This window comes from Dendrobates tinctorius, unplaced genomic scaffold, assembly GCF_039654945.1.
Source record: "Dendrobates tinctorius isolate UK_male_01 unplaced genomic scaffold, ASM3965494v1 ptg000067l, whole genome shotgun sequence".
Classification (NCBI taxonomy): Eukaryota; Metazoa; Chordata; class Amphibia; order Anura; family Dendrobatidae; genus Dendrobates; species Dendrobates tinctorius.
Genome location: NW_027361735.1, coordinates 8,671,390 through 8,815,568, shown reverse-complemented (window position 1 = coordinate 8,815,568; position 144,179 = coordinate 8,671,390). Strand labels below are relative to the sequence as shown.

The 144,179-nt window shown below is 45.8% G+C and overlaps 1 protein-coding gene across 1 annotated transcript; it reads right to left on the bottom strand.

Moving 5' to 3' along the window:
• Window positions 1-60,298: 60,298 nt before the first annotated feature.
• WDR55 (WD repeat domain 55) lies at window positions 60,299-116,538 on the bottom strand. The gene is made up of 9 exons (XM_073581023.1): window positions 116,386-116,538; window positions 96,326-96,376; window positions 95,847-96,004; window positions 88,763-88,863; window positions 86,517-86,604; window positions 70,511-70,690; window positions 68,886-68,985; window positions 64,640-64,809; window positions 60,299-61,043 (listed from the first exon to the last, which is right to left on the bottom strand). The coding sequence occupies exons 1-9, from the start codon at window positions 116,401-116,403 to the stop codon at window positions 60,698-60,700; spliced, it is 1,212 nt and encodes a 403-aa protein (XP_073437124.1). The 5' UTR covers window positions 116,404-116,538; the 3' UTR covers window positions 60,299-60,697.
• Between the last annotated feature and the right edge of the window lie 27,641 nt (window positions 116,539-144,179).

Here is a 144,179-nt window from a genome sequence, read left to right as displayed (position 1 = left end):
GGATGCAGGAAGGAATGGAGGACACCTTGGCATGTAGTTCCAAAGCTTTATTCACAGTCAGTAATGCCCGCTTCTGTGCCATGTCCTCCGGGTCAGGGACTCAGTCAACATCCAGGCAAGATGGAAAGCTCCCCTCCAACACTCCGCCAACTTATGTGCCTTTCCTGAACGTCTCTTCTATAGCGCCTTTAAGTGTGAAGATCTCCAGTACCGTGGTACTCTGGAGTTCCTCCTGACAGATGTTCCCAAGAACTCTCCTTGTACGGCAGACAGCTGTAGCCTGCTTCGGGGACTCCCTTCTCCTGAGTCCCGACTCTCTATCCAATTGCTGTTGTGCCCCAAGTCTTAGATGGGAGTAATGCATTTACAGCCAACTACTCCACCGGTGTCTGCTGCAGAACCATAAGTGTCCATACAACCTCGGGGACCGGGCCCCAGCCTTGTGCTGAGAAGCAATAGGCAGTGTTCCTCTTCCAACCCACGTCCTCTCTGTTCTCTCTACTCCTTCGTTCTGTACTTGTCTTTCTCTCTCTTATGGAAGCTTAGGTTTCAGTTCTACGTCTTTCTCCTTCTTTTCCTTTCCCGTGCCAGCTGGCTCAGATCACTGAGGCAGCTGCAGCACTCCTTCCTCCATCCCTTCTTCAAGGGATCCTCACTCCTCCCGAGTGGCTTCCTTCCTCACTGACCTCCTGTCAGACTGACCTGTCATCCTACACTTTCTCACTCTTTTATGTATCTTAACTCCACCCACCTCCCAGCACATCCAGTGTGCTAAGCAGGGAACCACCAAAGGTGCTCTGCTACTCTCTAAGCACTGAGCCGCAATGTGGTTGTGCAGAACTACCCTGTTGCGTGTGGGGTGCGAGTGTTGGAGTGTGGAAAGGAGTTCCCACCTTACCTGGGTGGTGGGGTACCACACCTTTGGAGAGAGAGGAAGGTGCAGTACCTCTGTGGCGACCGAGCCTCAGGGGCACCACACAAACATTTAGCAATTATTCAAAGTGATTTACTCCAGTTTTCTTTGGAAAACACTGTGATGAATCGCCCATATAGTTCATGAGTCCCCGCCTTTCACACAATGATAGATGGGCTCCTGTGTATGCATGCATAGCAGCCAGTCGTCAATTACCACCGAGTCAAGGTGGGTCGCCCTCCCAGGGCCGCGGGGTACTCGGTACCGGGCCGGTGTCAGCGGGATGTGTCACAGCAGCGGTGACCCGGTCCGTGGCCCTGGGTGCCCAAATCAATGGGGGAATGTAGTTAATGGAATAGTTTGTGACGCCACCTGTGGTGTTCGGCAAGTAGGATGTTAGGCTAACGCTGCATGCAGATCCTCTGGGGCTGGTGGTGTGTTGCAGCCTAGATGGTGTAGCTCCCCACAGGTGAAGCTGTAGCCACAGGGCAGCGTGGATGCAATGTAAGAGAAGAGGTGCAGGCGGTGTGGAGAATGGTACCCAGCTATAGCGGTGCTGAATGTGTTAGCGCACAAATGAAGGGAGGACACCGGGGCATGTAGTTCCAAAGCTTTACTCACAGTCCGTTGTACACAGACATAGGTGCCTGCCTCCGGGCCGTGTCCTCTGGGTCAGAGACTCAATCAACCTCCGGGCAAGTTAGGATTCTCCCCTCCAACACTCCACCAACATGTACCTTTCTGAACGACTCCTCTATAGCGCCTTAAAGTGTGAAGATCTCCTAGTACTGAGTTACACTGGAGTTCCTCCTGTCAGATGTTCCCAAGAACTCGACTTGTACGGCAGACAGCTGTAGCCTGCTTCGGGGACTCCCTTCTCCTGAGTCCCGGCTCTCTATCCAATTGCTGATGTGCCCCAAGTCTTAGATGGGAGTAGTGCATTTACAGCCAACTACTCCACCGATGTCTGCTGCAGAACCATAAGTGTTCATACAACCTCGGTGACCGGGCCCCGGCCTTGCGCTGAGAACCTATAGGCAGGGTTCCTCCTCTAACCCACGTCCTCTCTGTTCTCTCTACTCCTTCGTTCCGTACTTGTCTTTCTTTCTTATGGAAGCTTAGATTTCAGTTCTACGTCTTTCTCCTTCTTTTCCTTTCCTGTGCCAGCTGGCTCAGATCACTGAGGCTCTGCTACCCTTTGAGCAAAGAGCCGCAATGTGGTTATGCAGAACTACCCTGTTGTGTGGGGTGCGAGCATTGGAGTGTGGAAAGGAGTTCCCATCTTACCCGGATGGTGGGGCACTACACCTTAGGAGAAGGTGCAGTACCTCTGTGGCGACTGAGCCACAGGGGCGCCACAAAGGGAATACACTGCACTCTGATGGCTGCCATTAGCCAAAGGGCACAATATTTTTGTGTATTGGCAAATAGGGGAGAAAATCTGTTCCCATACGACATTATGCTAACCCTACATACAGTATGGGAACCTAATGACAGATCCGTGTTATTAATTGTTACACTAAGGTTGGTTTAACACTTACCGTGTTTTTTGCACTCCATTTTTATGGGCCATTTTTGTGGGCCATATTGCCGTGATTTTTGCCGTCTCCCGGAAAAACAGGCCGCAAAAAACCTTCTCTGATCGCCGTTTTTCCCTGTTATAACAAATAGCAGGGAAAAAACGGCGATCCGCAAAAACGGTGTACCGCAAAAACAAGCTAACGATGCTTTTGCGGTGCCATTGAAATGCACTGCGGCCATATTCATAAGCCGTGAAAAACATAGAGCAAGCTCAATATTTTTTCACGGCCGCAAATACGGCCCTCACGGCCATATGGAGCATGGCACTCCTATTAATTTTTGCGGGCCAATTTTGCGGCCCCATAGAAATCTATTTGGGGTCGTAAAAACGGCCTGCAAAAACATGGCAACTGTAAAAACAAGCCTAAAATCAAGCCCCTAATGAACTTTCTCTGTTGTGGTTGGTGAAATCCAGTATCTTTGTGATGCTTTTGTATTTTTTTCATGGAAAACTGTCCGGAAACTGTCAACAAGCTACTGTAGATTAATCTTTTAATCGTCCCACAGGTTTCTATCAATTTAGTGATTGCGTGACTCCTCCATATAGTTCAGTCTTCCTAATACAGTGATGGCGAACCTATGGCACGTGTGCCAGACAGGGCACGCAGAGCCCTATCAGCTGGCACGCGGCCTCACCGTTCCGGAGCTGCAGCTTCCTGCCTCTCACACACTGAGCGGCACGGCTGCGGAGCTGATTGATGATGTCATCCAGCCACGGCAGCGCCTTCTCCATGTGTGAGAGGAAGGAAGCAGCCGGCACGCGGAGAGGGGAGTCTAGCCGCTGTGGGGTGTGTTTGTATGTGGTGAGTGTGGCCGCTGTGGTGTGTGTGAGTCAATGATGCGGAGAGGGCCAATGAAGGGAGTGATGGGGAGAGGGCCAGTGATGGGAGTGATGGGGAGAGGGAAAATGATGGGGTGATGGGGAGGAGGAAAAGATGGAGGTGGTGGAATGGCCAATTTCTACATGAATGGGATCATGATGGGGCATATTTCAGCATGAAGGGGATCATGATGGGGCATATTTCTGCATGAAGAGGATAATGATGGGGCACATTTCTGCACGAAGGGAATCATGATGGGGCATATTTCTGCATGAAGGGGATCATGATGGGGCATATTTCTGCATGAAGGGGATCATGATGGGGCATATTTCTGCATGAAGGGGATCATGATGGGGCATATTTCTGCATGAAGGGGATCATGATGGGGCATATTTCTGCATGAAGGGGATCATGATGGGGCATATTCCTGCATGAAGGGGATCATGATGAGGTATATTTCTGCATGAAGGGGATCATGATGGGGCATACAGTTAGGTCCATATATATTTGGACAGAGACAACATTTTTCTAATTTTGGTTCTAGACATTACCACAATGAATTTTAAACAAAACAATTAAGATGCAGTTGAAGTTCAGACTTTCAGCTTTCATTTGAGGGAATCCACATTTAAATTGGATGAAGGGTTTAGGAGTTTCACCTCCTTAACATGTGCCACCCTGTTTTTAAAGGGACCAAAAGTAATTGGACAATTGACTCCAAGGCTATTTCATGGACAGGTGTGGGCAATCCCTTCATTATGTCATTCTCAATTAAGCAGATAAAAGGCCTGGAGTTGATTTGAGGTGTGGTGCTTGCATTTGGAAGGTTTTGCTGTGAAGGAAACATGCGGTCAAAGGAGCTCTCCATGCAGGTGAAACAAGCCATCCTTAAGCTGCAAAAACAGAAAAACCCATCTGAGAAATTGCTACAACATTAGGAGTGGCAAAATCTACAGTTTGGTACATCCTGAGAAAGAAAGAAAGCACTGGTGAACTCATCAATGCAAAAAGACCTGGGCGCCCACGGAAGACAATAGTGGTGGATGATCGCAGAATAATCTCCATGGTGAATTGTTTTGTTTAAAATTCATTGTGGTAATGTCTAGAACCAAAATTAGAAAAATGTTGTCTCTGTCCAAATATATATGGACCTAACTGTATTTCTGCATGAAGGGGATCATGATGGGGCATATTTCTGCATGAAGGGGATCATGATGGGGCATATTTCTGCATGAAGGGGATCATGATGGGGCATTTCTGCATGAAGGGGATCATGATGGGGCATTTCTGCATGAAGGGGATCATGATGAGGCATATTTCTGCATGAAAGGGCATCATGATGGGGCATATTTCTGCATGAAGGGGATCATGATGGGGCATATTTCTGCATGAAGGGGATCATGATGGGGCACATTACTAAAAGAAGGGGACAATGATGGGGCATATTACTACAAGAAGGGGATCATGATGGGGCATATTTCTACATGAAGGGGATCATGATGGGGCATATTTCTGCATGAAGGGGATCATGATGAGGCATATTTCTGCATGAAGGGGATCATGATGGGGCATTTCTGCATGAAGAGGATCATGATGGGGCATATTACTACAAGAAGGGGATCATGATGGGGCATATTACTAAAAGAAGGGGATCATGATGGGGCATATTTCTGCATGAAGGGGCATCATGATGGGGCATATTACTACAAGAAGGCGATCATGATGGGGCATATTTCTGCATGAAGGGGATCATGATAGGGCATATTACTAAAAGAAGGGGACAATGATGGGGCATATTACTACAAGAAGGGGATCATGATGGGGCATATTTCTACATGAAGGGGATCATGATGGGGCATATTACTAAAAGAAGGGGACAATGATGGGGCATATTACTACAAGAAGGGGATCATGATGGGGCATTTGGCACGTGTTGGCACTTCATCATAAATAATTGGGTTTTAGGTTGCAGTTTGGGCACTCGGTCTCAGAAAGGTTCGCCATCACCGGCCTAATAGTTCTTGTACATATTAAAAATTCAATTAGTTATCAGACTTACCCATCATGCGTTAATGACATAAATAAGCTAATATGATTATTACAATGAATATGGAAACAAGTGAAAAAATATATTTTGCAAAGATGCGTGATTGCACATTTTTTTCTGCTTATATAGCAAAAGAGTGAAGCTTAGGGCTCACTCACAATGGCATACAACATGGCCGAGAGCTATCTTATGGTTTCTCAGACAGCATTCTACCCGATGTTATACTATGGGGCAGTGCAGCTCTGCGATTATTTTCTCATATCGAATCAGATCGCACTATCCCATACAGGTCTATGGGGGTGTAAAACATCGGACTGTAATCAGATGTCATCCAAGTGCAGTCTGATGTATGCTCACAGAGACAATGGAGAAGATGGAGAAATTAAATTCTCCATCTTCTCCACATCTGCGAGAGAATCTGATCACACTCAGATGACACTCGGAGTGTAATTAGCATAATTGACCCGATTCTCTCCCCTGAGAGAGTATCCGCCAGTGTGAGCGAGCTCTAACAGGTATGACGGCTTCTCTCATTTCCATATCAGAATGTGAGCAGAACCACAACTACTGATACATGTAAGGTATCGCACACGTCACGTTACCGGCATTGCTTTCATCCCGATGCAGAAATGAGAGGATCCAGAAGAAACCTTGAATGTTACAGAGAATCAGGCTTGTCATTTTGAATTTATCTTTTATTTTTTCTGGACAACGTATCAAAAAAAATCACAGACACTAAATACCTGGTATATGAATCCAAATTGATTCTTATCATTCCCATTTAAGACGTCCATGCCATGGTTGTGACAGCCATGAAGCAGAATAGAGGTGTTGTATCCCGAAGGTACTGTGTTCAACATGGACTGAATGAGTTCAGAAAAGAACTTGTCCTTCAAAATAAAGAAATATTAAAAAAAAATTCAAATCTGTAGTCTGTTAATCTGGGATCTGGACACAAAACGATAGAGAATTTTTAATCAAAATCTTGGAACGGTCTCGTAAGATCATCCAACACCAGGACGGAACCATTTAAATGAATTGCTAAAAAATAAAAACCTGTATTCAGCCACAAATCCTTTCCCAACTAAAAAAAAATTTAATTAAAGCTGCACAATATTAAAAAGATTTAATTTTAAATAAAATGTTGCCTCCATTTGGGAACACAAGAATAATGGGTGTTACCTGATGCCACAAGGAGGCTGACACTTAGGCTACTTTCACACATCAGTTTTTTCCCGTCAGGCAGGATCCGGCTATTTTTTAGAAAAAACGGATCCGGCGTAAATGTTGGACAACTGTAGAAACGGATCCGTTTTTCTGCCGGATCCGTCTAGCAGGTTATATTTGTTTCCTGGGGGCTGGCCAATTGGATCTGAGCATGCGCAGACTTACAAAAAAACGGATCCGGTGTCTGGATCCGTCTTTTTCTGGATCCGGCGCATTCCGGCGCCCATAGACTTTCATTGTGGCAAAAAGCCGGAAGCGTCGGATCTGGCGCTTCCAGCTTTTTCGCCGGAGACAAAATACGTTACAGTAGCCGTTTTTCCCAGACGCCGGAATGAGACAAATAGCCGGATCCGGCAAAAAACAGACGAACCGCAATGCCATCCGGCGCGATCTGGCGCTAATACAAGTCAATGGGGAAAAACCGGATCCGGCATTGCATTTCGCCGGATCCGGTTTTACAAAAAAAAAGCCGGATCTCGCCTGACGGCGCAAAACGGATGTGTGAAAGAGGCCTAAGAATTACAAAGAATGACAGGGCTCTTCCCCTGCAGGCTACACCCACCGATAGACTGGACTAAACCAAGTACTGAGAAAGCTCAATCATTCCATCAAGGCCATAAAGCTAAGAGAAAGAGATTTTACGGTATTAAAACTCTCCTTATAGTGAAAAGGAGCCTTGAAAGAAAGATCTTGATTAGAGAATTGGAGGCCGGAGACCTCTGAATAGAATGGAGAAGATCGATCCTTGACCCCAAAACTGGCCACCAGCTGAACCCAGCTCTAGGTTATGCTTTAACGCAAGGTTTGTTCCCAAACTAATATTAAGGAACAAAACAATTGAAGTGACTAATTAATAGGTGTAAAACATAATGTTTATTTGATAATAGATAAAAACATTTACAATTTCAGGAATAGGATACTGGAATACAGAGGCTTGATTAAAATGAATATATACAGTAGCAGCAAGGTATACAATAAAGCTTTCCTATATCTTTAAGTTAGATTAAGGCACATAATCCCTGAAGGTGCTAGTACATCTATAAGTCAAGGTAAACATAGACATAAATTACTGAAATTGCAAATGCTGATTCATAATATTATGAATATGTGAGCTGGTCGCGGGATGCAGTAACGGACAAGAGGCAGACCAAGGGTTAACAAAGGGTTTAATTCACAGGAGAATACTCCTCACAGGGAGATATTTCAATGGGGAGAGAGTTCTTCCCTAATACAAAGAACACTTCTAGGGGGTTTTAACTAATAGGGGAAGAAAATGTAAACTATGCACTTATCACTTTGCGCTCCAGTCACATATGTGCCCAAGCTCGGACTGGCCCATAGGGTAACAGGGGAATCCCCCCAGTGGGCCCCAGTGCAAATCTGGGCCCTCAACCCCACTGTATGAGAAGTACTTGGCATAATTCAATTGATTCTGTATAGAAAAAGGCAACAGCTCATCATTCATTAATCAAAGTACCCAGATTCTTATTATATAGAGATATTGTCATGTCGGACACTGTTCACACCAGGGTGTCCGGCAGACAGCGGTAATACCCTGTTGGGTATTCTGTTCCAGTCGGGATAGGGTTAACCAGGTTGTCATGCTGGCTGAGGGCTGGGCCACGCCCTTGGTCTTTAAATAGTTCGTCCTGACTATGGGCGTCGCCGACTATAACTTTTGCCTAGTGCTAGCAATACCGGTCAGCAGTGGTGGTGTTGGAGCGTCTGATATCTGGTGCAGTATATCCCTCAGTGGTTCTTTCTCCAATCTGTTATATATAGATATATTTGGTTGCCCTTGCACATTATTGTATTCCCTTGTGTATTAACTGTGTGGTGTTTCTTTTACCCCTGTCCATACGTATTTGTGGGGTCTGGTGTCTGGTCCCCTCACTGGGTGGAGGGAGGTGGGTTCAGCTTAGGGCTGGACAGGAGACAGGGACAGGGTGGAGGCTCAGGCAGGCACACCTTCAGTGTAAACCCTGGGTAGAGGGACAGACAGGGTTCCCCTAGTCTGAGGGACATCACAGGGGTCCCGGGGTTTTTGCCTAAAGTAACCTAGGCATACCATGACATTATAGTCGGCCCAAATAATAAAGTGAGAGAAAAAAAAAAAAAAAAAGAGGTATAGATAGGGAATATAGGGGTTACTTACTATGGATCCTATACTTTCCCTAACCAAGCAGCTGGAGGCTCTATCCATACAGGTCACTGAACTCAGGGGGGCGGTCCAGCAACAAGGCCTGTCAGCTCCTGCAGTACCTGCTGAGGCTGCAGCCAGGGCAGCTGAGCCCAAGTTTCCCCTTCCTGAACGATTTGCTGGTGATCGTGGTAGGTTCACAGTGTTTCGTGAGTCATGCAAATTGTATTTCCGTATGCGTCCACATTCCTCAGGTAATGAGGCTCAACGCGTGGGCTTGGTGATTTCTTTGCTGAGTGGTGACCCACAGGCCTGGGCCTTTTCACTCCCTTCAGACTCACCGGCATTTGAATCTGTAGATTTTTTTTTCTCTGCTCTGGGTTTGATCTATGACGATCCGGATAGATTAAACTTAGCAGAGTCTAAGATACGCTCACTGCTACAGGGTGATCGACCAGCTGAGGATTACTGCACGGAATTCCGGCGCTGGGCGGTGGACACGCAGTGGAATGACCCTGCGCTTAGAAGTCAATTTCTGCATGGGGTTTCTGGAAGGGTTAAACAGACTCTCCTAATGTACGAGACTCCTGCCTCTCTGGAGGCTGCGATGGCACTTGCAGTACGCATAGACCGACGTCTCTGTCAGGGGGCGCTGGTTTCGTTGCCTCCGGGAGGTGGGGGAGTGGTCGGTGAGGTTGCCGCGGCTGAATCCGTGGAACCCATGCAGATCGCTGGTATAGCACAGTCACCGAGTAACAAGCCTAAACGTCCTTGGCACAGAAGGCAGGGGCTCTGTTTTTTTTGTGGCAAAGGAGGACATTTTATTAACGCTTGCCCCCTGGTACCTAAGAAGGGCGCACCGGCGGAAAACTGATAGGCTCAGAGGGTTTGGAGGAGTCTAGTCTGAGCCTTTGTGTATCCTCCGTCATGGTTTCCCAGTGTATGCTCCCTGCTAGGGTAGCACTTGGGGGGCAAATGCTCTCTATTACAGTGTTTGTTGATAGTGGCTCAGCTGCCAATCTCATTGATGAGAAGTTCGCGCATACAGCGGGATTTCCGGTGGAGAAATTGCCGAACCCCATCCGGGTGGTTACCATCAATGCTTCCCCGTTGTCTCAAGGGGAGATCACAGAGTGTGTGTTGGATATACAACTCCACATTGGAGTATTACACTCAGAGCGGGTAACTTGTAAGGTGCTTAGTAACTTACCGGCTCAGATGGTTCTGGGCTTTCCATGGTTGTCAATGCATAATCCTGTTATTGATTGGAAGACCCAGGACATATATCAGTGGAGCAGGGAGTGTCAGGAGAAGTGCCTGGCTACATGTATTTCCGCTTTGACTCCCAGTATCCCGGAGCCGTTGCTGGACTATGCGGATGTATTTTCTGAGAAGGGTTGTTCAGAACTACCACCGCATCGCCCCTATGACTGTGCTATTAGGTTGAAACCAGGGGCCAAGTTACCTAAAGCTAGAATGTTTAATATCTCAGGTCCCGAGAGGCTAGCTCTCAAGGAATACATTGCGGATAGCCTGAGCAAGGGTCATATTAGACCTTCCTCTTCTCCTCTGGCTGCTGGCTTCTTCTTTGTTAAAAAGAAGGATGGCGGTTTACGCCCGTGTCTGGATTTCAGAGAACTCAACCAGATTACGGTCCGTGATCCTTACCCTATGCCACTTATACCCGATTTATTCAACCAAGTGGTTGGTGCCAGGTGGTTCTCCAAACTGGACCTCAGGGGGCGTACAATCTTATAAGAGTCCGTCAGGGGGATGAGTGGAAGATGGCGTTCAGTACCCCTGAGGGTCACTTTGAGAGTTTGGTAATGCCATTTGGGTTGACTATGGCACCGGCGGTCTTTCAACACTTCATTAATGATGTCTTCTCTCAGCTGTTGGGGAGGTTCGTTATAATTTATCTTGACGACATCCTCATTTTCTCTCGCGACCATGATACACATATAGAGCATGTTAGACAGGTTCTGCAGTTGCTCAGAGAGAACAGGCTCTATGTCAAGCTTGAAAAATGTGTGTTTTTCGTACAGGAGCTACCGTTCTTGGGTTATATAATCTCCGCCTCAGGTTTTAAGATGGACACCGCAAAGGTGCAGGCGGTACTACATTGGGATCAGCCTGATAATCTTAAGGCGCTTCAGCGATTTCTTGGCTTCTCCAATTACTATAGGAAATTTATTAAGAACTTCTCTATGATTGCCAAACCACTGACTGACATGACTAAGAAGGGTACCGACTTTTCTGACTGGTCTGAGCCTGCGGTACAGGCGTTTGAATTCCTCAAGAATAGTTTTGCCTCAGCGCCCATTCTGGTGCAGCCCGATGTCTCCTTACCGTTTGTCGTGGAGGTGGATGCGTCAGAGGTTGGAGTGGGGGCTGTACTGTCTCAGGGCCCTTCTTGGGCCAAGTTGCATCCGTGTGCCTTCTTCTCCAAGAAGCTGTCGCCTGTGGAGCGTAATTATGATATTGGCAACAGGGAATTATTGGCCATCAAATTGGCATTTGAGCAGTGGCGACACTTCTTGGAGGGGGCTGTTCATCAGATTACTGTGATAACCAACCATAAGAATTTGCTTTATTTAGAATCTGCTAAGCGCCTGTCCTCCAGACAGGCTCGCTGGGCATTATTCTTCACCCGGTTCAACTTCATTGTTACCTATCGACCTGGGTCGAAGAATGTTAAGGCAGACGCTTTATCCAGGTGTTTTCCTGGTGGAGAGTTATGTGAAGAGCCGGTGCCTATTCTCCAAAAGGGTGTGGTGGTATCTGCCATCACGACAGAGATTGAGGCAGAGATTGCGGAGGCTCAGGAGGTGGTACCGCCGGGGTTGCCTGCTAATAAATCTTTTGTGCCGCTACATCTACGCTCTAGAGTGTTGGGCGAACATCACAACACGGTACTGGCAGGTCATCCAGGGGTTAAGAGCACTCTGGAACTGGTATCGCGTCGTTTTTGGTGGCCTAAAATCCGGCAGGATGTGGCCTCATATGTGGCTGCCTATACCACGTGCGCACGGGCCAAGACTCCTCGTTCCCGTCCCGCTGGTAGCTTGCAGCCTCTCAGGGTGCCCAGTAAGCCATGGACTGAGATTTCCATGGATTTTATTACTGACTTGCCCGCCTCGGCAGGGAACTCGGTCATTTTGGTAATTGTTGATAGGTTCTCCAAAATGTCATATTTCGTTGCTTTACCGTCTTTGCCCAATGCTAAGACTCTTGCTCAGATATTTATTCGCGAGGTGGTCAGACTTCATGGTGTCCCGTCTGACATTGTGTCTGATCGAGGTACGCAGTTTGTGGCAAAGTTTTGGAGAGCTTTTTGTTCTCGCCTTGGAATCAAATTATCTCATTCATCGGCTTTCCACCCTCAGTCGAATGGACAGACTGAGTGGATGAACCAAAACCTGGAGCAATACTTGCGCTGCTTTATTTCCGACAATCATGAAGAGTGGTCAGCGTTTCTTCCTCTGGCAGAATTCGCAATAAACAACCATTGCCAGGAATCGTCTGGGGAATCTCCTTTTTTTTGTGTGTATGGTCAACATCCTCAATTTTGCACCTTGCGTCAGGGGTGCTCAGTTGGCGTCCCTGAGGAGGACCAGTTGGGAGCTCAATTGTCGTCTGTTTGGAGGAGAGTCAAGCAGCGCTTGTTGAAGGTGGGTTCCAGGTACAAACGGGTGGTTGACTGCAGACGTGTGCCAGGTCCGGACCTGTGTGTGGGTGATTGGGTGTGGTTATCTACTAGGAACATTAAGCTCAAGATACCGTCACTTAAGTTGGGTCCCAGGTTCATTGGCCCATTTAGAATCTCCGCAGTGATCAACCCCGTGGCATTTCGTTTGGAGTTGCCGGCTGTGTATAAGATTCATAATGTATTTCACAAAGCATTGCTAAAGAAGGTTGTGGGTTTGGTGGATGGTTCCCCCGGGCCATCACCTCCCGTCTTGGTGGATGGCGCGTTGGAATTTGAGGTGTCCAAAGTGGTGGACTCTAGGGTTGTGCGTCGCACTCTACAGTACCTGGTCCACTGGCGTGGCTATGGTCCTGAGGAGAGGACATGGGTGCCGGCCTCTGACATTCATGCTGATCGACTGGTTACTATGTTCCATCGTCACCATCCGGACAAGCCAGGTCCTCGACATGGTGAGGTTCCGGAGGTCCCTCGTAGAAGGCGGGGTACTGTCATGTCGGACACTGTTCACACCAGGGTGTCCGGCAGACAGCGGTAATACACTGTTGGGTATTCTGTTCCAGTCGGGATAGGGTTAACCAGGTTGTCATGCTGGCTGAGGGCTGGGCCACGCCCTTGGTCTTTAAATAGTTCGTCCTGACTATGGGCGTCGCCGACTATAGCTTTAGCCTAGTGCTAGCAATACCGGTCAGCAGTGGTGGTGTTGGAGCGTCTGATATCTGGTGCAGTATATCCCTCAGTGGTTCTTTCTCCAATCTGTTATATATAGATATATTTGGTTGCCCTTGCACATTATTGTATTCCCTTGTGTATTAACTGTGTGGTGTTTCTTTTACCCCTGTCCATACGTATTTGTGGGGTCTGGTGTCTGGTCCCCTCACTGGGTGGAGGGAGGTGGGTTCAGCTTAGGGCTGGACAGGAGACAGGGACAGGGACAGGGTGGAGGCTCAAGCAGGCACACCTTCAGTGTAAACCCTGGGTAGAGGGACAGACAGGGTTCCCCTAGTCTGAGGGACATCGCAGGGGTCCCGGGGTTTTTGCCTAAAGTAACCTAGGCATACCATGACAGATATAGGTATATTTGTGAATGAGGGTTGTGTAATATTTGTATGCAAGTGGGCCCCAAAAGTCAGTGTTACTGGTGGGCCCTTGGCATCCCAGTCCGACACTAGATGTGCCCCTCACTTTGACTGGGGCCACTTGGAATGAGCCACAATGGGGATCTGTTACAGTCTTGTGGAAAATGGGGGAAGCTTTTCTGGCATTTAGAATGTCCTCTTGTGGTTCTGACGGTGTCTTCTTTTCAATCCTGTCGCTGGCGGTGATTGCCTGGGATTCCAGCATGGGCACTGGCCCCAATGGATGCACAGCAGAAGGAGGGGCAGATTCTTCCCTCAGTGGTGAGAATTCTTGTACTATCGGGGCCTGGGAGATGGTCCCGAAACAGTTCACGGTGGTCTGTTCGGTCTGCTGAGTTGTACCATTGAGCATCGGTATCCCTCGCACAGACCTTGCTTTGCCCAGTCAGTACCGTTGGCCGGGGCAGTTGTGTCATCGCCGTCAGCCGAGTTTGCAGTCTTGTCAAGGACCTTGATGTAGGCGATGTTAGCGTGGACAGCGGTACATGCGGGCTGTTAGCGGAACCCCTTCAGTCAGCTCATCAGCACGTCCTCTCGTCTCCAGCTCCCTTTAGCTCTGCCCCCTCGCCTCATAGCAGAAATTACCTCACACCACTCATGTGCGCTCAGCGTTCCCGCCTCAACAGTTTGAATTTCTGTGCACGCATTTTCTGTCTGCTTAGCCACACCCCCTTTTCTCGATCAACAGCGCGAGGAGGGTGAGTAGGATGGGGTTGTGTGAGCCATGCGGGACCGGGGGAGCCAAGCCATGTGGGACGGGGGAGCATACAACAGGGGGAGCCACACATAGCAGGACAAAATGGGGGAGCCACATACCAGGACAGGACGGGGGAGCCACACATAGCAGGACAGGATGGAGGAGCCACACATAGCAGTACAAAACGAGGGAACCATGCATAGCAGGACAGGACGGGGGAGCCACACATAGCAGGACCGTACGGGGGAGCCACGCATAGCAGGACAGGATGGAGGAGCCACACATAGCAGGACAAAACGAGGGAGCCATGCATAGCAGGACAGGACGAGGGAGCCACATACCAAGACAGGACGAGGGAGCCACATACCAGGACAGGACGGGGGAGCCACACATAGCAGGACAGGATGGAGGAGCCACACATAGCAGGACAAAACGAGGGAGCCATGCATAGCTGGACAGGACGGGGGAACCATGCATAGCTGGACAGTACGGGGGAGCCACGCATAGCAGGACAGGATGGGGGAGCCACGCATAGCAGGACAGGATGGGGGAGCCACACATAGCAGGACAAAACGAGGAAGCCATGCATAGCAGGACAGGACGGGGGAGCCACGCATAGCAGGACAAGACGGGGGAGCTACACATAGCAGGACAGTAAGGAGGAGCCACACATAGCAGGACAAAACGAGGGATCCATGCATAGCAGGACGGGACAGGGGAGCCACACATAGCAGGACAGGACGGGGGAGCCACGCATAGCAGGACAGGACGGGGGAGCTACGCATAGCAGGACAGGACGGGGGAGCCACGCATAGCAGGACAGGACGGGGGAGCTACGCATAGCAGGACAGGATGAGGGGAGTCACGCATAGCAGGACAGGGATAAGGGTACAATGCATACCCGGCTTATACTCGCGTCAATAAGATTACCCAGTTTTCTGAGGCAAAACTATGTGCCTCGGCTTATACTCGAGTATATATGGTATATATTTTGTGTGTGTGTATTCTGGAATATGATTCAGCACAAACATGCTCCCTCCCTTCTCCCCTCTTCATAGACTGTGAAGAAATATCATGTGAAGCATTTAGTGAGCTGTTCCCTGAGACAAGCCTGACATTGAAAGTTCAGAGTAAAGCTATCTAACAACATATTTTACAAACTTTATACTTATCATCTGTCCTATTGATTTATGCAAAGATTGTTTTATTTCTATCCTAAATTATACAGTACATGATTCTCTATTATTGCAAGAATTACAATATACCTTATTTTTTTACAGGACACAATTGTTTTGAAAGCAAATTTACATAAATACAAAATGTCTAAGAAGCATTTTATGAAGTCAGCCTTATTTGAGCATTTCACAGTGACTCAAGATAAAAAACATTTTGTGTGTCAGTATATACAGTAAGTGACCCAGATGAAAACAAATGCTGTGATACCAAAATCACTGCGTACTCAGGCAGTGATAAAAATGTCTCTTCAAGAGTTTCCAGTCTAAAAAGACATTTACAACGCTGCCATCCAGAAGTTTACAAAGCTATGATTGAAAAAGATCACAGCAGCCCCAAGAAACCAGAGCCCAGCACCTTTCACCAGGCAAAGGAGGAGGAAAGAGCGTCTCAAACATCAGTTACAAGATGTTTTGTAAGTGACAAAGTTACTGTAACAATGACAGCAGATGTGTTTAAAAGACAGCTCATCGAGCTTGTTGTGAAGAACAGTGTACCACTATCATTATTTGCACGGCCAGCTTTTTCAGCTCTTAAAGGGAATCTGTCACCCCTTTTTTGAGATATCATTCAATTGTGTGTCACATAAGGATTCTCTTAGTACTTTTGCTTCCCCCTGACCCCGCACCTTTCATGCATAAATACCTTTTTATATCGGTTCAGATGTATGTAAACTGCCGCTGTCCGGTCCGATGGGCGGGGCTTATTCACCTGCTCCCCCCCTCCCTGTCTTGCTCTACGCACTTCTTCTTGCGTACAGCAAGACAGGGAGGGGGAGCAGGTGAATAGGCCCCGCCCATCGGAATGGACCGTGGCAGTTTACATACATCTGAACCGATTTAAATAATGTATTTATGCATGAAAGGTGCGGGGTCAGGGGGAAGCAAAAGTACTAAGAGAATCCTTATGTGACACACAAATGAATGATATCATTATATGATATCTCAAAAAAGGGGTGACAGATTCCCTTTAATGGAGAAATGGCCCGCAAACTTGGTGTTTCTCTGGAAAGAGAAAGTATTAGAAAATTAGTGATTGAAGAAGCCCTTAACTAAGAGGAAGATCTTAAAAAGACTCTCAAGGTACGCTTTGTTTCTTAAAATGGATGCCTGCAGAAGTTGCAGAGTGAACTATTTTGCTATTGTGGTACCCCTGAGGGTCCAGTCGCCACAGAGGTACTGCACCTCATCCAGAGGTGTGGTATCCCACTCTCAGGTAAGGAGGGAGCACTACCCAGGACTCTAACACTCGCACCCAACACACACCAGTTCAGTCAGGGCATCTGGATGTACCCCTAGGGAGGATGGCCTCATCCCAGGCTGGCTAGGAAAGGGTGTTGGGGAGTCAGTGGGGAAGGTAGGAAAAAGGGGAGGAGCTTAGAAGGTGAGAGTGAGTGAGCAGTGACAGTTGCTGGGAGGAGTTAGTGCTGAGGTAAGAAGATTGTTCTAGAAAGAGTCAGTCAGAGGGGAGTGAGAGAAGGAGTGAGGGCTGACAGAGTCTGAGGAGAGTTAGTGAGTTGGTGAGGAGACAGAGAAGGAGTGCAGTAGGAAGAGCTGAAGAGAGAGTTGTGAGGGGAGCCTGAAGGAAGCTCCCAGGAGGACAGAAGGGGTCCTTGGGGCACGGGAAGTGCGGAGGCCACCTGTGGGGCCCATATCCACAAATGGAGGGACCAGGTCGCAGTGGGGGAGCTAGCCCCTAAGACTAGTGGAGGACTACAAGATTCAGTTAGCAAGTCGGAGGCTGAGGTAATTGTACGTACCTCAGCTGCAACCACATCCATTCACCGAAAAGGTAGCCATATAGGATCCCGGGTCCTGAGCAATGTCGCTCGATATGGTCCGCGGCTGCTGGCTTGGGGACACTGTTTGTGAAGGTGCTGGGCAGAAGAAACAGAAACCAGTACAGTGAGATGGCCAGGAGAGAAATACACAGAAGGGAGTCCTGGAAAGGTGCACCCCAATCTATCTGGGAGCTTGCTGGATCCCTCACCCAGAAGACATGGCACCAAGCGGGCACCTGTGTACACAAGAACTGTGAGTAAAACTCTGGAAACTGCACCCAGCTGTGTCCTCTGTCATTTCACATCTCACCTGCCCTGCACCGCACTCACCACAACAGCCACCATCTTTACTTATATTATCCTAACTGCCCTGGGACACAGCTCTACCCGTGGAGAGCTTAACCATCTTTGCTGGTAATCCCAGAGGATCTGCATTGCAGCGTCAGCTACCCTTGCTGAATACCACGGGTGGCGTCACGTCTAAATCCCCTATAAACTACCCCATCATGATCATCTTTTATTAATTTTACTGGACACCCAGGGCCACGGACCGGGTCACTGCTGCAGTGACATTCCCTTTAAGAACCGTCCGGCCCGGTATTGAGTAACCTAAGGCCCTGTGGGACGCTCCACTATCAACGTTCAATATGTTTGTGACAACAAAAAAATTGTTACTAAGGCGCTGGCAGTAAAAGATACTAAATCTCTTCACAGCAGTCAGGCTGCCAGTTTCTCCAAAACTTAGTGGAAAAAGTTCTGCAAGATTCTGAACAGGTTCTTGCTATTGTAACTGATAATGCTTCAAACATGATAAGTACAATCACACTGATGAATGAAAATAATGAACGTGAACAGCAGCGAGAAGAACATTTCACATTCAGTATGTTGGAGATGGAAGGCCACAGTCCTGTACCCATAATGGAGAAACAAACAGATATTACTACAGAAGAACAGCAAAATGATTCTTTACAATTAGATGATCTTGTTGAAGCTGCTTCACATCTCTTTCTTATTCATCACATGCGCTGTGTTCTGCACAAGCTGCAGCTGGCAATAAGAGATAATCTGCAAGAGGGACATGCTGGAACTCTGACTAGCAAAGTGAGGAAATTGACTATTGCTGTCAGAACCCCTAAAATTGATTCAATCTTGAAGAGACGTGCTGGAAAAGGGGAAATTGTAGTTCAAGCCACTCGGAGGAGCAGCACCTATTTAATGACTGAGCACTTGCTTCAGCTAAAACCCTTCCTTGTAGATATGGCCAACCCTCAGGTAACACTACATGAAGGTCAATGACACAGGTGACTGAACTGAAGGAATTGCTTCATCACCCATTAACAGTGACTTAAAAGTTACAAGCTGAGGATTTAATTCCTGGCATTTCTATAAAGGAGTGGAAGAACTTGATGTTTTGTCTGTCCCAAAGAGGAGGTTTAATCACAGATGGCATTGCTGCTTTAATGAAACGGAGAGACGGAGAGAGACACAGCTATATATATATAAAATTCTTCTGGCAGCTGTTTATGTGGACCAGAGTCATCGTATATTGCTAGATGATCAACAGTTTACTAAAGGAAAAGAAGCTCTGATTGAGGTAGCAGTTAGGATGAATGGGCTACAGGACTGCCAAGAGAAGGAGGACTCGGGTCCTGCAAGTGCTGCTGCTGCCGTTTCTTCATCAGATGAGGAGTTTGATTTCAACAAGTATTTGGATGATTTAGAGCAGGCAAAGCGTTGCTGCAGTGAAAAAGATTCCCCTCCCATAGAAAACAGATTGACCATATTTCAGCAAAATTTTTCACTTGCTCTCAAAGAAGTAGGAGTTCAATTGTTCAACAAAACTGACTGATGAGGGTTGCGCACATGTCAGGAGGAATTTTAGTCCACTCCTCTTTGCAAATCATCTCTAAATCATTGAGATTTTGAGGCTGTTGCTTTGCAGCTCGGAGCTTCAACTCCCTCCATAAGCTTTCTATGGGATTAAGGTCTGGAGACTGGCTAGGCCACTCCATGATCTTAATGTGCTTCTTTTTGAGCCACTCCTTTGTTCACTTGGCTGTATGTTTTGGGTCATTGTCTTGCTGGAAGAGGGAAGGAGGTTGTCATTCCGGATTTAACGGCACATGCCTCCATCCATTCTCCCATTTATGCCGTGAAGTAGTCCTTAGCAGAGAAACACCCCCAATGTATGTTTCCACCTGGTCGGTGTTCTTTGGGTCATAGGCGGCATTTCTCTTCCTTCAAACACAGCGAGTTAAGTTAATGTCAAAGAGCTGAATTTTTGTCTCATCTGACCACAGCACCTACTCCCAATCACTCACAGAATCATCCAGGTGTTCACTGCCAAACTTCAGATGGGCCTGCACATGTGCCTTCTTGAGCAGGGTGACCTTGCGGACACTGCAGGATTTTAAACCTTTACGGCGTAATGTGTTACCAATGGTTTTCCTGGTGACTGTGGTCCCAGCTGCCTAGAGAACATTAACAATTTCCCCCATGTAGTTTTAGGCTGATCTCTCACCTTCCTCATGATCAAGGATACCCTACGAGGTGAGATTTTGCATGGTGCCCCAGAACGATGTCCATTGACAGTCATTTTGTATTTCTTCCATTTCCTTAATATTGCACTAACAATTGTCTCCTTCTCAGTCAGCGTCTTTATTATGGTTTTGTAACCCATTCCAGCTTTGTGCAGGTCTATGATCTTGTCCCTGACATCCTTATAAAGCTCTTTGGTCTTGCCCATGTTGTAGAGTTTAGAGCCTGACTGATTAATTGAGTATGTGGACAAGAGTCTTTTATAAAGGTGACTATGTAAGACATCTGACTTTAATGCAGGCAATGAGTTGATTAGGAGCGTCTAACTGGTCTGTAGGAGCCAGAACTCTTAATGGTTGGAAGGGGATCAAATACTTGTTTCTCACTGCAAAGTGCAAATAAATTTATATAATTTATACAATGTTATTTTCTGGATTTTATTTTTGATATTCTATCTCTCAATGTTAAAATTAACCTACCTTTAAAATTATAGACTGTTTATGTCTCTGTCAGTGGGTAAACTTACAAAATCAGTAAGGGATCAAATACTTATTTCCCCCACTGTATGAGCAGTCACAAGATGACTCCTCAAACTGCTATGTATTTGGGGGTACCAAACTAAATTTTTATCCCAGCTGTTGGAAAACCTAGGCTTACCTCTGCATTGATGTTGTATAGCTTCTCCTTCTGCTTTCTCAGTACTTGATTTAATGCAGTATTTGTGTCACACACAGTGTAGGACAGACTAAGTGCAACACAAAGGGTTAAGGGAAGGAAAACCAAACACTAGGGAAGGAGAAAGTGAAGACTCCTAGACTGATCTAACGTCACCCTGTTTGTCCTACCATCCCTATGTAGGTTCTGCACCTATCGCCGAGCAGGATACCTAGTCCCCGTGTGACCTTGGAAATAAGCCCTGTATCGGGAAGGACAGGATAAATGCTTGTCAATCCCACTAATACTAAAGACAGTAAGGATAAATGAAAGCGGGAGACACTTAGCTTTAGTAGACTCAGAGAGAAACTCCAATGCCCTCCAAACTCTAAGAGGATACTAGCAGACTTCTACAGCTCCAAGCTTCAACAGAGAAATGCAAATAGGGATTATCACCAGCACCTCCCAACAGGAAGTAGGGAGTTATAAACACCCAGGTCCAGGTGTGGTCATTAGCACTGAAGGAGGTGTCCACTAGGCTGCAAAGCAAACAACTGAGACCTTCTGCAGACAGATGCAGTGCAACGTTCTGCAGTCTCTGAAACATCTGTTACAGTTTGTATGTAGGTGTAGTCTACAGAGGAGAAGATTACTTTTGTAAATCTTAGTGTCAGCCTACTGGTAGTATCAGTTAACACCCATGGTTCCTGTGTTCCCCAAAGAAGTGCCTAAGAAATTTCCATTTTATGAGTTCAGCTCTGGCTCCAAACTCATTAGGTCTTAGAGATCTATTTAATGATGTATAGTTGGTAAAATAAATAAACTATAAATCCACAAAATTGTAATATATTATCAATTAAAGGGTTGGTCCAATACCTAAAATGTTCTTTCTAAATTTTGATTTTTACACCCTAAGTACTTTTGTAATTGGCTTTATCATACAATACCCTACATTACTCCTTATTATGCTAATCCATAAATGTGATGGCTGGGTTTTTTCACTTCACTTCCTGTGATGTTTTGTTTTAGAGGAGTCTGAAAAGGGACTTCACAGGAGGCTGGGGCTTCACTCACTTCTCCGCAGTGTCTATTATCCTTCCTGGAACAGAACTTCATCCGGGCACAATTCTGCAGTTACTTAATACAGTTTTTGTCATTGCCTCTCTCTGAAGGTTTCCTGGATCTATGTCGCTGATAGACGCTGTGGGAGATGTGATTGATGATGTTCCTGTCGCCACAGCTTCTAACAGTGAAACAAAATGTTGCCAGGGGATGGTGATAGAAGCAGTGTAAGTGACACCAGCACTCCCTGATAGCGAATCATTTGAGGACGGTGATAGAAGCTGTGGGGCGGCGCTGGTGTCATTCACCTGCTTGAAGATTAATAGTTACTCAGACACTGCAGCGACGATAGAAACAGAGTGCTGGCGCTGCGCTCACCTCTCACACAGCTTCTATCAGCACCATAGATCCAGGACAAGGTGTAAAATGTAAAAAGGTAATTTTAGTTACTGGACCACCCTTTTAACTTTACTTTATCAATTATTTTACATACCTGTCCACTTTTAAAATTGATGACACTATCAAAAGTGAAGTGGTATTCCTGAAAACATGAAAAAAGGGGGAGTTAAAAGTTTCTAATGGAAAAATTGTTATTAAATAGTTAGTCTGATGTAAAAGACTGTGAGACACAAGGTAGGGCTGTTTTGTTCCCTATGTACCGAAACAAATTTTTAAATATGATACTAATGATTTTTTTGGGAAGGAAACAAGAATAAAGTATTTAAAGTTTAAAGTTATTTAAAACATGAAGATTCATATTTTAGGACAGCTAGTCAATAGAGGACATAGCCACAACGGTCACCAGACCTTACTCAAATGGACTTGTTACTTTGGGGGATTATCATAAATTATGTATTTTCAAGAAAACCATGTGTAGCTGATAACATTATTATAATTCAAGTATTTAACCTTTAATTACCAGTGAATTTTTCAATTTTGCTCTTTAAATTTTTCATCACTTTTTTCCAAGACCAATAACTTATTTATTTTCCTATCGACGTAGATGAATGAGGGCTTGATTTTTGCAGGACTAGTTGAAGTTTTTAATGGCGCCATTCAATTTATGATGTGATGGGCTAGAAAGTGAGAAGAAAATTCCAAGTGTAGTTAAAAGGTGAAAAAAATGCAATTACGCCTTTGTTTTTTAGATTTGTCTTTACGGCATTCATTGTGTGATAAAAAAGTGACCTGGAAATATGATTGGCCAGGTCAGTTCAATTGCAGCAATACATAAATGCATAGATTTTTTTTTAATCAATTTAAGTGATGAAAAAAAATCAGAATATTGAAAAAAACCTATTTTTTTGCTTTGTGTCACCGTTTTCTGAGATCCTTAGCATTTTTTTTTTCTGATGATGGGTCTGAGTGAGGGATTTTTCTTGCTCGGTGAGCTGATGTTTTATATGATGCTTTCATTGCTTGGTGTTACAGTTTCTAGTATGGTGAGGTGACTGAAAAAGGGGTGTTATTTCAACTTTTATATGTTTTATATTTTTAAAAACTTTTTTCTTTATTTTTTTTAGTCTCCTTAGTGGACTTCAACCTACGATGGTTTTATTGCTTATAGTATGAGTATATACTGCAATACCACAGTATTACATTATACAGTTAAAATCTCGATCTCCTATGGAGCTCAGCCTATAACCGAACTTCACGGGAGGACTAAAATGACAGCAAACCACCGCCTGTCATAATAACCCATCGGTTCCCTGCGATTGTGCCACAGCAGGCCATTGGGAGTCAGCCCTCCTGGGCATCAGCGTGCGTTCCATGTAAATGCCGCTGTCAGAGATTGATAGGGGCATATAAATGTTTAACAGCCATGGCTGTAACTCGGCGCCACCTGGCGATCTTGATATATGCGGGCTATTTAACAGATGCATGTGGAAGGAGTTCATCTTCTGAGCCCCCTTCATACTGAAGAACCCCTTCCCAGGATGCAAATTCAATGTCATTTTGAGGGAATGGGTTACACTATATGCCCCCTTCTGCACCCTCCATATTTATGCCAAGAACATAGGACCTAATTCAGAATTGCCTTGCACCTTTTTTTGTCCTGTTTTGTGCCTTTCTTTATCTCCTTTTGTTTGTGACATCTGTGATGCCCCTGAGGGTTCAGTCGCCACAGAGGTACTGCACCTCCTCCTAAGGTGTGGTACCCCACCATCCAGGTAAGGTGGAGACACCTGACCACACTCCAACACCTACACCCCACACCACAAAGTAGTGTAGCAAAGCACCTTCGGCGGCTCCCTGCTTGGAACACGAAACGTGCTGGTAGGTGGGTGGAGCAGAGTTCACATAAAAGAGCGGGAAGAGTTGAGTCAGTCGTTCAGTCATTCATTCAGTCAGTGAGTGAGGATGTAGAAGGACAGAGAGTGAGACAGAGAAGATCCCCGGGAGAGGGATGGAATAAGGAAGTGCTGCAGCAGGCCACAGTGATCTGGGTCTGCTGGCACAGGAAAGAGATAGAGAAAGGAAGCTTGATTCTCCTTTGGGAAGAAGGATTAGCACGGAACGTGAGGAGAATAAGAGAACAAGGACCAGAGTTAGAGGAGAACCCTTCCCAAGTTCTAAGCACAAGGCCGGGGTCCGGTCCCCGAGGTTGTATAGAAACTAATGGTCCTGCAGCAGACACCAGAGGAATAGAAGTAGTGACCACTTTATTCCCACACCAGACTTGGGGGCACAACAGCAACGTGTGTGAGCCGGGACTAGGTAGAAGGAGTCCCCGAAGCAGGCTACAGCTGTCTGCCGTACAAGTAGAGTTCATAGGAACATTTGACAGGAGGAACTCCAGTGTAACTCAGTACTAGGAGTACTTCATTCAAAGGCGCTATTAGAGGAGACGTTCAGAAAAGGCACATATGTTGGCGGAGTGTTGGAAAGGAGTTCTTCATCTTGCCTGGAAGTTGGCTGAGCTCTTGACCCGGAGGACACGGCACGGATGTGGGCACCTATACCTGCAACAGACTGTGAGTAAAGCTTTGGAACTACATGCCCTGGTGTCCTCCACTTATTCCTGCGCCAACCTGCCCAGCACTACTACATCCTTTGCGCCCGACACTACATCATCTAAGTGTCACTTCCCCTACTCTGCCCTGGGACTACAGCCCTGCCTGTGGAAGGCTATAACATCACTGCTGCACCACACCATCTGTCCCAGAGGATCTGTCTGCAGCGTCGGCTTACATTTTCATTGCCGAGTACCCCACAGCCCTGGGAGGGCGACCCAACTTGGCGTCACGAACAGGATGATGAAGCACGGTGCCACCGGGTTCTGTGTGCCTACAATTTATTGGTCTTAACAGTTTGTGGAAATGTGCAAAAGACCCAATTTGATAGACTGTAAAATGAATGCTAAAATTGGCCGCCAGCGCGGAGAAGAAGGGCATGATAACATGGGTGGTCCTAAGAAAAGACCGCAAACTGTCCTGGGCCTCCCCTGTCTGAACTTCTATGCAACAGCAACATGGCCCACCCCCCGAGGGGTTCGTATACTGGCATGGTATGGAGGAGTAGGAAGAAGAAGCCGCCCCCAGAAGGAAGAGCGGGAGCCGGTGGCGGGAAAAGAGGCCAGACAGGAAGAGAAAGGAGAGAACACCATGATGGAAGGAGCACGGAGGCCAGGAGAAAATGGCGGGGAGAAGCCATCTTCCCCCAGACAACACCCGCGGAGCATATGGCCGCTGCGACACCCTTTACAGCGCCCGCCACCTCCTCCAGGCCGGTGCTGTCACTGGATGCGGCCTGCCAGGAGAAGGTACATGAGGGTTCCGGAGGCTGTGGGACAGGAGCTGAGTCCCAGCCCGGATCTAGCGCGGCCGCGCAGGCTTTTACCGGCAGGCCCCCCGTCCTGTGCCGACACGGATGCAGCTAACGGCCATTCATCAACCCACTCCAGGGGTTGCGGCTGCCATCATTCGCCACCCGGTACCTAAGCAGGAGTCAGAGCATCACCGGGAAGCACCAGGTATGGTCGCCGCCCCTGCCATGATCCTGGTACTAGGAGCCGTGCTTGTGGACAGAAATGGTCCGGTGATTACCCGGACCATGAGTGGTGGCACTCCAATGGCATCCAGCCTGCAACAACCGGCCGTAGTACCGTCAACTGTGGTACCACTTGGGATCGCAGAGCAGCATCTATCGGTACCGGCTACAGCCCTTGCTGACTTGTTGGCAGCAGAAATACCATCTGCAACAGCTGATATGCAATCCATACCGGTAGCAATGACTATCGCTGCCATTCCACCTGAGCCAGTGGCAACCCATCCCTCACCTGGAGAGAGGGAATACCGGCAATTCATCAACCCACCAGGAGGAGGACACCCAGAGCATCTCCCCTGTAAGCAGCCCAAGCAACCAGCTTCCAGTACCCCAGGAGGGGCCCACCAACATTAAAGGAAATACCAAAAACTAACTCTGTTACCCAGGAGGGTATTTGCACCTTTGTACTTTAATGTTATTTTTGTTTATTCATCATGTGTTTCCAGTTTTGTTGCCTAGTTTTATTGTCAGCGTTTTCTTAACTGAACTGTGGAGATCATGGACACTGAATGATCCAGAACTTTAATGTATATAGTTGCACCTCTTTAGGTGCCCTCTCTTGGTTTTACATACTGTAGGTCTTTTATGGATAAGGACTACCTCACCTGGAGCATGGCTCCCACCTAAAGGACACTGCAAGAAATCCCGGCTGGGAGCGGTGTCCAGCACTTACAAGAATTATTGAAGTTTTGATGTGAAGTATTTTATAATGTGCCTTATGAAAGTATTAATAGAGAATAGCTTTTATATAGAATCTAGTTAATAGCAATGACTAATAGGAATGTTTTAATAAAGAAATTTGAATAAAGATGAAGATTTGAAAAATGCAGGTGACTAACCAGACATCAACGGTTGTCACTTAAGGTTAATAAAAGAAAGTAGAAAATGTGAAAGAAGAAGTGATGAATGATAATGTTTGAAATAGCACTTTGAACTAGGAACTGTAGTAAGATATAGATAGTTAGTTAAAATTGTTTGCAACGTTCAAGAAACAGTGCCTCTCATATTGAGAAGATTAGATAAGAACTGTTTATTAGCATTATAACATTTTTGTATGTTCCTGCATTTGTCAACTTCTGTTTTCTTGCAGCCCACGGACATGCTGTGTTTAACGGGGGGTATGTGGCGCCCCTGAGGGTTCAGTCGCAACAGAGGTACTGCACCTCCTCCTAAGGTGTGGTACCCCACCATCCAGGTAAGGTGGAGACACCTGACCACACTCCAACACCTACACCCCACACCACAAAGTAGTGTAGCAAAGCACCTTCGGCGGCTCCCTGCTTGGAGTATAGCATAGCACCCATTGGTGGCTCCCTGCTTGGAACACGAAATGTGCTGGAAGGTGGGTGGAGCTGAGTTCACATAAAAGAGCGGGAAGAGTTGAGTCAGTCATTCAGTCATTCATTCAGTCAGTGATTGAGGATGTAGAAGGACAGAGAGTGAGACAGAGAAGATCCCCGGGAGAGGGATGGAATAAGGAAGTGCTGCAGCAGGCCACAGTGATCTGGGTCTGCTGGCACAGGAAAGAGATAGAGAAAGGAAGCTTGATTCTCCATTGGGAAGAAGGATTAGCACTGAACATGAGGAGAATAAGAGAACAAGGACCAGGGTTAGAGGAGAACCCTTCCCAAGTTCTAAGCACAAGGCCGGGGTCCGGTCCCCGAGGTTGTATGGATACTAATGGTCCTGCAGCAGACACCGGAGGAATAGAAGTAGTGACCACTTTATTCCCACACCAGACTTGGGGGCACAACAGCAACGTGTGTGAGCCGGGACTAGGTAGAAGGAGTCCCCGAAGCAGGCTACAGCTGTCTGCCGTACAAGTAGAGTTCATAGGAACTTTTGACAGGAGTAACTCCAGTGTAACTCAGTACTAGGAGTACTTCATTCAAAGGCGCTATTAGAGGAGACGTTGAGAAAAGGCACATATGTTGGCGGAGTGTTGGAAAGGAGTACTTCATCTTGCCTGGAAGTTGGCTGAGCTCCTGACCCAGAGGACACGGCACGGATGCGGGCACCTGTACCTGCAACAGACTGTGAGTAAAGCTTTGGAACTACATGCCTGTTATGAACGAGTCACCGTAGGAGGCAGACACAAAAAATAGAAGCTACGTCCAGAAAACCGGAGAAGTTGGCAACTATCAGATTGCAGACCCCTGAACCTATCAACACAACTAGCAGTAGCCGTGGGGGGTTCCTACGGTGCCCTAGACCCCTCGATCACAGCCGGAGAACTACATAACCTAAAGACAGAAAAGGAAATCTAAACTGCCCCAGAGCAGACCCCAAAGTAAAAGGCAGCCCCCAACATATAATGATGGTGAAGCAAGATGAAAAAACACTCACACAGATAGAAAGATAGGCTGAGCAAACAATGGGGCCCAAGCTAACTAAAAATAGGACAGGATAGGAAAGCTGCTGTCTGCAATCTGCAAAAACCCTATAAAAGACAAAAGCCAACAGGCTGATATGGAAAAAGGCCCTGAAGCAGCTAGGCTTCAAAAACTATATCAGCACTCAGGTATTTTCTGAAGACAGAGCAAAAGGAATTCAGCTCACCCCAGCAGGGAATGACAGAAATCCAGCAAAACAAAGTCAAAGTACAAATGCAAAGAGCAGAGCAGAAAACTTAGCTTTAGAAGAGCAGGAATTCAGACTGGTATCCAAGGATCCCACAGAGAAATCACCCACAGGGCAGAAGGGCGTCGACAGCCTTATATCCAGTCAGTAACTCCACTCAGCCAATCATCATCATTAGGCCCAGATGCTTGATAATCAGGCTCACTACCTTTCTTTACCAGAAGAGGCCTCAGTGGTAAAGGGGAAAATGAACTCACAACAGTACCTTCCCCTTGAGGAGGGGTCACCGAACCCTCAACCACGCCACCAGGGCGATCAGGGTGAGCCCGATGAAAGGCACGCACCAATCTTTTGGCATGAATATCAGAGGCAGAGACCCAGGAATTATCCTCCTGACCATAACCCTTCCACTTAACCAAATACTGGAGTCTCCGTCTAGCCAGACGGGAATCCAGTACTTTCTCTACCTCATATTCCATGTTACCTTCAACCAATACAGGGTCTGGAGGTGCTACCCCCGGAACAACAGGTTCAACAAACCTCTTCAACAAAGACTTATGGAACACATTATGGATTTTAAATGTGACAGGAAGAGCCAAACGAAAAGAGACCGGATTAATAATCTCCAAAATCTTGTAAGGTCCAAAAAAGCCCTGAAGCAGCTAGGCTTCAAAAACTATATCAGCACTCAGGTATTTTCTGAAGACAGAGCAAAAGGAATTCAGCTCACCCCAGCAGGGAATGACAGAAATCCAGCAAAACAAAGTCAAAGTACAAATGCAAACGGCAGAGCAGAAAACTTAGCTTTAGAAGAGCAGGAATTCAGACTGGTATCCAAGGATCCCACAGAGAAATCACCCGCAGGGCAGAAGGGCGTCGACAGCCTTATATCCAGTCAGTAACTCTACTCAGCTAATCATCATCATTAGGCCCAGATGCTTGATAATCAGGCTCACTACCTTTCTTTACCAGAAGAGGGAGTTCATCGGGCCTCAGTGGTAAAGGGGAAAATGAACTCACAACACATGCCCTGGTGTCCTCCACTCCTACCGAGAACCTCACAGCCCTGGGAGGGCGACCCACATCCTTGAGTCTATTTTTTATGTGCTCAACTGTTTTTTGGGGATACTATTGAAGAGAAATAGCGCAATAGTGCATTATCCAGTGTAGGTATATCAATTTAAAAATAATCCACTCACCAGATGGAGCTTGTAATAAGCATGGAGGATTCACTGCTGCAGAAACCACAGATCCACGAGGGACCAACGTAGAAGATGCAGGATAGGAAAAAAGTGGTCAGACAGTGTTTTTTTCCTGAGGAAGGAGTTCTGTGAAACTTTGAAATGCATCAAATAAAGACCACTGTAATAATAATTATTCATAGTGATTTGCAGCGCGGCTTGTCTGACCACTTTTTTTCCTATCCTGCATCTTCAACTGTTTTTTGGTGGATTTCCACTTTGTGGGTAGATTATAGCCATTCCAGATGTTTTCACCTGATTCTTCAGGTGCGACTTTTTAAAAACTTGCAAAATTTTGCTCAACTTCATTTCAGTCTTTATGTATTTTTGAGTAGGCCAGTATTTTGTCTCAATTTTTGAGACTTTTGGAGCCAACAGTTCCGGTCAGGAATAAGGACTGTTCCTGACTTTGAGCCAAATTCATGTATCGCACAAGCCATTTTGATGATTCAAGCACAAAAAACGGCAACTATTACCACAAGGCAAAAAAGAAAAGTGACTTTAAAAAACCCACACATGATGAATCGGGACCATAGACGTTACCTTATTTTCACTGTCAGTTTTATCTCTGAAAATTAAGCTCTTGTGGTCATCAGTGACACATATAGTTTTTTCTTGTTCTGCAAATAAAACAGACACTTTTTTAGAATTTCAAGAATAAGTGAATCCCTGATAATCTCACATCCAATAATCAAGTACTTATTCTACACACAAATTCGACAAATCCAGAAGCTGGAGACTGAGCAGAGGAAGCAATTCGGAGAATAATAAGCTGATGCTGCAATCATTTATAGGTATATCTATTTATTTTACTATCTTATATGGCGCCATTATTTTCCACAACGTTTTACAGACATCATCACTGTCCTCATTTATCTATATTCTAGATATCAATATGTCTAACGAGTGTGGGAGGAAAACGGAGAACCTCATGGAAACCCTATATTTAAAGAGAATCGGTCACTATTGGAGAGCAGCATAATCTAGGAAAAGAAACCCCGATTACAATGATGTATCACTTAGCTGTAGAGTGCAGCAGAGCTGAGAAAGCTGCCCCCGCCCACACTAGGCTCTCTGTGTAAAGCACAGGATCGCAGCGGATTCTTTTTGTGAGGTAAAACATTTTACTGCCTGTTTTTAAGCAATATTTTACCTCAAGGAAAACATCAGTTGCAATCCCATACTGTCCTGTCTGTATACTCTTTTGCATCCTCCCCTGCCCGGGAGATGTGGTTTGTACAGATCATGTTCCTGCCCGATCAGACACAACCATTACACAGTACCCAGCAGGGGCGCATGTATAAGATTATCTCAGCACAGGAACATTTTTTTTTAAACATCCAGTTGTGGAACTTATTGTTATTCAAAGATCTATTTATTAATATGTTGATTAAAATTAGCTTTGTTCATTGGAAAACCTCTTTAATAATCTTGTTAAATATTCCTTTCCATGGTCGCCTTTATTATGGATCAGGGGGGCTTACTAATTATGGTCACAGAGGGTGCGACCCCAACCGGCCTCTGCTTGAGGGGGGCCTGCCGATATCAGCGCATATTTCAGCTGGATGATCGTCAGAGGCATGGTACAGAGAACCACAGGGTTCCTGCAATACACAGCACTGGCCAATCATAGTTCCGGCAGCTGATGTCAGTGTGCCAGTCACACACGGCACATAGCAGTGACATCATGTGTTGCCCATAGCAAGCATGCCAAAGTCAGCTGCCGGCCTCTGCGCTGGCTATAGAAGAGGACGCCGCGGGTCATGGGAGCAAGGGAAGGTGAGAACAATATCTACTTTTTAAATGTTAGAAAAAAGAAGAAGCAAAGAACAGCACCTTGTATAAAAAGCTGGGTGCAAAAGCCTCCTAGGTACACACCAGTCCTTGTTATATATAGAAAAAATGGAAGCAGCACACCATCATAGTGCAGAAAATTTTTTTCAAGCATTGAAAAAGGCTCACATACAGAGTCGAAACATCGCATGATGGGCCATTAAAACTACATTTTTTGGACTATGAAGGTGTGCTGCTACCATATTTTCTATGCTTTTTAAATGTCTTAGAGAACAGCGGCTGAATGGGGAGCATTATTACGGGATGTGCAAAGGATCTGGGACATTATACCAGGAAGGGGTCCAGGATGGAGAACATATATTGCTGTAAGAGACCAGGATGGGGATCTTACATCATGACGGGGGACTTTATTACTGGAAGGGGTCTAGTATGGGGGAAATATATTACTGAAAGGGGACTAGGATCGGGGATATTATAGCAGGACGAGTCCCAAAGTGGGAGATATTATTACTAGAAAGGGTCCCGGATGGGGGACATTATTACAGGCAGGGGCTTAGGATGGGGACATTATTAATGGAAGGGGCCAGGATTGGGGACATTATACCAGGAAAGGGGACATTATTACATTAGGGGGTGGGCAAAACATATATCTTCATAGGACTTCGAATACTACAAGGGATAATACATTTGACCAACATGTAGGTGGGGTCCAGGTCCAAATTTTGCATTGGGGCCCACCAGTCTCTAGTTACACAACTGTTGTGGAGTGTCATGCACCTGTTACTTCAAGATATACCTGGTGACATGAGGGTGATGGAGGGAATGTATTTTCCCCCTTTTTTTTGCTATAAGCTGAACCGTTTGTCCACCATGCTCGTATTACAAATCATGAAATCATGAAATTACACATTACCTTCTGTCTGCCAGAGTCCCACTATTGCCTTCACACATACTTCTTGTCCAAGCTGTAAGAAAAAGGATACTGTTTAGGCTACGGTCACACTATCAGTATTTATAAGCCAAAACCAAGAGTGGAACAATCAGAAAAAGTTTAATAGAAAAACGTGCACCACTTCTGTATTTCTGACCCACTCGCAGTTTTGGCTTACAAATACTGATGTGAAATACTGACTTAATACTGATAGTGTGACCGTAGCCTTAGAGACAGATAAACTATTCTGTGTTGGGCTAGGGACATACGAGCTTGCAGGGGATGCAATGCATTAAATGCTACTTACTCTGTTGCATAGAATTTTTTCTCTTCTTGTTTACTTGGTAAATGAAAGGTTAAGCAACTTTCCAAATTCTACCATTTTTCTGCTGCAGAAGCTTGCAAATTCCTTACAGTGGCTTGCGAAAATATTCACCCCCTTGTCATTTTTCGTGTTTTGCTACCTCACAACCTGAAATTTCCCTGTTTTTTGAAGATTTCAGGTTATGTAAAGAACATGACTACCACTCTGAACATTTCGTTTTATTTTTATTGTGTACTCCTCAAGGCAAAAATGCTCCAGCGCCTTCAAGTTAGATGGTTTCCTCTGGTGAACAGCAATTTTCAAGTCTGACCACAAATTCTCAATTGGATTAAGGTCTGGGCTTTGACTAGGCCACTCCAAAAAATGTACATGTTTCCCCTTAAACCATGCGAGTGTTGCTTTAGCAGTATACTTTAGGTCATTGTGTTGTTGGATGGTGAACCTCCATCCAAGTCTCAAATAACTGATTTAAACAGGTTTTGCTCAAGAATATCCCTGTATTTTGCAGCATCCATCTTCCCCTCAACTTGGACCACTTTCCCTGTCTGTGTTGCTGAAAATAATCCCCACAGCATGATTCTGCCACCAGGTTTCACTGTGGGGATGGTGTTCTTGGGGTGATGAGCTGTATTGTTTTAGCGCTAGACATAGCGTTGACTTTGGTGGTCAAAAAGTTCAATTTTTGGTCTCATCTGCCCACAGCCCCTTCCTCCATACATTTTGGAAGTCTCCCACAAATCTCTTGGCAAACTCAAAACCAGCCTTACAATTTTTGTGTGTAAGTAAATGCTTTTTTTCTGCCCACTCTTTCATAAAGAGACATTTACAGACACATAGATTTGCACTGACGATTTTGATCCAACCCCTTGGATCAAAATCAGACATGTCTCCAATTTTTTCCACAGACCACACGGTCCGAGGAAAAAAATCAGACATGTGCATAGCCCCTCAATATCATATGTACAAGTGTTATCTGTGAAAACCACGGATAGCACCCGGTTGTGTGCACGAGCCCTTAGAGATATCTGCAGGGAGAAAGAAGGGGCTGCACACAGATTTCTGTGGAGAGGAGTGAAAACATCTAGAGTATCAAAGAATGCAGAAAAATCAGACTATAGAAAAAGAGGAACTACACGTAGAGGAAACAAATGCAGGATAGAAGCTGTGCTTATCTACAAACTAATGACAGCAGCATTCTAGATATACACAGACCTCACATCAGCCTATATTACTGGGAAATAAATTCCCACAACAGAAAAATCTAAAAAAGGCTGCAAAATGCATAAGACAAAAACTTATTGCAATTTTATTGATTAAAGTTAACCACTAATATACTGTATGTAAAAAAAAATTTCCATGTCAAAGATGTCCATAATCTTTAACATAAGTCTTCGTCTGCCACGGCACATTTCGTCTTTTCGTAGTGAAAGGATTCCAAAAATGTAATGACTATGAGAATAGCTCAATTGGCCGTCAATGAGGGACAAGGTGATCCCACTATTACATCTTCCTGTCCTTACGGCTTATGGACAGAGTTTGTCTTTATGAGATTAATTGCAGACCTTACAAAATTGCATTCAATAAGTGGTTCTCCGAATGTCACTGACCCCAGCCAAGTATATTTTGGTTGTCAAAATGTTTCATAGTTTTAAGGTTGAAAGAAGACACAAGTCCATTATGTACAACCTTTAACTCTCAGTGGTTTAGACATTAGTTGTACACTTTTTTCCTTTACAAAAATAAAATGCTTGTTTGGCCAGGCTGACCGGCTCCATGGCACCATGACGGCATTGTATGATCTCTCCGTAAAGGACATAAAACACTATCACAACATGTACTTTTCTTCTATTCATGGCATTCAATATTGACTGGAGAAAGTGCCTACCTGTCCCATGTCCATCTTGCTGTGAGAAAACGCTGTGAAAGATCCGGTGTAGAATTACCCTACATTATTAAAAGGAGTTTCTAATTGCACTGATGGCAGCTATTCCCTTCAGGTACCTTTTGACTTGATCAGTAAAGCAGAACAACCGGAAAACACAGATCCACCTGCAAACCTGGAGATTGCACAGACTGGTCACTCTCCTACGAGCGGGGTACAGCTTTATGTCATACAGTGCTCCTTCAGATCTCAATATTAATTTCCACGAGACGACATTTGTAAATTGAAACCATTTTAACTTGAGCCCATATTCTGTAAAGTTCTAGTAACTAGTTTCCAAAACTCTAAAATGACTACCAAAAAACTGTTAAGGAACTGAAGAAACGCTGCAGCTCATTCTTTTTCAGGATTATTTGGGGTCCCAGAGTTTGGATCGGTTGGAATATCCTATTTTTTAAACTTGATTTATTGAAGATTATACAACATAACAAGGTTTTATCATAGAACAAAAGAAAAACATCATGTGCCATTGCTCACTAATACTGTCTGGCAAAGTTAGCTTTGCCTTAAAGGGGTTGTCCAGTCTTGTAGTTCAAGTCTTCAGTGACTCTATGTGACTGTGAACTTGTGAATCCTTATCGCATGCAGAGGGTGGCTGGCACACCTGGGCCAGTTACAGAAAATTGAGTGTTGTGTGTGCGTGTGTGACATTATTGCTGAATCTGCTACCTCCACCGTCCATTTTGATGTAATTGGTGCAGTACCACTCAATTTAACCCTTTCAATCAGGAAGCAACACCAGTTCTTACAAACAATGTCCTTTTTTTGCATGGCCATACTACTGAACAGGGGATAACAAGTTATGCATTCTCTTTTGCCATCTTCCATACAATACACCAGCTCCTTTCCCAGATTTACAGTTTGTATTTTGTTTCTGGCAACATGTACAGCAAAGAAATGGGGAGAAGTTGGAATTGCCTGCATTTTCCTAGGGGTAGTGTCATACGGGTCCAGGTGTGTCGCTATGACCCTGATACCCTGTCTCCTTGCTTATATCTGTCCCAGGGGATGCTCTTAGAGTGGTTGATCCTTGTACCATTGCCCACAACAGGGCAATACCTTGTCCCAAGGTCTTCCTTTTCAGCTGGACAGTACTGTACGTTTCCTGGACATGTAAGCTTTTCCTTGCAGGGGTCTCCACTTGCCTGTGATGTCCTGCTGACTCTAACTAGTTTCTTTCCATACTGAGCCTCAGTGCTGCCACCAGGAATTTCAGGGCCCCATACTGGTGACAATATCGGGCTCCCTTTGAGACCGCCCCGGCTCCACCCTATCTCCAGCTCCATATGTCCTCCCATCCTGGCTCCATATATGTCCTCCCATTTGGGCCCCAAATGTCTCAATCCTGCCCCTCATATGTCCTCCGACCATGCCACATGTGTATGTGGCGCCCCCAAGAGTACGGTCGCCACACTGGCATTGCCTTCCTCCAGGGGAGGGTAATGCCAGGCTTGGAAGCAATGATGGGACTCTCTCACAGTCAATCCATGCATACAACACAGTTTCACTCCTGACCAACAGGGGGAGCTCTGACCCAGGTTTGAGGGGAGGAGTGATCCCTGAGGGCCCGGAGGAAGTAGAGTTAGTTAGTCTGCGGAGGGTGAAGTGTGCAGACGGGAGAATACAAAGCTGGAGGTTGAGCTGCACCAGGCGAGCTCCCTCTGCTTGAGAGCGCACAGAACTGGAGTCGGGTCTCCACGGTGGTACGGGTACTAACGGCCCTGCCACAAATACCCAAGGAGTAGGAGGCTGTAGATGCGCTGCTCCCACCAAAGACTTGAGGCACAACAGCGAAACAGATAGAGAGCCGGGGATTCAGAGAGTGAGAGGAGTCCCAGAGAGAGAGGCTACAGCTGTCTGCCATTCAAGGAGAGTTCTAGGAGCATCTGACAGGAGGAACTTCAGAGTTACTAAGGACTGGAGTACTTCACACACACAGCGCCATTAAGGAGACTGCACAGCCCGTCTGTGAGAGAGAATTCCTGAGTTGCTTCCAGGCTAGCCTGCTCAATACCATCTGTAATCAGGACCCTGGACTGCAGTTACCAAGTAAAGGTACTGAAATTGCACCCCACTGTGTTGTGTCTGCTTCCTAACCTGTCAGCACTGCTACATCCCTGTGCCCATCACTTATACACTGCCCTGGGGTTACAGCTTCACCTGTGGGGAGCTACATCATCTAAGCTGCAACACACCATCAGCCCCAGAGGATCTGCATGCAGCGTTGGCTAACATCTCACTTGCCAAATACTACGGGTGGCGTCACGAACTTTACATTACAAACAAACACCACCGCCATTGATATTGGGGCCCAGGGCCACGGACCGGGTCACCGCTGCTGTGACACATCATCCCCCTGACACCGGCCCGGTACTGAGTACCCCACAGCCCTGGGTGACGCGAGGGCGACCCATGTCTCCATCCTGCCTCCATATGTTCTTCCATCCTGGCCCCATATGTCTCCATCCTGTGAGACGACTGGCTGGCGTCTGTGCAGAAGCTCGATAAAGACTCTGCACATAAAAGGGCGGATAAGATACATGTGGCGCCCCTGAAGGTTCAGTCACCACATAGGTACTGCACCTTCTCCTGAGGTGTAGTATCTCACTTCCCAGGTAAGAAGGTAACACCTGACCAGACTCCAACACCTACATCCAGCACAGAGACCTTAGAACAGCAGAGCACCCTTTATGGCAGCTGCTTTGGTTCATGAAGGGTGCTGGGTGATGGGTGGAACTTAGATTACACTAGAGGCGAAAGCTGACAGGAACTTGAGGCAGAATCCCCTGAGAGGGGGAGGAAGGCAGAAGTTTCCCGCTGGGGGGAGCGGAGAGAAGAACTCTCGACAGTGATAATCCCTGGCGGGGGATAGATAGAGGACGTGTTGCAGCAGCCTCCTTTGAGCTGGAGCTGCTAGCAAGGGAAGAGAAGGAAAGAAGGATAAGTTGTTCAGAAGGAAGATACAGTTAGGTCCATATATATTTGGACAGAGACAACATTTTTCTAATTTTGGTTCTAGACATTACCACAATGAATTTTAAACAAAACAATTCAGATGCAGTTGAAGTTCAGACTTTCAGCTTTCATTTGAGGGTATCCACATTAAAATTGGATGACGGGTTTAGGAGTTTCAGCTCCTTAACATGTGCCACCCTGTTTTTAAAGGGACCAAAAGTAATTGGACAATTGAGTCCAAGGCTATTTCATGGACAGGTGTGGGCAATCTCTTCGTTATGTCATTCTCAATTAAGCGGATAAAAGGCCTGGAGATGATTTGAGGTGTGGTGCTTGCATTTGGAAGGTTTTGCTGTGAAGGAAACAAGCTGTCAAAGGAGCTCTCCAAGCAGGTGAAACAAGCCATCCTTAAGCTGCAAAAACAGAAAAAACCCATCCAAGAAATTGCTACAACATTAGGAGTGGCAAAATCTACAGTTTGGTACATCCTGAGAAAGAAAGAAAGCACTGGTGAACTCATCAATGCAAAAAGACCTGGGCGCCCACGGAAGACAATAATGGTGGATGATCGCAGAATAATCTCCATGGTGAAGAGAAACCCCTTCAGAACAGCCAACCAAGTGAACAACACTCTCCAGGAGGTAGGCGTATCAATATCCAAATCTACCATAAAGAGAAGACTGCATGAAAGTAAATACAGAGGGTTCACACTGCATGGTGCAAGCCACTCATAAGCATCAAGAATCAAAAGGCTAGACTGGACTTTGCTAAAAACATCTAAAAAACCCAGCACAGTTCTGGAAGAACATTCTTTGGACAGATGAAACCAAGATCAACCTCTACCAGAATGATGGAAAGAGAAAAGTATGGTGAAGGCGTGGTACAGCTCATGATCCAAAGCATACCACATCATCTGTAAAACACGGCGGAGGCAGTGTGATGGCTTGGGCATGCATGGCTGCTAGTGGCACTGGGTCACTAGTGTTTATTGATGATCTGACACAGGACAGAATCAGCCGAATGAATTCTGAGGTATTCAGAGCCATACTGTGTGCTCAGATCCAGCCAAATGCAGCCAAACTGATTGGTCGTTGTTTCATACTACAGATGGACAATGACCCTAAACATAAAGCCAAAGCAACCCAGGAGTTTATTAAAGCAAAGAAGTGGAATATTCTTGAATGCCCAAGTCAGCCACCTGATCTCAACCCAACTGAGCATGCATTTCACCTGTTAAAGACTAAACTTCAGACAGAAAGGCCCACAAACAAGCAGCAACTGAAAACCACCGCAGTGAAGGCCTGGAAGAGCATCAAAAAGGAGGAAACACAGCGTCTGGTGATATCCATGAGTTCAAGACTTCAGGCAGTCATTGCCAACAAAGGGTTTTCAACCAAGTACTAGAAATGAACATTTTATTTACAATTATTTAATCTGTCCAATTAAGTTTGGTCCCTTTAAAAACAGGGTGGCACATGTTAAGGAGCTGAAACTCCTAAACCCTTCATCCAATTTTAATGTGGATACCCTCAAATGAAAGCTGAAAGTCTGAACTTCAACTGCATCTGAATTGTTTTGTTTAAAATTCATTGTGGTAATGTCTAGAACCAAAATTAGAAAAATGTTGTCTCTGTCCAAACATATATGGACCTAACTATAGATAGAGCACGGAACGTAAGGAGGAGAGAGACTGGGGACAAGGGCTAGAGTAGAGCCTTTCCCTAAGTTCATTACGCCAAGGCCGGGCGCCGGTATCCGAGGCTGTTTCTGATACTAATGATCCTGCAGCAGAAACCGATGAAATAGAAGTTGTGACCACTTTATTCCCACCAAAGACTCAAAGACACAGTGGCAACGTTGTGTGATCCGGGACACGAGAGGATGGAGTCCCCAAAGCAGGCTACTGTGGCGCCCCTTTGGCTCAGTCGCCACAGAGGTACTGCACCTTCTCCTAAGGTGTAGTGCCCCACCATCCGGGTAAGGTGGGAACTCCTTTCCACACTCCAACACTCGCACCCCACACAACAGGGTAGTTCTGCACAACCACATTGCGGCTCCTTGCTCAGAGGGTAGCAGAGCACCTTTGGTGGTTCCCTGCTTGGAACACTGCATGTGCTGGGAGGTGGGTGGAGTTAAGATACATAAAAGAGTGGGAAAGTGTAGGAGGACAGGTCAGTCTGACAGAAGGTCAGTCTGGTAGGAAGTCACTCAGACAGGAGTGAGGATCCCTGGAAAAAGGGAAGGAGGAAGGAGTGCTGCAGCTGCCTCAGTGATCTGAGCCAGCTGGCACGGGAAAGGAAAAGAAGGAGAAAGACGTAGAACTGAAATCTAAGCTTCCATAAGAAAGGAAGACAAGTACGGAACGAAGGAGTAGAGAGAACAGAAAGGACGTGGGTTAGAAGAGGAACCCTGCCTATAGGTTCTCAGCGCAAGGCCGGGGCCCGGTCCCCGAGGTTGTATGGACACTTATGGTTCTGCAGCAGACACCGGTGGAGTAGTTGACTGTAAATGCACTACTCCCATCTTAGACTTGGGGCACAACAGCAATTGGATAGAGAGCCGGGACTCAGGAGAAGGGAGTCCCCGAAGCAGACTACAGCTGTCTGCCATACAAGTAGAGTTCTTGGGAACATCTGACAGGAGGAACTCCAGTGTAACTCAGTACTAGGAGATCTTCACACTTTAAGGCACTATAGAGGAGTCGTTCAGAATGGTACATGTTGGCGGAGTGTTGGAGGGGAGAATCCTTACTTGCCCGGAGGTTGATTGAGTCTCTGACCCGGAGGACACGGCCCGGAGGCAGGCACCTGTGTATGTGTGTACAACGGACTATGAGTAAAGCTTTGGAACTACAAGCCCCGGTGTCCTCCATTCATTTGTGCGCTAACACATTCAGCACCGCTATAGCTGGGTACCATTCTCCACACCGCCTGCACCTCTCCTCTTCCATTACATCCACGCTGCCCTGGGGCCACAGCTTCACCTGTGGGGAGCTACACCATCTAGGCTGCAACACACCACCAGCCCCAGGGGATCTGAATGCAGCGTCGGCCTAACATCCTACTTGCCGAACACCACAGGTGGTGTCACAAACTATTCCATTAACTACATTTCACCATTTACATTCCCCCATTGATTTGGGCGCCCAGGGCCACGGACCAGGTCACTGCTGCTGTGACACATCCCACTGACACCGGCCCGGTACCGAGTACCCCGCGGCCCTGGGAGGGCGACCCACTACAGCCACCTGTCCTACGAGTGGAGTTTAAGTAACATCGAGAAGGAGCACTTGAGTGTAATTCAGAACTACAAGTACTTCAGATTAGCGCTAGAAAGGAGACATTCAGAAAAGGCACATTTGGAAGGGAGTGCTGGAAGGGTTAATCCATCTGCCTAGGAGTTGGCTGAGTCCCTGACCTGAAGGCTGCAGCATTGAAGCGGGCTCCTGTCTGTGCCAGAAACGTGAGTATAAGAATTGGAACTGCATTCAGCTGTGTCATTGCCTTTCTCCTGCGCCAACCCACTCAGCACTGCTACATCTCTGTGCTTAACACTACACCATCTACCTCAACACCTATTACTAGTGCCCTGGGACTACAGCTCTACCTGTGGAGAGCAATTACATCTTTGCTGCGCCCCACCATCTGTCCCAGAGGATCTGCACCGCAGCATCGGCTTAACACCTTCATTGCCGAGCACCACAGGTGGCGTCACGAACTACCTACCTATAAACTCTAACTCTATTCAATCCATTTTACATTGAACGCCCTGGGCCATGGACCGGGTCACCGCCACTGTGACACCTCCCTTTGCAAGACACCGGCCTGGTACCGAGTAACCCCACAGCCCTGGGGGTGATCCATACACATAACCATGCGAGTGGATGGCGCATGCGAAGAATGACAGTGCACATTACAGGTCAGTGTAATGCTGATAGGATGTGAGTGCCATTATAGTGAAGAGAGGAGGCAGGGATTTCTTCCAGGCACCACATGCCCTGGAGTCTGGAAGAAATCATTAACATAACATTAAATTCACTTTTCTCAAAATCTACACCGCAGCTATGATGCATACAGCTAAGACTGGTTTAATCATTCTATTACCTGTATGCCCATAGTAATAGCTTAAATTCGTCCAGTGGGTAACAGATTCCCTTTAACTTCCTGAGCCTCAAGCCGTGATGATGTCATGGAGAGACTTTTGTGTACTTGAACTGTACTGCAGGCTCTGACTTAAGGCAGATAATACTGATAGAGATACACTGCTGTGTACAATGTATGTTTTTGTATTCTATATTGAGAATAAGAGATTTTTTTAAACTATAAAATTACTGAAAAATAATAATGAAAAACACTATTAATAATGCAAAAAAATGACATTTTTAAAGTTTTTTTTTAAATAATAAACATCACAAATCAGCAAATAACACAGGCATATTTGGTGCCCCTGTAATCGTAACGACCCGCACAATAGATTAGACTGTTTATTGGGATCAGTAGAAGACGTAAAAATGGCATGATTGATATTTTTCTCTATTAAACTCATAAAAATTTAATAAAACTGTAATGCTCAGGCCGTGTTCACATGTAACGTAAATTCTGCGTTCTTTCTGCTGCTTTTTTTTCTGCAGGTGTCAGCACCACACAACGCAATAAGTCTTCTCTGACAGAGGTCTACAAAAAATATTTTTTGTAATCATCGCAGGCGACTTTGTACTTTTCTGAATCATCTTTTTGTCCTGATTTTAGAAATGTATATAGTTTTTCTGTAGCACGTATAGTTTCCATTGAGCAGCATGATTATTATAAGGTATAGGAAATCTACTGGCGACATTAAGAAAACAGTAATCTACATATCAGAAAAATAAGGTTCACCTTACAAAACAGTTTTTATTTAGCCAAAATAATTTCACATTCAAAATATAACCAAAATACGAGCAGAAATTAAAAGTGCTTGACATTACACTGTCGTTGATACTATTTTCAGGATTGTCCCTATATACTGTAACATCCAACAGTAATCTGCCATCTTTGAGTCATTCCAAAAACTCTGGTAGCGGTGTTCCATTACTTTAAAGTCCTGGTGAAACCTCTCGCTTTGTTCATCGCTTACATCCCCAAGATTTTGTGGGAAGAAATCTAAATGTGAATGCAAAAAGTGCATTTTCAGACTCATGCGACATCCAAGACACTGATATGCATTTAGCAGTTCCTCAACATATTCTGGAGATTTCTGTTTTCCTAAGATGCTTTCACTGATCCACTTGAAGTTTCTCCAAGATCTCAATTCCTTATCAGAGTTCCTTCAAACACATCATCTGAGGACCAACAAATACCCCTTCCTTCAGTTTTGCTGGTGAAATGCTGGAGAATTTCTGTGAAATGCACTGGAACCCTTGTGATTTTGTCTTTGCCATGGCTTTTCACAAAGTTTTTAATCAATCCCAACTTTATATGTAGTGGAGGAAGAAAGATTTTTGTTGAGCAGCTAAAGGATTATGCTGAACATTGTCTCTACTTGGAGAATAGATTCTCTGTCCCCAATCCCGATTAACATAATTCTCTACTGTATTTCAACTGCACCATAAACACAAGAAGCAACAATATTTTGTGAAACCTCCTTACATTCCCATTAGCAGACCAATCACTTTCAAATCTCAGATATTCCATTGATGATGCTTATATTGTATAGCATCCAAACAACTGACAGATTTTCATAACTTTCCTTTAGATGACACGAGTGAGCAATAGGGATTGATGGTTTCATGTTTCCATTCTGAAGCAACACTGCTTTCAAACTTCTCAGGGATGAGTCAATAAACAATCGCCAATCTGCAACAACATACTCTTAATTAAGTTCTTCAAAGAGGCCATTCACATTGTTACAGTACACCATTGGTCCATCAACTGTGAAAAATTATGTTAAAGTGTTACTTCTGTTTCGGTAATAACACACTTTGACATCATGAAGAAGATTCTTCTGTTTCAACCTAGATGCAAGAAGTTCAACTTTATCTTTTGACAAGGAAACGTCTCTGATGAGATCATTTAATTCATGTTCAGTAAAGCGTTCTGGCTGCTCGGCTGCTCCATCAGGTATACTCATCTTGACTTATGGTCTCCATGTCTTCGCCAGTAGCTTCAGCTCCATAGTCTTCATATTCTACTTCATTTTTAACCAATCCAGACAAAGGTGGTACCGGAACTGGCAAGGTCCCATCATGTGGAACAGGCCTAATCACAGATTAAAGCTCAGGGTAATTAATCTTATGTTTGTTCTTTGTAGAAAAGTCCTTCAGTTTGACAAAACAAAAGTAGAAGTCATCACTATGATTTTTGGGTTCTCTCCAAATCACGGGAACAGCAAATGGCATAGCCACTTTCCTCATATCCAACCAGTCATGAAGACCACTCGAACAACTTGAGCATATCACATGAGGGGCCCAGCTTTTGTCTTGATCACCAAGTGGACACAAAGTACATCTGGTACATCTTTATAATATCAAGAGTGATTGAACGTACTTGGCCTTTGGTGTAAAAGAACCACACACATAGCAGAACCTGTTTGGATGATTGATACACTGTCAGGGCATTTTTCTCTTTTAAATCAGATCAAACAGTAGAGTAAGTTCAGTTCAATGGTGGTGACAAAGTAAAAAAAATGCGATGAGCCAACCCACTATATATAGATATTTCCTCAGAGATGACAGAGGCAGCTTGTTTCTAGAACTGATTTTACTGGAGGTAATCTGGTAGATAACTATATACAGTTGTGAGGTAAACGGGTCAGCCTATTCCTTACAGATGAACATTGGCAGACAGGCAGTTCTCAGTGTGATATTGGCTGCTTTCAGGTTCTCTCTCTGTGGAGACCCCCACTCAGTTACACCTCAGTGGCTGAGCTGTTTTCTTCCCTCTAGGGTGACTTGCCCTCCCAGAAATGCAGTGAAAATCCTCTCACAATGGCTGTTGCCTGCTGACTTCCCTTCTATTTCCCTGTGGCAGGGCTTAGATCCCTGTAGAGGCCTGTCTCCTGTCAGAGTCTCACATGCCATGTAAGAACAAAACCGTTGGCACAACCCTGAGAATTGTGGGTGGTGCCCAAGTAGGATCCCAATCCGTGAACTAAATATATATAAACTTGGCACACACCAAAGGTTTCTGATGCAGAAAGGTGATTTTTAATTATACAACAGTACATACATACACAGACGTTTCGGTCTAGGACCTTCATCAATGTACGATATATTGTACTGTGAGATTCTTAGTGACTGGGCTTTGTGAGATAGACCAATCCTGTGAGGAGGCACATGAAGCCGTCCCACTGCGTAGTGGTTTGTGGAGTGTGGACGCAGTATCCACCACGAATCCCAAGCACTTGGGATTCGCGGTGGATACTGCGTCCACACTCCACAAACCACTACGCAGTGGGACGGCTTCATGTGCCTCCTCACAGGATTGGTCTATCTCACAAAGCCCAGTCACTAAGAATCTCACAGTACAATATATCGTACATTGATGAAGGTCCTAGACCAAAACGTCTGTGTATGTATGTACTGTTGTATAATTAAAAATCACCTTTCTGCATCAGAAACCTTTGGTGTGTGCCAAGTTTATATATATTTAGAGTCTCACATGCCAGTCCTTGCTGCCATCACCATCCTTTTCTGACTGACTCAAATCTTTCCGCCTCATAACAGATAGCTCCTCCCCATAACATGTGACTTTCCGAGAAGCAGTCATTGGTTGACTGCACTGTCACTACTCCTTCCCATAAAACTCACTAAAACCTTTACTACCATTGTAAGAAAATTCACAATTAAGTAAGACAAGCAAATAAATGAGAACAAAGGAAAAACCACATACATTGAAAATGTAGAAATAGCATAACAAAAATACTTCTATTTCAGAAACTTTATGTGATAAAGCAAAACTAAGCATATTTTTGGAATCAGCACATCAAACTCCATAAAACAGAAATATTACCTTTGCGGATGATTTTTTTTTTTGTGTTGACCAGTGAAATATTTGCTGCATTTCTTTTATGCGTTTTCCTGCTTATTTGATTTGCTTTTGGGGCAGAGTTTTTAACACTTTTTTTTAATAGTACAGAAAAACTTATCTTTGCACAAAAATTTGTGTAATGTGCAATCTGAGCATCCAGAATATTTATCCCCCCCGTACACACACCTCTGTAAATAGCTGCGGTTGCCGAGTGACATTCGAATAAGATGTCGGTCATCCCGATCAGTGGAGAGTCGTTTTCGCCCTCTGCTGGGCTGTAGCTTTGTTGTCCCCAATGTCTGCTGCTTGACCTTGTTGTAATGGACTGCCGTCTTAGAAATTTTAAAGATGGAGGCAACATGACGCTCACTGTATCCCTCTCTTAGTAAAGCCAGAATTGAGCCCTTCTTTTCGTCACTCAAGACTTTTCTTTTTAACTCCTTTGGCATGATTAAGTTATTTTTTCATTGCTATTACTTTTGGGATATTACTAGCACTTGTTTTGCAATCCAGATTGTCCTATTGTAAGAGGATTGTGAACATTACAGCAGGGTTTTTCTTATACTTTCCTTCATTAAATAAGATTTGGTTCAGGTGATCACCTAATCAGAAGCACATTATGTAGAATGAGGTGTACTCTGGTTGGAATTCAACTGACACTGAAATGGAATGGCTGTCAGACCTGTAGAGAAGCTGATTTTTATAAAACTGTGCAGTGGTCTCTTATTTTTTGCCAGAGCTGTATATGGGGCTCTGGGCCATAATGGATTATATAGAGGGCTGTAGGGGCCATAATAATTATACAGAGGGCTGTGGGGCCATAATACAATATATAGAGGGCTGTGGGGCCATAATACATACAATATATAGAGGGCTGTGGGGCCATAATTTTTTGGGGAGGTGGCAATTCAGACTTTTGATATGATTTCTATGTACGCCTCTGGCTGTGGGGGTTATAATACAATATATATGGGGCTGTGGGGGCCATAATACATTACATAGCGTGTTATGGGGCCACCACCTCTCCATTTGTAACATAAATCTTCCTTTGATTTCTTTGGCATATCTTTAGAAGGCATCACCCCATCCACCCTGTGCACAAATGTCCTGTTGTAATATCTCTTAAATGTTATGTTCTTGAAATTAATTTGTAAACTTGACTTACAAAGGAGACTCTATGCTCTTAAAGCTTTCAAATATAATTCTCCTGGTTATCCAATAAAGGTGTCACCCCTACAATACTTTTGTCATTTTTGGACATAAAAGTATCTATATACAGTTGAGCTCAAAAGTTCACATACCCCGGCAGAATTTTTGCTTTCTTGGCCTTTTTTGAGAATATGAATGATAACACCAAATCTTTTCTCCACTCATTAGTGGTTGGGTGAAGCCACTTATAGTCAAACTACTCTGTTTTCTCGTTTTAAATCTTAATGACAACCCAAAACATCCAAATGACCCTGATCAAAAGTTCACATACCCCATTTCTTAATACCGTGCATTGCCCCCTCTAACATCAGTGACAGCTTGAAGTCTTTTGTGGAGTTGTGGATGAGGTTCTTTATTTTCTCAGATGGTAAAGCTGCCCACTTTTCTTGGCAAAAAGCCTCCAGTTCCTGTAAATTCCTGGGCTGTCTAGCATGAACTGCGCACTTGAGATCTCCCCAGAGTGGCTCAATGATATTGAGGTCAGGAAACTGAGATGGCCACTCCAGAACCTTCACTTTGTTCTACTGTAGCCAATGACAGGTCGACTTGGCCTTGTATTTTGGATCGTTGTCATGTTGGAACATCCAAGTACATCTACATCCCATGCGCAACTTTCGGGCTGATGAGTGCAAATTTGCCTCCAGTATTTGCTGATTATGTGCTGCATTCCTTTGTAGCTCACACATCCCCAAAACATCAGCAATCCACCTCTGTGCTTTACAGCATGAATGGTGTTCCTTTCATCATAGGCCTTTTTGACCTCTCTCTAAATGTAATGTTTATGGTTGTGGCCAAAAAGGTCAATTTTGGCTTCGTCACTCCAAATTACCTTGTTCCAGAAGTTTTAAGGCTTGCCTCTCTGCTGTTTGGCGTATTATAGGCAAGATACTTTGTGGCATTTGTGCAGTAATGGCTTCCTTCTGGCGACTTGACCATGCAGCCCATTTTTCTTCAAGTGCCTCCTTATTGTGCCATCTTGAAACAGCCACACCGCTAGTTTTCAGAGAGTCCAGTATTTCAGCTGATGTTATTTGTGGGTTTTTCTTTGCATCCCAAACAATTTTCCTGGCAGTTGTGGATGACATTTTTGTTGGTCTACCTGACCGTGGTTTTGTATTTACAGAGCCCCTGATTTTCCATTTGTTAATCACAGTTTGAACACTGCTGACTGGCATTATCAATTCCTTGGATATTTTTTGTATCTCTTTCCGGTTTCACACAGTTCAACTACCTTTTCCCGTAGATCCGTTGACAATTCTTTTGCTTTCCCCATGACTCACAAGTCAGAAACATCAGTAACTGGATGAAAGATGCAAGAGTGTCTGGAACCCAGAAACTCACTCAGCTTTTATGCACACACACCGATTACAAGAAAACAGGTCACAAGTGAGGATGTTACTTTTAGCAGCCATTCAAACCCATTTGTGGCAACTTCTGTGCATTTTATCAGGCCAATTTTGATCAGGATCATTTGGATGTTTTGGGTTGTCATTATGATTTAAAAATAGAAAACACAGTAGTTTGACAATGAATGGCTTCACCCAACCACTAACCATGAGTGGAGAAAAAGTTTTGGTGTTATCATTCATATTCTCTGAAAAAAGGCCAAGAAAGCAAAAATTCTGCCATAGTATGTCAACTTTTGAGCACAACTTTATCTGACATCATCTCACAGCACAGTACTGTGCAGTTACTTCTTACTATTTCCATGGGTGTTTGTTGCCATCTTCTGGCCAGTTTCCAATATTGCACTGATTACAGTTTTATACTTTTGCTACTTGTCTATAATTTGCCCTCTACTTCCCTCATGTGGCCACAGGTATATATATACACTACCTTTCTACAGTGGGTACAGAAAGTATTCAGACCACTTTAACCCATTAATGACCGAAGCTTTTTTCGGTTTTGCGTTTTTGTTTTTTGCTCCCCTTCTTCCCAGAGCCGTAACTTGTTCTAGGTTTCTGTCAATATGGCCATGTGAGGGCTTATTTTTTGCGGGATGAGTTGTACTTTTGAACAATACCATTGGTTTTACAATGTCTTCTAACAGAAAACGGGAAGATCCCACACTTCTTTATTGTTTGGCTCTTTTGCTAGGTTCACTAAATGCTAAAACTGACCTGCCATTATGATTCCCCAGGGCATTACAAGTTCAAAGACACCAAACATGCCTAGGTTCTTTTTATCTAAGTGTTGAAAAAAATTCCAAAATTTGCTAATAAAAAAAAAGGCACCATTTTCTGATACCCGTAACATTTTCATTTTTTGTAATCTTGGGTTGGGTGAGGGCTTATTTTTTGCGTGCCGAGCTGTCATTTTTAATAATACCATTTTTGTGCAGATACGATGTTTTGATCGCCCGTTATTGCATTTTAATGCAATGTTGTGGCGACCAAAAATAAGTAATTCTGGAGATTTTATGTTTCTTTCTCGCTATGCCATTTAGCGATCGGGTTAATCCTTTTTTTATTGATAGATCAGGCGATTCTGAACTCGGAGATACCAACTATGTCTATGTTTGATTTTTTTGTTGTTTTATTTTGAATGGGGCGAATGGGGGGTGATTTGAACTTTCCTTTTTTTTTTATCTTTCTCTTATTTTTAAAAACTTGTTTTTTTTTTCTTTTGGCATTCATTAATAGCCTCCATGGGAGGCTAGAAGCTGCCACAACTCGATCACTTCTGCTACATAGAGGTGATGCTCAGATCGCCTCTATGTAGCAGATTTACTGCATCGCTATGAGCGCTGACCACGGGGTGGCGCTCACAGCAATCCGGCATGAACAACCATAGAGGTCTCAAGGAGACCTCTGGTTGTTATGCCGACAAACCGATGACCCCCGATCACGTGACAGGGGTCACCAGTGAGCACATTTCTCGCCGCATGGCTGGGAGCGCTTGTTAAATGCCGCTGTCAGAGTTTGACAGCGGCATTTACCTAGTTAATAGCCAAGGGAGGATCACGATTCCGCCCGTGGCTATTGTGGGCACATGTCAGCTGTTCAAAACAGCTGACATATCCCGGCTTTGAAGTGGGCTCACCGCCGGAGCCCACTTCAAAGTGGGGGTGCTGCCATCGGACGTACTATTTCGTCCTTTGGCAGTAAGGGGTTAAATTTTTCACTCTGTTTCATAGCAGCCATTTGGTAAATTCAAAAAAAGTTAATTTTTTTTCTCATTAATGTACGCTCTGCACCCCATTTTGACTGAAAAAAATGTAGAAATATTTGCAAATTTGAAAAAAGAAAAACTGAAATATCACATGGTCATAAGAATTCAGACCCTTTGCTCAGAAACTCATATTTAAGTCACATGCTGTCCATTTCCTTGTGATCCTCCTTGAGATGGTTCTATTCCTTCATTGGAGCCCAGCTGTGTTTAATTAAACTGATAGGACTTGATATGTAAAGGCGCACACCTGTCTATAAAAGACCTCACAGCTCACAGAGAATCATGAGGTCAAAGGAACTGCCCAAGGAGCTCAGAGACAGAATTGTGGCAAGGCACAGATCTGGCCAAGGTTACAAAAGAATTTCTGCAGTACTCAAGGTTCCTAAGAGCACACTGGACTCCATAATCGTTAAATGGAAGACGTTTGGGACCACCAGAAGTCTTCCTATACCTGGCCATCCAGCCAAACTGAGTAATCGTGGGAGAAAAGTCTTTGTGAGAGGTAACGAAGAACCCCAAGATCACTGTGGCTCCACAGATGCAGTAGGGAGATGGGAAAAAGTTCCACAAACTCAACTATCACAGCAGCCCTCCACCAGTCAGGCCTTTATGGCAGAGTGGCCTGACGGGAGCCTCTCCTCAGTGCCAGACATATGAAAGCCCGCATAGAGTTTGCTAAAAAACACATGAAGGTCTCCCAGATTATGAGAAATAAAAATCTCTGGTCTGATGAGACGAAGATAGAATTTTTTGGTGATAATTCTAAGCGGTATGTGTGGAGAAAACCAGGCACTGCTAATGACCTTCCCAATACAATCCCAACAGTGAAACATGGTGGTGGCAGCATCATGCTATGGGAGTGTTTTTCAGCTGCAGGGACAGGACGACTGGTTGCAATTGAAGGATACATGAATGCGGCCAAGCACAGAGATATCCTGGATGAAAACCTCTTCCAGAGTGCTCTGGACCTCAGAAATGGCCAAAGGTTCACCTTCCAACAAGGCAATAACCCTAAGCACACAGCTAAAATAACAAAGGAGTGGCTTCAGAACAACTCTGTGACCATTCGTGATTGGCCCAGCCAGAGCCCTGACCTAAACCCAATTGAGCATCTCTGGAGAGACCTGAAAATGGTTGTACACCAACGTTCACCATCCAACCTGACAGAACTGGAGCGGATCTGCAAGGAAGAATGGCAGAGGATCCCCAAATCCAGGTGTGAAAAACTTGTTGCATCATTCCCAAGAAGACTCATGGCTATACTAGCTCAAAAGGGTGCTTCCACTCAATACTGAGCAAAGGGTCTGAACACTTATGGCCATGTGATATTTCAGTTTTTATTTTTTTAAAATTAGCAAAAATTTCTACATTTCCATTTTTTTCAGTCAAGATGGAGTGCAGAGTGTACATTAATGAGAAAAAAAAAAGAACTTTCTTTGAATTTACCAAATGGCTACAATGAAACAAAGAGTGAAAAATTTAAAGGGGTCTGAATACTTTCCGCACCCACTGTATATCTCCAAGCATGCACACACTCTGCCCAGATCTTCGCCGTCACCTGCATCTTCATGTGCCCTGAGATGGAGGGTCACGTGCTTTATCACAAGTTCCTGACATTGTGGGTCACATGAAGTGGGCTCTGGCGAATTTCCGGGTCCCCCAATGACACATGCATCATCACATGCCCAGGCTTCTCCTGTTGATCGTCACCTTCTTTTTAAATCCCTGCCCTATTGATGACACATCACCCCTCGACAAAGGCATTTGCCGAATCGCGCTCGTACAAGAGAGTCTCTAACTATATAGTCTTGTGCTGTTCCGTCTAAAGTTACGCATATATGGTTTCATAGACTGCTATTTTCCATGCCGTGTATAATAGTCCTGCATTTGCTCTGCTGCCACCTGCTGTCCTTTTTCTGTATAGCAGCCTGCAGCTAATTCTAGTACATGCCTTCCACTTCCGGGTCAGATCACGCCTTCTCTTCCTGTTAGCAGCCATTCTTAGTTTCATTTTCTGTGGGAGAGATGCGCTTGTACCGAGCTGTGAAAGGCATCAGTTTTTCGACCACCTTGCTGCACACCTTGCTCGCACTTTGCTGCACCACCTTGTTAACCAATTTGCTGCACACTTTGCTCACATCTTGTAGTTAACATTCTGCACGTCTGGAGAACCTACTGCATTACCAATCATATGCTGCATGTCCAGATTTTCAAATAAATAAGTCTGGACTTCACAATCCATGGTGTGTATCATCTCTCCTGACGCTGAACAGCAAAACAGCAACATGGTCCTGTCTGCTCTGCATTGAGGAAACGGAAGGTAGGAATCTCTCCCAGCCCAATCAACTACACCTCTATTTGCCTCATGTGGGGAAAGAACAGTCGAAAAACTGCCTTGAAGCCCAGCCAGAATTACCATTATTTCCCTATCTACATGCCTGCATCTGCCTGCTCACATACTGCAGCCCTGCTAAGAAACTGTCTGCATCGTCACCCCAGACCGCATTGTGCATTGAGACTCTCTGTATATTATACCACATTGCTGCAGATTGTTGGACTGCAAAACCCCACAATTCTCCAAAAGCAGCTTGGGAATCTTATCAGGATGTCTTAACTTAGCTGCACTGCGATTTCCAGCCCCCAATTCAAAAGTTCAGTTTCATAAAGAGACAGTGCACCTTAAATAAAATGGCCGAAAAAGACCCTGCACAGTCTCCCACTGCTGAAACAGAGCAAATACAACCTGATACTGCTCATTATGAAGAGGGGGAAACAGAGCCAGCTTCACAAACAGACCAAGACTCACGACCAAAACGCTCTGTCAAACCAACCATAAAGGCTGTCGAAAACTATCACAATACGAAGGATGAGTTCAATGACAACCTGGACGACCTATGGGAATGAGTTACCTCCCTCATGTCAAGCATCCAACGCCACAAAAATGATGCAGCGAGTCTACAGGACACTATAAAACGGCTAGACACGGCCCACGTAAGATAAAAGAGACTGTCCGCAAGGTACGTTGCCTTCCTAAAAGACTCTAATATTGATGAAGCCTCATCAGAATTAAGAAAAGTAGATTCCATAGAAAGAGAAAGGGACTCCGCCGTGCAAGACGCCAAAGATAAAGCGGAGCTCCATATTGCTCATCTGCAAGAATCAAGATCCCACAGGTTAAGTTCATCCAGACACTCTTCTCGGTCATACAAATCATCCTGCTCAAGGACTTCAACCCTCAGCGACAGAATCCTAGAGGCCCGTGTAAACGCAGAGCGATTCAAACTAAGACGTTCCTACACAGAAAATAAAGCAGAAGCAGAGGCAGAAACCAAGAAAGCAGAAGCAGAGGCAGAAGCCAAGAAAGCGAAAGCAGAAACAGAGGCCCAAGCAAAGCTCATTCAAACAGAAGCAGAGGCTCGGGCAAAGATTCTTCAAACAGAAATGGAGGAAAAAATCGCATTAGCTGAAGTAAAAATACTCGAGCAAGCATTGAAGCAAAACCTCGACCCGATTTGCCTACCACCACTGGAAGAAGAGGACCCAGCTGTCCATACCAGTGATTACGTGCAAAAACAGATATCTGCAGCACACACCTTCTCCAGCAACGTTCAACCCAACAATGTGGAAACGTCCAAGTCAGCCCAACTTACGGTGCCAGTGTTACCCACAGCAGAGACCCAACACCAACGCCATAATGTGTCCCCTCAAGAACAGCAATCATCACTAGACGACCACAAGACGCACTCCAGTCCATTTCCACAGTTCATGCCGAAGACATCGAAATCTCCAGAGGTTAAACCACAGCTCAACCCTGCAGCAAAATAATTCTTCCCAGGAACAATTCACCCTTCCACGCCACACAGCTTATACGCCCAAGGGGCAACACAAGCTAACATGGTAAAAGGAGTGAAGGATCAGACATGTCTGAGTTTGCCAGGTTTATGGTAAGCAAAGATCTAATCAGCACCAGCCTCTCAAAGTTTGACGACTGTGCAGAGAACTACAGAGCCTTGAAAGCAACACAAGGCCACCATTGCTGACCTCAACCTATCCGCAGAACAGGAGCTCGACCTCATGGTAAAATGGTTGGGTCCTGAATCCACAAACCATATCAAGAGTCTTCGGACCATCTACGTGGGGCAAGCTCAAGCAAGTCTCGCTGCTGCCTGGCTGAGACTCGAAAGAACCTATGGCAGCGCTGAAGCAATAGAAAAGTCCCTATTCAAGAGACTGCAGAATGTTCCAAGGATCAACCTTAAGGAAGCCCACAAGCTTCTGGACTTAAGCGATCTGCTTATGGAGCTGGAACTCGCAAAAAGAGGCCCTCGTCTGTAAGGATTGTGCTACCTGGACACCGCCCATGGGGTAAACCCAATCGTCTCAAAGCTGCCACATAGTCTGCAAGAGAAGTGGGCAGTATGCGTTTCACATGGTGTCACCTTTCCTCCGTTCAATCAGTTCTGCAAGTTTGTCGACGAACAGGCCCAAATGAGTAATGACCCTAGCTTAGACTTCCTGGAGTCCAACACTACAGCTCCAGCAACACCCTCATCAAAGTATGAAAGCGTCACACATAAACGCAAGGACTTGAGGAGCAGTATAAATGTCAGAAAGACTAACCTGCCATCACCTGCACTAACTGCCGATAATTAGTACACTATTCCGTCGAGAGATAAGTCTTTCAATTGTGAGTGTCCCATTCACAAAAACCACACTCATTGAACAAATGTAGAGGCTTCAGGTCCAAAACCATGCAAGAGTGCAAGAAAATCCTCAGTGAACTTGGGGTGTGTTTCAAGTGCAGCGTTTCATTAGAACACATGGCCAAGGACTGCAAATCTGCCATTAAGTGTGAAGAGTGTCATAGTGACAAACACCCATCAGCTTTTCATAAAACCTCAGCCACCAGCGATCCAGCAGCAGTCGCAGTTACCTCTAGTCCGGCTACAAGCCATGGCGGGGAGCCACAGAATAACACCAAGTCTACTACGGCAGTCTCCTGCTCATGCTCAGAGGTATGTGGGGAGAGCCAAAGTGATAAATGCTGTGCCAGGATATGCCTAATCAGTTTATCCAGACGGGCAACCAGAGAAAGCAGTAAAAATGTATGCCATCATTGATGATCAGAGCAATCGATCCCTAGCTGGACCTAAGTTCTTTGAAGACTTTGGAATCAAGGGACCAGCAACGCTCTATACTCTTTATACTTGCTCAGGTCGCATAGAGACTAGCGGCAGGCGGGCACAAGGTTTCATTGCTTCTCTTGTCAACAGAGGCATAGAAATACCCCTACCTACGCTAATCGAATGCGATCAAAATACCCAGCAAAAGGGATGCTGCGTTCCACCAACCACACCTAAGGCACCTAGTCAGCGTTATCCCACCTATGGCCACAGATGCTGAAATCCTACTTCTGCTCGGCAGAGACAATTTAAGGATACATAAGGTCCGCCAACAGTGCACTGGTCCTGACTATGCCCCCTATGCACAGAGACTTGACTTGGGGTGGGTAATCATAGGAAATGTGTGCTTTGACCGAACAAGAGTCGATTCCTTTAAGACCTACGTACGCCGAGACGGACAAACTACTTTCTGCAAACCATGCCCTCATCACTATGAGGTGAAAGAAAAGCCTCCAGATCCAGTACAGCTGCCTGATGCCATTCCTTCTCCCTATGAAGACGACTTGGGAAGATTGGTGTTTCATACAACTAAGGCTGACAACAAGTTAGCCCCGTCAATGGAAGACAAGGAGTTTGTCAGAATAATGGACAATGAGTTCCTTAAGTACAAGACTAATCACTGGGTTTTTCCCCTTGCCTTCCGAGCTACCAGGGTAAGACTCCCGAACAATCGTGAAGAAGCCTTGTCCAGATTCAACTCTCTCCAGCGCACACTTAGCAACAAACCGGAGATGAAAAAACACATTGTCACCTTTATGAGCAAGATATTCCATAATAACTATGCGGAGCCAGAGCCTCCCTTAAAGGAAAACGAGGAGTTCTGGTACCTACCCTCATTCGGAGTATATCACCCACGGAAACCTAAGCAAATTATAGTTGTCTTTGATTCAAGCGCCAAACATCAAGGCGTGTCTCTCAACGATGTCCTCCTCACGGGTCCTAATCTTACAAACAACCTAGTAGGAGTGTTGATGAGGTTCCGGAAGGAGCCCATTGCCATCACCGCCGACATTGAACAGATGTTCCACTATTTCATAGTCAGAGAGGACCATAGGAATTTCCTCAGATTCCTGTGGTACAAGGACAATGACCCCAGCAAAGAGACGGTGGAGTATCGCATGAGGGTGCACGTATTCGGGAACAACCCTTCCCCCGCAGTGGCAACCTATGGCCTGCGGAGAACTGCACAAGAAGGAGAGTCCGAATAAAGAATAAACGCCAGAGACTTTGTAGAGAAAGACTTCTACGTAGATGATGGACTAAAATCTCTATCCACAGAAGAAGCGGTGATCGACCTACTCAAGAGGACCCAAGGTATGCTGTACAGAGCTAAGCTTAGATTGCACAAAATTGCTTCAAACAGCCTGGCTGTCATGAGAGCCTTTGAGTCAAGTGACCACGCACCAGGATTCAAGGACATAGACCTCGGACCAGACTGTACGCCTGTGCAGAGAAGCTTAGGCTTGAGGTGGAACCTGTCAGTCGACACCTTCAGTTTCCAAATTAACTGTGCAGACAAACCATTCACTAAACGTGGTGTCCTGTCAGTGGTGAATAGCTTATACGACTCATTGGGATTTGTAACACCAATTACCATACAAGGTAAATCCCTTCTGAGACAGCTTTCTGAAACCGTCAAGGACTGGGATGCCCCACTCCCTCCTGATAAGGAACCAAAATGAGAAACCTGGAAGCAGTCCTTGTGTGCCTTGGATGCATCCACAGAGGCCATTGCAGCAGTTGCCTACTTGAACGTGACGGGACCTGACAATCAAGATCATGTTGGGTTCGTTTTCGGCAAGGCTAAGTTGGCTCCCAAGCCTGATCACACTTATTCCCAGGCTTGAACTCTGTGGGACTGTGCTTGCAGTAGAACTCGCAGACTTTATACAGCACGAACTGGACACCAACATAGACGACATACAATACTACAGTGACAGTAAGGTAGATTTAAGGTTACATCTACGACCAAACAAGGCGCTTCTACGTGTACGTCAGTAACCGCATCGAGAGAATAAGGAGGTCTTCCAAGCCTGAACAATGGCACTATATCCCATCTGAACTTAATCCAGCTGACCATGCCACTAGACCTATGTCTATAAGGTCCTTTGCTAACTCTTCTTGGCTTTCATGTACTAAGTTTCTGTTGGAGCAGAAGGGAAGTGAATGTGTCCAGGAAGTCTTCAGCATCCAGGATCCGGATGGCGATCCAGAAGTCCTCTCCGAGGTCAGTGCTTTTGCGACGAACACCAAACCAACCTCCAGCTTCGGTTGCCAGCGCTTCGAACGCTTCTCCAATTGTATGAAACTTGTCAAGACTATAGCAAGGTTAGTCCACATTGCGAGATCTTATCACGGCTCACGTGGAGACAAAGTCTGTCACGGTTGGCACGTCTGCCATAAACCACTCTCTGTTGAGGACATTCCGGAAGGATGAACCATGAACAGAACACTGCCCTAGTACTTCATTCATTGGACTACCGTTAGGTCGGAGACAGTTTGGCCTAGTGCGGCTTCTCCGATCCGAAGATGGATTTTCTTTGGATTGTTTCAGGAACCTACCTCGTTTTGAAGTTATTATTGCATTGCATGCATATTTGTGTTTGTTTTCTAGGTTATTGAACTTTATTTAAAAAAAACAAAAACATTAATATAGTGAAATCCCTTACGGAATTTCAGACGGGGAGTGTGCTGTTCTGTCTAAAGTTATGCATATATGGTTTCATAGACTGTTATTTTCCATGCTGTGTATAATAGTCCTGCATTTGCTTTGCTGCCACCTGCTGTCCTTTTTCTGTATAGCAGCCTGCAGCTAATTAATTCTAGTACATGCCTTACACTTCCGGGTCAGATCACGCCTTCTCTACCTGTTAGCAGCCATTCTTAGTTTCATTTTATGTGGGAGAGATGCGCTTGTACCGAGTTGTGAAAGGCATCAGTTTTTCGACCACTTTGCTGCACACCTTGCTGCACCACCTTGTTAACCAATTTGCTGCACATATTGCTCACATCTTGTTGTTAACTTTCTGCACATCTGGAGAACTTACTGCATTACCAATCATATGCTGTATGTCCAGATTTCCAAATAAACAAGTATGGACTTTACAATTCCTGGTGTGTATCATCTCTCCGGACGCTGAACAGCAACATGGTCCTGTCTGCTCTGCATTGAGGAAACGGAAGGTAGGAATCTCTCCCAGCTGCAATCAACTACACCTTCATTCGCCTCATGTGGGGACAGAATAAGTCTTATTACAATGCATTATCTGTATGGCGATTCTAATCACTAGCAACTGTTTCCTTATCACTGATTTGTCTGACAGCTCTCCTGATAATGTGCTTTATAAATAGATTACATTGGGCTTCTGAGTAATTTATACTATTGAATTCATGTTGCCTCTTCATATACCACTCTCATATTTGTTTGCCACATTACACAGTTCATTGGTGCAACATTCTATATATTGCTTTACATGCACTTGGGTATTCCAGCTATAATCTGCCTGCAGTGAATTTAGGGCTCCCTCTTAATATATGATGTTTTTATAATTTTATCTATATTTGGGTGTGCGCCTTCTTTTTTGTACAGTGGGGGAAATAAGTATTTGATCCCTTGCTGATTTTGTAAGTTTTATCTACTGACGGAGACATGAACAGTCTATAATCTTAAGGGTAGGTTAATGTTAAAATTGAGAGATAGAATATCAAAGATAAAATCCAGAAAATCACATTGTATCAATTATATAAATGTATTTGCATTTTGTAGTGAGAAATAAATATTTGATCCCCTACAGACCAGTTAGATGCTCCTAATCAGCTTATTACCTGCATTAAAGACAGCTGTCTTACATAGTCACCTTTATAAAAGATTCCTGCCCACAGACTCAATTAATCAGTCTGACTCTAACCTCTACAACATGGGTAAGACCAAAGAGCTTAATAAGGATGTCAGGGACAAGATCATAGACCTACACAAAGCTGGAATAGGCTACAAAACCATGAGTAAGATGCTGAGTGAGGAGACAACTGTTGGTGGAAAAGTAAGAAAATGGAAGAAATACAAAATGAATGTCAATGGACATTGATCTGGGGCACCATGCAAAATCTCCCCTTGTGGGGTATCCTTGATCACGGAGAAGGTGAGAGATCAGCCTAAAACTACTTGGGGGGAACTTGTTAATGATCTCAAGGCAGCTGGGACAACAGTCACCAAAACAAAAACATTGGTAAGTTGGTAACACATTACGCCGTAAAGGTTTACAATCCTGCAGTGCCCGCAAGGTCCCCCTGCTCAAGAAGGAACATGTGTAGGACAGTATTAAGTTTGCCAATAAACACCTGGATGATTCTGTGAGTGATTGGGAGAAGGTGCTGTGGTCGGACGAGACAAAAATTGAGCTCTTTGGCATTAACTAAACTCGCCGTTTTTGGAGGAAGCGAAATGCTGCCTATGACCCAAAGAACACCATCCCCACTGTCAAGTATGGAGGTGGAAACATGTTTTGGAAGTGTTTCTCTGCTAAGGGAACAGGACTACTTCACCGCATCAATGGGAGAATGGATGGAGCCAAGTACCGTAAAATCCTGAGTGACAACCTCCTTCCCTACGCCAGAACATTAAAAATGGTTTGTGACTGGGTTTTCCAGCAAGAAAGTGACCCAAAACATACAGCTAAAGCAACAATGGAGTGGCTTAAAAAGAAGCACATTAAAGTCATGAAGTGGCCCAGCCAGTCTCCAGACATTCATCCCATAGAAAACTTATCTTAATGATTTAGAAATGATCTGCAAAGAGGAGTGGATCAAAATTCCTCCTGACATGTGCGGAAACCTCATCATCAACTACAAAAAACGTCTGACTGCTGTTCTTGCCAACAAGGGTTTTGCCACCAAGTATTAAGTCTTGGTTGCCAGAGGGATCAATTACTTATTTCTCACTGCAAAATGCAAATAAATTTATATAATTGATACAATGTGATTTTCATTTTTGATATTCTATCTCTCAATGTCAAAATTAACCTACCCTTAAAATTATAGACTGTTCATGTCTTTGTCAGTGGGCACAAATCTTAATTATGGCACTCCTGAGGATGGTGCGCAACGTAGGATCCTATCCCATGTAAATCTTGCAGAAAACTTGGCACTCAGGTAGATCTTGTAAGCAGATCATTTTAATTTTGTCCAGGCAATCCAAAAACAAAGAAACGTCACACAGATTGCAGTGTGCACAGGGTTACAGGCAGAAATGAAAGCTCAGGATATGCAGCACATGCTGCAGCAGTGTGTGGCGTTCAGTGGGCAAACTTACAGAATCAGCAAGGGATCAAATACTTATTTCCCCCACTGTATACACTTATAAAATAGGCATCGCTTGACAGATTATTAGAAAAACATGTTTATTAATTTAGCTGTTCATCTTGTGACACACATCTCTGGATATGTTGAGCTAAGGAACAAAAAGGATATTTTTGCCATCATAGGCCTCCAAGAATGGAGCAGAAGTATGTGGTGAGATCAATACAAGATGATGTTTTTAGTACTGGATACATAAATGGGGGCATCGCTGGTATGCCGCATCGCTGGTATGCCCTCTCACTGTGCTGGGTAGAGTGAACATGGAGGGTGCCACCTCTAAAAAATAAAATTTATATTTTGTTATTGTACTGAACAAAAAACATTATTGATTCTTGGGAGATGTATAATCTGCCTCCAAAAAACAGATGTCTCCAGTGCTCCCCCCATAAGTCCTCTGAACGTCTGTTCAACATTAATGTTCTTTCAGTCACTGTCCGAGTCGTCGCTGTCGTTCTCCTCTTCATCGTCTTCATCCTCCTGCTCTTCGTCCTTATTTTCTACTTTGTCTTCCTTCAGGTCGGCAAAGAAGTCATCAGCACCCCCAAACGCTTTCTTGCTCAAGGCTGGCAGCTGCCTGTTCTTCTTCCTCTTCCTGTACACATCCAGAGTAATGGAGCTAATGTTTGCCAAGTCCCAAAATTTCACTTTTTGGTCATGGGCACAGCTTGCTAAGAATCTGCCGTCTCTGGACTTTGCTAGTTGCTCTATGGGCTCTCCTGGATGCTGGCCCACTGTACCAATAACTCGATTGGGCAAAATGTTAATGGCCCTAGATTAAAAAAAAAAAAGAAGATCTAATTATCTTACTATCATGCAAAAAAACCTTATGTTCTTTAATAATTTATATATAAAATACAAATAATCTGACACATTTATAAGTGGCCACAAAATCAGCAGCGCACTGCAGTACCAGCAAAGTGAATGAGATACGAAGTTCCATCCACAAGCAGTAAGTCCAGTTATGCTGAAGTTTTTCCCTTAGCTGAGATAAATCCATGACAAATCCGTAGCAAAATCCGGAATAAATTTGCAATTAACTTATGCAGATTTTGCTTCAGATTCAATGATGATTTTTTTCCACTCAATTTAAAGGGAATCTGTCAGCTGGATCGTGCTGCCCGTACCATTCGCAGCATGTTTGTGCACAGGTACATATTTCTCTCTGAAACATTACAACATTTCAGAGAAAATGAAGATTCAAAGCCCGAGGCCACAATAGTCCAGAGACACCCCCCGACAGGCTCCTACCAGTAATGCTGCAGCTGCTGCAGGTGATTGACAGGTCTCCCTCTATGTACATGTGGGGATGAGACCTGTTAAACACCTGCAGCAGCACTGGGAAGAGGCAGTCAGGACTATCGCTGAACTAGTCTCATCTCCGGCTATGGTCCCTGACTGGATCTTCAAGGGTTATTCTTTCAGAAATACTGAAGTGTCTTAAAGTAAAAGATACCTGTCTGAAATCATGCGGCCAGGCTCTGTTTCCCGCTTCTCGCAGTTTGGACAGCGTGAATCAGATGACAGGATCCCTTTAAATCCAATCAACAGAATCAGCCTTTCCCATACAAGACATAATCCATCTACTTTCTCTGTCATCTGTTTGGCTTAGTGACATAAGTATAGTTTGTTGTCCACTCCATAAGTATGAGACATTACAAATAACACCTCTATATCATCAAGACAAAGCTGGAGCATAAGACTAGCGCCACTGAGCACTGCACTACACGCTAGGATAGGATCACACCACAATTGTGCGTTCCACTTGGCCCCTCAAAAAATAACCTTGGATGGATTCAACTGCATGCCTATATGCATGCCTGCATGCCTATATTGTGGCGTATGCTTTCTAAAGGCCTGAACTTAAAAGGGGCTGGCTGACTGTAAAATATTTTATGTCTTTTAGGCGTAGATTGAATACAAATAAACCAAGGCAACCCCCTGTGGATCCAGCTCAGGTGACTTCAGAAGTCTCCGCTGGCAGGCGCAGTGAAGCAACTAGAAAAGCGGGTCATGGGATGTTTCTGGCACTGCTGCTGCCAGTCATAACAGCAGCAGCAGTGCTGTGACTTCTGAGCAGGGCTGTCACCATATCTACAGTAGAGCCAGTGTAGACCTCAAGTGTGTCCGGAGTTGGATCAACGTGAGCGCTGAAGACGAGTAGGCCACAGTTTATTATTTTTAATCAATCCATGCCTAAAATCAAAATTATTTTATTATTCTAAATAGAACCTCCCCCCACCCGAAAAAAAAAATAAACCCAAAATTTATATATGATCTTGAATAGATTTTACTTAAAGGGAATCTGTCACCTCATTTTTGGCCTATGAGATGCAGCCACCGCTATCAGGGGCTTATCTACAGCATTCGGTAATGCTGTAGATAAGCCCCCGATGTAACCTGAAAGATAAGAAAAACGAGTTATACTATATTCACCCGGGGGTGCGGGAAGGGTCAGAGAGGTCCGGCACCTGCGCACTGCAGTACTTTACTCTGCCCTCAACAGGGTAGATAAAGTACGCCTGCGCAGGAGCTGCAGCAGAAGTAAGGAGGAGGACGTCATCGCTAGAAGATGGGAGGCACCGGACTGGACCGCGACACCCACCGCACCGGACCACGCCCCCCGGGTGAGTATAATATAACTCGTTTTTCTTATCTTTCAGGTTACATCGGGGGTTTATCTACAGCATTACAGAATGCTGTAGATAAGCCCCTGATGGCGGTGGCCACATCTTATAAGCCAAACATAAGGTGACAGACTCCCTTTAAACCATACACTTGTAGAGAAATGTGTATCAACTACATCTGGTCAGCTATTGCTTCTGGGCACGTCATAGGTGTGCCGAACAGTGACTGTAATAGCACATATAATGTGTATGTCCCAATCATTGATTTGGTATCATATGTGTATGGCATAAGCACATATTATGCTGTAAATGGCTGATGGATGCTGATCCCATCTGGAGACTGAGGCTCCATCTCATGCCGCAGAAAAGCTCTTTCCATTCACTTCAATACAATCCAGAAGACAGGAAAGCACGCTAGTTTCAGAAGTCCCATAGATGAGAACTGAGAAAGCTGCACATCCTCAAGCTAGGTGTGGGTCTCATGTGGAAGCAGCATCTACCAGAGCTGAGGAGTCAGTAAGCTTAGATCCCAACCCGTGCACACTCCCATGCCTTAATCAATGGCCAGTGATAAATGAGAACACATTTCCTGTAGTAGAATGGTAACATTATCATCATTTGTCTATTGATAAATAAGGGCCTTAGATTAATAGCCCATAAAATGTTATTGATTAAAGAAATAGTATGTACATTTCTAAATCTTGTCTAAATTTGTATCAAAATTCCTAATAAATGAATGAAACTGAATCTATCAGCAGGTTTTTGTTATGCAATCTGGGAGCAGAGTAATGTACTGTCTGAGAGCCTGATTCCAGGAATGAGTCACTTATTGGGCTTTTTTTTGCGGTTTCACTACAGTCAGTGTTTTATCATCAGGAGATTATCACTACAGGACTAAGTGGCTCATGCATTTTAGTCATATGCTTTGTGTAACCCCACCCAACAGCAGTGATTGGTAGTTTTCTGTCAATATACAGGGTACATAGAAAGCTGCCAATCAGAGGGAGGTGTGGGCGGGGTTACAGAGGGCTCAGCATTCAGAGCACTGCTATATCGGCAGCAGTGTAAATAGGGATTGTATCTTAATGACAGCAAGCAGCCAAGTAAGAAAAATTGCTGGAATCAGGGTCTCGGCCCCTATATTATGCTGCTCTCGGATTACATAGCACAGACCTACTGACATATTCCCTTTAAGCAGTAATAATGTTTTTGGGTTTTTTTAAGCTAGGGTTGGTTTGCTTCTGCAGACACTAATGCCAGAGTTTTGGAATCCATCAGATATTTATGACATGACCTAAGGACAAGTCATACATTTCGGTGATGAGAATACCCCTTAAATAGATGCAGTAAGGTGTGGACACCCAAACAGTGCCCACCATAGAGGTACCCATCGCATGTAATGGGCCTATCATAAAAGCACACACGTCAGGGCCTCACATCGGCAGGAGAGCATACTTTACACTTCAGACATACGTTCTGTACGGGACATTATGATGTAGGCTAGCAGCTGTTACTTTATCAAGCCCAAGCCATAGATGTTGTGCAGTGTCCTGTAACGGTTCCCGAGTAGCCCATGGCTATGACTAACAAGCCACACACTGAAGTCCCTATCACTGCGATGGCTGAGTGCCTCACCCGCTACTTGGAAATACCAGCCGCTGCCAAGAAATAACATTTCTAGATGTCATACAGATGTAAATGGCAGGAATCACAGGTATATAAGGAAAGGATGCCCACTGACCTAATGACGCCATCCATGGACCCTGTGCACACAATGTTATCATTAATAGGGATCATACAGTCAATGGACTCAGCCTTCACCGCAAAGCGATCACTTGTGGCTCCAAACCCATTCCAGTTGAACAGATAGATGGTCCCCTCGCTGGATCCACATGCCACCTTTTTGCCTTTCTAACAAAACAAAGGGATGTATTAGACATAGAGATAATTGGTATATGGTATATATCAGCATGTTTCCATGTTACCTCCTCCAGGCACAATAAATGATGGCAATACATTGTAAAATCATTCACATTGATCAATGGAGGCTCAATCTAATATCCCTATATAGTGGTGGCCCAGTGGCTAGCACCATAGACTTGTAGTATCGGGGTCCTGGCTATGAATCACTTCCTGCATGGATAATGGATGATCCTACTGTATGTAAGTTTCATCCAGGTACTCGGGTTTCTTCTCACAACTCCAAAAATGTTTGCCGAGTTGTATTAATTTCCTATGAAACGGTCTGCACCATTCATTGCACAACCTAGCACACATTTATGACATTATTTGGGAATTGCTTTTATATCGAACATCATGTAGTAAAAATAACCTGGCACCATGACTGTCCAAGGTCAGTACCATTACGGCTATACTAAACGAATGAATATTTTTTTTATCTTAGTAGTGAAAAAAAAATTTGGGAGATTATATCGTCAATTTCCAAGATCAGCGACAGCTTCATTTTTCAGTCGATAGAGCTGCATGAGGGCTTGTTTATTTATGGAATGAAACGACGGTTTTATTGATAACATTTTGGCATAGGTAATGACGCTTTGATCGCTACTTCCTGCATTTTTCTGTGGCGTAGCCACGGATCTACAGCAAAATCAGAAAATATTAGGAAAAAAAAATAAACCACAAGAAGACACAAACACTTTCAACAAAGTTCAAAATAAATGAGCAAAACAAAAAACAAGATGCAATCTCCCTCTGGCACTGCCACGGCTTCCTTCACTGGTCCCCAGCCAGTCTCTATTGGATAAATGACAATCTGCCTATCATCTGCTGCTGTGCACACATTGGAAGAGACGTCACTGCAGGTCAACGGCTCACACAGTGACCGGCAGGGAACCCGGAAAGAAATGCATTAAAGTGCCACTCCAGCGGGTTTTTTTTCAGCGCTGTAGTGGCGCTTTAAATGTAAGTCCGCAGCTCCTGTGATATACTCAACATCTGGAGCCTTCACTGTTTTTAGGGGCCGCTTCGGTCGCGCGGCGCCATCTTGTGAGCGCAGCTTTTGACAGGCCAGAAGTTACATCACAAGCTCTCAGTGCAGGTCTATGAGAGCCAGAACCAGGCCAGAACAAAGCTCTCATAGACTTGCACTGAGAAGTGACCTCCGCACAGCTCCAAGAAACACTGCAGCTGTCAGTAGGTCACTTTTTACCAGAGACTGATGGGAGCAACGATGGAAAATAATAAAGGTGGCGGCGGCAGGCGAGTATGAGACAAGGGCAGGGGAATTACATTTAAAGGACCATTCCAGCTGTGGAATAAAAAAGAAAAGCTGCAGTGGTGCTTTAAAGCACAAAGGGAAGGGGAGTAAAGCTTTATACTTTATATCTATATGTGTATACAGTGGGTACGGAAAGTATTCACACCCCTTTAAATTTTTCACTGTTTCATTGCAGCCATTTGGTAAATTTAAAAAGTTCATTTTTTTTCTCATTAATGTACACTCTGCACCCCATCTTGAATGAAATAAACAGAAATGTAGAAATTTTTGCAAATTTATTAAAAAAGAAAAATTGAAATAACACGTGGTCATACGTATTCAGACCCTTTGCTCAGTATTGAGTAGAAGCACTCTTTTGAGCTAGCACAGCCATGAGTCTTCTTGGGAATGATGCAACAAGTTTTTCACACCTGGATTTGGGGATCCTCTGCCATTCTTCCTTGCAGACCCTCTCCAGTTACGTCAGGTTGGATGGTGAACGTTGGTGGACAGCCATTTTCAGGTCTCTCCAGAGATGCTCAATTGGGTTTAGGTCACGGCTCTGGCTGGGCCAGTCAAGATGGTCACAGAGTTGTTCTGAAGCCACTCCTTTGTTATTTTAGCAGTGTGCTTAGGGTCATTGTCTTATTGGAAGGTGAACCTTCAGCCGTTTCTGAGGTCCAGAGCACTCTGGAAGAGGTTTTCATCCAGGATATCTCTGTACTTGGCCGCATTCATGTTTCCTTCAATTGCAGCCAGTCGTTCTGTCCCTGCAGCTGAAAAACACCCCCATAGCATGATGCTGCCACCACCATGTTTCACTGTTGGGATTGTATTGGGCAGGTGATGAGCAGTGCCTGGTTTTCTACACACATACTGCTTAGATTTATCACCAAAAAGTTCTACCTTTGTCTCATGAGACCAGAGAATCTTATTTCTCATAGTCTGGGAGTCCTTCATGTGTTTTTTTTTAGCAAACTCTATGCGGGCTTTCATATGTCTGGCACTGAAGAGAGGCTTCTGTTGGGCCACACTGTCATAAAGACCCGACTGGTGGAGGAGGGCTGCAGTGATAGCTGACTATGTGTAACTTTCTCCCATCTCCCTACTGCATCTGTGGAGCTCAGCCACAGTGATCTTGGAGTTCTTCTTTACCTCTCTCACCAAGGCTCTTCTCCCACGATTGCTCAGTTTGGCTGGACGGCCAGGTCTAGAAAGACTTCTGGTGGTCCCAAACGTCTTCCATTTAAGGATTATGGAGGCCACTGTGCTCTTAGGAACATTGAGTACTGCAGAAATTCTTTTGTAACCTTGGCCAGATGTGTGCCTTGCCACAATTCTGTCTCTGAGTTCCTTGGCCAGTTCCGTTGACCTCATGATTCTCATTTGGTCTGACATGCACTGTAAGCTGTGAGGTCTTATATAGACAGGTGTGCCTTTACAAATCAAGTCCTATCAGTTTAATTAAACACAGCTGGACTCCAATGAAGGAGTAGAACCATCTCAAGGAGGACCACAAGGAAATGGACAGCATGTGACATAAGTATGAGTGTCTGAGCAAAGGCTCTGAATACTTATAACCATGTGGTATTTCAGTTTTTCTTCTCTTAATAAATTTGCAAAAATTTCTACATTTCTGTTTTTTTTTCAGTCAAGATGGGGTGCAGAGTGTACATTAATGAGAAAAAATGAACTTTCTTGAAGTTACCAAATGGCTGCAATGAAATAAAGAGTGAAAAATTTAAAGAGGTCTGAATACTTTCCGTATCCACTGTATATCTATATGTATCTATATGTATATATATATATATATATATATATATATATATCTATATTATACCTATTTTTTATATATTTATTTAAAAAAAAAAAAACCTCTTGTCTTGCTCATGATTTTTTTGTGGATTTACAACTACAGACTCTTGAGAAACTGGGTCTGAGCAGAAAAAGTAAATTAATGTGCATGCAAAATGTAATTGCATATGAACACATGACCTTTACACAGAGAAAACCAAAAGCAAAACACAAAACAAATATCCTGGAATAAAAAAGTAAAAAAATATATTGCAAAAATTGCATGAAGGTAGTAATAATAGTAATAATAAGGGTATTTAGTTAACATAATTTTGATCAAAATAATGTAGAAGCCATCCCGCCACGTCACGGCAACCCCTGTGGGACAGTCCTAACTCTTGTATTTAAAACCTTTCCACTTGTCAAGTGACGTAAATGTGAACAAGGACAGAGGGACTGAACCACCAGTAATAGTATAGGCCAGACAGGATGGATTTTCCAACTCAGAAACAGGGCGGTCACACCCTTATATGCACAGAATGCACAATGAAACAAATGAGAAACTGGGTCTGAGCAGAAAAAGTAAATTAATGTGCATGCAAAATGTAATTGCATATGAACACATGACCTTTAACATTATTTTGATCAAAATTATGTTAACTAAATACCCTTATTATTACTATTATTACTACCTTCATGCAATTTTTGCAATATATTTTTTTACTTTTTTATTCCAGGATAACCACAGACTCTTGTGGAGTTTGTGGAAATTTTCCACAGCCATTCAATGCTTTGTAAATGTAGCCTTAATGATAAAATTAAAAAAGATAAATAGATTTGCTGGTACAGTACAGTCACTGCGCTCCCACAGGAATGAAGAGGTTGTCCGAGATTTGCCCTATCAGCAGCAAATGTAATAATAATAATAATAAAAAAGAAAGCGTAAGGCATCAGAAAAAAACAAGGCAGAACAAACCTTCATTATAGCTACAGATGTCAAATCTCCATTCTGGTATTCAGAAAGCAACTCAAACCTGCGCCTCTTAATGTTGAAGACTCCCATTGTTCCATCTCCACTAGGATAAAAAAGGAATAGGATTACAGAGTGCACATAGTAGTATACAGATACAGTAAGTACCTGGTTGTAAGGGGCATCTATCACAGTGCACATAGTAGTATATAGATACAGTAAGTACCTGGTTGTAAGGGGCATCTATCACAGTGCACATAATAGTATATAGATACAGTAAGTACCTGGTCCTAAGGGGCATCTATCACAGTGCACATAGTAGTATACAGTTAGTACCTGGTTGTAAGGAGCAACTATCACAGTGCACATAGTAGCATACAGTCAGTACCTGGATGTAAGGAGCATCTATTACAGTGCACATAGTAGTATACAGTCAGTACCTGGTTGTAAGGAGCACCTATCACAGTGCACATAGTAGCATACAGTCAGTTCCTGGCTGTAAGGAGCATCTATCACAGTGCACATAGTAGTATACAGTCAGTACCTGGTTGTAAGGAGCATCTATCACAGTGCACATAGTAGCATACAGTCAGTACCTGGATGTAAGGAGCATCTATCACAGTGCACATAGTAGTATACAGTCAGTACCTGGTTGTAAGGAGTATCTATCACAGTGCACATAGTAGCATACAGTCAGTACCTGGATGTAAGGAGCATCTATCACAGTGCACATAGTAGCATACAGTCAGTACCTGGATGTAAGGAGCATCTATCACAGTGCACATAGTAGTATACAGTCAGTACCTGGTTGTAAGGAGCATCTATCACAGTGCACATAGTAGTATAGTCAGTACCTGGCTGTAAGGAGCATCTATCACAGTGCACATAGTAGTATACAGTCAATACCTGGTTGTAAGGAGCACCTATCACAGTGCAAATAGTAGTATACAGTCAGTACCTGGCTGTAAGGAGCATCTATCACAGTGCACATAGTAGTATACAGTCAGTACCAGGTTGTAAGGAGCACCTATCACAGTGCAAATAGTAGTATACAGTCAGTACCTGGTTGTAAGGAGCATCTATCACAGTGCACATAGTAGCATACAGTCAGTACCTGGTTGTAAGGAGCATCTATCACAGTGCACATAGTAGCATACAGTCAGTACCTGGTTGTAAGGAGCATCTATCACAGTGCACATAGTAGCATACAGTCAGTACCTGGATGTAAGGAGCATCTATCACAGTGCACATAGTAGCATACAGTCAGTACCTGGATGTAAGGAGCATCTATCACAGTGCACATAGTAGCATACAGTCAGTACCTGGTTGTAAGGAGCATCTATCACAGTGCACATAGTAGCATACAGTCAGTACCTGGTTGTAAGGAGCATCTATCACAGTGCACATAGTAGAATACAGTCAGTACCTGGTTGTAAGGAGCATCTATCACAGTGCACATAGTAGAATAGTCAGTACCTGGTTGTAAGGAGCATCTATCACAGTGCACATAGTAGTATACAGTCAGTACCTGATGTAAGGAGCATCTATCACAGTGCACATAGTAGCATACAGTCAGTACCTGGTTGTAAGGAGCATCTATCACAGTGCACATAGTAGCATACAGTCAGTACCTGGCTGTAAGGAGCATCTTTTTGTTCTGGTCAATGACCATGTCACTTATGTATTCCTCATGATTCTTCATCTCCATGAAGGATGTACCTCTTCGGAGGTCCCACACTTTCAGCATCCCACTGTCATCACCAGTGGCAAAGAGGTTCTCGTCTATCAAGAGTAGTCTGTTCAGTGCAGAGCTAAAAAAAAATAACAAATGTTACTAGTAAAATAAGTTTTGTGATTGTTGAAGAACAAGGTGCAGATGTTAAACTAGTGGGTGTCTGAATCTTATATATAACAGTGGATGCTCCTTCTGTCCGAAGCCGGGATGGGTGATGCCTGCGTCAGCATATGCACATAGTGTTGGAGTCAGCGTGTACGCATACTGCAGTACAGCGCCATTTTATTGAAGACACTGTGTATGCAAATTTGCAGTAAATGGAGCCGATATCAAAAGGATGTGCGCGTAATGACTCTGGCACCATTTTATTGAAGAAATGTACTACAACGTCAACATAGCAGTGCGCACGTGCTACTAGCCGTCGCCATTATCCCTATGGCCGCTGCGTGTGCACTGCTACGTTGACTGCACAGTGCAGCGCTGGACTTGGTGCCATTTTATTAAAGACACTGTGTATGCGAATTCACACACAGTATCTTCAACAAAATGGAGCCGGATAACACGGGATGCGCACCGATTGACTCCGGCACCATTTTATTAAAGAATTCTACTAAAACGTCAACATAGCAGTGCGCATGCACCGGATATCGCCATTATCCCTATGGCCGGCGCATGCAAATTGTTATGCTGATGTTGTAGTACAACCCCTCTACAAAGTACTGACTTTAGGGGGGTGAATAGTTATGCACACTGAAGTTTTCCGTTATTTTGTCCTATTTGTTGTTTGCTTCACAAAAAAACAGTATTAGGGATGTACTGTACATGAACCGATACAATTCCTCAAAAGAAATTGTGAAATTCCAGGTTGTGAGGTAGCTAAACACGAAAAATGCCAAAGGTGTGAATACTTTATCAAACTACTGAATAAAGCAGAAAGTGTGTGTGTGTCCTGAAGGACTTCAAATCTCAATTATGAGAACTGACACACAGTCAGACCTTTCTAGTTGTCCCTAGCAACCAATCAGAGCTCAGCTTTCACTTTACCTCAGCAGCTTCAAAGCTGGAAGCTGCACTCTGGTTTCTATAGACAATCTGTGTTGAGCAAAGTTATTTGTGAATTTTAGAAGTTTAAAAAATTTGTGGAAATGGATAAAAAGAAAAGAGATTATAGAATGCATCCATAACATCCTAAAAAAAAAAAAAAAATATTTCAAGGCAACCAACACATGAGTGAACAGGATTCACAGTTTGCAAGGACGTCGGCAATAAAGCTAAGAACTTCGAAAAATATTGAGTTGCCCTTTTTGAGAGAATTTGGTTATTGCATTCTGAATTTCTTCGACAATTACAACACTCGTAATATGCAAAACATGAAACAATGTAAAGTTCTCGCAGACGCTACATCGAGGTGTAGGATTTAAAATTGACATCAAGTGCCGCTGTAAGGTGCCGCTGTAAGGGTGTATACATCAGTTCCTCACCAATTATTAACAATACAAGGCATTTGAAATCAACTGTTGCATTGTGTTTGCTTTTCGACCTTAAGGCTGTGTGCGCACGTTGCGTTTTTTAAGCGTTTCCGACGCTTTTTTTCCTCAGCGGAAACGCTTAAAAAGCACTAACAAAACGCATCCCCATGCAATCCTATGGGATTCCGCAATTGCTGTGAACATGCGCCGGATTTTTCCACTGCGGAATCGCATAGCGGAAAAATCCGCAGCATGTCCATTTTTTTTGCGGAATTGCGGCGTTCCGCAGCCATAGAATTGCATTGAAACGCTCACTTTACGCATATGGCTATGCCCACCATGCGTAAAGTGAGCGCTTTATGTGCGGATGGTACCCAGGGTCTGGAGGAGACTCTCCTCCAGGCCCTGAGTACCACATTCCTGTAAAAAATAGAATTAAAATAAAAAATAGTGATATACTCACCTTCTGATGGCGCCCGGAGCTCTCCCGCCTCTCAGCCACGCTGCCAGCATCTTCCGGTCCCAGGGATGTATTGCTCGAATCACCTGATATGACGTCACAGTCTCACGAGCGTGACTTCACAATGGTCCGCGCAAAGCATCCCTGGGAACTGTAACATACCGGGAGCGCAGCTGAGGAGATCGGGGGCCGTCAGAAGGTGAGAATAACCATATTTTTTTATTTTTTTTATTATTTTTAACATTCTATCTTTTACTATTGTTGCTGCATAGGCAGCATCAATAGTAAAAAGTTGGTCACACTTGTCAAGCACTATGCTTGACAAGTGTGATCAACCTGTCAATCACCTTTCCAAGCGATGCTACAAATCGCTTGGAAAGCGCAAGCATTCCGCAAGCTAAAAACGCTTGCAAAACACTTGTGTTTTGCGGGAAAACGCATGCGAATTCCTCATGCGGTTTACCCGTGGCAGGGTGTTGTGGAAATGCTGCGGACATTTCCGCAGCATTTCTGCAACGTGGGCACTTAGCCTTAGGTGTTGGGACAGGAAGGTCTACATTTATTTTGCGGCTTGAAGGATATTTGCCATGGCATGGCTATAAACACTTTTTACGCTTTACTTGAAAATATATATAAAGCAACATCTGCAGGGTGCAATTGCAATGTAACACAAGCAGTTGACGAAGAAAAAAAACAAAAGAATGAAGAAGCTGGAAATGCTGCAACACATTTAGCAGTTTCCGGCGATGGAACATGAAGAAAAACAGGGTTCTCATCTCTAAGCCGACCAAACGTATGGAAAATCGGTCCGGGTCTCACTGCCAAGAGTCGCACGAGTGTTCTCAGTATGGTCATCCGTGTGTAATGCCTTTGCAATGCGATGATGTGATTTTCTCCCAACCATGTATCTGTATGACATCCATATGGCTTTACATTTCTCACTGATTTTCACCATTGAATTAAATTACTCAATAGGCTGAAATGAGGAAAATGTGAGCGCATTTGTCGCAAGCTAGACGGATGGTCCGTTTAGTGTCCGAGTTTTTCTCGCACCCGTAGGCTTGTATTGGCGAGTCTCGGACAATATACGCGTACAATCGCAGCATGCTGCGATTTTACACACACGTCGAATATGCCTGAGAAAAAATACGGTGATGTGAGCTGCCCCAGATTAACAGTGGGCCGAGTGCTCTAGGATGTTTTCTCGCATAGCACTCGACCGTATTCTGCGGTAGTGTGACGCCGGCCTTATTTGGTGTGTCTACTCTAATTAGAAATCATTCAAAAAAATTTTTCGATGCTGTGGTTAAAAGTAGGTTGTGTCAAGTGTGTAGTGTGTCGAACAAAAAAAAAAACAACAATATTGAGGAATACAATGAATGGTATGAAACACACGAAGAAAGGAGCTCCATAAATTCCAAAGGCAGTGCGAGTAAAATGGAGATTGACGCTATCATTGAAATGTTTTTGAGATAGCGTGAGAAGCACGGAGTTCTTTACAAAAAGTATATTGGAGATGGGGACACCAAAACGTTTTGCAGAATTTTTAAAGCAAATCCGTATGAAGATGAAACTGCTGTAAAAAAAAAGAATGGGCATTAGACTTCGCAATGCAAAAAAAAATAACAAAAAGGTATCAATGGCAAAGGTGCTGGAAAGTTATCAAATACAGTTATTGGTGAACTCACTATGTATTATGGCTTGGTTATTTGCAGACATGCAGACTCCGTCGGAAAAAATGAGGAAAGAAATATCGGCCACGTACCATCATATAAGTTCCACCGAAGTTAAACTGCAAGACGACAACTGCCCATCGGTTAAAGAGAGCTGGTGCAAGTGGCGTAAAGCCAAAGGTACACTCACAACCTTCCATCAGGATAAACCACCTCTTAGGCTATGTGCAGTGCACACACTGCGGATTCACGTGCGGGTTTTTACCGCGCGGATCCGCAGGTAAAACCGCAGGTAAAGTGACCTGCGGTTTTCCTGCGGATTAGCCTGCGGTTTTGCCCTGCGGTTTCACACCTCTACTATGTTAAAGGTGTGAAACCGCTGCGGAATCCGCACAAAGAATTGGCATGCTGCGGTTTGTAAACTGCAGCAAAACTGAGCAGAAAAAAAAGCAGCATGAGCACAGCGGATTTGAAATGCCATAGGCTAACATGGTACTGTACCATGTCTGTGGAACTGCTGCGTTTCCGCAGGGCCAAAAACGCTGCGGAAACGCAGCAGAATCCGCAGTGTGTGCATATAGCCTTAGAGTATGTGCGCACGTTGCAGATTTGCTTAGGGAAATTTCTGCGCAGATTCTGCATCTCTTGGCAGAAAACGCAGTGTAAATTCCGAGTGTTTTTTATGCGGATTTGATGCGTTTTTGTAGATCCATTGAGCTAAATAAAGATATACTATTAAAAAAAAAAAGAATTGTGATGTCATTTCCTTGCTCAACCTCTTCAACCAGATAATATTAAATAAAAACACACATCAGCCTATGTAGGAGCATTAACATAATTAACCTATATATGGTGTAACAAAAAAGCAACTGTCAGAAATCTGCGTGAAATGCAATGTTTATTTTTAAAAAAAAAAAAAAAATTTTAAATTGCATAAGCTTCCGCATAATTTTCAGAACCAGCAGAGGAAACTGATTTTTGTGATAAACTCACTGTAAAATCCTTTTCTCCAAGACGCTCATTGGGGGACACAGGTACTGTGGCGGCATGCTACTGTCTCCAGGAGGCTGACACTAAGTGGATGAAAAAAAGGTTAGCTCCTCCTCAGCAGTATACACCCTCGCCTCGATTGCAGGCGGAATCAGTTCGGTGTAAAAGCAGTAGGAGAGCTACAAGACAAAATCAGCCTCAATGTAGGTAAAAACCCACCTGGTATCATAAATACCTATTAATAAGCAAAAAGGAGCCAATTGGCTAACAGGGTGGGTGCTGTGTCCCCCAATGAGCATCTCGGAGAAAAGGATTTTACGGTGAGTTTATCACAAAAATCCCTGTTTCTCCTTCGCCTCATTGGGGGACACAGGTACTGTGGGACATCCCAAAGCAGTCCCTGGGTGGGAGTTGATTCACCGGTCCAAGCTACACGCCCCTACTGTATAAGGGTGCACCACTGCCTGGAGAATCCTTTTACCCAGGCTGCATGTGCTGAAGCCAGCGTATGGACATTTGCAATCTTTGGACAGCGTGTGCCAGCTGAACCAGGCTGCCGCTTTGCCTACCTGCTCCACCGATGCCTGGTGCCGAAAAAACCCGCGAGGCGCCCACTGTTCGAGCTGAGTGCGCTCTGATCTCTGCTGGCATAGCTGTGCCTCCGGTGCGGTAGGATTCCTGAATCATCAGGCGAATCCACCTGGCTATGGTCGCTCTTGAGGCAGCAAGTCCCTTCCTGCGAACCTCAGGGAGCATGAAACGCGTGTCTCTCTGACGAAAGGATGCCATCCGTGACAAGTACCTCCTGGGAGCTCTTCCCAGGTCTAACGTATGAAGAGCCCCTTCCACCCAGTGCACTGGTGCTGGTAAAAAAAGGAGGGCAAGGCAATATCCACATTAAAACGAAATGAGGAAACAACCTTCTGCAGAAAAAGGGGGAGCTGGCCTCAGAACCACCTTCTCCTTGTGAGATATCAGGAACGGAGCTCGGCAAGATAGAACTGCCAGCCCTGGGACCCGCCTGATTGATGTTATCACCATGAGGAACTTCACCTTCCAGGGGAGGTATGTCGAAGATATCTATTGTAGTGGCTTGGATGTAGCTTCCTGCAAACGCCTAGGACCAGGTTAAGGTCCCAGTTGTCCCGAGGGGTCCTATAGAGGGGTACCAAATGTGAGACCCCCTGGCTGAAGGTCTATACCTGCAGATTGGTAGCGATTCTGCGCTGAAACTGGATGGATAAGGCAGATACTAGTCTCCTAAGGAAACTTGGAGCAAACCTCGAGTCCATGCCAGACTGGGTAAAAAGAAAGACGCCAAAATGTTGCGAATAGAGAGTCCCAATGGAGAACGACCGTGGTCCTAACACCATGAAGAGACAATCCTCCAGGTGTGGTGGAAAATATGTACTGAGGAGGGCTTCTGGGCACTAACCATTGTAGTAACCACACTGCGTCCGAACCCAGCCTGGGCCAGGAACCAAGATTCAATGGCTAAGCCGTCAAACATAGGGCCCCTGGATTCGGGTGGTAGTTCGGGACCTGACAAGGTAGGTCTGGGCGCCCTGGCAGTCGCCAGGGAATGTCAGCGAGTATCTGCACCAGGTCTGCGTACTACGCCCGCCGAGGCCAATCTGGGGCCAGAAGCGTCACTGGAACCTCCTTCTGCCTTGATCCTCTTGATGATCCTTGGGAATAGCGGCAGCGGGGAAAATAGGTATGGGAGGTGAATACTGGTTCCATGGCAGAACCAACGCATTCCCGGCGCTTGCCTGCGGGTCCCAGAACCGAGGCGACCAACGCGACCACCCTGGCGCCTACCCCGGAAGCCGTCCGTTCCACATCCGGCGATCCCCAACATCGGCATACTTGCCGGAAAAGACCTCGGGGAGTAGTGACTATTCCCTGGACACAAGACCCTGCCGGCTGAGGAAGCCTGCCGCCCAGCTCTCTGTGGACGGCCGATCACCGAGTGATTCCTCTCGGCCCAGTGAGGGATGTGCCTCACTTCATACATGGCTGCTCTGCTGCGAGTGCTTCCCTGATGATTTATGTTAGCCACTGCCGTGGCGTTGTCCGCCTGAATCCAGAAGGGGCGGCCTGCTGGAGGATGCTGAAAAAATTGCGGAGCCAGCCGGGCTGCTTGAATTTCTAACAAGTTGATTGAGATGCATACCGCCTGCGGCGACCACCGTCCCTCGCGATGGTGAAAAAGACTGCTCCGTAGTCGAGGAAACCGGCGTTGGTTGTGACCACCAACCCCTAGTCCGGGGAAAAAGGTTTCCCCTGAAGACGGGAGGAACTGACTGTCCTCCATCCAAGTGCCTGTCTGACCTGCCTGGGCAACCGGCACTGGTGGTCGAGTGAGAACGGGTTCTTGTCCCATGATGACAAAAGGGCGTGCTGCAGGGGGTGAGGATGGAGTTGGACAACTGGGATTGCTCCCATTGCTGCCACCCTCTTCTCTACGACCCTCATGCAAAGACGAAAGGTATGAGGGACTGGCTGGCGAAGTATCTGGACTCCTTGCCAAAGAGCTAGGGCCTCGTCTTCAGGAAGGATCACCAACCCTTGGGGAGGGGTGTGCTGAAGATCATCCTTAAAAGGGAACTCCTTCGAACTGGGACCGGGGATGATCTCTCTAGGTTGACCAACCACCTTAAGCAGGCAAGAGTATCTAGCGTAATGTTGATGTTCTCCTCGCATGCTGGATATGAGGGGCCCTTGATCAAAAGGTCGTCTGAGCAAGGCAAGACGACTATGCCCCGGGAGTGCAGGATGGCTATGACGACCGCCCTGACCCCTGTGGACACTCCGGGGGCGGAAGCTAGCCCGAAGGGAAGAGTTGCAAACTGAAAGTATAGGCTGCTGATAGCGAAGCGTAGAACTGTCTGATGTGGAGAGACAATGGGGACATACAGGTATGCTCCTCCATGTTCTATAGCCGCTATGACCAAGTGAAAAAACTCCATCCGGGACTGTCCTGATCCTGACAAATCAGTCCCAAAGTTTAAGGGCCAGAATGGGCCTGACAGCCCTGGCCCTTTGGGGACCGTGAACAGGTCGGAATAGAAACCCTGACCTCTTTCACCTTCCGGCCCGGGGATGACAGAACCGTGTTTCCGGAGCAATCCGATGGGGCTGTTCGACAAAGTCTAACTTGTACCCCGAGGATACCAGCTCCCTTACCCATGTGTCGTGCACGAAGGCGAGCTAGACATGGTGAGGCCAGAGTAGGCCTACTCTGCTGGTGTCGCCCGGCACTTGCCTTGCGCTATTAGGCCGAAGATCCTCGGGATCTAGGTCCCCTTGATCTGGGGTTGTTGGTATCGCATTCTCCCCAATGGGTTGGCTTCATATGAGACTTGATGAGTCCTAGTTGGGGCAACCTGCAACTGGAGTAGGTTGCTGAAGCTCCCCTGGGGTTGCGAAAGGACCGAAACCGAGTCTGAATCAGGTGACGAAAAAAGCTGCTTAACCCCTTATTTGAAGGAGAAAACTGTTTCTGCCCCCTGTGGGGTCAGAAATAAGCTGGTCCAACCTTTCACCAAACAGGCGAATGTAGCCACGCTCAGCCTAGAATGGCCGATGGTACCCCTCTGACAAGGGCAAGAAGTTAGGGACTTCTTGGAGGTTAAATCTGCACGCCAAGTCCTCCTGATTAACAATATCTGCTATCTCCGCAGGCAGGTCCATACCCTGCAAGGCTCTTTATAATGATTCAGACCCAGAGTCCATGGCCTTAACTCCCAAGTTGCCGCGAACGAGGGAGAAAGTGCTGAACCAGACGCCTCAAATACTGAGCGAGCCAGGCCCACTATGAGACAGTCGGTGGGATCCTTAATAGCGGAAACGTTAGGTATGGACAACAGGGCTTTAGCGGCCAAGCGCGACACAGGTGGATCTACCGCTAGGAATTCCACCCACCTCAAACGTCAAGCGCCTTCTCTATGTCGTCCCTCTGGGTGAGCGGCAATTTCTCTAAGAGGCTGCTTGACCCACTTAAATGACACCCTGTGCCCTGAGGCCAGGGTGGACTTATTTGTTAATCCCCAGGGTCTGGTTGGCGGCCTCGATAAGGCTCTTCATTGTTTCCTGTTAACTCAGAGTAACCAAGTCAAGGGGCTCGTCCGAGTCGTAACCCGAATTCTCGTTATCGACTACTGGCGAGGGCGAGCGAGAGGCAGAGCTCACGGATGCCGAGGCACCGGACGGACCGGGAGATGCTGTGTGAGTTCGATTCCCCCACGTCTGCCTAGTGAGAGAGCGGCCCCTGCGAGGTGGAGGACCCCTCTAGGACAGGCGAGTCACTATCCCTGCCCCTACCTGGGGCTTTAAGGGACTCGATTGCTCTCGTAATGCCGTAGACTGCGAAAGAGGCATTCCGGGCGGTCGCAGGGGAGGGTTCCTGGGCACTTCGGACCCGCAGATTTCACAGATCTTTCCTGTGGGAAGGCAGACTGACAGAAGGTACATGCAGCATACAGAAAACGTGTACGCTTTAGCCGCTCTGGGCATGGTGACCCTGCTAGGTGATATGCCTGCAGGGTTCCACTGCTTAGCCTCTGACAAAAAAAAAAAAACAGAGGGTGGCCTTCTCCTTCAGGGGTAGCACTTACCCCAGTCCTGTGCCCAGTCCTAGATCTCCTTTAGGTGTCCAGCCTGCCGAACCGCTGTACGCTTTTTCAAAAGGTGCGCCTCGCCTCGTGGGCGGCCCTGCCGGGAGAGAAGGTGCCGCTGGTGACGCCCTATGGGCTGAGCTTCTGCTCGAGGCCTAACACCGGCTGCAGCCGGGGACTAAATTTTTCAGCACCCGCCCAAGACTCCGGGGGCGGGTCCGCTGGAAGTACGCGCGTCACGGGGGCGGGACTTCCGCCTGTGGCCTAGTACCGGCAGAAGCTGGGGACTAAATTTACAGCGCCCGCCCGAGCACGGGAGCACCAAGAAACCGAGGCCTGGTAAGGATATGCGCTGCTGAGTGCTACCGCTGTGGGGGCGCATGCTGGCGCCCGACCACTACTGCCGCCCAGGGGAATGTCGACCCTGGGGGTTCCAGGAGCCCTCCCAGCCCACCTCCTTTAGCGCCTCACCCCTGGAGCTCCAGCTGATCCTCAGGTTAGGGGGGCTGTATCCAAATCAAGGACGGTGCAGGCACCCTAGCTCCATCTTTCCCTCCAAGGGATGAGGAGAGGGACCGTCCGCCACCTTGCAGCACCACAGTCTAGCCTTGATGGTGCAGTGGGTCTGTACAGCCTAGGGTTTCGATACCTTAGGGTGGTCAGGGCGAGTCCGGCATCATGTCCCGCGTCGTGGGAAAGGATACGTGGAGGCGACCCTCACACGTGCTCGCCCGTTGTTGGTTTGGGGAAATCGGACCCTTTCAATAGGGTTCTTTGCCCCTGTCTCACCTTCATGGAAAGTAGAAAAAACAAACAAGTCTGGGAAAAAAACAACCAGACATGTCCCATGTCGCGGGAAAGGATACGTGGAGGCGACACTCGCATGTGCTCACCCGATGTTGGTTTGGGGAAATCAGACCCTTTCAATAGGGTCCGTTGCCCCTGTCTCATCTTCATGGAAAATAGAAAAAAAAAAAAAAAAAAGACAAGTCTGGAAAAAGACCAGACATGTGTGCCTCCTAGGACACGAAGCAAGAACTGATTCTGCCTGGAATCAAGGCGAGGGTATATACTGCGGAGGAGGAGCTAACTTTTTTCATCCACTTAGTGTCAGCCTCCTAGCGGCAGTAGCATACACCCACAACACCTGTGTCCCCCAATGAGGCAAAAGAGAAAAGCCAACGGCTGAGTGCAGATGTTAATATTCTGGGAAGGAGCCAATAGCCATACAGGTTCCCAGGCTATTAATATCAGCTCACAGCTGTTGCTTACCCTTTACTGGCTAGGTTACAGGGGAACCCCAGAAAAAATTGACAGGGTCTCCCTATAAAATAGAATCAGAAAAGGCTACGCAGACAGCTGTGGGCTGATATTAATAGCCTGGGAAGGGTCATGGATATTGGCACCCCCCTAGGCTAAAAACATCAGTTCTCAGCCACCCTAGAAATGGCGCATCTTATAGATGCGCCAATTCTGGCACTTAGCCTCGCTCTTTCCACTTGCCCTGTAGCGATGGCAAGTGGGATTCATATTTGTGGGGTTGATGTCATCTTTGCATTGTCAGGTGACATCAAGCCCATGGGTTAGTAATGGAGAAGTGTCTATAAGACATTTATCCATTACTAATAATGGTTATATGGTAAATAAAGACACGGAGAGAATAAAGTCCTTTATTTGAAATAATCACAGACTCCTTTATCCAATCTTAGTTTACCATACTTACTGAATGCATAGTTCCCAACGCCCTTGTTCTCCTGTAAAAAATCAAAAATAAACCAACATATAATACTTCCTGTCTGCTGTAGTCCATTTAATACCAAGTGTCCCACGGCAATCTCACAAGGTCGCAGGCGATACACTGACAGGAGGTAATCACTCCTGCACTGTATTGCGCCTCTGTGAGAGTTCACCGGAGTTCATCAGCTCTGGTGCTGTCACATACGGCACTAAAGCTGTGTGAGAACTTTTCCATGCAGCAGTGCCGTAACTGAGAGCACTGGAGCTGATGAACTCCGGTGAACTCTCAAGGTGGCTCAGTGATACACTGCTGGAGCGATTATCTCCTGTCAGTGTATCGCTGGAGGCTGGGTAGAGCGGTCACATCTCCCCATGTGACTGTTCTACACATGAGATCGTCGTGGGAAACTTGGTAATGGACAGGGAGTATATGTTGTGATGCAGTGACCCCTATGACAGCTAGGGGGCGCTGTATGGGATTCCTAGGACATGCAGGCGTTTCCTTTATTGTGATGGGGAAATGGTGAGCGGCAGGATTGTAAATGGCCGATATGTATCACAAGGGTGGGTGCCTTGTGATGGAAGCAGAGGTACTGCTGAGGGTTTGTTACTGTGTATCAGGGAACCTTCCAGGTGACTTGGTGAGATGGGTGGGACCACTCACCTACAAACCCACCCAGAAGCATGTGTCTGAACACCCAATGTAATGCCTGTATGTGTGTGGCTGTGTGTGGAATAGGACCTGTAGTGAGGTAATGACCATGTAAAACATACCTCACCTGTGGGTGTGGTCATGCACCATACAATGTGCCTGAGGTCTGGTCACATGGAGAGAGAGTGTATACCTGAATGGTTCAGGGTGCAAGGTCCTGGAGGGTCAGTGTTGGGAGAAGGATCGGATCCCTGGAGCATGTGCTGCGACCTTGGACCTGGTGAGGCGTGTTGGACGGTCTCAGAAGAGGAAAGAACATCCTGAATAGCACCCGCTGAGGCCCTGGACCTGGTGGCCGATGTGTTGGGAGACCCTGGGAGGAGGGTTGGAGCCCTGAATAACATCCGGTGAGGCCTGTGTGTTGGACGGTTCCAAAGTGGGGACGGACGTCCTGAATAGCACACAGACAGGCCACGTGTGTTTGCAGAGTCAGTGACGGCACTGCATTGAGGGAGCTACTGTCCGTCTGTGGATCTGGACTGTCAGGTGGCCTGGTGAGCAAGACATTATCCGGGACGGTGATCCCAGTTCGGCAGTTTCCTCAAAAGAGTACTGACAGGAGTCAGCGTGCGGAGCAGGAGCTCCTAAGAAGTAACCCCTGGACAGGGGGAAATAACTGTTGGTGCTTGTGAGGTTCTATGAACGCTAATGAACTGTTTGGCTTGCGGTCGCCCACGGTCACTGGACAGAGAGGTCCAGTGTGTTTAGGGACTGCAAGGAAAAGCCATAACCTGTAAATGTTCTGGACTATGGGTTAAGCCTGTGAAGTGTAACATGGCCTACAGCGGTTTATGATGCTTGAATAAAGCAAAATGGACTGTTTATGTGAAAAAACCTGTGCCTGACCCTATTAATCTGCTGCCAAGTGAGTGTCCCCCAACACTAACAATAAGCGCTATCTTACAGTTGGGTTATTATTTTATTTTTGTTGCAGGAGACACAGGCGTCGGGGTTTAGGTGTTTGGTGAGTATGTATTGTACCACAAAAAACATATGACCATAAGTCCTGTTGTGAAATTGTATATTGACCCCCCTGACGAAGGCTACAGGCCGAAACGCGCGTTGGGGAGGGGCAGCTATCCCAGGCGTCCAGGAGTTTTACAACCTGCAAGTTATAACTCTATATATTAATGATACTCTGAATTTTATGCTGTGGGTTTTTATACTAATCCTGAGCCTAGATAGGTCCTGCCTATACATGTATACAGATTGCTGTTTGCGGGTAGTTTGATTGATATACCCCATACTGAGACACCTGCTGGTCTTTGATGTTTACTGCACTTATAATTGCACTTTATCGGCTTACATTTTTTCACTTTTTTATAAGTAAATAATCTGGTTTTTTTGTACATATAAGTGGCAAATATATTTTTTGTGGCAATAATTATTTAATTTTTTCACACTTAATATTGTACACACCTGTGTTGCACTTTATTTCCAGCAAAGTGTTCATTGTATTAGGCATGGTCCATTATTAGTGGACAGCACTGCCCCCTCTGCTTATGTAGTGATTATAACATTATGTTGACATTGCTGCTTTGCTTTTTATAAAAACTTTGTTTTTATTTATTATTAACAAAATATACAATTTCACAACAGGACTTATGGTCATATGGTTTTTGTGGTATGTTTTGTTCAGTTTTTTGACTGTCCTAAAGAAGTATTATATAGTCTGTGCTGTGGGGATCTCGGCTGAACATATACCACTTGGTCTGAGAGAATAATCTGTTTAGCTGCTGTATTTTCCCCCCTTTTTTCCTTTTGTTTGCTTCTATTGAGTATGTATTGTGTATGTAATTATGTAAATGTTTTGATTTTTTTTTACAATTGGTGACGGATGATGGGACTATGCCTACAGCATTGGCTCATGCTGTCACTGTTATATATGACAGCAGACATAGCCGGATGGGAGTAGTAGTTCCATCAGACGACGCATGGGTACACACACACAGACACCCGCAGACAGACCTGCACATATTCTCCGCTCACACACTCTTCCTCCTTCTGACATCATTTCCTTTCTGCAGCGTTTCTGACACGCAACTCCGCAGCAAATCCGCAAACCTTTTTACACCTGCGGTTTTGCTGCAGATCTGACTGACTCAATGGAAGTCAATGGGTGCAGAAACGCTGCAGAGCTGCAAAAAGAATTGACATGCTGTGGAAAATAAAACGCTGCAGATAAGGACGCAAATTTCCGCAGCATGTGCACAACAATTCAGGAAGGCCATTGATTAACATTGCTTTAATAATCCATTGCGGATTTATAGCATTTCCGCGCAGAAAAAACACTGCGGATCCACAAAACATCCACAACGTGCGCACATAGCCTTACTGCGAAGGTATTGGAGGTAATAAAGCCAATTTATGAAGAGCTGTCATCGGATGATTTGTTAGAACGTTGTGTTGGATCAGAAACGCAAAACAACAACAAATATCTCCCTCAGTTGGTCTTTTGCTCCGAAACAGTTTCATTCGGGAGCAAAGATTGTGAACATAGCTACGTTTTTGGCAGTAATTATCTTTAATGATGGATTTATGTCAATTCTTAAAGTAATGGACTTGATAGGAATGGATATTGGACAGCAAGTGGAGATATACGGGCACACTCGGGAAGAGGCTCATTTAGATGACAGATCTCATCGCAGAAAAGAAAGAGCAGCTCTAACTTCCTAACAAATAAAAATTATGTTTCAGAAATTGTGTTAATGTAGAGTTGACATGAGGTAAATGTTATTTATTACCCTATACAGTATACTATACTCGAGTATAAGCCGAATTTTTCAGCACATTTTTTTGTGCTGAAAACGCCCCCCCTCGGCTTATACTTGAGTGAGGGTCGGAGAAGACGGAGGGGGAGCGGCAGTGGCAGAGCAGCGGGTCACAGGAGGCAGGAGCCGGCTGCTGCAGCTGTAACTGTGCCTGCTGCTAAAGAGAAATTAATATTCACAGGATGGGGATGAGGGGATGGCAGTGAATATTCATTTCTCTGTAATAGGACGCAGTGTCAGCCACAGCTGCTTCCTGCTGCAGCCAGGCGATCACGTGTGCCCGCTACTTAAGATGAATGAATATTCACTTCTCTCCACTCCCATAGGAGCACGTGACCATCCGGCCGCTGCTGGCACTGGAAGAAGATGCTGCAAGGGAGCGTAGGGACGGTAAGTAGGATGGTGTAATTTTTTTATGTTTTTCTGATGGGGGCCATGCAAACCATGATCGGGATGAGGAGGCAGTGCATACCAAGACAGTGATGAGGAGCCATGCATAACAAGAAGAGGATGAGATACCAAGATAGGGATGAGGAGCAATGCATATCAGGGTAGGGATGAGGACACCATGCATAGCAGGATGGGGATGAGGAGCCATGCAGACCAGGATAGGGATGAGGGGGCCGTGCAGACCAGGATGGGGATGAGAAGCCATGCAAACCAGGATAGGAATGAGGGGGGCCATGCAGACCAGGATGGGGATGATGGGGGGTTGTGAAGACCAGGATTGGGATGAGGGGGGCCATGCAGACCAGGAAGGGGATGAGGGGGGCCATGTAGACCAGGACGGGGATGAGGGGGCCATGCAGACCAGGATGGGGATGAGAAGCCATGCAAACCAGGATAGGAATGAGGGGGGCCATGCAGACCAGGATGGGGATGATGGGGGGGTTGTGCAGACCAGAATTGGGATGAGGGGGGGCCATGAAGACCAGGACGGGGATGAGGGGGCCATGCAGACCAGGATGGGGATGAGAGGACAATGCATCCTGGCATTTGTCTTCTACTCGAGTCAACACGTTATCCCAGTTTTTTGTGGTAAAATTAGGTGCCTCGGCTTATACTCGGGTCGGCTTTTCTACACAGGAGAAAATCTTGTGACATTTTTGGCTCCACTTGGAACTATAACCCTGAGAAAGGCTCACACTTGGAGCCGAAAGATCATCGTTATAGGCTATTAAATCACACTTTTTTTAACCTTTACAAGCTGGTGTGCTACCTCCATTTTTTTCTACTATCTATCCATATCTTTGCACATCTTTAACACCTAAACATTTGTTATTTCCATTCAGCATTCTATTCTGGAATGTGTAACTTAGATGACACACATGGACAACAACGGAACACTGTTTTTTCCAGTACCGGAACTATCAGGACGTGTGAAGGAGGCCTAAGGTAGTATTACAAGATCTTATGAAGTGAAAGCACACGTGGCACACTTAGCTTCTATAGATGCTATCAGGACTCTTACTCGTGGGCTTTGTTGATGCGTTTCACCAGTTTTCCCTGCTCCACATTAAGGATATGAATGGACTTGTCTTTGGAAACTGTGAAAAGCTCTAAAAATAAAAAAATAAAAAAGCAACAGTGAAATATTACATAAAATGTTTTGCCACTACCACCCCCTCACAAAAAAACAAAACTAAATCAAGCAAAAAAGTTGACATGGATTAATAAAAAAGCTATAGTGTGTCCAATTGTATTTGGATTTCTAATGGCAGTGATAGGAGGGAGCCACGCATGCCCGACCAGCTCTCCTGACAGCACAGTACCAGTAGGAACGGGGATAGGGGACCCCCATTCTGGAGATATATGCAGCCTCCACTGGAGAATACACAATAAATGTCTGTCATCAGACATCCCCTATAACAGTGATGGCGAACCTATGGCACACCTATGGCGGCCTCGGCTTCACCTCACTGTTCGGAGCGGCCACGGTGCTGAATGATGATGTCATCCAGCCGCAGACGCGCCTCTCAATGTGTGTAAGGAAGTGACAGGAAGGAAGCTGCCGGCGCACAGAAAGGTGAGTGTGGCCGCTGTGTGTGTGTGGTTAGTGTGGCTGCTATGTGTGTGTGGAGAGGGTCAGTGATGGTGGTGATGGGGAGAGGGCCAGTGATGGGAGTGATGGGGAGAGGGACAATGATGGCTGTGATGGGGAGAGGAACGATGATGGGAGTGATGGGGAGAGGGCCAGTGATGGTGGTGATGGGGAGAGGGACAATGATGGGAGTGATGGGGAGAGGGCCAATGATGGCGGTGATGGGGAGAGGGACATTGATGGGAGTGATAGGGAGAGGGACATTGATGGGAGTGATAGGGAGAGGGACATTGATGGTAATGGGGAGAGGGACATTGATGGGAGTGATGGGGAGAGGGCCAGTGATGGCGGTGATGGGGAATGGCCAATGATGGGAGTGATGGGGAGAGGGACAATGATAGGAGTAATGGGAAGAGGGCAATGATGGGGAGGAAGAAATGATGGAGGTGGTGGAATGGGCAATTTCTACAAGAAGGGAATCATGATGGGGCATATTTCTACATGAAGGGGATCATGATGGGACATTTCTGCATGAAGGGGATCATGATGGGACATTTCTGCATGAAGGGGATCATGATGAGACACATTACTAAAAGAAGGGGACAATGATGGGGCATATTACTAAAAGAAGGGGATCATGATGGGGCATATTACTACAAGAAGGGGACAATGATGGGGCATATTACTACAAGAAGGGGATCAGGATAGGAACATAACTACTGGCTGTGGGACTATTCTAATTGGGCAGGTGGTGAGCACAGTAATTAAAAGATAAAGTGTGTACCTGTCACTAGTTTGGCTGTTGTTAGCAATCTCAGCACCTGGACGGCCAGCAATTTTTTAAATATATTTTTTGTCATATGTGGAGCCGCAGCAAATATTTATACTTTTTCAGATCACGGTGAAGCCTCCTAGCCTGCCACTCTTGCCAGGTGCTGTCCACAAGCCAGCCATCTCCATGCCAGGATTCAGAAGTCAGCAGCTGCCAGATACAGTAAGTGTTATCTCATTTGTGTGACTGTGGCTGGAGATTAGAGATATTCAAACTGTGAAATGTAGAAGTGGATTTCAGCGTGGAATCTTCTTGCATTCCATGCTAAAATCTATCTATCTATCTATCTAATATTCTGCATTTTTTTTTTCCATAAAGATCACTCCAATTGTTGTGTGTGGAAAGGGCAGTGTGAGGGGCTCAGTTTCAGTGTGATAAGCTGAACAGAAGAGAAGACTGCAAAGGGAAGTTTAAAATCAATGAATTGTTGACATAATAGAATTGATCCCCAGGGTTTAGGGACGGCAAGCGCTGTACAGGGAAGAGCGTTGGCAGCGGCGGACTCTCCTCCTGGGCAGCGCTTATGACGGTCACTGCTGAGTAGTTCTCATTCACTTTGAATGAGGGCAGCGCTGCAGGACCTTGAGACGGCCACTACACATTTTCATCACACAAAAGAGCCCGTTTGGCACGTCGTCATAATTGGGTTTTAGGTTGCAGTTTGGGCACTCGGTCTCAGAAAGGTTCGCCATCACTGCCCTATAAGCTCATATAACTTACTGCTTTCTGCATAAGGAGCTTACAAGGCTGTAATAAGACCCAACTGCACCCCTGTATGTTACTTATTGTCCTACTGACGTCATTCTGTCACAGGCAAACAAAACCCCAAGAGAAAGTTTCTTACGCTGGCCATCGCTGGAAAATGAGGCATCCCTACATGACTTTAGATGATGTCCAGAAGACCAGAGTTCTTTGTTCCCATCCTCAACGCAGGAATATGAATACCTAGAAACAATACAAGGGTCATGACAATACTAATGTCTGCCCATCAGGAGAGCGGAGATTCTGCGTGTAAGGCCGTATTCATACATCTGTTTCTGTTCATCTGAGATGCACCATTATTTTCTCATGTGCCAACTGTTTTGCATGTTATTTAATCATTTGTGTTTTTAGAAAAATAAAAGGATCTTACCAATGTATCAATGAAAAAACTAATAGAAAAGCACTGCATTTAACAGAACAGATACATAGATCCCTAAAAAAATGTTGTGTGAATGGTCCCATGAAAGGTTATGTCAGTGTGAGGTCCATTTTAAAAACGAAAATCATACGCGAGAAAAAGTAGTGACCCATCGGACCAAGTCCTGACGCGCCCCCCCCCCCCCCCGGTGAGTAAAATCTAACTAATTTTTCTTATCTTTCAGGTTACATCGGGGTGCTTATCTACAGCATTACAGAATCCTGTAGATGAGCCCCTGATGGTGATGCCGGCAGCTGATACTCGAAAAATGGGGTGACAGATTCCCTTTAAATCCTCTCTAATCTTAAGAATGGAAGGACTTTTCATTTTATTGTTTAGGTTGCCTAAGTTACCGACCACCCCTGCAGGCCAGTGTCCTAGACAAGGAGCACAGTGCTTAAAGGCTCTTTGCTGTAGAGCTTGTAAGCGCTGACTGGATCTGGCCACCTGCCGTGCCATGCGCTATTCTGCTGCAGAGACAGGGCTGGAGAGTGCACAACTCATGCCAGCGACTGCTGGTCCAAGCTGTCAATCAATCAGGAGCTAGCAGCAAGCCAGGGGGCTGGGTAGTGGTGCAATGCTAAAGACAAAAGGAAAAAACCCGCAAGCTCTTTTTCAGGTAGGTGCACTACACAACCCCTGAAAAAGTGCTAAATAAATGCTAACTAATATAATAAACACCTGCACTGCAATGTAAAATGACTTGCTGTGCATGTGAACACTACTGTAGATGAGCCCCTGATGGTGATGCCGGCAGCTGATACTCGAAAAATGGGGTGACAGATTCCCTTTAAATCCTCTCTAATCTTAAGAATGGAAGGACTTTTCATTTTATTGTTTAGGTTGCCTAAGTTACCGACCACCATATCTGTTGCGGGCTCATGCGTGCAACAGATATTAAGTGCAACGGGATCAAGTGTTTTGCAGTTAGACAATGCATTGAAGCTGATGTTCCTCTCTTCTCTTCTTCACACAGGTATTTCATTCCATCATCCATGTATGCTGTCTGACAAGTGTGAACTGCATCATATATTGCCAGATATTTTTATGGTATTTCATTCCATCATCCATGTATGCTGTCTGACAAGTGTGAACTGCATCATATATTGCCAGATATTTTTATGGTATTTCATTCCATCATCCATGTATGCTGTCTGACAAGTGTGAACTGCATCATATATTGCCAGATATTTTTATGGTATTTCATTCCATCATCCATGTATGCTGTGTGACAAGTGTGAACTGCATCATATATTGCCAGATATTTTTATGGTATTTCATTCCATCACTCCTGTGGTGGGTCTTTATTTTTTATCTATTTGGTTTCTGCTTTGAAGTGTAGATAGGTTTTTTTTTTTTCCCCTTTCTCTGTTTGATGGCCTTGTCCAGCGTTACTTATTTACCCTGCATAGTAATGCCTGCTCTGGCCTTGTGCTAATTGGTTAATTACTGATTGTGGCCTTTTGGTGGCTGAAGCTAGCAGACATTTCATTTCATATATATTTAGCTCTGGTTGGGATAGCACGCGTGCGGGCTCACGCGTGCAACAGATATTAAGTGCAACGGGATCAAGTGTTTTGCAGTTAGACAATGCAGTTGGACAGGAGACAGGTAAGGTGCATAAGTTTTTCATGCACGCATGCTTCTTGGTCAGTCGTACTACATATGCATTGATCATATCAAACTGCTGCTTTTTTGTCTTCACCTCTGCTTTCTAACAACTCGCCTGCCCTTTTACACATTCTGTGCACTCTCTGCATATCCACCCCTCCCTTTTCCCCTCTCCCATGTATAACTCTGAGGCTCTATTGACATTTCTTACCCACACCAAACCATCCAAAACCACCATGCAGCACTCAAAACGTTCATACAAATCATCCCACCACCTGCTTTTTCTGTTTTTTCTCCTTTTAATAGTTGCAGGTGACATCTCCCCCAACCCTGGACCTCCCTCCACCAGCATACGTTACTCTCCTCCATCTGCATATAGAAACCCTGCTAATCTTATTAACATTCAGTGCATGCCTTCTCCTCTCACTTTCCAATGTGCTCTCTGGAATGCACGGTCTGTGTGTAACAAACTGACTTACATTCACGATCTTTTTCTCTCTAATTCCCTTAACCTTCTGGCTATTACAGAAACCTGGATCCAGCATTCTGACACCACCGCTGCTGCCGCTCTCTCGTTTGGTGGGCTAAAATTTTCACATACCCCCAGACCTGAGAACAGACAGGGTGGAGGTGTTGGTTTGCTCCTTTCATCACAATGTGCTTTCCAGGTCATCCCCCCCGGTTCCCTCACTTACATTTCCTTCCTTTGAAGTCCACGCCGTCAGACTCTTTAAGCCCTTCTCCTTACGAGTGGCGGTCGTTTATCGCCCTCCAGGCTCCTCCCGCCAGTTTCTAGACCAATTCACCACCTGGCTTACTCACTTTCTATCCTGTGACATCCCCACCCTCATCATGGGAGACTTTAACATTCCCATCAATGATCCGCTCTCCCAGTCTGCCTCTCATCTTCTTTCTCTAACTTCTTCATTCGGCCTCTCACAGTTTACTAATTCTCCTACACATGAGGACGGGAATACTCTGGACCTGGTTTTCTCCCGTCCCGGCTCGCTGCACGACTTTACTAATTCACCCCTCCCGCTCTCGGACCACAACCTTCTTTCCTTCTCTGTCAAAAATTGTCTCCTCACCCGGAACACCCCCACTTACCACACTTATCGGAATACACGTACCATTAATACCCAACAGCTTAGGGAGAATCTCCACACATCTTTAGCCCCCATCTCCACCCTCTCCTGTCCAGACATAGCATTGTCACACTTCAATAATACACTGAAGAATGCCCTAGATGAAGCAGCACCTTCTATACGCAGAAAGACCCGACACAGACAACGGCAGCCCTGGCACACAACGCAAACACGCTTTCTTCAGCGCTGCTCGAGGTGTGCAGAGCGGCAGTGGAGAAAATCTCTCTTAGCAGAAGACTTCATCCACTATAAGTTCATGCTCAAAACCTATAACTCTGCCCTTCATCTGGCCAAACAATCCTACTTCACCACCCTCATCACCTCACTATCCAACAACCCAAGACGAATTTTTGAAACCTTAAACTCCCTCCTGAAACCTAAAGTACAGGCCCCCATCACCAACCTCAGCGGTGAGGATCTGGCCACTTATTTCCTAGAAAAAATCAACCACATCCATCAGGATATCTCAGCCCTATCTCCTCAGTGCCTGGATCCCCTTCCCTGCCGCACCTCAAGCTCACTAGACATCTTTGAGCCTGTTTCAGAAGAAGAAGTTTCCAAGCTCCTCGCTTCTGCTCGGCCTACAACCTGCAACAGTGACCCTATTCCTTCACAGCTCCTGCAGTCTCTCTCACCAGTGGTCACCACTCACCTGACTAAAATATTTAACCTCTCTCTTTCTTCAGGTATATTTCCCTCCTCATTTAAACATGCCATCATAACCCCTTTACTTAAAAAGCCATCCCTGGACCAGAACTGCACTGCTAACTACAGACCTGTCTCTAACCTTCCCTTCATCTCTAAACTCCTGGAACGCCTGGTCCACTCCCGTCTAATCCGCTATCTCTCGGATAACTCTCTTCTCGACCCCTTACAATCTGGTTTCCGCTCTTTACACTCTACTGAAACTGCCCTCACTAAAGTCTCTAATGATTTAATAACAGCTAAATCGAAAGGTCATTGCTCCCTGCTGATTCTCCTGGATCTCTCTGCCGCATTTGACACTGTGGATCACCAGCTCCTCCTCACTATGCTCCGCTCTATAGGCCTCAAGGACACGGCCCTCTCCTGGTTCTCCTCCTACCTCTCTGACCGCTCCTTCACTGTATCTTTTTCCGGCTCCTCTTCCTCTTCTCGTCCCCTTACTATCGGGGTTCCGCAGGGCTCAGTCCTAGGCCCCCTCCTCTTCTCTTTATACACTGCCCCTATTGGACAAACAATCAGCAGATTTGGGTTCCAGTATCATCTCTATGCTGATGACACCCAATTATACACTTCTTCCCCTGACATCACCCCTACCCTAATTCAAAATACCAAGGATTGTCTGTCTGCTGTCTCTAGCATCATGTCCTCCCTCTATCTGAAACTAAATCTCTCTAAAACTGAACTTCTTGTGTTTCTCCCCTCTACTAACCTCACTCTACCTAACATCGAAATAACCCTGGAGGGTTCAACCATAACTCCCAAGCAGCATGCACGCTGTCTTGGGGTCATATTCGACACTGAACTTTCCTTTACTCCGTACATCCGATCACTCAGTCGCTCTTGTCACCTGCATCTTAAAAACATCTCCAGAATCCGACCTTTTCTCACCTTTGAAACTGCTAAGACTCTTACTGTCGCTCTTATTCATTCTCGCCTGGACTACTGCAACTCTCTTCTGATCGGTCTCCCTCTTACCAAACTTTCTCCTCTCCAATCCATCTTGAATGCGGCAGCCAGGGTCATATTTCTGTCCAGCCGCTTCACCGATGCCTCCATCTTGTGCCAGTCATTACACTGGCTACCTATTCGCTACAGGGTCCAGTATAAACTCATCTCTCTCACCCACAAAGCTCTCCACTGTTCTGCACCGCCTTATATCTCCTCTCTCATCTCTGTCTATCGCCCTACACGTGCCCTCCGTTCTACAAATGACCTAAGACTAACATCCCCCGTAATCCGAACCTCGCACCTCCGCCTCCAAGACTTCTCTCGTGCTGCTCCAGCTCTCTGGAATGCACTTCCCCAGGCGATCAGACTGATACCTAGCCCTGACCTATTCAAGCGCGCTTTGAAAACCCATCTCTTCAAACAAGCCTACCACATCAACTACCCAGCAAGCTAACTTTGCCCTGTTCCCTCCTTCCAAATATTATTCTGAATCTGCACCCTACTATTCATCTGTCTCCACACCCTTCATGCACAGGATAACTGCACTTGATACTTGTCTATTGCACTTAAACACACGGGCTGATGACCGGATCATGCAGCTTTATATGAAAATCCCTATTATAATTGCCAGACCTGAATTAACAAGCATTTTTCACCTACTGTGTCCCCCCATTTCCTTGTAGATTGTAAGCTTGCGAGCAGGGACCTCACTCCTAATGTCACTGTTTGAATTGTCTTAACTTGTATTGAATTTATTGTCTGTACATGTCCCCGCTTAATTGTAAAGTGCTGCGGAATATGTTGGCGCTATATAAATAAAAATTATTATTATTACTGAGCTTCTTTTGACGGCTTAAAGCTTCCAAAGACACAATGCAGATAAAAGAAGTGGCCAATCAATTAGGGGACTTTCAATTGGAAACCGCTCGCTAGTTTATTCAATACAAATTTTAAAGAAAAGCAGGAAAGCCGAAGTTGTTGCAATCCACAACCAAAAAGAGGCTAAAAAAATACACTTCAGAACAAAAGACGATTGTGCGCCCTGAAGACTGTTCCCCTTCACAAATACACTGGGTTCACACATGTCTAAAAGACAGCAGGCGCTCATACCCTTAGACTGGCACCCTGTGCTGCAATCGCTATTGACCTCAACACTGGAGGGGTTAAACATTCACCTCCGATCCCGCTGTTACCACATGATGGTGGCTCCAATAACCATGGCATCACTCAGCGGTATGGCATCTCATTAATGTATTTGCGAAATTAAACACATACAAATTTAACGGTCGACTCACTACTAGGCGTTTTATGAAACATACGACGCAATACAAATACTCAAAAGCATTTACCGTATACTTTTTCTGACTATAAGACGCACCCCAGGTTTCAACTGTAGAAAATAGGAAAAACATATTTCCTTGCTATTAAAACTTCCCTAGTGGTGTAAAGAGGTGGAGGGGGCAATATTACTTATTTTCCATTTTTTCTCTGCTACATTCCATGATTCTATCTGTATTATCCATGCTTTCTAGCAGGCAAATTACGTACACTCCTTGCAGCGCACACATATACACAACACTACTGCATGTACACTCGGCTCTGCTACATGAACAAAGATATTACTTACTGAACTCCTGCATACACACACTGCTCTGCTAGTGCTGAACAAACACACTGCTCTGCTACATACACAACGATATACCACTTACCGAACTGCTGCATACTCACTGCTCTGCTACACTGCTGCATACACAGACAGCTCTGCTACACTGCTAGACACACACTGCTGTGCTGCATACACACACAGCTCTGCTACATACAAAGATATACCACTTACCGAACTGCTGCATACTCACTGCTCTCCTGCATACACACACTGCTCTGCTACACTGCTGCATACACAGACAGCTCTGCTACACTGCTAGATACACACACTGCTGCGCTGCATACACACAAACCTCTGCTAAATGCATGTCGCAAACACACTCGATACATCTCTGCTGCACAGTGTATACACAACATTTTGAATTTCCTTCCTTCAGCTTCTCCGGATGGCCAGCATCCATGCCGATCCTGGTAGCTTCCTTTCCTGCCCTGCACCGCTCAGACTGGTCAGTAAGGAGCAAGAGGACAGAGGGAAGTTTTGACCGTTATCGTGCAGGACAATGTGCTGGAGTTCTACTCAATAAGAGTACGCTGCCTCTGGACTATAAGATGCACACATTTTGTTAGTAACATTTTTTCTTGCTAAAAAGTGCATCCACAAAACAAAGTATATAAGAGGAAGATAATGACCTAGGAATCAAGAGTATTTCAAAACAAAATGAGTGAAGACTTACACAAACACATCTCCATCTATATCTCCAGCAGCGAGGATATCCCGACAGGGGTGGAAGGCAATGGTGTTCACAGCAGCCTCGAAAAATATGTCCCCAGGAGTGTCCCTCAACCGGGGTTCTGAGGGGCCTGGAGTATCGTCGAGCTCTTCGGACTCCTCCTGGTCGGGTTAATATTACATAGATATTTAAAATTTTGTCAAACGCGGGACAATGGGATGCTTGGTCCCCAATTCCTAGTGAAGAAGTGGCCACACATGAGCAGCCATTCTCGATTCTACTCAATGGGAGATGGGGCAGAAAATAGCACACGCACAATTTCTGGAAGAAATCAGCCATGTTTTATAAATCAGTTCTAATCAAGGCACAATTGTAACACATGCACCAAAGCAAAAGCTGCTTTGTGTACAAGCTCCCCTTTAGGTGTCATGTTCAGCCTTTGCGACTCCATTTTTAGCAGGACTACAAGGGGCCATTCTGACCTGCTGGCTTTCTTCATGGCTTGTGTCCAGTTCTTTACTGATAGGCACTGTCTAAAAGGAAAGGAAAAAGATAAATAATAGAGATGAGAGAAACTGCAAACTGCTTCCTACTTGGTGGCATTCTCAAGTCCTTTTCTGATTAGTAACTCTGACATGATGTCATCATACCACAATGATGATGTAACACCTTATCTACTAACAAGAAGAGTGACCGGGGTATGTAGGTAGGCAGGTAGGAGTTGGTTTGTAGCGCTCCTCTCTGACTGCAGTACCAGGGTTCTGCAAATGTATTCACTGAAATATAATAAGTGAGCAAAGTGCCTGAAGAAAAAGTTTCCTACAAAACAAAGGGATTTTGCGATAGTAAAATATATATTTTTTTTAGACATGTAATGACTAAAAAAAATACACTGAGACATACTCACCTTCTGTGGATCCAGCACTGCGACTTCCCATCGAGGCAGTCACCGCTTCCGGAGCCGTCACAGACCTACAAAGCGGCCTGTGCTGGGTCCAAAGGAGGAACTGAAAGGCGAATGTGCCCTATTTATTATGTTTAGTTACTGCATGGCTAAAAAAGAAAAAAACCTACTCTACAACCCATGGCAAAGGCAAAAATTATGGAATCACCGGCCTTGGAGGATGTTCATTCAGTTGTTTAATTTTGTATTAAAAAAGCAGATCACAGACATGGCACAAAACTAAAGTCATTTCAAATGGCAACTTTCTGGCTTTAAGAAACACCAAAGAATTCAATATCAAAAATGTGGTAGTCAGTCATGGTTACTTTTTTAGACCAACCAGAGGGGAAAAATTATGGAGTCACTCAATTTTGTGGGAAAAAAAAAATATGGAATCACCCTGTAAAGTTTCATTCCCAAAACTAACACCTGCAACATAACAATTGCTTTTATTGTTCGGGCCAGCTCTAGTGTAAGAATCGGGTGTTCCTGTTGCTGCATGAACCAGTTAACAGTCTAAATATGTAACAGTACAGACACAGAGGGCTATTAAATGCTTAAAGCATGTGAGAACATGATGCGAGGAACCTGGTTATGGTAAAAAAATTTTGAATGAGCCACACAGGGATATATAGGTTAATGCGTTGAGGCGATAGGCCAGTCTGAGCAGACACGTTTTTAGTGCATTCCAAAGAATTGGTGCAGAACATGAAAAGTTTTAGAGACGGGAGGTTCTGATTATTGAGGATGTTAACCTCAGGTCATTAGCAGAATGGAGGGCACGGGTAGGGTGGTAGGCTGAGACGAGGGAGATGTAGGGTGGTGCTGAGCCATGGAGGGCTTTGTGGGTGAGGGTAATAAGTTTATACTGAATTCTCGAGTGGATGGGTAGCCAGTATAATGACTGGCACAAGGTAGAGGCATCGGTGTAACGATTGGTGAGGGATATGATCCTGGCTGCAGCATTCAGGACAGATTGGAGAGGGGAGTTTGGTAAGAGGGAGGCCGATTAGTAGAGAGTTACAATAGTCGAGACAAGAATGAATAAGAGAAACAGTAAGAGGTTTTGCAGAGTCGAAAGTAAGAAAGGGTCGAATTCTAGAAATGTTTTTGTGGTGCAGATAACAAGTGCGAGCCATTGATTGGATGTGGGGGATGAATGAAAACTCGGAATCAAGTATGACCCCAAGACAGAGGGCATGTTGCTGGGGAGTAATGGTGGAACCACACACAGAAATGGCAATGTCGGGCATAGGTAGGTTAGTAGAGAGTGGAAACACGAGGAGCTCAGGTTTTTGACAGGTTCAGTTTCAGATAGAGGGAGGACATGATGTTAGAGACAGCGTTTAGACAATCACAGGTGTTTTCCAAAAAGGCAGGCGTGATATCAGGAGAAGTGTATAATTGGGTGTCATCAGCATAGAGATAGTACTGGAACCCAAATCTACTGATTGTTTGACCAATAGGGGCAGTATACAAAGAGAAGAGGAAGGGGCCTAGAACCGATCCTTGAGGGACCCCAACAGTAAGGAGAAGATGAGAGGAGGAGGAGCCAGCAAAAGATACAGTAAAGGAGCGGTCAGAGAGATAGGAGGAGAACCAGGAGAGAACGGTGTACTTGATGCCAATGGAGCGGAGCATAGTGAGGAGGAGCTGATGATCCACTGTGTCGAATGCTGCAGAGAGATCCAAGAGAATTAGCATGCAGTAGTGACCATTAGATTTAGCTGTTAGAAGATCGTTAGAGACTTTAGTGAAGGCAGTTTCAGAAGAGTGTAGAAAGCGGAAACCGGATTGTAGAGGGTCGACAAGAGAGTTATCGGAGAGATAGCGGATAAGTAGGGTGTGAACCAGGTGTTCCAGGAGTTTAGAGATGAAGGGAAGATTAGAGACAGGTCTATAGTTAGCGGCAGTTTTGGTCGAGGGATTTTTTTTAAGTAATGGCTGCATGATGGCATGCTTATATGAGGAAGGAAAGATACCGGAAGAGAGGAAGAGGTTAAATATTTTTGTTAGGTGAGTGGTGACAGCAGGGGAAAGGGACAGGAGGAGATGTGATGGAATGGGGTCACTGGTGCAAGTGGTAGGGCGAGAAGATGCAAGGAGCCTGATTACTTCTTATTCTGTTACTGGTTCAAAATCAGAGAGTGAGCTAGATGCAGTGGAGGAGGGAGGACAGTGCATGGTATGAGGGGACTGGGATATAATTTTCTGTCAGGTATGGTCAATTTTTTCTTTGAAATAATCAGCCAAATCATCAGCGTAGAGATCCGTGGTTGGGCCCTGCACTCTTGGGTTGAGTAGGGAATGAAAAGTGTCAAAGAGACGTTTCAGGTTATTGGATAGTGAGGTGATGAGGGTGTTGAAAATAGGTTTGTTTGGAGAGGTGAAGGGCAGTGTTGTATGTTTTAAGCATAAACTTATAATGGATGAAATCTTCGGGTAGACTGGATTTTCTCCACAGTCATTCGGCGCACCAGGAGCACCGCTGCAGGAAACGTGTTTGCAGAGTGTGCCAGGATTGTTACCGTCTGTGCCTAGTTGTTCTATTTATAGGAGGTGCAGTTTCATCCAGGGCACTTTGAAGTGTTTCATTGTAATGCTTCAGTGCAGAATCAGGACATGAGAGGGAGGAGATAGGGGCCAATGATGACTGCAAGTTCTTCATAAGTTTCTGGGTGTTAATGGCCTGGATGTTTCTAAAAGTGTGGAAAATGGGGGTGACCTGGGTGGGATGGCAGTTCTTGATAGATAATGATACAAGGTTGTGGTCAGAGAGCAGGAGAGGGGAGTTTGTGAAATCATACACTGAGCAAAGCCAGGAGAAGAGACCGAAAAAGGAGGTTAGAGATAAAAGGTGAGAAGCAGATTGTGAGAGGGGAAGAGCAATGGGGATGTTGAAGTTTCCCATGATGAGGGTGGGGATGTCACAGGAGAGACAGTGTGGAAGCCAGGTGGCAAAGTGATCCAGGACCTGATGGAAGGGGCCTGGAGGATGATACACCACCACCACTCGCATGGAGGAGGGGATGTAGAGTCTGACAGCATGGACCTCGAAAGAAGGGAAGACAAGTGAGGGTACGTGAGGGATAACCTGAAAGGTACATTTGGGTGATAGGAGCAGACAAACACCTCCAATTCTTTGTGATCTTCCTTGAGATGGTCCTACTCCTTCATTGGAGTCCAGCTATGTTTAATTAAACTGATAGGACTTGATTTGTAAAGGCACACACCTGTCTATATAAGACCTCACAGCTCACAGTGCATGTCAGACCAAATGAGAATCATGAGGTCAAAGGAACAGGTCAAGGAGCTCACAGAAAGAATTTTGGCAAGGTGCATATCTGGCCAAGGTTACAAAAGAATTTTTTGCAGTACTCAAGGTTCTTAAGAGCACAGTGGCATCCATAATCCTTAAATGGAGGAAGTTTGGGACCACCAGAAGTCTTCGTAGACCTGACCGTCCAGCCAAGCTGAGCAATCGTGGGAGAAGAGCATTGGTGAGAGGTAAAAAAGAGCCCCAAGATCACTGTGGCTGAGATCCACAGATGCAGTAGGGAGATGGGAGAAAGTTCCACAAAGTCAACTATCACTGCAGCCCTCCACCAGTCGGGCCTTTATGGCAGAATGGCCCGACGGAAGCCTCTCCTCAGTGCCAGACATATGAAAGCCCGCATATAGTTTGCTAAAAAAAACACATGAAAGACTCCCAGACTGTGAGAAATAAGATTCTCTGATGAGATGAAGTTAGAACTTTTTGGTGATAATTCTAAGTGGTATGTGTGGAGAAAACCAGGCACTGCTCATCACCTGCCCAATACAATCCCAACAGTGAAACATGGTGGTGGCAGCATCATGCTATAGGGGTGTTTTTCAGTTGCAGGGACAGGACGACAGGTTGCAATTGAAGAAAAAAATGAATGCGGCCAAGTACAGAGATATCCTGGATGAAAACCTCTTCCAGACTGCTCTGGACCTCAGACTTGGCCGAAGGTTCACCTTCCAAAAAGACAATGACCCTAAGCACACAGCTAAAATAACAAAGGAGTGGCAGAGCAATTCTGTGACCATTCTTGACTGGCCCAGCCAGAGCCCTGACCTAAACCCAATTGAACATCTCTGGAGAGACCTGAAAATGGCTGCCCACCAACGTTCACCATCCAACCTGACGGAACTGGAGAGAATCTGCAAAAAAGAATGGCACAGGATCCCCAAATCCAGGTGTGAAAAACTTGTTGCATCATTCCCAAGAAGACTCATGGCTGTACTAGCTGCAAAGAATGCTTCTACTCAATACTGAGCAAAGGGTCTAAATATTTATGACCATGTGATATTTCAGTTTTTCTTTTTTAATAAATTTGCAAAAATTTCTACATTTCTGGGGTTTTTTCAGTCGAGATGGGGTGCAGTGTACATTAATGAGAAAAAAAATTAACTTTTTTGAATTTACCAAAGGGCTGCAATGAAACAAAGAGTGAAAACTTTAAAGGGGTCTGAATACTTTCCATACCCACTGTATGCCCCATTTATATCAAGGGAGCTGTGCAACAGTGACAAACCAGCAAGTATAAGAACCCTCCTCCTTGTTTCTGACCATGCCAGTGATAGTTACCACTACCTGGTTTGAGGTTGAAGGAGGGAGTTCAGTGTTTGGAGCTAGGTGGTTGGAGAATTTTTCAAGAGATTTCTGTGTGGAGTTGGTTTGCATGTTTATCCTTATTCTCTAGCAATTGGTTTCTTCTTTCTTATTTCCGCCTGGTTCACACACTGCTGTTTTGTGAGTGTATTTGTATAATTATAGTTTTCTTTTACCTCTATCTGTTAACCCGTCAGTCTGATTTGTCTTTTACTACAGTGAGGAAAATAAGTATATGGCACACTGCCAATTTTGAAGTTTTACCACCTTCAAAGAATGGAGAGGTCTGTAATTTTATCATAGGTATACTTCAATTGTAAAGACAGAATCTAAAAAAAATACCAGAAAATCACACTATATGACTTTTACATAATGAATTTGCATTTTTTGTCACTAAATAAGTATTTAATACAATAGAAAAACAGGGATTTTTGTGTACTCACTGTAAAATCCTTTTCTCCGAGCCACTCATTGTGGGGGGAACAGGACCATGTATTTCTAATTTTCTATACAACCGCTCGCTCCGCTCCTGAGTGCCGGCGGCAGTGCCGGGAATTGAGATGCAAGACTCGTGCGGGTTTCTCGCATGTGTGACCCCTGCCTTATGGAGCAGCTCCTTAGTTGCATTGGGCTGTATGTTTCACGTCATTGTCATGCTGGAAGACCTAGCCATGACCCATCTTCAATGTGCTTACTGAGGGAAGGAGGTTGTTGGCCAAAATCTCGCAATACATTACCCCAGCCATCCTCCCTTTAACCCCTTATCCCCCAACGGTGGTTTGCACGTTCATGACCGGGAAATTTTTACAATTCTGACCACTGTCCCTTTATGCGGTAATAACTCTGAAACGCTTCCATGGATCCTGGTGATTCTGACATTGTTTTCTCGTGACATATTGTACTTCATGTTACTGGTAAAATTTCATTCAAATAACTTGCGTTTATTTGTGAAAAAAAAACGGAAATTTGGCAAAAAATTTTAAAATGTCGCAATTTTCCAACTTTGAATTTTTATGCCCTTAAATCACAGAGATACGGTACACAAAAAACTTAATAAGTAACATTTCCCACATGTTTACTTTACATCAGCACAATTTTGGAACCAAAATTTTTTTTGTTAGGAAGTTATAAGGGTTAAAAGTTGACCAGCGATTTCTCATTTTTGCAACACCATTTTATTTTTACGGACCACATCACATTTGAAGCCACTTTGAGGGGTCTATATGATAGAAAATAGACAAAAGTGACACCAGTCTAAAAATTGCACCCCTTAAGGTGCTCAAAACCACATTCAAGAAGTTTATTAACCATTCAGGTGCGTCACAGGAATTTTTTGAATATTTAAAAAAAATGAACATTTAACTTTTTTTCACAAAAAAAAAAAATACTTCAGGTTCAATTTTTTTTTTATTTTACCAAGGGTAACAGGAGAAATTGGACTGCAAAAGTTATTGTGCAGTTTGTCCTGAGTACGTTGATACCTGATATGTGGGGGGAACCACTGTTTCGGTGCATGACAGTGCTCAGAAGGGAAGGAGCGCTGTTTGACTTTTTCAATGCAAAATTGACTGGAATTCAGATCGGACGCCATGTCACGTTTCGAGAGCCCCTGATGTACCGAAACAGTGGAAACCCCCCACAAGTGACCCCATTTTGGAAACTAGACCCCCCCAAGGAACTTATCTAGATATGTGGTGAGAACTTTGAACCCACATGGGCTTCACAGAAGTTTATAACGTACAGCCGTACAATTAAAAAATCATATTTTTTCCACAAAAATGATCTTTTCACCCCCAATTTTTATTTTCCCAAGGGTAACGACCCTAAAAGTTATTGTGCAATTTGTCCTGAGTACGCTGATACCCCATATGTGTGTGTAAATAACTATTTGGGCGCATGGCAGAGCTCAGAAGGGAAGCAGCGCCATTTGACTTTTTTGGCTGGAATTGAGATTGGACACCATGTCGCGTTTGGAAAGCCCCTGATGTACCAAAACAGTGAAAACCCCCCACAAATGACACCATTTTGAAAACTACACCCCCCCAAGGAACTTATCTAGATGTGTGGTGAGCACTTTGAACCCCCCCAGTGCTTCACAGAAGTTTATAACGCCCGGGCGTGAAAATAAAAAAATCGTATTTTTTCAAACATGATCTTTTAGTCACCAATTTTTTTATTTTCCCAAGGGTACCAGGAGAAATTGGACCCCAAAAGTTGTTGTCCAATTTGTCCTGAGTACGCTGATACCCCATGTGTGAGAGAAAACTACTGTATGGGCACATGTCGGGGCTCGGAAGGGAAGTAGTGACGTTTTGGAATGCAGACTTTGATGGAATAGTCTGCGGGTGTCATGTTGCTTTTGGAGAGCCCCTGATGTACCTAAACAGTGGAAACCCCCCACAAGTGACCCCATTTTGGAAACTAGACCCCCTAAGGAACTTATCTAGATGTGTGGTGAGCACTTTGAACCCCCAAGGCCTTCACAGAAGTTTATAATGCCCAGGCATGAAAATAAAAAAAATCGTAATTTTTCAACATGATCTTTTAGTCACCAATTTTTTTATTTTCCCAAGGGTATCAGGAGAAAATGGACCCAAAAAGTTGTTGTCCAATTTGTCCTGAGTACGCTGATACCTCATATGTGGGAGAAAACTACTGTATGGGCACACGTCGGGGCTCAGAAGGGAAGTAGTGACGTTTTGGAATGCAGACTTTGATGGAATGGTCTGCGGGTGTCATGTGTTTGGAGAGCCCCTGATGACCCCATTATGGAAACTAGACCCCTCAAGGAACTTATCTAGATGTGTGGTGAGCACTTTGAACCCCCAAGTGCTTCACAGAAGTTTATAACGCCCGGGCGTGAAAATAAAAAAATCTTTTTTCCACAAAAATGATATTTTTGCCCCCAATTTTTTATTTTCCTAAGGGTAACAGGAGAAATTGGACCCCAAACGTTGCTTTGCAATTTGTCCTGAGTACGCTGATACCCTACATGTGGGGGTAAAACACTGTTTGGGCGCATGGCAGAGCTTGGAAGGGAAGGAGCACCGTTTGACTTTTTCAACGCAGAATTGGCTGGAATTGAGATCAGACGCCATGTTGCATTTGGAGAGCCCCTGATGTGCCCAAACAGTGGAAACCCCCAATTCTAACTCCAACCCTAACCCCAACACACCCCTAACCCTAATCTCAGCCCTAACCCTAGCCCTAACCCTAGCCCTAATGGGAAAATGGAAATAAATACATTTTTTTTATTTTATTATTTTTCCCTAACTAAGGGGGTGATAACGGGGGGGTTTGATTTACTATTTATGGCGGGTTTTATGTTTGGCAGCTGTCATACGCTAAAAGATGCTTTTTATTGTAAAAATATTTTTTGCATCACCACATATTGAGAGCTATAATTTTTCCATATTTTGACCCACCGAGTCATTTGAGGTCTTATTTTTTGCGGGACGAGTTGACGCTTTTATTGGTATCATGTTCGGGCACGTGACATCTTTTCATCGATTTTTATTCCGATTTTTGGGACGCAGAATGAACAAAAACCAGCGTTTCATGAATTTCTTTTGGGGGGGTGCGTTTACACCGTTCCACGTGCGGTGAAATTGATAAAGCAGTTTTATTCTTCGGGTCAGTACGGTTAGAGCGATACCTCATTTAGGTCTTTTTTTATGTTTTGGCGCTTTTATGCAATGAAAACAATTTTATATAAAAAATAATTATTTTTGCATCGCTTTATTCTGCGAGCTATAACTTTTTTATTTTTTTGCTGATGACGCTGTATTGTGGTTCGTTTTTTGCGGGACAAGCTGACGTTTTCAGCGGTACCATGCATATTTATATGCTTCTTTTTGATCGCACGTTATTGCACTTTTTGTTCGGCGGTATGATAATAAATCATTATTTTTTGCTTCGTTTTTTATTTTTTTAGAGGTTCGCTAAAGGGGTTAACTAATGGGACAGTTTTATAGGGCGGGTTGTTACGGACGCGGTGACACCAAATATTTGTACTTTTATTGTTTGGGTTTTTTTATTTCCAAAAAATGAATTTATTAGGGAATATTTTTTTTTAAAATTTATTTAGCGATTTTTTTTAAAATATTTTTTACACTTTTTTTTTAAACTTTATTACATTGTCCCAGGTGGGACATCACTGTCCTGTGACAGATCGCTGATCTGTCACATCACAGATCACTGTGACAGATCAGCGATCTGTCACAGACACTGCACAAGGCTTCCTCGTGCCTGCGCTTTGCAGGCACTGAGGAAGCCAGCTCCCTACAGGCCCCCGTCGCCATCTTGGATCCGGGGACCTGCAGCAGCGCTGCACATTGCGCTGCTGTCGGGGCTCAGGGAAGCACGGAGGGAGCCCCCTCCCTGCCGATGCTTCCCTTTAACCCCCAGTACACCACGATCGTGTTTGATCACGGTGTGCAAGGGGTTAACGTGTCAGGGGCGGTCCGTGACCGCCCCTGACACATTGTGCCGAGTGTAAGCTGTGATAATCAGCTGACACCCGGCCGCGATCAGCGGCGCTCACCACGTGGGCCCCGCTGATCGCTGTGACGTACTATCCCGTCCCTGGGAATTAAGTCCCAGGTTCCCATGGACGGGCTAGTACGTCACATGGCAGAAAGGGGTTAATATGGTGCAATCATCCTGTCCCCTTTGCAGAGAATCACCCCCAAAGTATGAAGCTGATACCAAAAAGTTGTATTTTGGTCTCATATGGCAACATGACCTTATCTCATGCCTCCTCTGGATTATCCAGATGGTCAGTGACTAACTTCAAACGGGTCTGGGCATGTGCTGGGGTGAGCAGGGGGGAACTTGCCCTGCAAGACTGTAGTCTATGATATCATAGTGTGTTACTAACTGTAATGTTTGAGACTGTGGTCCCAGTTCTCTTCAGGTCATTGACCAGGCCCTTCCGTGTAGTTCTGTGCTGATTCCTGACCTCAGAATTATTCTTACCCCACGAAGCAAGATCTTGCATGCAGCCCTAGATCGAGGAAGATTAACAGTCACACTTTGTGTTTCTTCCATTTTGTAGTAATTGTGCAAGCAGTTGTTGCCTTGTCACCAAGCTGCTTGCCTACTGGCGTGTAGCACATCCCAGCCTTGTGCAGGTCTACAATTCTGTCCCTGATTTCCTTAGACAGCTCTTTGGTCTTGGCCATAGTGGAGAGGTTGGGGTGTGATTGGGGTGTGTATACAGGTGAGCTCTCCATTCTTTGTAGGTGGGTAAACTTGCAAAATCGGCAGTGTATCAAATACTTATTTTCCCCACTGTATACATTTCAGCCTCACACCTCTCTGGGTGGGTTTAAGGAACAGATAAGGTTAAGATAGGAGCATAGTAAGGTACAAGACTCTGTCATCTCCACCATCCAGCGAAATACGGGGGAGAAGGATAGCCTAGGGCGCCCCTAGTTTGAGGAATCGGGTAGGTGCCCACAGTCACTTGTCACTACGTGAAACCTTTCCCACTGAATTGTGCAATTGTGGCGCCCCCAGGAGTATGGTCGCCACACTGGCATTGCCTTCCTCCAGGGAGGGTGATGTCAGGTTTGGAAGCAATGAAGGGTCTCTCTGGCAGTTAACCATAACATGCAACACAGTTCCCACTCAAGGCCAGCAGAGGGAGCTCTGAACCAGAATTGGGGGAGAAGTGCGCTCTGTGGGCCAGGAAGGGAAATTAGTTAGTGTGAGGAGGCAGAAGTGTGTAGACGTGGAGAGAGAAGCTGGGAGACTGAGCGGGGTTGAGAGCTCGTTCCCAGCTGGAGCGCATGATCTGGAGCCTGGTCTCCATGGTTGTATGGATACTGAAGGTCCTGCAACAGAAACCAGAGGAATAGGAAGCTGTAAATGCTCTATTCCCACCTAAGACTCGGAGGCACAACAGCAACGGGTGAGTCAAGAGAAGAGATAGAAGGCTACAGCTGTCTGCCATACGAGGTAGATCTGAGAGGGAACAAGGAGGAACTTTAGTGTAACACAGTACTGCATGTACCTCAAGTAAGCGCTAGGAAGGAGACTACACAACCCATCTGATAGAGAGATTCCTGAGTTGCTTCCAGGCTAATTAGCTCCTGTGCCATCTGTAATCGAGACCCTGGACTACATTTGCCAAGCCAAAGTGAAGGTAAAGAAACTTCACCCTGTTGTGTCCTTGCATTCTTCCTACAAACTCTCCGGCACTGCTACATCCCGGTGCCTAGCACTGCACCCTCTTCCCCAACACCTATCTACACTGCCCTGGGACCAACAGCCCTGCCTGTGAAGGGCTACAACACACCATCAGTCCCAGAGGATCTGTCTGCAGCGTTGGCTTAACACCTTCATTGCCGAACACAACAGGTATCATCGCGAATCTTCCACTCAAAAACTTTATTCCATCACTCAATCCTCTTTTACATGGGCGCCCAGGGCCACGGACCGGGTCACCGCTGCTGTGACATTCCCCTCTGAAGGACCGGCCCGGTACCGAGTACACCACAGCCCTGGGAGGGCGACCCACAATAAAGTACACAGCGTTTTCAGAGTGGAAGACACCTGAAGAATCGTCAAGTCACTTGTTTTAGCAGTTTGATGTTTTTACACTTATTAACATGAAACCTGTTTTTACATAGAAATGCCTACCGTTCTTTTGAGTGGACCCGCCTGAAAAAATGTCCTCTGCACATGCCACAACACCCAGATTCATGGCAAAATCTCAGGTGGGAAATATTTGTCACTCCTGGCCTAAGGCTTGCTCCTACAGCATTTCTGCTTCTTGATCACTGTTTTGTCATTTTACTGAATAATTTCCCTATGAGAAATAAAAGATGATACAAACAATAGCAACATAGTTATTAAGGTTGAAGGAAGACTTTAAGTCCATCTAGTTCAACCCATATCCTATCCTAACTTGCCCTAACATGTTGATCCAGAGGAAGGCAAAAAAAACCCATGTGGCAAACATTCAGAATTGAGAGTCCTCAGTGGTTGATACCTTTTAATGGCTAACTGAAAAGATGGTAACACATTGCAGCTTTCGAGACTACTCAGGTCTCTTCATCAGGCATAGACTAACACAAAATCTGAAGAGTCACATATTTATGCACAACACAGCACAGAAAAAATGCAATAGATGAGACAAGTGACGCGAAGCAGAACTATCATTATGGGAGAGGGAGAAGCATAAATATTGGACCAGTTCATAGATAAGCAGTCTGGATGTTTTATTGTCCTCTGATTGGGGTCTCCTAATGTGTTGTGATGCCCCCACATGGTCTTAGGAGCAAATTCCTTAATTGATGTAAAAAGACATAAATCCATGCGACACATTCATTCCAGCATTGAAAGTGTCAAAGGTCGTCATAAATTTATACTCACACTCAAATTTCTCTCTCTCTAAGATGTGAAGTTACCTTTCAATACCAGTAATTTCATATCCATGTTGCTGTGATCAGGCGTACAAAAATGTTTTGCCACAGGTAGATCCATTCTTTTTTCTCTTACTGTGTGACGATGAGCATTCATCCTTGTTCTAAGCTTTTGCCCGGTCTCCCCCACATACAGACCCCCAGTTGGACATTTAGTACAAATAATTAAGTACACCACATTAGATGTAATGCAGCTGAAAGTACCTGGGATCTTGTAGTCCTGATGTGAATTGGGGATCTTTATTTTGTCCGTGGTCATTATAAATGGACAGGTTTTACATTTTTTCTGGTTGCAAGGAAAGGTTCCTCCAGCTGTTGGAGAGGACAGGAAGCTTCCTACAATGATGCTTCTTAGATTTGGGGGCTGCCTAAAGCACAGTAGTAGGGGGTCTGGAAAAATGGATTGCAATCGGGCATCTTTTTGTAGTAAAGGTTGTAATTTCCGTGCAGCTCCCCTTAACACTTCCAGATTTGGGTTGTACAGTCATGGCCAAAAGTTTTGAGAATGACACAAATATTATATTTTCACATGATCTGCTGGCCTCTGGTTTTTATGTGTGTTTGTCAGATGTTTTTATCACATACAGAAATATAATTGCAATCATATTATGAGTAGCAAAAGGTTATATTGACAGTTAGAATGAGTTAATGCAGCAAGTCAATATTTGCAGTGTTGACCCTTCTTCTTCAGGACCTCAGCAATTCTCCCTGGCATGCTCTCAATCAACTTCTGGATCAAATCCTGACTGATAGCAGTCCATTCTTGCAAAATCAATGCTTTTATTTTGTCTGAATTTGAAGGTTTTTGTTTGTCCACCCGTCTCTTGATGAGTGACCACAAGTTCTCAATGGGATTAAGATCTGGGGAGTTTCCAGGCCATGGTCAGAAAAATCTCTATGTTTTGTTCCCTGAGCTATTTAGTTATCACCTTTGCTTTAAGGCAAGGTGCTCCATCATGTTGAAAAATGCATTGTTGATCGCCAAACTGCTCTTGGACGGTTGGGAGAAGTTGCTCTTGGAGGACATTCTGGTACCATTCTTTATTCATGGCTGTGTTTTTAGGCAAGACTGAGAGAGCCCATTCCCTTGGCTGAGAAGCAACCCCACACATGAATGGTTTCAGGATGCTTGACAGCTGGCATGAGACAAGACTGGTGGTAGCGCTCACCTGGTCTTCTCCAAATAAGCCGTTTTCCAGATGTCCCAAACAATCGAAAAGGGGATTCATCAGAGAAAATGACTTTACCCCAGTCCTCAGCAGTCCACTCCCTCTACCTCTTGCAGAATATCAGTCTGTCCATGATGTTTTTCCTGGAGAGAAGTGGCTTCTTTGCTGCCCTCCTTGACACCAGGCCTTGCTCCAAGAGACTCCGCCTCACAGTGCGTGCAGATGCACTCACCTGCCTGCTGCCATTCCTGAGCAAGCCCTGCACTGCTGGTAGCCCGATCCCGCAGCTGAAACACTTTTAAGAGACGGTCCTGGCGCTTGCTGGTCTTTCTTGGGCGCCCTGGAGCCTTTTTGGCAACAAGGGAACCTCTCTCCTTGAAGTTCTTGATGATGCGATAGATTGTTGACTGAGGTGCAATCTTTCTAGCTGCGATACTCTTCCCTGTTAGGCCATTTTTGTGCAGTGCAATGATGACTGCACGTGTTTCTTTAGAGATAACCATGGTTAACAGAAGAGAAACAATGATGCCAAGCACCAGCCTCCTTTTAAAGTGTCCAGTGGTGTCATTCTTGCTTAATCATGACAGATTGATCTCCAGCCCTGTCCTCATCAACACCCACACCTGTATTAATGGAGCAATCACTGAAACGATGTTAGCTGGTCCTTTTAAGGCAGGGCTGCAATGATGTTGAAATGTGTTTTGGGGGATAAAGTTCATTTTCTAGGCAAATATTGACTTTGCAAGTAATTGCTGTTAAGCTGATCACTCTTTATAACATTCTGGAGTATATGCAAATTGCCATTAGAAAAAATGAAGCAGTAGACTTTGTAAAAATTAATATTTGTGTCATTCTCAAAACTTTTGGCCATGACTGTAGGTGACTACTAGAATGGATCTACCTGTGGCAAAACATTTTTGTACGCCTGATCACAGCAACATGGATATGAAATTACTGGTATTGAAAGGTAACTTCACATCTCAGAGAGAGAGAAATTTGAGTGCGAGTATAAATTTATGACGACCTTTGACACCCTCAATGCTGGAATGAATGTGTCGCATGGATTTATGTCTTTTTACATCAATTAAGGAATTTGCTCCTAAGACCGTGTGGGAGCATCACAACACATTAGGAGACCCCAATCAGAGGACAATAAAACATCCAGACTCCTTATCTATGAACTGGTCCAATATTTATGTTACTCCCTCTCCCATAATGAAAATTCTGCTTCGCGTCACTTGTCTCATCTATTGCATTTTTTCTGTGCTGTATTGTGCATAAATATGTGACTCTTCAGATTTTGTATTAGTCTATGCCTGATGAAGAGACCTGAGTAGTCTCGAAAGCTTGCAATGTGTTACCATCTTTTCAGTTAGCCATTAAAAGGTATCAACCACTGAGGACTCTCAATTCTGAATATTTTTCTATCTACTGGCTAACACGGTACAAAGATATACAGTGGGGCAAAAAAGTATTTAGTCAGTCAGCAATAGTGCAAGTTCCACCACTTAAAAAGATGAGAGGCGTCTGTAATTTACATCATAGGTAGACCTCAACTATGGGAGACAAACTGAGAAAAAAAAAATCCAGAAAATCACATTGTCTGTTTTTTTTTCATTTTATTTGCATATTATGGTGGAAAATAAGTATTTGGTCAGAAACAAGCAATCAAGATTTCTGGCTCTCACAGACCTGTAACAACTTCTTTAAGAGTCTCCTCTTTCCTCCACTCATTACCTGTAGTAATGGCACCTGTTTAAACTTGTTATCAGTATAAAAAGACACCTGTGCACACCCTCAAACAGTCTGACTCCAAACTCCACTATGGTGAAGACCAAAGAGCTGTCAAAGGACACCAGAAACAAAATTGTAGCCCTGCACCAGGCTGGGAAGACTGAATCTGCAATAGCCAACCAGCTTGGAGTGAAGAAATCAACTGTGGGAGCAATAATTAGAAAATGGAAGACATACAAGACCACTGATAATCTCCCTCGATCTGGTGCTCCACGCAAAATCCCACCCCGTGGGGTCAGAATGATCACAAGAACGGTGCGCAAAAATCCCAGAACCACGCGGGGGGACCTAGTGAATGAACTGCAGAGAGCTGGGACCAATGTAACAAGGCCTACCATAAGTAACACACTACGCCACCATGGACTCAGATCCTGCAGTGCCAGACGTGTCCCACTGCTTAAGCCTGTACATGTCCGGGCCCGTCTGAAGTTTGCTAGAGAGCATTTGGATGATCCAGAGGAATTTTGGGAGAATGTCCTATGGTCTGATGAAACCAAACTGGAACTGTTTGGTAGAAACACAACTTGTCTTGTTTGGAGGAAAAAGAATACTGAGTTGCATCCATCAAACACCATACCTACTGTAAAGCATGGTGGTGGAAACATCATGCTTTGGGGCTGTTTCTCTGCAAAGGGGCCAGGACGACTGATCCGGGTACATGAAAGAATGAATGGGGCCATGTATCGTGAGATTTTGAGTGCAAACCTCCTTCCATCAGCAAGGGCATTGATGATGAAACGTGGCTGGGTCTTTCAACATGACAATGATCCAAAGCACACCGCCAGGGCAATGAAGGAGTGGCTTCGTAAGAAGCATTTCAAAGTCCTGGAGTGGCCTAGCCAGTCTCCAGATCTCAACCCTATAGAAAACCTTTGGAGGGAGTTGAAAGTCCGTGTTGCCAAGCGAAAAGCCAAAAACATCACTGCCCTAGAGGAGATCTGCATGGAGGAATGGGCCAACATACCAACAACAGTGTGTGGCAACCTTGTGAAGACTTACAGAAAACGTTTGACCTCTGTCATTGCCAACAAAGGATATATCACAAAGTATTGAGATGAAATTTTGTTTCTGACCAAATACTTATTTTCCACCATAATATGCAAATAAAATAAAAAAAAAACAGACAATGTGATTTTCTGGATTTTTTTTTCTCAGTTTGTCTCCCATAGTTGAGGTCTACCTATGATGTAAATTACAGACGCCTCTCATCTTTTTAAGTGGTGGAACTTGCACTATTACTGACTGACTAAATACTTTTTTGCCCCACTGTACATCTTTCCTGTATCACCATGTGGAAAACAGTAAGCTTCACATTGGGGAAAAAAATTCCTTCCCGACTCCACATATGGCAATCAGACTAGCTCCCTGGATCAACGCTCATCCATCGCGTTCCACAGTACAGAACTGTATTACGGTAGCTGCGATATACCACAATATCCCCTCCTAGATACACTGACAAATGGGCTTCTATGGTGGAATTTAGTGGGTCATATGTCACCAGATGGAACGTTCTGCACACTAGAAAATAGACAATGTGTGGGAATATATCCATAGACAGAATACAAAGGTAACGAACGAGTGACTAAGGAATACTGCACAGATGTAAAGTAAAAAACAGAGTAAGAGACACTCTCAGCAATGCTGAATACAAAAGGGTCCGGGGACAAGATCGCCTCCTGTTTCATGCAAAATATCATAATTCTGCATCTGAAAATAGGTTTTCTATACAAGATCAGATATTTTTGTGTTATGCTTACTTATGCGGCTGCATTAAATACCACAGTGCTTTACAAATATTGTCATTGTTGTCCCTATTGGGGCTCACAACGTAAATCCCCTATCAGTATGTGTTTGGATGTCTGAGCATAACCCCTACACTGTGACCTTCATAACATGCAGTCATGTACTCTTATGAAGGAAAGTTCACCTACCTAATCTATGCTGCCATCTGTTTGTCACAATAGACTTTTCAACCACAGCAACTGCCTTTCGTGACATCTGCCACACTAGCAGATGGCATAAACTGGGGTTTTTGGCCTTACAAAATCTGCAGTGTAACTTATCACCTATCCTGTGGACAGAGAACTTATCATTTTGAGACAGCTGCTTTAAAGGATAACTAAACTTCCCAAAAGATGTTTGACGTGATAGCCATACACAGGTGCTTCTCACAAAGTTAGAATACCAAAAAGTACATTTATTTCACTTCTTCAATACAAAAAGTGACATTCATATATTCTATAGAGTCATTAATAATAATAAATTTTATTTCTATAACGCCAACATATTCCGCAGCACTTTAGAGTCATTACACACAGTGTGATCTATTGCAAGTGTTTATTTCTGTTAATGTTGATTATTATGGCTTACAGCCAATGAAAACCCAAAAGTCATTATCTCAGTAAATTAGAATACTTTATAACATCAGCTTGAAAAATGATTTTAAAATCCAACATGTTGGCCTACTGAAAAGTATGTTCAGTAAATGCACTCAATACTTGGTCGGGCTCCTTTGGCATCAGTTACTGCATCAATGTGGTGTGGCATGGAGGCGATCAGCCTGTGGCACTGCTGAGGTGTTATGGAAGCCCAGGTTGCTTTGATGGCAGCCTTCAGCTCGTCTGCATTGTTGGGTCTGGTGTCTTTCATCTTCCTCTTGACACTACCTCATAGATTCTCTATGGGGTCAAGGTCAGGCGAGTTTGCTGGTCAATCAAGTACAGTGATACTGTTGTTTTTACACCAGGTATTGGCACTTTTGGCAGTGTGGACAGGTGCCAAGTCCTGCTGGAGAATGAAATTTCCATCTCTCAAAAACTTGTCGGCAGAGGGAAGCATGAAGTGCTCTAAAATTTCCTGGTAGACGGCTGCGCTGACTTTGGTCTTGATGAAACACAGTGGACCTACACCAGCAGATGACATGGCTCCCCAAACCATCACTGGTTGTGGAAACTTCACACTAGACTCCAAGCAGCTTGGATTGTGGCCTCTCCACTCTTCCTCCAGACTCTGGGACATTGATTTCCAAATGAAATGCAAAATTTACTTTCATCTGAAAACAAAACCTTGCACCACTGAGCAACAGTCCGGTTCTTTTTCTCCTTGGCCCAGGTAAGGCGCTTCTCGTCTTGTCTATTGGTCATGAGTGGCTTGACACAAGGAATGCGACACTTGTAGCCCATGTCCTGGATACGTCTGTGTGTGGTGGCTCTTGAAGCAATGGCTCCAGCAGCAGTCCACTCCTTGTGAATCTCCCCCAAATTTTTGAATGGCCTTTTCTTAACAATCCTTTCAGTGCTGCAGTTATCCTGGTTGCTTGTGCACCTTTTTCTACCTCACTTTCTCCTTCCACTCCACTTTCCATGAATATGCTTGGATACAGCACTCTGTGAACAGCCAGCTTCTTTAGCAATGACTTCTTGTGTCTTACCCTCCTTGTGGAGTGTCAATGACTGCCTTATGGACATTTGCCCAATCAGCAGTCTTCCCCATGATTGTGGAACCTACTGAAACAGACTAAGGGACCTTTTAAAACGCTTGGAAGCCTTTGAGGGTGTTTTCCGTTAATCATTCTAATTTACTGAGATAATGACTTTTGGGTTTTCTTTGGCTGTAAGCCATAATCATCAACATTAACAGAAATAAACACTTGAAATAGATCACTCTGTGTGTAATGACTCTATATAATACATGTGTTTCACTTTTTGTTTTGAAGAACTGAGATAAATTAACTTTTTGATGATATTCTAATTCCAAGCACATGTATATCGCAAAGTTGTGATCTATGGGGGTCTGGGTCTTGAGTCAGTCCCATAGACAATGCTCCATTCAAAAGTGTGAATTTGTGACTGGTGGGGGGGGCGGGCGATCATCGCTAATAAATTGGAAATGCTAGACAAACACTTTAAAGGGTTGTCCAGTAAAAACATAGGCGATATGTTGCTGGTCGCGCTGGGATCTGCACCAATAGGCAGATTGGGGAACTTTTAGCCCTTAGAATGGAGATACTGGGTGCCCTCCACCTGGACGCCATGTATTCTCTATGGGGCTGCTGGAAAAAACTCCACAGAGAATGGAGCAGCGGTCCAATGTGCTGATCCACGATCACATGGAAGAAAGTTTCCTGTTCTGGATGGGTGGGGGTCCACGCGGTCAGAGCCCACCTAGCAGTAAGTTACTCCCTGTTCTGTCAATAAGTGATGGCTGTTTACCAAAGACAGCCCCACTGAATCTGATTTTTTTTTTTTAGATCCGGCAATGAACTGTCTATGAGGAGTCACAAGGCTACCGGGGACAAACAGGTTAACAAGTAGAGGGGGTCGTCACAAACGGACCAACAAAGTAAGAAAATGGGGGTTGTAGTGTGGACTGTAGCAGGAGGCAGCATGCTGCAGGAGCGCACTGACAAGAAGGCTGACGCCACATCTGCGGAACAAGGCGCAGACTTCTGTGGCTGCACATCACGCCCGGTCTCGGGGAGAGGGCAGATGAGGAGACAAATACCGGGCGGCATCCGGAGCCGCTGGCGCCACAGCCGGGCTGCACACATCTGCACACACGCCGCGCTCACCTCCAAGGGCGCCGCCATTTTGTAAACACTGCAGCCAGGTCCTGACAGCTGTGTAGAGCGAACCGATGTTACACTGAAGAGCACCAGCCGCAGCTTCCTGCAACCTGCAAGGACCTGGATGATGACGCAGGGTCTGGGGTCACGTGACCGCTCGCTGTCGCGCCTCCTATGTATTGTATTGTGTATGTGCTGTAACCTGCTGCGGACATCACTGTAACCATGGCAACTTAGTGGGACTATGTCAGACACAAATTCAGAGCTTACTATTTAAATATAAGATGGTGATCGGATCGCCCCTCCGTGCCTGCAGGCAGCGCCCCCACAGGCGGTCCGGGGCCTCTGTGCTATAGTCATGAGCGGGGCTGGTTTCGACTGAAGGCTGCACTGTACATAACTACTGTTTGGTGCCCCCCACCCTATTCAGTTTGTATTCTAGTTTCCCAGGATACAGCATCTCATATCAGAAACCTCAGCTGCTGCGGAACCTCATATCAGAAACCTCAGCTGCTGCGGAACTTCATATTAGAAATCTCAGCTGCTGCAGAATCTCATATCAGAAACCTCATATCAGAAACCTCAGCTGCTGCGGAACCTCATCAGAAACCACAGCTGCTGCGGAACCTCATATCAGAAACCACAGCTGCTGCGAAACCTCATATCAGAAACCTCAGCTGCTGCGAAACCTCATATCAGAAACCTCAGCTGCTGCGGAACCTCATATCAGAAACCACAGCTGCTGCGAAACCTCATATCAGAAACCTCAGCTGCTGCGAAACCTCATATCAGAAACCACAGCTGCTGCGGAACCTCATATCAGAAACCACAGCTGCTGCGGAACCTCATATCAGAAACCTCAACTGCTGCGGAACTTCATATTAGAAATCTCAGCTGCTGCGAAACCTCATATCAGAAACCTCAACTGCTGCGAAACCTCATATCAGAAACCTGAACTGCTGCGGAACCTCATCAGAAACCTCAGCTGCTGCGGAACCTCATATCAGAAACCTCAACTGCTGCGGAACTTCATATTAGAAATCTCAGCTGCTGCGAAACCTCATATCAGAAACCTCAACTGCTGCGGAACCTCATCAGAAACCTCAGCTGCTGCGGAACCTCATATCAGAAACCTCAGCTGCTGCGGAACCTCATATCAGAAACCTCAACTGCTGCGGAACCTCATATCAGAAACCACAGCTGCTGCAGAATCTCATATCAGAAACCACAACTGCTGCGGAACTTCATATTAGAAATCTCAGCTGCTGCAGAATCTCATATCAGAAACCTCAGCTGCTGCGAAACCTCATATCAGAAACCTCAGCTGCTGCGGAACCTCATATCAGAAACCTCAGCTGCTGCGGAACCTCATCAGAAACCACAGCTGCTGCGGAACCTCATATCAGAAGCCACAGCTGCTGCGGAACCTCATATCAGAAACCTCAACTGCTGCGGAACTTCATATTAGAAATCTCAGCTGCTGCGAAACCTCATATCAGACACCTCAACTGCTGCGAAACCTCATATCAGAAACCTCAACTGCTGCGGAACCTCATATCAGAAACCTCAGCTGCTGCGGAACCTCATATCAGAAACCTCAGCTGCTGCGGAACCTCATCAGAAACCACAGCTGCTGCGGAACCTCATATCAGAAGCCACAGCTGCTGCGGAACCTCATATCAGAAACCTCTACTGCGGAACTTCATATTAGAAATCTCAGCTGCTGCGAAACCTCATATCAGAAACCTCAACTGCTGCGAAACCTCATATCAGAAACCTGAACTGCTGCGGAACCTCATCAGAAACCTCAGCTGCTGCGGAACCTCATATCAGAAACCTCAACTGCTGCGGAACTTCATATTAGAAATCTCAGCTGCTGCGAAACCTCATATCAGAAACCTCAACTGCTGCGGAACCTCATCAGAAACCTCAGCTGCTGCGGAACCTCATATCAGAAACCTCAGCTGCTGCGGAACCTCATATCAGAAACCTCAACTGCTGCGGAACCTCATATCAGAAACCACAGCTGCTGCAGAATCTCATATCAGAAACCACAACTGCTGCGGAACTTCATATTAGAAATCTCAGCTGCTGCAGAATCTCATATCAGAAACCTCAGCTGCTGCGAAACCTCATATCAGAAACCTCAGCTGCTGCGGAACCTCATATCAGAAACCTCAGCTGCTGCGGAACCTCATCAGAAACCACAGCTGCTGCGGAACCTCATATCAGAAGCCACAGCTGCTGCGGAACCTCATATCAGAAACCTCAACTGCTGCGGAACTTCATATTAGAAATCTCAGCTGCTGCGAAACCTCATATCAGACACCTCAACTGCTGCGAAACCTCATATCAGAAACCTCAACTGCTGCGGAACCTCATATCAGAAACCTCAGCTGCTGCGGAACCTCATATCAGAAACCTCAGCTGCTGCGGAACCTCATCAGAAACCACAGCTGCTGCGGAACCTCATATCAGAAGCCACAGCTGCTGCGGAACCTCATATCAGAAACCTCTACTGCGGAACTTCATATTAGAAATCTCAGCTGCTGCGAAACCTCATATCAGAAACCTCAACTGCTGCGAAACCTCATATCAGAAACCTCAACTGCTGCGGAACCTCATATCAGAAACCTCAACTGCTGCGGAACCTCATATGAGAAACCACAGCTGCTGCGGAACCTCATATCAGAAACCTCAACTGCTGCGGAACTTCATATTAGATATCTCAGCTGCTGCAGAACCTCATACCAGACACCTTAGCTGCTAACGTTGTGGATCACCCCCAGGGCGGGTGTGGGGATCACTCGGTACCGGGCCGGTGTCTCAGAAGGAGGTGTCACGGTGGCGGTGACCTGGTCCGTGGCTCTGGGTGTCCAATATAAAATGGGTGGAATGAAATAGAGTTTATAGGAAGGTAGTTCGTGACGCCACCTGTGGTGCTCGGCAAGGAAGGTGTTAAGCCGACGCTGCGGTGCAGATCCTCTGGGACAAATAGTGGGGTGCAGAAAAGATGTAATAGCTCTCCACAGGTAGAGCTGTGGTCACAGGGCAGTAGTAAGTAGATGTTGAGGTAGATGGTGTAGTGTTAGGCACTGAGATGTAGCAGTGCTGAGTAGGTTGCGCAGGAAGAAGGCAATGAGACAGCTGAGTGCAGTTCCGGTGCTTTCCTCACATTTCTGACATACACAGGTGCCCGCTTCAATGCTGCAGTCTCCAGGTCAGGGGCTCAGCCAACTCCCAGGCAGATGGATTAACCCTTCCAGCACTCTCTTTCAAATGTGCCTTTTCTGAACGTCTCCTCTCTCTCTAATCTGAAGAACTTGTATTTCTGAATTACACTCAAGTGCCTCCTTCTTGATGTTACTTAAACTCCACTCATATGACAGGTGGCTGTAGCCTGCTTTGGGGACTCCATCCTCTCGTGTCCCGGCTCACACATGTTGCTGCTGTGTCTTCGAGTCTTTTGTGAGAATAAAGCGGTCACAACTCCTGTTCCTCCGGTTTCTGCTGTAGGATCATTAGTATCACACACAGCCTCGGGTACCGGAACCCAACCTTGGCGCAATGAACTTAGGAAAGGGCTCCGCACTAGCCCCAGCCCTAGTCTCTCTCCTCCTCACGTTCCGTTCTTATCTATCTTCCTTCTGAACAACTGATCCTTCTTTCCTTCTCTTTCCTTGCTAGCAGCTCCAGCTTACAGGAGGCTGCTGCATCTACATCCTTTCCCTCCTTCCCCCATAGGGGAATCTGACCTAAGTTGCTGTCAGGTTTCCCCTCTAGTGTTTCTAAGCTCCACCCACCACCAAGCACCCTTCATGAACCAAAGCAGCTGCCATAAAGGGTGCTCTGCTGTTCTAAGATGTCTGTGCTGGGTGCAGGTGCTGGAGTCTGGTCAGGTGTTACCATCTTACCTGGGAAGTGGAATACTACACCTCAGGAGGAGGTGCAGTACCTCTGTGGCGACTGAACCCTTAGGGGCGCCACAGTTGCACAGAATGGCTTTTTTTTCACATTAAACCTGTCACAGGTTTACCATGACAGAGAGGAGCCAGAAGACTGCACCTTATGATTGCTCCTACTCCTGCACTGATTAAAAGCACTTCACTTTCTTATTAAACAGTGTAAATTTCTTTGGGCAGTGCAGGGGTTAATATGCTCAGTTGAGAGCGCCTGGAGCTAAGGCTCTCAGCTGTGCACTGTTAGCCACTCCTATCTCTTATATAAACTGGGCCCTGGCTAGCACTCATTGTCAGGGTAGCTTATGCTGCATGGCTGGAGGTTGTTGGTGGTTGTTATTGGAGAAGACGTTTGGGAAATTTATCTGTGACTGTTACTAGGTTTTGAGTGTGTGATAATTCACTTTCTTCTCCTACCTTGATTTTACCCCATTCTCCACTCCCCTGGGAGTACCTCTGTTGTTTATGTGTGTATATTAGTATGTATGGTATTTTTTTTATTAACCCTTGTTATTGGAATGATTTTTTTTGTTCTTTTTTGGGGAAATTTTTTAAATATATTTTTACACTTTTTAATAGCTGTTTTTATATTGTCCCACTATGGAACATCCTCCTTATACTGACAGATCACTTATGTGATACTCTGCAATTCTTCTGTTTTCACGGAAAAAAATGGTGCGGGCTCCCTGGCTCCTGCGCAATTTTCTGCACCAGAGAGGGAAAGCCAGTGACTGAGGGCAGATATTAATAGCCTAGAAAGGAATCATGGTTATTGGCCCCCCTGGTTAAAATCATCTGCCCCCAGCCATCAGTAAGATGCACCAATTCCGACATTTAGCCTCTCTCTTCCCACTGCCTGCCCTGTAGCGGGTGGCATATGGGGTAATAAAGGGGTAATGTCACCTTTGTATTGTAAGGTGACATTAAGTCTGGCTTAGTGATGGACAGGTGAAAGACACCTATCCATTACTAATCCTAAAGTTTGTAAAGAGTTAAATAAACACACACAGGCAGAAAAAAGGATTTTAATGAAATAAAACAATAAACAGAGTTTTCCATCTTTATTGTTCTGCTAATCCAAACGATGCCCTTGATCTCCTGTAAAAAAAAAAAAAAAAACAACAATATACCGTACCTGTCCAGCGTTTTGTTTCCAACGCAGTAATCCATATCTGGGGGAGAATCATTTTACAACCGGGAGCGGTGCTAATGCTACTGCCCCAGCTGTAAACCACTGATGAATGAATGAGGAGCTGCTGGCGGCAGCATCAGTGATGTCAGCGCAGCCTCACAGCCTGACCAACGGTGATCTCTTGAGCGTGGGAAAATGACAGTTCATTTTCACACGCTGCCGAGTTCATCGCAAGTCAGGCTGCGAGTCTGCGCAGCATCAGTGACGTCACCGCTAGTGACACACACATATATATATATATACACTCACTGGCCACTTTATTAGGTACACCATGCTAGTAACGGGTTGGACCCCCTTTTGCCTTCAGAACTGCCTCAATTCTTCGTGGCAGAGATTCAACAAGGTGCTGGAAGCATTCCTCAGAGATGTTGGACCATATTGACATGATGGCATCACACAGTTGGCGCAGATTTGTCGGCTGCACATCCTTGATGCGAATCTCCCGTTCCACCACATCCCAAAGATGCTCTATTGGATTGAGATCTGGTGACTGAGGAGGCCATTTGAGTACAGTGAACTCATTGTCATGTTCAAGAAACCAATCTGAGATGATTCGAGCTTTATGACATGGCGCATTATCCTGCTGAAAGTAGCCATCAGATGTTGGGTACATTGTGGTCATAAAGGGATGGACATGGTCAGCAACAATACTCAGGTAGGCTGTGGCGTTGCAACGATGCTCAATTGGTACCAAGGGGCCCAAAGAGTGCCAAGAAAAAATTCCCCACACCATGACACCACCACCACCAGCCTGAACCGTTGATACAAGGCAGGATGGATCCATGCTTTCATGTTGTTTATGCCAAATTCTGACCCTACCATCCGAATGTCGCAGCAGAAATCGAGACTCATCAGACCAGGCAACGTTTTTCCAATCTTCTACTGTCCAATTTCGATGAGCTTGTGCAAATTGTAGCCTCAGTTTCCTGTTCTTAGCTGAGAGGAGTGGTACCCAGTGTGGTCTTCTGCTGCTGTAGCCCATCTTCCTCAAAGTTCGACGCACTGTGCGTTCAGAGATGCTCTTCTGCCTACCTTGGTTGTAACGGGTGGCAATTTGAGTCACTGTTGCCTTTCTATCAGCTCGAACCAGTCTGCCCATTCTCCTCTGACCTCTGGCATCAACAAGGCATTTCTGGCCACAGAACTGCCGCTCACTGGATTTTTTTTCTTTTTCGGACCATTCTCTGTAAACCCTAGAGATGGTTGTGCGTGAAAATCCCAGTAGATCAGCAGTTTCTGAAATACTCAGACCAGCCCTTCTGGCACCAACAATCATGCCACGTTCAAAGGCACTCAAATCACCTTTCTTCCCCATACTGATGCTCGGTTTGAACTGCAGGAGATTGTCTTGACCATGTCTACATGCCTAAATGCACTGAGTTGCCGCCATGTGATTGGCTGATTAGAAATTAAGTCTTAACACACAGTTGGACAGGTGTACCTAATAAAGTGGCCAGTGAGTGTATATATATATATACACACACACACTTATTCTATGTGTATATATCTATTCTTTTCTAGTCTAACCTATTCTATACTGTACGCCGCATCTGCCGGCTTTTAATCTATCTATCTATCTATCGATCTATCTATCTATTTTGAAGATTATTTGGTTTTTAGCCCCTTAGTAACAGAGCCATTTTGCAGCTTAGTGACCAGGCCAATAATTACAATTCTGACCACTGTCAATTTATGAGGTTATAACTCCGGAACGCTTTAACGGATTCCGCTGATTCTGAGACTGTTTTTTCATAACATATTTTACTTCATGGTAGTCTTAAAATTTCTTCGATATAAATTGCATTTATTTATGAAAAAAATGGAAATATGGGGAACATTTTTAAAATTTTGTCATTTTCAAACTTTAAATGAACCTTAAATCAGAGAGATATGTCACAGAAATTTCTTAATAAATAACATTTCCCACATGTTTACATCAGCACAATTTTGGAAACAAAATATTTTTTTGTTAGGAAGTTAGAAGGGTTAAAATTTGACCAGCGATTTCTCATTTTTACAACAAAATTTACAAAACCATTTTTTTTTAGGAACCATATCACATTTAAAGTCATGTACTGCACAGAAAATACCCAAAAGTGACACCATTCCAAAAACTGGACCCCTCAAGGTACACAAAAGCAAATTCAAGAAGTTTATTAATGCTTAACGTGCTTCACAGGAACTAAAGCAATGTGGAAGGAAAAAATTAACATTTAACTTTTTTTTGCAAAAAAATTTACTTCAGAACCAATTTTTTTTATTTTCAAAAGTGTTAAAAGAGAAAATGAACCACATAGTTTGTTGTGCAATTTTTCCTGAATACGCCTATACCACATATGTGGGGGTAAACTACTTTTTGGGCGCACGACAGAGCTCGCAAGGGAAGGAGCGCCGTTTGACTTTTTCAAAGCAGAATTGGCTGGAATTGACATCGGACGCCATGTTGCGTTTGGAGAGCTCTGATGTGCCTAAACAGTGGAAACTCCCCACAAGTGACCCCATTTTGGAAACTAGACTCCTTAAGGAACTTATCTAGATGTGTGGTGAGCACTTTGAACCTCCAAGTGCTTGACAGAAGTTTATAACGTAGGGCCATGAAAATAAAAAATCTTTTTTTTTTTTTTACAAAAATGATCTTTTCGCCCCCAAATTTTTATTTTCACAAGGGTAACAGGAAAAATTAGACCCCCGATGTTGTTGTGCAATTTGTCCTGAGTATGCCCATATGTGTGGGTAAACCACTGTTTGGGCGCACGGTAAAGCTCAGAAGGGAAGGAGCACCGTTTGACTTTTTCAATGCAGAATTGGCTGGGATTGAGATTGGACACAATGTCACGTTTGGAGAGCCCCTGATGTGCCTAAACAGTGGAAAACCCCACAAGCGACACCATTTTGGAAACTAGACCCCTTAAGGAACTTATCTAGATGTGTGGTGAGCACTTTGAACCCCCAAGTGCTTCACAGAAATTTATAACGCAGAGCATTGAAAATAAGAAATCATTTTTTTCCTCAAAAATGATTTTTTTAGCCTGCTATTTTTTATTTTCACAAGGCTAACAGGAGAAATTGGACCACAAAAGTTGTTGTGCAATTTGTCACAGTGATCAAAATGTACCTGTAATGAATGAATGGAATCTGGCAGCCGGCAGATTCAGGGGGCGCACTGAGCATGCGCCTGCCATTTTCTTCCTGGACCAAGATGGCGGCGCCCACCGGAGTAGGCAGGAGGGCCCGGGGACCACAAGGACCACCGGAGGTACCGGGGGGGATTGGGGACCCTATTTTTCTCTCCTCTGATGTGCGATCACATGAAAGGAGAGAGAAACTAATAGGAAAACTGCGCCTTTTTTGCGGTCGCCGTTATACCGTTAATAACGGCAATCGCAAAAACGAGGACGGTAAAAACCGACCCGAATCATGTTCTCTGGGGTCTCGGCTACCCCCAGCAGCCGAGACCCAGGAAAAAATCAGACTCTGAGGGCGCTATACACTTATTCCACAGCGCATATGCTGTGGTTTAAGTACCCTTAACTACCGCCGTTAAATATAGTATCCCTTCTCGATCCAAAGCATGCGTCAAGATTGGCGAAGAAATGGTTCAATAACAATTAAGTATAGGTGTTGGATTGGCCCCACAGTCTCCAGACCTCAACCCAACACTTGTGGGTAGATTTGAAAGAAAAACTGAATACATAACCAAGTGAGTCGACCAGTATCCACCAACATTGGGAACGTGTAAAAGAGACCTGTGATTAGATTTTGGTCTAGACATGCTTGAATCTGATCTAGAGCATGCCCAAAAGGATTCAGGCAGTGTTGAAAGCCAAAGGTGATTTACAAAATATTGACAAAATAATCTATATATCTATATATATATATATATAGATATATATATAATCGCCAGTTGGGACTTCTGGACGCTGTCCCCGAATCCCATAAGGCACCGCGGAAGTGTCACTTGCGCAGGCGCAGTTCGTGGCCGCAAGTGACATACACGTCTCCGCTTTTCCCATGCAGGCGCAGTAACAGCCGCATCGTTACTGCGCTTGCACGGGAATAGCGGTGACGTGTATGTCACTGCACCTGCTCAAGTGACATTCACGTCACTACTATTCCTGTGCATGCACAGTAACAGCCACAACTGCGCGCTCTACCCGCGCATTCACGGTAGCGATGCAGCGATAATTTCACCGCACTCCCAATGCGATAACATCGGGTCTATTTTTAGTAAAAAATTAAAACATAGATTTTTAGAAGCAAAACAGTAACAATGCTGTGACACAACAAGAATCTGCATAATTAATCATATGCTAAATAGTTGCAAGTCATATCTATGTATGAGATAGCCAAGATAATTGTCTATAAAATGATTGTAGTCTTACGCTTGAAGCAGTAGTGGACAGTGGCGGATTAAGTGGACTATGGGCCCGGGGCTGTTCATAAAACCTGGGCCCCTGTACCCCCCTTCCCACCTGAGCGCTGCGGTCCCCGTGCGGGAATTGACAGCCGTACGGACCGCAGCACTTGGTTTGCTGCGGGTCCATACGGAAAACCCGCCACCATTCCACCACGTGTGGACTTGGCCTAAAAAGACGTTGCACATAAGCTGTAGGCCTACGGCCAATACGCACAAAATCGCCCAACGTGATCCTGGCCATAGGGGATCCACTTTAATGTCCCCACTTTAATTTGAAGTCCCCTTCATCCATTGCAGTCCCCTATCACCCACTCACTTCATCTGCAGTGCCGCTTCATCATTTGCAGCCCCTTATCCCCCCTTCCATTTTATCATGTGCAGTCCCCTTCCCCCCCAACTTCATGTGCAGCCCCACTCCCCCATCATCATGTGCAGTTAATTTTACCCCCACATCATGTGCAGTCCCCCTTACCCCCAATTCATCATGTGCAGTCCCTCTTACCCCCAATTCATCATGTTCAGTCCCACTTACCCCTTAATTCATCATGTGCAGTTCCCCTTACCCCCAATTCATCATGTGCAGTCCCACTTACCCCTTAATTCATCATGTGCAGTCCCACTTACCCCTTAATTCATCATGTGCAGTCCCACTTACCCCTTAATTCATCATGTGCAGTCCCCCTTATCCCCCACTTCATCATGTGCAGCCCCACTCACCCCCCCTTCATCATATGCAGCCCCACTCACCCCCCCTTCATCATGTGCAGCCCCACTCATCCCCCTTCATCCTGTGAAGCCCCCACTCACCCCCTTCATCATATACAGCCCCCAGTCACCCCCCTTCATCATATACAGCCCCCAGTGACCCCCCCGTCATCATATACAGCCCCCAGTCACCCCCCGTCAACATATACAGCCCCCAGTCACCCCCTTCATCATATACAGCCCCCAGTCACCCCCCCGTCATCATATACAGCCCCCAGTCACCCCCCCGTCATCATATACAGCCCCCAGTCACCCCTCCGTCATCATATACAGCCCCCAGTCACCCCCCTTCATCATATACAGGCCCCAGTCACCCCCCCTTCATTGTGTACAGCCCCACTCACCCCCTCCCCCATTTAATTCATTTTATAAATAAAAAAAAATAAAAAAAGTTCCCCATACTTACCTCACAGCCGGCTCGCTCCCCAGCAGCGCCTCTGCTTTCAGCATCCGGGACATGTCGGCACGTGCATGATGACGTCATCGCGCACGCCCGACATCTGACCCGGAAGTACAGCCGGAGCTGAGCAGCCGTCAAGGTGACGGCTGTGCACAGCTCCCGGCCCCTCATAGAATGTGACGCGGGCGGCTGTCTGCTGCCGGCGGCGTCACAGCACAGGGCACGGCCGGCCCTGTACAGGTGCTGGGGGAGCGGTCCGGGGGGCATTTGCCTCTCTGCCACCCGGCCCAGCCCGCCCCTGCCCCTGGGCCCAGGCCCAGCCCGCCCCTGCCCCTGGGCCCCCAAAAAACCTTGGGCCCGGGGCGACCGCCCCATCCGCCCCTATTAAGATCCGCCATTGGTAGTGGATAATGAGATATGGAGCCGGAAAATCAAAAGTTCAATACATTACCCTTTTGCTCATCAGTATATACAGTATATACATATACTGTACACTATACAGTCATGACCAAAAGTGTTGGCACCCTTGAAATTGATCCAGAAAGTCAAGTATTTCTCCTAAAAATGTGTTGCAATTACAGATATTTTGTTATACACGTTTATTTCTTTGTGTATATTGGAACAATTAAAAAAAAAAATTGGACATACAGTAATTTCACACAAAACCACAAAAATGGGCAGACAAAATGTTTGCCACCTTTCCAAAATTGTAGGTAAACAACTTTGTTTTAAGCAATTGATGCTCGTTCAAACTCAAAAGCAATAACAAAAGCCCTCCTACTATTTACAACTACTTAAATGATCTATATTATAAAGGGGTTTACGTGACCAAAATGTGACCCAAACGGAAACCTTAACAACCATAACTACACATATAGGAAGATAGTCGTGAGAAAGGCACTACAAATGTAAATCATGTCTGATTGATTACTGAATTATAGATAGTTCACATACAGTAGGGATCATGGGCACTATTCAATATTGACTGCAGTCATTTATTCCAAAGGGTGTGCAACCAAATATTGAGTTGATGGTACCAACAATTTTGTCCGGCCTATTTTTGGGGTTTTGTGTGAAATTTTGTCCAATTTCCCTTTTTTTCTCTGTATTTTTGTGTTTGTTGCAATGCAAGCAAAGGAAATAAACAAGTGTATAACAAAATATGTGTAATTCCAATATACTCTGGGAGAAATACTTCATTTTCTGGAACAATTTCATGCGTGCCAACATTTTCAGCCATGACTGTACATATATATATATATATATATATATATATATATATATATATATATATATGTACCGTGTCATGTAAAAGTTTGGGCACCTCTGGTCAAAATAACTGGTATAGTGAACGATTAAGCAAGGTAAAGATTAAATGATCTCTAAAAGGCCTACAGTTAATGACACATTGCCTTTGTATTTTAGGCACAAAAAAATTATAAATATGTACGCATTGTGGGCATAGGTTTTTTGAAATCCCATCCACTATGCTCTAACATCTGGATGCTGCGGTTTGCACCCTGCACAAGTATGCAGTGTCCAACCCGCAGAGTTTAATGATTGTCTGATACACCCTGAGAGATAAAATCTAAAAATAAAAATCACTTTGTATGATTTTCAGATAATTAAATTGCATTTTATTGCATGAAATAAGTATTTGATCACCTACCAATGAGCAAGAATTCTGGCTCTCACAGATCTGTAAGAAGCCCTCCTACTCTGCACTAATTACCTATATTAATTGCAACTGTCCGAGGATGCACATCCAGTTGAAGTTTGTCCTGGTGTCAGACCCCATCTGCACGGGTCTGGTTGTGGTCACGACTTCGGTCATTGCGCCTTAAGCATAAGGGAAGACTGCAGCGAGTTCCATGTTACGTTGTCCCACAAAAATGATTTCTTTCTGATGAGTCCAAAGTACTTCGCTCTGTACCATTCGAAGAAGCACACCCAGGTGAAAAAAGCGCTGGCATCGGCAGGCCCCTTGTTACTCCAGGCCGGTCACCATAACACCCCATGATCATTACAATCTGCCCTTTGTATTATATCCACTTTCTGTGGAATTTGAGTTTAGTTTTACACTGCTTCCGTGTACTCTAACCTTGTATCAAACTTTAAATGGATGTGGACCCCCTAAACTACAACGCCCCTTATACCTGGTGGATGGGTACTCAGAGACAGCCTATGAAGCTGCTACTGGCACTGTACTGTATCTCGTATAGTAAGATTGCAGAAATATCACTGGAACTTCAGAGGGGTAGAATAGGAACAGGATCGTGTCCGCATCCAAGAGAGGGATATCCTAATTTGGTTCTGTATTCTACCTACTGGATAACCATATAGTGTATGAAAAACTAGAATTTTAGCACATAGTCCATCACCCAGATTTGCACATAGACTTGCCTCTGCACCTAGCATTCACATGGTATGTTCATCCACCCAGCTCTCCTGCTCTCCTGCTGTCTGTCTATGAAGAGCACATAGTCCATCACTCAGCTTTGCACATAGACTTGCCTCTGTACCTAGCATTCACATGGTATGCCTTTCAGCTAACCCCAGCTTACCCCAGAGTTATTTATGACCTTGCTTACTCTGGCTTGATCATATGCATCTGGTCCACTCTTAATGGTGCGACCAAGATGAGCAGAGACCACTCCTCTCTGCTTCACACCTGACTGCACTTAGTTGTACATATATTGCATAGTTCAAGTCTGCATAGACTTCAGTCTGCAGTGTGATTCCTATAAGTGTGTTCTAGAAGTGTGAAGATAAATTTTAGAATTAAAACCAGACTTGAACCAGAAGGGAACTGAAGGTAACTGTACACAGTCACTGTAAACAATGTTTCTATTTGTTTTCACTTTCACCCCAATAATCCTTCACTTTCTGCTAATTCCCCTAATCCCTTCTCCTAGTAAGGAACTGTTCATCTCTTCTTCAATGCTCCCCATCCACCTCACGTCCTCCTCAAAACTGTTCCTTAACATACAATCCTCTGTCTCCAAACACAGACAACCCCCTCATGCCCTCTCCTGCTCCCACCTGCTAACACTTTCTCTGCTCCTTCTCACAGCTGGTGATATCTCTCCAAATCCTGGTCCTCCTCACCACATTCCCACAGTCATTTCTACCTCCCATCCACGCTCTATCACAACCTTCCGTAACCACTCCAACCTTATACCCATTCACCCAGCCCCCGCTTCCCCAGTCCCACTAACAGGAGCTCTGTGGAACGCTCGCTCTGTCTGCAATAAGCTTTCCTACATCCATGATCTTTTTGTTACTACCAAACTTTCCTTCCTCGCCATCACCGAAACCTGGCTCACCCCTTCTGACACAGCCTCTCCTGCTGCACTTTCATATGGTGGCTTCCACCTTTCTCACACCCCCCGCCCCAGCAGCAAACATGGCAGAGGAGTTGGTTTTCTCCTGTCAGATACCTGCTCCTTCACCCCAATCCCACTGCCACCCTCTGTTACCCTTCCCTTCCACTCTGTGCGCATCTACTCCCCATCCAACCTCCAACTGGCTGTCATCTACCAGCCCCCAGGGCCTGCCACCACCTTCTTTGACCAATTCACCACCTGGCTACTTCATTTCCTTTCCGCGGACATCCCTACTATCATCATGGGCGACTTCAACATCCCCATTGACACTTCCCTCTCAGCTTCCACTAAACTTCTATCTCTCAATTCCTCCTTCGGCCTCACTCAATGGTCTTCTACCGCCACCCACAAAGATGGCCACACACTGGACCTCATCTTCACCCGCCTCTGCTCCCTATCTAACCTCTCTAACTCACCTCTTCCTCTCTCTGACCACAACCTTCTCACATTCTCTTCCCTCTCCACTCCATGTCTACAATCCCCACCCCACAAACTTTCACACCCTCGCAGAAATCTTAAACACCTTGACCTACACTCATTCTCTGAATCCCTCCTCCCTCTCACAGATATAAGTTCCTTACACAATGCGGATGATGCTGCAGCTCTATATAACACCACAATAGCTGTAGCTTTGGAATCTGCTGCCCCACTTACACATACCAAAGCTCGCAAAATCAACAGACAGCCCTGGCACACCAGCCTGACCAAAGAACTGAGGTGAGCTTCCAGGGCTGCTGAGCGCAGATGGAAAAGATCCCACTCCAACGAGCACTTCATCGCATTCAAACAGTCTCTCACTACTTTCAAGACCACACTCGCCACAGCTAAACAAACCTACTTCTCATCGCTCATATCCGCCCTGTCTCACAACCCTAAGCAGTTATTCAACACCTTCAATTCTCTCCTCCGTCCCCCAGCACCTCCTCCCTCCCCACTCATCTCAGCTGAAGAATTTGCCTCATTTTTCAAGCAGAAGATTGATAACATCAGAGACAGTTTTGGTCAACAACCCCCAGAGCCCCTCCTCCCGACTTCCCAGCCCTCCACCTCCAAAACCAACTTCTCCACCATTACAGAAGATCGACTCTCCACTCTACTCTCAAGATCACATCTCACCACTTGTGCACTTGACCCGATCCCTTCCCACTTCATCCCAAACCTCACCACAGTCTTCATCCCAACCCTAACCCATCTCTTCAACCTATCACTAACAACTGGTGTTTTCCCCTCAAGCTTTAAACATGCCTCAATCACACCTATCCTCAAAAAGCCCTCTCTTGACCCATCCTCTGTATCTAGCTATCGCCCTATATCACTTCTCCCCTATGCCTCCAAGCTACTGGAACAACACGTCTACCTTGAACTGTCCTCCCATCTCTCTTCTTGCTCCCTCTTCGACCGCTTACAATCTGGCTTCTGGTCACACCACTCCACCGAAACTGCCCTTACTAAGGTCACCTCTTAACCGCCAAGAGCAAGCGACACTACTCTGTCCTCCTCATCCTGGACCTGTCGGCTGCCTTTGACACAGTGGACCATTCCCTACTATTACAGACCCTCTCATCCCTTGGCATCACAGACTTGGCCTTGTCCTGGATCTCATCATACCTAACAGACCGGACATTCAGCGTCTCCCACTCGCACACCACCTCCTCACCTCACCCCCTATCTGTCGGAGTCCCACAAGGTTCAGTCTTAGGACCCCTGCTCTTCTCCATTTACACCTTTGGCCTGGGACAGCTTATAGAATCTCATGGTTTTCAGTATCATCTCTATGCTGATGACACACAGATCTACATCTCTGGACCAGATATCACCTCCCTGCTAACCAGAATTTCATCCTTCTTCTCTACCAGATTTCTGAAACCTTAACATGGACAAAACAGAATTCATCATCTTTCCCCCATCTCACGTGACCCCCCCAACGAACCTATCCATTACAGTAAATGGCTGCCCACTCTCCCCAGTCCCACAAGCTCGCTGCCTCGGGGTAATCCTTGATGCTGATCTCTCCTTCAAACCACATATCCAAGCCCTTTCCACTTCCTGCCGACTTCAACTCAAAAATATTTCACGAATCCGTTCATTCCTCAACCAAGAATCTGCAAAAACCCTAGTCCATGCCCTCATTATCTCTCGCCTTGACTACTGCAACCTCCTGCTCAGTGGCCTCCCCTCGAACACTCTCGCACCCCTCCAATCTATTCTAAACTCCGCTGCCTGACTAATACACCTGTCCCCCCGCTATTCCCCAGCTTCTCCCCTCTGTCAATCCCTTCACTGGCTCCCCATTGCCCAGAGACTCCAGTACAAAACCCTATCCATGACATACAAAGCCATCCACAACCTGTCTCCTCCATACATCTGTGACCTCGTCTCCCGTTACTTTCCTGCACGCAACCTCCGATCCTCACAAGATCTCCTTCTCTACTCCCCTCTTATCTCCTCTTCCCACAATCGCATACAAGATTTCTCTCGCGCATGACCCCTACTCTGGAACTCTCTACCACAACATATCAGACTCTCACCTACCATCGAAACCTTCAAAAAGAGCCTGAAGACCCACCTCTTCCGACAAGCCTATAACTTGCAGTAACCACCGATCGACCAAACCGCTGCATGACCAGCTCTACCCTCGCCTACTGTATTTTCACCCATCCCTTGTAGATTGTGAGCCTTCGCGGGCAAGGTCCTCTCTCCTCCTGTACCAGTTATGACTTGTATTGTTTAACATTATTGTACTTGTTTTTATGTATACCCCTCCTTACATGTAAAGCGCCATGGAATAAATGGCGCTATAACAATAAATAATAATTTTAGGGCAGGCAAGCATGTAACGAATATAATAAATGTTACCGACAGCCCCATTTTTCAAGTCTGTTTTGTTACTTTATGTGGTAAAAACTCTGAAATGTTTTTTTCCAATCCCAGTGGTTCTGGGACACTTTTTTTATTAATGACACATTGTATTTCAAGACGGTTTTAATTTTAGGTTGTTAAGATGTGCATTTATTCATGAAAATATTGGAAACGATGGAAATGTTAAAAAAAATAAAAATTTTCAAACTTTGAATTTTTATGCCCTTATAGTCAAGCAAAATAGTTAAAGGGAACTGTGACGCTGCCCAAACCATATGCAGCATGGCTCAGGGCCTGGCTGAGTGCTTACAGGTATATCTTTTTCTAAAAGTGGCTGGGACCCAGGGCCAGACTGGCCATCTGGCAATTCTAGCAAATGTCAGAAGGGCTTGTCTGGTCATGGGCTGCCTTGTCTGCTATGCTGTTAACAGAATTGGTGTTCTCAAGATACCCATACTATTAAGAGTTGTGATGGAAAACAAAATTACTGACTCTGTCACTTACCCCAGCAGGTCACGGGTATCATAAGAAATATTGGTCTTGTAGAAAATCTTCCTTTCCTCCATCCTGGGTAATATTAGTAATATCTGGTTCATGGGGGACGGGGACAACATGGGCCTGTGTGATTTCAAATGCCAGGACTGAATTTCAGCCCCAGTCCGTACCTGCAGGGACCATATTTGGATGCAAGACTTGTCCGGCGCCGTTCTTCGACGGCTTTCACCATGGAAAATAGGCATTACTGTGGCAAGGTGAAAGTGGTTGAATTTATTACCTTGTAAATAAAACATTTGCATTCTGCTTCTGCCACTGGTTCATTGAGACAATAACAAAGATTTAACCTCTTTGTGACAGCCCATGGTAGATATACGTCGGCGCTTGCTGGGCTCTGTGCAGCGCAGATGTTTATCAATGGTGGGTGGTCTCGCAGCACTCAGGACCCCCAGGGTCCTGCAAGCACTGCGATTCCTGTTCAGAGCGGTTGCTCTGACAGGTGACATCATCGAGACCTGATTAGATCAGGTCCCAATGATGTCAAACCTTTGCTATGTTCTAGATGCCGCGATCGCGGTATTTAGAAGATAGCAGAGGGGACCCCTGCTTCCTGCTATACTCACCTCTCCGACGTCCCCGTGATGAGAACTGATCACATTGTAAGAAGAAGGACTGTGCCGCGGGTACCTTTTTTATGCCGGGTCCGGAACTGTCGAGGCTGTTTTCTCTGTTGTCCGGGGGGAAAGCTTAAGAGAGTGGACCAATCATTGCAGGCGGAAACGGGGTGTGGCTAAGCGCTTACAGTCTCAGCGCTCGTGGAAACGGGCAGACTTGGGACTTGGCGGGAACAGACAGTGCGCAGCAGGGACCAGTGAGTACTCCGTCCCTCGAGCATCCGTTCAGCCCAGGCCCGCAGGATAAGTTCACTCAGCAAGAACTGTTAATACCCTTCCTACTGTACTTTAACTCTGCATACTATTTACACTTTGAACTGTTTGCTCCGCCTGTTAACCAATTACCTCCCTGCATGGAGTATTCCCTGTTACAGTTGTTACAGTAAAGTTATTAACCCTTGCTCTGCCTTCTGTCTGTCACTGTATCCCGTAACCTGCTCACACTTGGTGTTGTCGGTAGAATGCAGTCTACATACACAGGGAAAGCAGGACAAGCAGTCCTAGGCACACCAAGGACTAGTATACTGCTGGGGGCAATGTTGAGCAACCTCCCTAAGTTTACGGGGGGCAACACTCTGCTGTGGGACTGGACTGAGCGGGTCAGGGGTATGTTGAGGATGCACCCCATGAGCCCCGCGATGGAGGCAGAGATTGCTATGATGACCTTGTGTGGCGCCCCCAGGAGTATGGTTGCCACAGTGGCATTGCCCTCCTCCTAGGGAGAGTGATGTCATGCCTGGAAGCAATGAAGGGTCTCTCTGGCAGTTAACCATAACATGCAACACAGTTCCCACTCCGGGCCAGCAGAGGGAGCTCTGAACCAATACTAAGGGGAAGAGTTTCTCTCTGGGGGCCAGGAGGGGAAATGGGCAGTTAGCGTGAGGAGGGCGTCGTGTGCAGACGTGGAGGAGAAGAGCTGGGGAGACTGAGGAAAGTGGAGAGCTCCGTCCCAGTGATAGCGCATGAACTGGAGCCTGGTCTCCAAGGGTGTATGGATACTAGCGGTCCTGCACCAGAAACCAGAGGAATAGGAAGCTGTAAATGCCCTATTCCCACATAATCCTTGGAGGCACAACAGCGACGGGTGAGCCAAGAGAGATAGAAGGCTACGACTGTCTGCCATGCGAGTGGAGTGTGGATAACATCAGAAAGGAGGAACTCCAGTGTAACTCAGTACTGGGAGTACTTCATAGAGAGCACTAGTAAGGAGACTGCACAACCCATCTGCCAGAGTGATTCCTGATTTGCTTCCAGGTTAACCAGCTCCTGTGCCATCTGTACTCAGGACCCTGGACTGCATTTGCCAAGTAAAGGTAAAGAAACTGCAACCTATTGTGTCCTTGCCTTCTTGCTGCAACCTCCCAGGCACTGCTACATCTCTGTGCCTGATACTGCACCTTCCTTCCCAACACCCACCTACACTGCCCAGGGACTACAGCCCTGCCTGTGGAGGGCTATAACATCATTGCTTCACTACACCATCTGTCTGCAGCGTCGGCTTAACATTTGCCGAACACCACAGGTGGTGTCACGAATCATCTATTCATAAACTTTATTCCATCACTTCACTCCCTTACATGGACACCCAGGGCCACGGACCGGGTCACCGCTACTGTGACACTTCCCTGTGAAATACCGGCCCGGTACCAAGTACCCCACTGCCCTGGCGGGCGATCCACTTGCACATAGAGGCGAGGAGCTCCGCCATGTTTTGGCCCCCATGAGCGAGATACCTTCACCAAGGTACTAGTGTAGGGTCGGTGGGCCGAGCTGGGGGAGGTGGTCCCTCGATATACCGCGCAGTAACGTATAGACACACGATGAGGCAAGTTTCGGGTACAACAGGTCCAAGTTTATTCTCTTGCCGTCCACCTGACGGCCCCCGAAGTACACCGCACTTCAATTCACTTCGCTTCACTACACTTATCGGCCCCCCGTTTCCAGGGCCACTTCCCACACACCGTACTTTACATCGGGGTCGTACATTTACGCACCGTCCCCTCTTCACTCTTCGACGCTCCTGTCAGATCCGTCACTGTGACCGCCTTAGGCCCGTAAACCAACAGCACTTTTACTGATCAGTCGTCTCAATACGGTATGCTTTACCTCAGTGCCTCGTCTATACTGCGGTACTCTGGTGTCAGGACCACCCCCTGACTTTCTCTCTCCTCAGTCTCACTGGTTCAGTTTTCCTCACAGTGCACAAACTGTCGTAGTCCTCCTGTCACTGGAGCTCCCTCTGGGGACTGGAACTTTCTGGAACCCTCCAAATTTATACCTTTCCCGGTTCCCTGTAACTCCGCCCCCCATGACCAATGGTTTCCTAAGCCCTAAGCTGATGTCACATCCTTTGCTCACACTCCTCCCTGCCCTCTAATGGTCAACCCAAGGTACTGCACGTCCACTACACTTTCCTAGCTGTTTCCCCACTGTAGTAACTGACACCTACCTAAACTGTGCAAACCTTTCCTTCTCCATTCTGACAAGTCCGTCCATCAGGTCACCTTCCCTACACTCCTCCTTCCTTTGTCTATTGTCGTCCTCGACAATCGTAATCCCTGCCTTCGTCGTTCTGAAGCTTCACCTACACTCTGTTGTCGGACCAGTTGTTGGGCCAAACCCACTACCTGCGGGGGCCGAACCATACTGGGAGCACCATGCTCTGAGTAGCCTACTGCTACTCACCAGCGCGCACGCCACATGACAACGTCTTTCAAACTGGGCTAGGTACACCCATATTCTCTCTATGGTGTGTACCTTGCCCTACTCTCCCCTTCTGTTACCTTCCACTGTCTGGTACGCCATGATCGAGGCCTCACACCTACCAGATCATTGCCGGCGTCCATCTTTCTCCTTCAGGGGTGTCCATGGTGTCAGGGACCTGACCTAGAATGGCTGTCTTTTTCACACCTCTTGTACCTTTCTTTCAATTACATGTCATGGTCGGCGTCTCGGTCTCCCAGACCCTCTTCACACATAGACCCCTCTTCAGATCTCACACTTCCCGTTGGTCCCTCAGACCTTCCCTTACCCGGACCTGTTGTATTTTACTTTTGCATATTATACATCAAACAACTTTATAATAGCACAAGTACCCATTTTTTTATAATTTTTTTTTCATTTTCTTTTGCTTTTAAAATCAACATATAACAATAAAACATCACATGTTCTCCTTTTCCCCCCCTTCCTTGGACAAGGACTCTCCCTCTTCTTGACATCCCCGCTTTGCCAGGCTTAATACCACAAACAAACAAAAAACTTCTATATTAAACCCCTTTTTTTTCTTTTAACTCGGACGCAAACTGTCCTTGTAATTTTACAAAACATTTCAACGAAACTTCGAACGTCCAAACCACTTCCTAGTGACCGGCAGCAAGGGGTCCCACAGCCGTGGAACTCCCGGGGTGTAAGGAGTGTCTGCTACAGTCCTCTTTACGGGGGTTCGCATTCTTCGGGCTCCGCCAGTACTGCCACCGCATAATATCCGCGGGGGCAGTATTCTTTATAATATGACACTAAGTCCCCCTCCTTCAGAGCCTGGCCGTGACGTATGGAGGCCACGTTAACATGAACCTTTTAACCAGTCTGATCTCGGATGAAACTGTAGCCCTTTTCCACGTTGGTGTACACCAGCCGTCCCTTCGATCTCTTAGCCGCCATACCTGCCTCTCCCTTTTCATGCAGCTGTTTCCAAATCGCTTGCTCCCGTGCCTTCTTCCTCTTAATAACCTCCGCAACCCAAACAGAGGGTACAGCGCAGGCTCTAGAGTCCGATGGGCAGGGCTCCGCCGAAGAAGAGGGCAGGGCAGAGGCAGCCGATGGTTTCTGCAGCCCAGCAGCCGCTGGAGCCGAATGATTAAAGGGGGCAGCCGGGTTCTCGGTGGGTGGGGGCACAGGGCCTGCCAAATAGGCTGCAGCCGGTTCCAACTCTGGCATAACCGCGGCCTCAGGGTAGGCCGCACTCAACGTTTCAGCCGGGGCCGGAGTAGTGACCGATTTGACAAGTGAGGTCGCTGGTGGCAGGGGAAGCGCAACAGCGCCCTCTGGGATCAGGCTCCGCTCCGGCGGCACCGTCCGTGGCGTCTCCGGGCGGGGTGGTTCAGGAATGGAGGCCCCGCTCAGTTCACACATAGAGGGAAGGACCTCCTGTGACCGGCCTCTTGGGTGCGTTACGTCATCACGCGGCTCCTTCCAAAGTTTCTGCTCTTCACCCTGCCGTCCGACGGAGCTAGCCTCCAGGCTTAGGGGCTCTGCGGGCAGATTCTCCACCGGTATTCTGGGTGGCCGCTCCCGCTGATTCCGGTGGAGCTCAATATCCCGCCGCCATTGCCACTCCAGGCGGCCGATGCCTCGACACCTCCAGCGTCCAGGGCCGGACTGGGACTAAAATTCAGCCCTGGCATTTGAAGTTACACAGGCCCACTAGTCACATGGTGACTATATAATATCTTTGTACACTTGTAGTTTACAAGAAGTGAGAGGAGATTAACACGACTATATAACATGTAGTCACAGCTGTGTCCAGTATTTCAGCTCAGTCCTATTTATTGCTTTTAGGTACAGTACTCCTCCCAAATCTCTGTCCCCTTTTGTATGCACGGTGACAGAATTCCTGGCAGAACTGCTCTCTATTGGGCAACCAGACCCCCTGGTCATAGCCGCCCCTATCATACCTCCCAACTTTTGAAGAAGGGAAAGATGGAGAAAGACTGCGGCGCGCTCAGCGCGCCGCTGCAAATTTTGGCCACGCCCAGCCACACCCATTTGACAACTAGTCACACCCATGTCCACACCTAATCGCACCCATTTAGCACTGCTGATCACACTGACTGGTACTGAGGGCACAGTGGCTGGCATTATGGGCACACTGACTGGCACTAAGGAAGAGAGAAAACAGAGAGAGAGAGAAAAAAGAAAACAGAGAGAGCGAGAAAGAAAGGGGAAAGAAAGAACAGTGAGAGACAGAGAAAGAACAGAGAGAGAAAGAAAGAGGGGAAAGAAATAACAGAGAAAGACAGAGAAAGAACAGAGAGAGAAAGAAAGAGGGGAAAGAAAGAAAGAAAGAACAGAGAGAGAAAGAAGTAAAGAAAAGAAAGAAAGAACAGAGATAAAGAGAGGAAAGAAAAAGAAAGAAAGAGGGGAAGAAAGAACAGAGAGAGAAAGAAAGAACAGAGAGAGAAAGAAAGAACAGAGAGAGAAAGAAAATGAGGGAAAGACAGAACAGAGAATGAAAGAACAGAGAAAGAGAGAAAGAAATAAAGAAAGATTCTATAAAGATACTATAGCAGTCCGGCTCCCATTGTAGTGCCCACCTGAGCCTCCCGGTGCAGGACCTATCATGATCCGCTCACATGGCCGGCATCCCCGATTCCAAGGCGATCCTGCTGTCTGCGCTGTCGGAGGAGAACACGGTGATGGATCTGAAGCATTCCTGGTTCCGTCACAATCTCCCCAAGAAATGATCTCATTTCCGGTCAGCTTCCAGCACATCACTTCAGGTGGAACGTCATGTGTGTGTTTTAAAATGCTCCTCGGGGCTCCGCCGTGTACTCCTGTGTCCGTGGGAAAAGCCCGCTTTGTATGCTTTGTACACACTTGGCTCCGCTCCGTACATCCCGTACACATATGGCTCCACTCCATACACACACGGCTCCACTCCGTCCACCTCGTACACGCGCGGCTCCTCTCCGTACACCTCGTACACGCGCGGCTCCTCTCCGTACACCTCGTACACGCACGGCTCCGCTCCGTCCACCTCGTACACACGCGGCTCCACTTCGTACACACACACGGCTCCGCTCCGTACACCTCGTACACCTCGTACACCTCGTACACATGGCTCCTCTCCGTACACCTCGTACACGCGTGGCTCCGCTCCGTACACCTCATACACACGGCTCCGCTCCGTACACCTCGTACACACACGGCTCCTCTCCGTACACCTCGTACACACGGCTCCGCTCCGTACACCTCATACACACGGCTCCGCTCCGTACACACGGCTCCGCTCCGTACACCTCATACACACGGCTCCACTCCGTACACCTCATACACACGGCTCCGCTCCGTACACCTCGTACACGCGGCTCCTCTCCGTACACCTCGTACACGCGGCTCCTCTCCGTACACCTCGTACACGCGGCTCCTCTCCGTACACCTCGTACACGCGGCTCCTCTCCGTACACCTCGTACACGCGGCTCCGCTCCGTACACCTCGTACACACGCGGCTCCTCTCCGTACATCTCGTACACGCGGCTCCGCTCCGTACACCTCGTACACACGCGGCTCCGCTCCGTACACCTCGTACACGCGGCTCCGCTCCGTACACCTCGTACACGCGGCTCCTCTCCGTACACCTCGTACACGCGGCTCCGCTCCGTACACCTCGTACACGCGGCTCCGCTCCGTACACCTCGTACACGCGGCTCCGCTCCGTACACCTCGTACACGCGGCTCCGCTCCGTACACCTCGTACACGCGGCTCCGCTCCGTACACCTCGTACACGCGGCTCCGCTCCGTACACATCGTACACGCGGCTCCGCTCCGTACACCTCGTACACACACGGCTCCGCTCCGTACACATCGTACACGCGGCTCCTCTCCGTACACCTCGTACACGCGGCTCCGCTCCGTACACCTCGTACACACGGCTCCTCTCCATACACACGCGGCTCCGCTCCGTACACCTCGTACACACGGCTCCTCTCCGTACACACGGCCCCGCTCCGTACACCTCGTACACAGGGCCCCGCTCCGTACACCTCGTACACACGGCTCCTCTCCGTACACACGGCTCCGCTCCGTACACCTCGTACACACGGCTCCTCTCCGTACACCTCGTACACATGCGGCTCCGCTCCGTACACCTCGTACACACGGCTCCGCTCCGTACACACGGCCCCGCTCCGTACACCTCGTACACACGCGGCTCCGCTCCGTACACCTCGTACACACGCGGCTCCGCTCCGTATACCTCGTACACACACGGCTCTGCTCCGTACATCTTATACACACACAGCTCTGCTACATCCACACTGTAAATCCTGACCCCACACATACTTACCTCAACCAGCACCATGACAACAGCAAAGCAGAGTCTTGCAGACGGTAGAGGCAAGGCTGAGCGCACAGGACCTGTGATGAGGTCACAGGAGGGGCGGAGTCAGGGGTGACATGATCGGGGGTCTGGACAAAGGCTCCTGATCATGTGACCCCTTGACTCCTCCCCTCCTGTGACCTCATCACAGGTCCTGCGAACAGAGCGAGCAGGGAAGCAAGTGCGACGCTGTGAGTGGCTGCGGGGGGGAGGGGGTCTCATGCTAAGGCGAGGATGGGGTGCAGGGGGGCGTGGCGGCTTATCTCCCTGCAGTGCGGGAGGAACTTGAAACTATCACCGCCGTGCCCGCAGAGGGCCAGCGGCAGGAGCAACAGTGGCCGCAGCCGCTGGCAAGCGGCCAGATGGTCGGGCGCTGCCGCCCGCGGCCCACATGACAGCGGCCCAGCTGGAAAGTGCCCGGTTGGTTATATTGCCAATCCGGGCCTGCCAGCGTCTCATACCGTCCGATGGGCAGCACTCGAATGGTGCCAGACAGCCATAGCCAAACTTTTGCCCAGTGCCACTCCCTCTGCTGGGTGGGGCATTGGCAGGCCTTTCCACCCACTTGTCAGGGTCCAGTATGAGGGAGCATCGGCCTCCCGGGACACAGCGCTGGTCCCCGGGGTACGTAGGAGGGGGCCCCAGTCAATTGAGAACTACAGCAAACACCTGGATCTCTCCTCTGCACTAAAGCATCACAGCCATCTTGCACCAGTCTTGGTACCTCCCCGGATCTTCTGCTGGTGACGCAGATACGCCACAGCGCTCCCAAATTGTAATCCACAGGTAGGTAATTTGTAATCCACAGGCATTTGTAATCCAAGCAGCGTTGTCCAAATCTTTCTCCATCCTTTAGGGCAGGCCTGCCGCAGAAGATAGCGTATTAGCGGCGTTCATCATGCCGACTACGCCAAGTGTAGGGTCGGTGGGCAGAGCTGGGGGGTGGTCCCTCGATATACCGCGCAGTGACGTACAGACACACGATGAGGCAACTTTCGGGTACAGCAGGTCCAAGTTTATTCTCTTGCCGTCCACCTGACAGCCTCCGAAGTACACCGCACTTCAATTCACTTCGCTTCACTTCATTTCACTTATCGGCCCCCCGTTTCTAGGGCCACTTCCCGCACACCGTACTTTACATCGGGGACGTACATTTACGCACCGTCCCCTCTTCACTTTTCGACGCTCCTGTCAGATCCGTCACTGTGGCCGCCTTAGGCCCGTAAACCAACAGCACTTTTACTGATCAGTCGTCTCTCTCTCAATACGGTATGCTTTACCTCAGTGCCTCGTCTATACTGCGGTACTCTGGTGTCAGGACCACCCCCCTAACTTTCTCTCTCCTCAGTCCCCCTTGTTCGGTTTTCCTCACAGTGCACAAACTGTCGTAGTCCTCCTGTCACTGGAGCTCCCTCTGGGGACTGGAACTTTCTGGAACCCTCCTTCAAATTTATACCTTTCCCAGTTCCCTGTAACTCCGCCCCCATGACCAACGGTTTCCTAAGCCCTAAGCTGATGTCAGTTCCTTTGCTCACACTCCTCCCTGCCCTCTAATGGTCAACCCAAGGTACTGGACGTCCACTACACTTTCCTAGCTGTTTCCCCACTGTAGTAACTGACACCTACCTAAACTGTGCAAACCTTTCCTTCTCCATTCTGACAAGTCCGTCCGTCCGTCAGTTCACCTTCCCTACACTACAAATCTTAGAAGAAATGCATGGAGACCCCACGGACGTGGGAGAGTTGTGCATGCGCCTGTTTAGCCGTGTTCAAAGGAAGGGGGAGTCCGTGACCCAGTCCTTGAACGCGCTGCAGGAGATTCACGCTGCGATCGTTAAGCGAGATGGCATAGCTGTAGGTCCCCCTGACAAAGTTCTGAGAGATCAGCTGGTAGTGGGCTTTAGAGAAGCGTTGAAACAGGCCTTGTGGGAGCGCTTGCGGGTTAATTTGCGCATGTCCTTTTTGCCGAAGCATGTGCGTGAGAGCAGGAGCAGAGGGTGACAGTCCCTGCAGGGTCCGGATCAGAGAGGTATCCATCCCGCTGGGAACCGAACAAGTTGGGTAAATGAACTTTGTAAGGAAATCCAAGACATGCGAGAGGAATGGTCTGACCTTTAGAAGAAATCTTTGGTGCCTTTGAACCCCTTTAGAGGCAGAACTGGCCCCGAACCTCGCCAGGAACTGAGACCGCAACGCATCGAAGGGCCGTCGACCTGTTTCAACTGCGGGGACAGGGGACATTATGCTAAAGAATGTGCACTTTAATATAACGCTCATCATTCTCTTCTCTGGCAGAGCAGGGGAGAATGACAGCCGGCTTCAGCACCAGCTTACAGTTGCGCTTCTTCCCTGGTGGCTGTCTGTGTGGTACTGATGCGTCACATGGGTGCCCATGGTTGCCACACGTAGTACACACACGGACATGGATATCTCCGGTACTGGTTTTTCCGGTACCGGAAATATACGGACGTGTGAAAGAGGCCTAAGGCTGTGTGCCCATTATGAGTTTTTGATGAGTGGTTAATGTTGCATATTTTCAATGTTGGTGGATGGTA

Bases quoted from the DNA above. Each gene is read 5' to 3' on its own strand.
- WDR55 (XM_073581023.1), bottom strand. The intron at 86,605-88,762 runs GTAAGAAACTTT...TTTTATTTTTAG, and splicing joins ATTTTCCAGCGATGGCCAGC to AGCTTTTCACAGTTTCCAAA. The intron at 68,986-70,510 runs GTACTGACTGTA...TTTTTATCCTAG, and splicing joins AAGATGCTCCTTACAGCCAG to TGGAGATGGAACAATGGGAG.